Below are 124603 nucleotides of genomic sequence, written 5' to 3'. Positions count from 1 at the left end.
TTCTCTAGTTTGCTGAAGCTAGTATAAATTTAATTTGTCTTTTTTGTTTTTGAGATGGAGTCTTGTTGTATTGCCCAGGCTGGAGTGATCTTGGCTCACTGCAACCTCCACCTCCCAGGTTCAAGCGATTCTCCTGCCTCAGCCTCCCAAGTAGCTTAGACTACAGGTACATGCCACTATGCCCGGCCAATTTTTGTATTTTTCGTAGGGACGGGTTTCACCATGTTGGCCAGGCTGGTCTCGAACTCCTGACCTCAGATGATTCACCTGCCTCGGCCTCCAAAAGTGCTGGGATTACAGGCATGAGCCACCACGTGCCTGGCCTAATTTGCTTTGTTTTGACGTTGAAAGAATCCTGACTAAAAGGTCTGCTACTACGGTCATAGTAAGTACTGTCCACAAAAAGTATCAAACTCTTTAAAACATTTAAAGAGGTTTTTTTTTTTTTTTTTGAGACAAACTCTCACTCTGTTGCCCAAACTGGAGTGCAATGGGGTGATCTTGGCTCACTGCAATCTCCGCCTCCCAGGTTCAAGTGATTCTCCCACCTCAGCCTCCTGAGTAGGGGACTACAGGCACGCGCCACCATGCCTGGCTAAAGTTTTGGTATTTTTAGTACAGACCGGGTTTCACTATGTTGGCTAGGCTGGTCTTGAACTCCTGACCTTGTGATCCGCCCACCTCGGCCTCCCAAAGTGCTGGGACTACAGGTGTGAGCCACTGCGCCCAGCCAACAGAGATTCTTAACAGATGCAATTACCTCTCGCCCCACAAAATAGCTCTGCAGGGACATTTCAAAATACGACAAAGAAATATGTTTTGAGGTAAAAATACTTTGATTTCCTTTATCTGTCATGTGATGTTATGCCAGAGTCAAGTTGGAAAGTAAGCCATGTTATATAAGTTTACATAAAACCCATCTGACAACTTTTTTTTTTTTTTTTTGAGATGGCGTCTCATTCTGTTGCCCAGGCTGGAGTGCAGTGGCACCATATTGGCTCACTGCAACCTCCACCTCCTGGGTTCATGTGATTCTCCTGCCTCAGCCTCCTGAGTAGCTGGGATTACAGGCGCACACCACCACGCCCAGCTAATTTTTTGTGTATTTTTGGTAGAGACGGGGTTTTGCTATGTTGGCCAGACTGGTCTCGAACTCCTGACCGCTGATCCACCCACCTCAGCCTCCCAAAGTGCTGGGATTACAGGCATGAGCCACTGCGCCCGGCCCATTTGATAACATTTTATGTTTTATAGGGTGTGACTCCACAGGCCCCTTAGATAGGAATTCGGGGAAGAGGGGAAAAAAAGTCAGAGTTTAAGTTCTCAGTATCATCTCCATTAAGGTGTTTCCACAGTTCAAACAGTACCTTGTCAAAAGAAAGACGAGACCAGGATAGACTATGAAAGAAGGAGATTTACACAATGAAGTTACTCACTGGAAACACTGTGTATGGGTATGGAATTAGATTGTGAAGTCAGGCTGGGTGTGGTGGCTCACACCTGCAATCCCAGCACTTTGGGAGGCTGAGGCAGAAGGACCACCAGAGCCCAGAGTTTGAGGCCACCCTGGGCAATACAGTGAGCCCTCAACTGTATATATTTAAAAAAAAAAAAAAAAACAACAACTGCAAAGTCAATGCATAAGACAAAAATCCATTTAGGCTCAGCCATAAAAAGGAATGAAGTAATGATTCACGTTACAACATGGATGAACCTTTAAAATATATTGCTGAGTGCAGTAATATGTGTACAAAGGCCACATATTGTATAATTGCACTTATATGAAATGTCCAGAATAGGTAAATCTACACAGACAGAAAGTAGACTAGTGATTGCCAGGAGTTGAGGGCGTGGCAGGGTGCAGAATGATAAAAGCCTGTACCAGGCTTCTTTTTGGGATGAACATGTTCTGGAATTAGATAGTAGTAATGGTTGCACAACTTTTGGAATAAACTGAAAACCACTGAATTGTACACTTATTTGAAGAGATAAATATTATGGCATGTGAATTATGTCTCAGAAAATCTATTTTGGCTAAATTACCATTGAAAGTCCTTTTCAAAGAGTCTAATTCAGCTGTTTTTACCTTCAGCATAAAAATAAATGGCCTTTGAAACTTTTTAGAGTGCTAGATAAATAGTATGTTTGCATTTAGGAGTCCTGTTATAAAAAATGTATCTTATAACTTGAGTAACACTAAATTATATGAGATTCTCACATTATAAAGGGTAAGGAAGTGAATCAGAAGAATTGAAAAGGGATTGTGTGTATCTCTAGGGATTTAATAATAATTTCCAGACGTAGTTTTAAGGAAATGAATTTCCAGACCCTTAACTTGCACATGTTATTTCTTGCAAAAGGAAATTAAATTTTGGGACCCCAAACTGATTTAGCCAAAGGGAAAAGTCAAGCTGGGACTGGTCACGCAAATCTGCCTCCCTCTTTTGGTTCCTAAATAAGATTGCTGCCAGATGAAGAGCTACATCTCTCCCCCATATTTTGCCCACAAGGAAATTCTTAGTGTGCTGTTAAAACTTCATGGCAATGCAAACTGATAGCTTATCTTTACAGGTGGCCACCCCAGCCAGCCAGACACAAATGCATATCTGATTGTTCCCCTACCCCATTTTGTCTGCTATCTTATGAAAAATGCAGATTCCCACATTTTTCCTCTGCCCATTTTATGTCATCTTATGTAAAAAATGCAGATTCACTGAGCCAGACAAAGGCAAGAATTACTATTTTCTCCTACCGCCCCCTTACATGAAAACAGTGTGTTTCTCAATATCCCGCCCTTTCCCCTTTAAATTTGGAGCCCTCAAAATCATCTTCGAAGAAAGGCATAGACCTGTTTCCTGGGCTCGTCCTTAACTTTGGCAAATAAATCTCCTAAAGTGATGGACACTCTTATAAATTAATCTGTAGCCAAGGCATGTCATCAATATGTCCTACTGTGCCTTCCTACCTCCCATTTATCAACTTACATGAGAAGCATACATCTTACTTGTCATAAATTATTACCATAGTGAAAACCTGAGGGTGTCAAGAAGTCGAAAAATTTGAGACATTGACGTTGGGGAAGACTCCTTTAATTAAAGCACCATAAAATCATGATAGAATGATACATTTTTCCTTGCCTTATATTTTTGGCATGTAAAACAGGAGTTCAAACAATTGAGTGACACATCATTAAAATTCTTTTCATTCACTTCTACTTACAAGGCACACACCATTGACCTCACCCCGCCCCCACCTTAAAACAATCTTTGACCCGCGCCCCGCCCCCTCCTTAAAGCAATCTTTGAAAAGTTAGGAATGAAAGCCGGTTCAGGACAGTACACAGTACATAAATACTGGCTTCTCCTACCTCCACCACCAGTAAGTAAACATCCTAGCAGAGTGTAAAAAGGAAGAGGCTGAGGACGAACCACGCGGACATTTGCAGGCACACCCTTTCCCTGCGACCAACAAAAATGCAGTAGCGCAATTACACTCGAGGGAATTGCAGCACTCACTACAGCACACATTCTGTTCAATGGTTGAGTCCACATAAAGTGACAGTCCGTTTCTAAAAGCATGGCTGTATTTAAAGGACACATGGTCTGTTCAGGTCCGCTTCGGCGAAACCCCAAGCACTTCCGAGAGATCCACTCCCTCTCCCCGAGCAGGTGGAACTCGCTGCTCCGCCGGCGAGCGTAGGAAGCAGCGTGACCAATCAAATCGGTTGCCCACAACAGCCAGGGAAACAGCCTTAGGGACATCAAAAAGGCCAAGCCTGCGTGGAAAGCGAGCGTGCGCCTTCATCACTGCGACAGCAACCGTCTCGAGGTTCCGCCTGCCGCTACCAGGTCGCTCTCAGCTCTGCTCTGCCAAGGGCGAGCTTTAGAACCCGGCCTACAGTTGCGCACCTCCCCCCGCCCCCGGCCCCGCCCCCGGCCCCGCCCACCACACTTTTAGCCCCGCCCCGCTCAGGGAGCTTCCGTCACAGCACTTCCGGTTCCAGCCTCCCAACCGGCCTCCGTCGCTTTTCACTTCCCTCTCCTCAGCTCTCTTCCCTTGCCCCTACCGTCTCCTTTAACACAGTCACGTGAGGGGCGCGCGCGGGGGCAGCTGGGAGTAGTACTGCCGGTTGGTCAGGGTTCGGCCTCAACATGGCGGTTCCGGCCGGGCAGTGACCAAGGTTTTGCCGTCCGAAGGACTAAGTGGTGACTGTCGGCGTCTCCACCTATCGGGGTGGAATGCGAGCACGCTGAGGAGCGGCGGTGACGGGAAGGGGGGGTCAGTGGATTGTGCCCCAGAAACCGAAGCGGCGGCGTCTGTTCCTTCTACACTTGTCTCTAGGCTCCAGTGCGTTCGGGGCCCCGCCCGGCCGGGCCAGGCCGGCGGGCGGCGGCGGTAGCTGCTGCAGCCGCAGGATAACCTTTCAGGGTGGGCCGGAGGGCGGGCGCCGCCGCTGCCTCTGCCGCGGCGATGGCCCAGTGTGTACAATCAGTGCAGGAGCTAATCCCAGACTCCTTCGTCCCCTGTGTCGCTGCGCTGTGCAGCGACGAAGCCGAGCGGCTCACTCGTCTCAATCACCTCAGCTTCGCGGAGCTGCTTAAGCCCTTCTCCCGCCTCACTTCCGAGGGTATGTGGTATCCTCCCTTTTCCAGTGGGCTCTCGCAAAGCCGTGGTCGGGAGAAGGAAGTTGCGGGCGGGCAGGGGAGAGAAGGGCAGTGTTTACGTCCTGGAGCCGGTACCGTGGCGTCTGGGGCTGTGGCCCCGCGGTGCTCCGGGGGCGGCTGGAGGAGGGTCCGTGAGGTTGTCAAGACAGCGCAGTCCTAAGCTCCAGTTTCTCTGGGCACTTTCTTTCTTCCTCGGACAACCTAGGTCGTTAAGTAATTGGTGCAAACATAAACGTGAGTCTTCAAGAACGGCATTGAGACTGTTCTCCACGGCCATAGCGAAGGAATTAGGCACTTGCAAAGCAGCTAAGGTAGGAAAATGCTGCCTCTTAGACCGACAGGGTCTGAGTAAGGAAGACCTGTCATCCTCCCTTGGATGTTAAACTGGACTTTCAAAGTAGTTGTGGATGTTATTACATTCTTGTAGCGTTGAGGGTCATCTCTGTCTGAACTACTGTGTAGCTATTTTACTAAAATATTCTTAGCTATACGGTATTTTGCTTAACCTCTCAAAATTAAAAGTATTATAAGAAGAATAAAACTGGAAACAGCTTTTTGCCTGAAGGAAGAGGAAGCAAGCCCAAGTTGTGGTTAATTTAACCTAGATATTTGGAGTTATCTATACTTATAGGGATGGAAATGTCTTCTCTTGTTAATGAATGTCTCGTTAAGGAGCTACCGGTTTTCTCCAGTTTTGGATTTTTTTATTAGGAGAAAATAATGTGGTAAAGCTTCAAGGATGTTTTAGCCAATATCTTGGAAACAACAAAGTCCAAGTAAAGTTTTTTTTGTTAAAGTCGGTAAGAACTGAAGGGTTTCATAATAAGCCTGTGTCAGGCAAACGACTGTGATGTTTGTTAGATTAATACGACTTATCCACAAAAAAAATCAGTGCTATACCATTTTTGCGCTACCGTGTTTTTTGGGAGAATAGTTCCATTACAAATTAGCTTTTGTTTTTAGCGGAGAGAGGGAGCTGTCCAAAAAAAAAGTTTGGAAACTTTTGGATTTTCTTTAGCCTGGATCGTAGCCATCAGTCTCAGTTCCTTCAGTGTTGGACTTAACGAGAGCAACAAAATGCCCTACTTTTTTTATTTTTTTGTTTTTTATTTACTTATTTATTTATTTTGAGATGGAGTTTCGCTCTTGTTGCCCGGACTGGAGTGCAGTGGCGCGATCTCGGCCCACCGCTACCTCCGCCTCCCAGGTTCAAGCGATTCTCCTGCCTCAGCCTTCTGAGTAGCTGAGATTACAGGCATGCGCCACCATACTCGGATAATTTTTGTATTTCTAGTAGAGACGGGGTTTCTCCATGTTGGTCAGGTTGGTCTCGAACTCCCGACCTCAGGTGATCTGCCCGCCTCGGCCTCCCGAAGTGCTGGGATTATAGGCGTGAGCCACCGAGCCCGGCCTTGAATTCCTAAAAAATCACAAACACTGGAGCTAGATTTACTTTTATATGTGTACTCTTTCCTACTTTCTTAATAAATAATAATAATGCTAATACCTGATACTTGCTTTGTGTAACTTTTCTTTTTTAGTCCTCATTGAATCCTATGTTATTGCAATTTTAAATTTGAGGACCTTGAAGCATAGAAGTGTTAATTTGTTCACAGTTTTGCATCTGGGAAAGATTTGAAACAGGCAATGTGACTCAAGACATTGTGTTCTTAATCATCTTGTCTCCTGACACTATTTAGAATCATGTATTTACACCATAGAGCAGTGCTGTCTAATTGAAATATAATGTGAGTCACAGGTATAATTAAAAATTTTTGGCCGGGCTCGGGGGCTCACGCCTGTAATCCCAGCTCTTTGGGAGGCTGAGGCGGGTGGATCACGAGGTCAAGAGATCGAGACCATCCTGGCCAACATGGTGAAACCCCGTTTCTACTAAAAATACAAAAATTAGCTGGGCGTGGTGGTGGGCGCCTGTAGTCCCAGCTACTCGAGAAGCTGAGGCAGGAGAATCACTTGAACCTGGGAGGCACAGTGAGACTCTATCTCAAAACCAAACAAACAAACAATTTTAGTAGCCACATTAAAAAAGTAAAAAGAAACAAGTGAAATTAGTTTGTTGTTGTTGTTTTGTTGTTGTTGTTGTTGTTTTTGGAGATGGAGTCTTGCCCCGTTGCCCAGGCTGGGAGTGCAGTGGCGCAATCTTGGCTCACTACAACCTCTGCCTTCCGGGTTCAAGCGATTTTCCTGCCTCAGCCTCCGGAGTGGCTGGGATTACAGGCGCTCACGGCTTATTTTTGTATTTTTAGTAGAGACAGGGTTTCACCATGTTGGCCAGGCTAGTCTCGAACTCCTGACCTCATGGTCCGCCCGCCTCGGCCTCCCAAAGTGCTGGGATTACAGGTGTGAGCCACCGTGCCTGGCCGAAATTAGTTTTAATACTATATTTTATTTAACCCAGTATTTCCAAAATGTTATTATTTCAATGTGTAATCAATGTGAAAAATATTCATGAGATATTTTACATTCTTTTTTATTGCTTAGTCTTTGAAATTTGGTGTGCCTTTTATACTTAACATCTCAATTTGTACTAGTCACATTTCAAGTACTCAGTAGCCATATGCAGCTGTTGCCTACTGTATTGGACAGTGCCGTGATAGAGTCTCATTGTCAGTACACTTCTGATTTCCTTCAGGAGACTGGGGAGATTAGGGAAGGAGTTTTTTTGTTTGTTTGTTTTTTGTTTTGAGACAAGGTCTTGCTCTGTTACCCACGCTGGGAGGGCTGGAGTGCAATTGTACCACCATAGCTCCCTCACCCACTGCAGCCTCAACCTCCCAGGTTCTAGCTATCTTCTTATCTCAGCCTCCCAAGTAGCTGGGACTGCAGGTACATGCCATCATGCCTGGCTAATTTTTAAATTTTTTGTAGAGATGGGGTTTCTCCTCGTTGCCCAGGCTCGTCTCAAACCACTGCGCCCAGGCTAGTGAAGGAGTATAATGAGTTCGACGTTAGTGGATAGGTAGACAGTCGGTAGAAAGCAAGAGGGCAGTCATTCCCTATGAAGGAGTGGTATGAGGTTATAATGGTATGGGCAAAAGGTCTAAATTATGACTCAATGGTTGGGAAACAAGGAGGAAACTCTTACTGGGGTACATAGTAGTAAGAGGATGCTTAGATAAAGGGAGGACCTTGAATTCTAGGAAAGGGATTTGCGATTTTATGTCTAATGGTAAATGTGAGTAGATTCTTGAGGGTCTGAAACATTTGGACATTAATGAGTTGAAAGTTTTGGAGATTAGTGAGTTGTGTGGTTTATAAGGATAGATATAAGTAGATACAAGCTTTACATTTCGAGATGAACATGGACTATGATAGTAGCATTAGAAATTTGGCAAAGAGGACTTAATTTTTCTTGGTGTTAGTTTTTTGCTGGTAAATACATTTTAAAATTCTTTACCATCTAGAACAGGCTGCTTTTTGTTTCAAGTGTGGGGATTCTTCAAAGACCGCTTTTTTTTTTTTGAGACGGAGTCTCACTCTGTCACCAGGCTGGAGTGCGTGGCAAGATCTTGGCTCACTGCAAGCTCCGCCTCCCGGGTTCAAGTGATTCTCCTGCCTCAGCCTCCTGAGTAGCTGGGACCACAGGCTCGCACCACCATGCTCAGCTAATTTTTCTATTTTTGGTAGAGATGGGGTTTCACCATGTTGGCCAGGATTGTCTCTATCTCTTGACCTCGTGATCTGCCCGCCTTGGCCTCCCAAAGTGCTGCGATTACAGGCATGAGCCACCGAGCCAGGAACAGCTTTTCTTCAGCAAGTGAGGCATGAGAATATCATTTCAGGCAATGTAATTTAAGAATACAACTGACTAAAACCAGCTAACATTTCCTTAGAGGGAGAAAAAAAATGTTAAAAAAGAAGACTCAATTTCTGGCCTGTAGGTATGCCTTTACTTAGGGTAAAACTTTGCCTTGACTACTGAGTTATCAAGGAGTGTCAGGTACAGTGCCAGTATTGTCAGGAGACTTATTTTTAGATTTTAGTAGAAAACACTTGGTTTAAAGCTATACCAAAGAGAGGGTTGATAGAAGAGATTTGAGTACATTTGTGTGTAGGGCCTTCAAAATACAGTTTAGACTTTTGATGTATCACACAACGGAGAGCCATTTTAGGTTCCTTAGAGACATTTTAAAACCTGAGGAGTATTAAATTATGTTAAAATTAAATTATATTAAAAATATATAATTAAATTTATTATATGTATTTTCTGTGATGGTTATGCTTGATGTATGTTTGAGACTTAACGTAGTCATTGTTTGACACAAATTTTGAGATGCTAATACTCAAAGAATTTCCACTGGCCATGTTTCAAAGAGTCGTGGTATTAATATTAATTAATCAAGCAAACAACAAAAAATTAAAATTAAGCGTTACTGTTTTTGCTTAGTGATAGTTCTTTGATAGTTCTAAACAATGTTGCAATATATCATTTAGATGTTCTGTAAGTTTTAAGAAAATTTCACTTAAACACTAACTTGGAAGTATGTGGGTTATACATTATTTTATTTTGAAATTAAGGTTACTAAAGGGATTAAAAAGTAGGCCAGGTGCAGTGTCTTAGGCCTGTAATCTCAGCACTTTGGGAGGCTGAGTTGGATGATAACCTGAGGTCAGGAGTTTGAGACCAGCGTGGCCAACGTGGCGAAACCCCATCTCTACTGAAAATACAAAATTAGCCTGGTGTGGTGGTGGGCACTTGTAGTCCCAGCTGCTCGGGAGGCTGAGGCAGGAGAATCACTTGAACTCGAGAGGTGAAGTTTGCAGTGAGCCAAGATTTTGCCACTGCACTCCAGCCTGGGTGACAGAGCGAGACTGTGTCTCAAAAAAAACAACAAAAAAAAGTAGACTAAGATATAACTTTTGAAGACTATTTAATATCTCCAGTTTTCTTAAATTTCTTTTTATTTTCTTTTTGAATTCTTGAAAAGAAAAACATTGTGTGATCCTTGTGCAGGAGCTATGTTAATCTTCTCTGTATCATTCCAATTTTAGTATATGTGCTGCTGAAGTGAGCAGTTTTTTTTGAGACAGAGCCTCACTCTGTTGCCCAGGCTGGTCTCGAACTCCGTGGCTCACTACAGCCTCAACCTTCTGGGCTTAAAATATCCTCCCACATCAGCCTCACCAGTAGCTGGGGTTATGGGTGTGTACCACCACACCTGGCTAATTTTTGTAGTTTTTGTAGAAATGGGATTTTGCCATGCTGCCCAGCTGGTCTCAAACTCATGGACTCAAGCAATTTACCCGCTTTGGACTCTCAAAGTGCTTTGATTACAGGCGCGAGCCACTGTGACCGGCCTTAAATTTCTTTCCTTTTCCTTTATTTTTATTTTTATTTTTATTTTTGAGATGGAGTCTTGCTCTGTCACCCAGGCTGGAGTGCAGTGGTGCATCTCGGCTCACTGCAAGCTCCGCCTCCTGGGTTCACGCCATTCTCCTGCCTCAGACTCCTGAGTAGCTTGGAACTATAGGCGCCCGCCACCATGCCTGGCTAATTTTTTGTATTTTTTTAGTAGAGACGGGATTTCACCATGTTAGCCAGGATGGTCTTGATCTCCTGACCTCGTGATCCACCCGCCTCGGCCTCCCAAAGTGCTGGGATTACAGGCGTGAGCCACCGCGCCCAGCTCCTTTTCTTGCTCTGTCACCCAGACTGCAGTGCCATCGCGCAATCTCAGCTCACTGCACCCTCCGCCTCCCAGGTTCAAGCAGTTCTCCTGCCTCAGCCTCCTAAGTAGCTGGCATTACAAGCATGGGCCACCACTCCCAGCTAATTTTTGTGTTGTTAGTAGACACAGGGTTTTGCCGTGTTGGCCAGACTGGTCTTGAGCTCCTGTCCTCAAGTGATCCACCCGCCTTCGGCCTCCCAAAGTGCTGGATTACAGGCATGAGCCACTGCGTCTGGCCTCTTAAATTTCTTTTAGTTGGAAATATTTCATCAATCTTGACTACCATGTTTATATAATGAAGTAATTAATCTCCAAGGTGTGGAAGTACCAAAGTTTGAATAAAATTCAAGTCAGTTTTTCTAAATTTGTTTTCATTTTGTTTTATTTATTAATTTTTCAAGACAGGGTCTTGCTTTGTCACCTAGGCTGGATACAGGGTGCATGATCATGGTTCACTGCAGCCTCGACCTCCTGGGCTCAAGTGATTATTCCACATTGGCCTCCTGGGTAGCTGGGATTACAGGTTTAGACCACACATTTGGCTAATTAAAAAAAAGTTTTTTTTTGTAGAGATGGGGTTTTGCCATGTTGCCCAGGCTGTTCTTGTACTCTTAGGCTCAAGCGATCTGCCAGCCTCGGCCTCCCAGAGTGCCTAGATTACAGGCTTGAGCCACTACACCCAGCCAGAGGGTTTTTTAATATGGTAAAGTTTTATATGTATAAAGTATACAACATCCTCCTACCTTAGCCTCCTGAGTAGCACGCAGGTGTGTGCCATCACACCCAGCTAATTAAAAAATTTTTTGATAGAGATGGGGTCTTGGGCTGGGTGTGGTGGCTCACGCCTGTAATCCCAGCACTTTGGGAGACTGAGGCGGGTGGATCATGAGGTCAAGAGTTCGAGACCAGTCTGGCCAACATGGCGAAACCTCATCTCTACTAAAAAAATACAAAAAATTAGCCAGGTGTGGTGGCGGGCGCCTGTAATCCCAGCTACTCGGGAAGCTGAGGCAGGGGAATTGCTTGAACCTGGGAGGCGGAGGGTGCAGTGAGTCGAAATCATGCCATTGCACTCCAGCCTGGGCGACAGAGCGAGACTCTGTCTCAAAAAAAAAAAGAAATGGGGTCTCTCTCCCTCTGTTGTCTAGGCTGGTCTTGAATTCCTGGGTGCAAGTGATCCTCCTGCTTTAGCCTCCTAAAGTGCTGAGATTACAGGCTTGAGGCACTCACTGGGTGCAGTGGCTCAAGCCTATAATGGCAGGCTTGTTCATAAAGCCTGCTTTTTTTTTTTGAGATGGAGTTTCGCTCTTGTTGCCCAGGCTGGAGTGCAATGGCGCGATCTTGGCTCACCGCAACCTCCGCCTCCCAGGTTCAAGCAATTCTGCCTCAGCCTCCCCAGTAGCTGGCTTGAGCCACTGGGTGCCACTGGGTGCAGCGGCTCCAGCCTGTAATTGCAGACTTATTTATAAAGCCTGTTTTTTTTTTGGTTTGTTTGTTTGTTTGTTTGTTTTTGAGATGGAGTTTCGCTCTTGTTGCCCAGGCTGGAGTGCAGTGGCGCAACCTCGGCTCACTGCAACTTCTGCCTCCTGGGTTCAAGTGATTCTCTTGCCTCAGCCTTCCGAGTAGCTGGGAATACAGGCGCTTGCCACCACGCCTGGCTAATTTTTGTATTTTTGGTAGAGACGGGGTTTCTCTATGTTGGTCAGGCTGGTCTCGAACTCCCGACCTCAGGTGATCCGCCCGCCAAGGCCTCCCAAAGTGTTGGGATTACAGGCATGAGCCATCGCGCCCGGCCTAGCCTGTTTTCTTTATACAGTTTTATATGCTGGGTAAAAGCGTAAAAGGTGTCATTATTTTCAAAATACATTTTATTTATTTATTTATTTATTTATTTATTTATGAGACGGAGCCTGTGATCTCAGCTCTTGTTGCCCAGGCTGGAGTACAATGGTGTGGTCTCGGCTCACTGCAACCTCTGCCTCCCGGGTTCAAGCGATTCTCCTGCCTCAGCCTCCAGAGTAGCTGGGATTACAGGCGTGCGCCACCATGCCCGGCTAATAATTTTGTATTTTTAGTAGAGACGGGGTTTCACCATGTTGGCCAGGCTGGTCTTGAACTCCTGACCTCTGGTGATCTGCCCGCCTCGACCTACCAAAGTGCTGGGATTACAGGTGTGAGCCACTGCGCCCAGCTGTGAAGCAATTTTAAGGAAAATACTTGTCCAATGTATTCCTAAGGATATCAGAAATGCACCATAGTTTTTTGGGTTTTTTTGTTTTGTTTTTTTTTTTGTTTCTCTACTGCATAATTAAACCGACTGGGAAGTTTAGGGAGAGAGGCTGGTATGTTTATTTAAGTTAGAAAACATAACAGTTATAGAAGAATGCAGAGAATACAAGAAACATCCACCTCCCCACTACCCAGAACTAACAAATATTAACCCTCCATCATATTTGCTTTTTATCTTTTCTTTAAAAAAAAAAATCAAACATTATAGGACAGACTTCCCAGGTTGAAGTTTTCTTTCTACCTTAGTCTCTTTTCTTTCCTTCCTTTTATAGGCAACCACTTTCTTAGAATTTGCATGTGCCCTTTTTTTTTTTTTTGAAAGGGAGTCTCACTCTGTCGCCCAGGCTGGAGTGCAGTGGCTCAATCTCAGCTCACTGCAACTTCTGCCTCCTGGGTTCAAGTGATTCTCTTGCCTCAGCCTTCCAAGTAGCTGGGAATACAGGCGCTTGCCACCACGCCTGGCTAATTTTTGTATTTTAGTAGAGATGGGGGTTTCACCTTGTTGGCCAGGCTGGTCTCGAACTCCTGACCTCAAGTGATCCGCCCACTTAAGCCTCCCAAAAGTGCTGGGATTACAACAGTGAGCCAACATGCCTGGCTGCATGTATACATTTTGTATATATATATTTATATTTACAATATAAATACACATTTGTACCACATACAGTATTTTAAAAACGTTTTTGAGCCTTTTTTTTTTTTTTAGTAAAAAATATTAGAGATCAATAGAACACATAGGAAATGTAGAAAAGTCTGTATGGATATAACTTTATTTAAAATATAGGCAGGCCTCGATTTTGGTATAAGGCATTTTCCATTGAGAAGAAAGTGTCATTCTTTATTTGTAGGTACCCAGACCACTTACCCAAAGTTGCCTCTTATTTGTATGTGATGATAACCCATGGTGCAGTTGAAGTAGGTGATGCCTGCTGCTATACCACCTTCATTACGTATTGTTGAGCATGGTGCTCGGTGCTTTGCAATTACTGTCTAACAACAGCTCACCTAAATCCCTAAAATGATCCTGTGAAGTAGATAGTAATCACATGTGCAGATGAGGAATTTGAAGCACAGAAGGGTTAAGTTGTTCAGGGTAACCCAGTTGATAAGTAATGGGTTGGGATTTAAATTAAGGTCCAACTCCAAAAGCTGGGTCCTCAATCATTATAATGGACTCCTTTTTGTTTGTTTGTTTTGAGACGGAGTCTCGCTCTGTTGCCCAGGCTGGAGTGCAGTGGCGCGATCTCAGCTCAATGCAAGCTCCGCCTGCCGAGTTCACACCATTCTCCTGCTTCAACCTCCCGAGTATCTGGGACCACAGTTGCCCACCACCACGCCTGGCTAATTTTTTATGTTTTTAGTAGAGACAGGGTTTCACCGTGTTTGCCAGGATGGTCTCGATCTCCTGACCTCGTGATCCGCCCGCCTTGGCCTCCCAAAGTGCTGGGATTACAGGTGTGAGCCACTCACTGCACCTGGCTTTTTTTTTTTTTTGAGACGGAGTCTCACTCTGTCACCCAGGCTGGAATGCAGTGGTGCAATCTTGGCTTACTGCAACCTCCACGTTCAAGTGATTCTCCTGTCTCAGCCTCCCCAGTAGCTGGGATTACAGGCGCCCGCCACCATGCCTGGCTACTTTTTGTATTTTTAGTAGAGACGAGGTTTCACTATGTTGGCCAGGCTGGTCTTGAACTCCTGACCTCAGGTGATCCACCCACCTAGACCTACCAAAGTGCTGGGATTACAGGTGTGAGCCACTGTGCCCAGCCCTGTAATGGACTGCTTTTAATGCTACTGTGGAACATTTTGTCTGATTATGCGAAAAAATATGCTCACATTTTGTTCTGTGGACTGTGGACACTGTCTTCTTGCTATAATTGCCTCAGAACCTATTCCCTGTCCTGAAGCTCTGAACTACTTACTGGTTATAAATTGTATAGGCTGAAACAAGGACTATAGCACGGTGGAGGCAGGAAGTATTAGGGTGGTAAAAGGGATCTGGACATTGTTTTTTTTGTTGTTTTGTTTTGTTTTGTTTCGAGACCAGGTCTCACTCTGTCACCCAAGCTAGAGTGCAGCAGTGCAATCTCGGCTCACTGCAACCTCCGCCTCCCGGGTTCAAGCAATTCTCCTGCCTCAGCCTCCTGAGTAGCTGCGATTACAGGCGCCTACCACCACACCCAGCTAGTTTTTTGTATTTTTACTAGAGACAAGGTTTTGCCATGTTGGCCAGGCTGGTCTCCAACTCCTGACTTCAAGCTGTCCATCTCGGCCCCCCAAAGTGCTGTGATTATAGGCGTGAGCCACCGTGCCTGGCCAGAGTTTTTTTTTAAGTAGACTCTATTTTTAAGACCAGTTTTAGATGAATGGCAAATCTGAGCAGAAAGTACAGAGAGTTTCTACGTACCTCTTGGCCCTGCACATGCACAGCCTCCACCACAGCATCGTGCACTGGAGTGGGCATTGATTTTTATGAGAGTGAAAAAGAGGCTAAGAATGCAGGCCGACTAGGGAAAGAAGAAGGAAGCCCAAGTGCAACATTTAACTCCCTTTTCTTTTTCCTTTTACTGTTTTTAGTGTTAATACCACAGACCTTACGCTGCCTTGGACCAGCTTTAGTGTGAGGTGAGAATTAGGGAAGTGGTGTGGATAGTGGTTGGTTTCTGGCAACTCCGAACATAGGAAAGGAGAGGACCTACAGTAGGAAAGCTGAGCAGTAGTGAGAGGGGAAGGAATCCTGCGGTTGATAAACTGTCTAGCTAGCCCTTTTGGTATATGAGGGAATGTTGTCAACCATTTATATTTCTGGAAGAATGTTCCACTTGGAATTGCTGGCTTCTGCTTTGTACATCCTTTTTGTTTGTAAACCATTAGCCCAATTTTGGGTTATTATGCATTGTATAGAATTAATTTCAAGTTTTTTTCTTTTTTTCTTTAAAGTTCACATGAGAGATCCTAATAATCAACTTCACGTAATTAAAAATTTGAAGATAGCAGTAAGCAACATTGTCACCCAGCCACCTCAGCCTGGAGCCATCCGGAAGCTTTTGAATGATGTTGTTTCTGGCAGTCAACCTGCAGAAGGATTAGTAGCTAATGTGATTACAGCAGGAGATTATGACCTTAACATCAGTGGTATGTAACAAGGTTTATTGTTATTTTTTGAATGAAATTTCCTTTTGTTAGAAAAAGCGATTCTATGACTTGGGAGATGATCAACATATATTTAAGAGCTTACTAAGTGCTAGGGCCTGAAAATGCAATGTTGAAAACAGTCCTAGGAACTTTGCCTATTTATTATTTTAGGACCTAAAGTAGTATCTAGAACATATGCGTAATAAATATTTGTTGAATGAAAGAACTAACAGTAAATTAAAAAAATTCTTTTGTGACATAAGTAATATTATAATTAAATAAAAAGCATTAAGTTTATTGTATTTTTATCTTGCTTGGTGTTAAGTGGAGGAAGTGTTTATAAAATGCGTAAATATGTAATCTGTTGTGAGTACGTCTTTAACTTGAATGGTAAATGTTTTCATAACAAGATTGGTAGGTAAAATCATATATGTACATATGTATTTTATTTTTTAAATTAAATTTTTATAGAGATGGGGGGGGGTCTCATTATGTTCCCCAGGCTGGTCTTAAACTCCTGACCTCAAGTGATCCTCCTGCTTAGCTTCCAAAGTGCTGAGATTACAGGTGTGAGCCACTGTTCCCAGCCTGAAATTATATGTTAATATGTAAAGTGAATTAGAAGTATTTGGTCTGTTTTCCAATATTAAAAAGTCTTAAATGACATGGGGTAGATATTTTAGAGGGAAAATATTCAAAGTACATCATCAAATTAGCATATTTCAGCAGTCTAATAAAATAATCTTTTTAGGCCAGGATAGTTTAATACTTTAATATTTCCTAATTTCATGTTTAAAGATTTTCCTGCAGCCAGGCGTGGTGGCTTACGCCTGTAATCCCAGCACTTTGGGAGGCCAAGGCAGGCGGATCACTTGAGGTCAGGAGTTCAAGACCAGCCTGGCCAACATAGTGAAACCCCGTCTCTACTAAAAATACAAAAATTAGCTGGGTGTGGTGGCAGGTGCCTGTAATCGCAGCTACTTGGGAGGCCAAGGCAGGAGAATCGCTTGAACCCGGGAGGCAGAGATTGCAGTGAGCCAAGATGGCACCACGGCACTCCAGCCTGGGCAACAGAGCGAGACTGTTTAAAAAAAAAAAAAAATTTTTTTTCCTAAACATATGCAGAGAATTTGAAACAGGCATATTTTAGGTCACCAAGTTAGTTGTTTGCTCTTGTATAGTTAAAAATATTTGTAGAATTATTTTGTTTTAAGTGTTCTATATTTTTTTCTTTTTTCTTTGCCTTTAGTTTTAGTTCCAGCAAGATGAGTCAACTTGATAATTTTAAGTTGAGAATATTATGGTTATCTTTACCAGTCAAAAAAATCTGAATTTCTTAACAGTTCCTAGCATGTTTTCAATATGAAGCAAAAATTTGGGTATTTCTTGGAGAAAGGAATAGAATTTGAACTGTTATTTTTCTCTCATCAGTGTTGTAGTGTGAAGGGCAGTGAATCAAATGCCAGAGTGTCCAAGTTTTTATACTACCATAGTCATTAGTTAATTAGATAACCTGAATAAGTCATTTAGTGTTTCTTTTTATTTTTATTCATAGTATTTTTTGTGACAGGGTCTCACTCTGTCAACCAGCCTGGAGTGCAGTGGTGCTATCACAGTTCACTGTAGCCTCAACCTCCCTGGGCTCAGGTGATCCTCTCACCTCAGCCTACCAACTATGCCAGGCTAGTATGTTTTTTTTAAAAGAGACAAGGTCTCTCTCTGTTACACAGGCTGGAGTGTAGTGGTGTAATCATTGCTCATTGCAGCCTTGAATTCCTGGACTTATGCAATCTTCTCACCTCAGCCTCCCAAGTAATTAGGATTATAGCTGCACACCACCATGCTTGGCTAATTTTTAAATTTTTTTGTAGAGACAGGGTCTCACTATGTTCAAGTGATCCTCTCACCTTGGCCTCTCAAAGTGTTGAGATTACAGGCATGAGCCACCATGCCCAGCCAAGTCACTTAGTGTTTCTGAGACTCTGTTTCCATCTCTGAAAACAGGAGTTTGGCTGGATTCTTTTTTTTTTTTTTCACTTTTTTTTGAGACGGAGTCTCTGTCACCCAGGCTGGAGTGTGGTGGCATGATCTCGGCTCACTGAAACCTCCACCTCCCGGGTTCGAGAGATTCTCCTGCCTCAGCCTCCTGAGTATCTGGGATTACAGGTGCCCACCACCACGCCAGCTAATTTTTTGTATTTTTAGAGGTGATGGAGTTTCACCATGTTGGCCAGGCTGGTTTCGAGCTCCTGACCTCAAGTGATCCGCCTGCCTCAGCTTCCCAAAGTGCTGGGATTACAGGCGTGAGCCACCACTCCTGGCCTGGCTGGATTCTTTCTTAAGGCCTCTCGTAGACCTTTATATGTGATTGTGTTTTGCAGGATCTTAACAATTTTGTTAGCCATGCAACAAATATTTATTGATTTCTGCTATATGCTTTGTATTGAGATACAGAGATGAACAAGACATGCTTTAAAGTTTATAATCTGGTAGGGAGACAAATGTGTTAATCGGTAATCATAGTATGGTCTGATTTATAATACGTTAATATCACAATACATTGTAATAGAGCTGTGGCATATCTGGTATGCCAAAAGTGCTAAAGGGGCACAGAGAGGGATTACCTATCATATTTAAAAAACAAAAATATCTTTTTATCTTATATTTATTTCTTTTATTTTTTTTTTCTTATTTTTAAGAGATAGGGTCTTACTCTATCACCCTGTCTAAGGCTGGTGTGCAGTAGTATGATCATAGCCCACTATAACCTTGAACTCTTGAGCTCAAGGGGTCATCCCATCTCAGCCTCCTGAGTAGCTGGGACTATAGGTGTCTACTATGCTTGGTTGATTAAAATTTTTGTGTGTGTGTGTGTGTGTAGAGATAAGGTCTCGCTGTGTTTATTAGCAGGCTGGTCTTGAACTTCTGGCCTCAAGCGATCCTCCTACCTTGGCCTCCCAAAGTGCTGGGATTACAGTTGTGAGCCACTGTGCCTGGCCTGTATGTTTTTTATTTTATTTAATTTTAATTTAATTTAATTTTATTTTTTGAGTCAGAGTCTTACTCTGTTGCCCAGGCTGGAGTGTAGTGGCACGATCTTGGCTCACTGCAGTCTCTTCCTCCTGGGTTCACACGATTCTTCTGCCTCAGCCTCCTGAGTTTCTGGGACTGCAGGTGTGCACCACCACACCCGGCTAATTTTTGTATTTTTAATAAGAGACAGGGTTTCACCATGTTGGCCACGCTCGTCTGAAACTCCTGACCTCAAGTGATCTGCCTGCTTTGGCCTCCCAGAGTGCTGGGATTACAGGCATGAGTGACCAGGTCCATTCATTTGCTATGTTGCCTAGGCTGGTCTCAAACCCCTGGCCTCAAGCAGTTCTCCCGCCCCTCAGAGTGCTGAGATGACAGGAATGAGTTCAGATGCTGACCAAAAGTATCTTTTTCATATTGCAAATATTTTGCTAACCTCCAAAGCCCATATACCTGTTACTTTCAATTTATTAAGGCCAGGCATAGTCGCTCAGGCCTGTAATCCCAGCACTTTGGGAAGCTGAGGTGGGAGGATCACTTGAGGCCAGGAGTTCAAGACCAGCCTGGGTAACATATTCAGACCCCATCTGAAGGAAATTTTTTTTTTAAAAATCAGCTGGTGGCTGGGCATGGTGGCTCACGCCTGTAATCCCAGCACTTTGGGAGGCTGAGAAGGGTGGATCACTTGGGGTCAGGAGTTCCATATCAGCCTGGCCAACACAGTGAAACCCTGTCTCTACTAAAAATACAAAAATTAGCCAGCAGCGGGCACCTGTAGTCCCAGCTACTCGGAAGGCTGTGGCAGGAGAATCGCTTGAACCTGGGAGGCAGAGGTTGCAGTCAGCTGAGATCACGCCACTGCCCTCCAGCCTGGGCAACAGAGTGAGTCTCAAAAAAAAAAATTAGTTGGGTGTGGTGGTGTATGCCTGTAGTCCCAGCTGCTCAGGAGGCTGAGGTGAGAAGATTGCTTGAGCTTGCGAGGTCAAGGGTGCAAAAAGCTGTGATTGCGCAACTGCACTCCAACCTGGGTGACAGAGCAAGACCCTGCCTCAAAAGAAAAATAAATTTATCAAAATGATACGTGTACATAGACATAATGATAAAAAGACTTAAAGGAAAAAACAACAGTGATCTGTACCTTGCCCCACCAATTTCTGTAGTCTTTTCCTCAGGTATTGATTATGTGCTTCTAAGTAATATTTTTATATGGCTGTCTATGGTGTAATAAGTTTTAAATTTAAATAAATTTTATTTATTGACTTCTCATTATCATTGATAAGGATTTGGCTTAATTACTCTTCGTCCTTTCCACTCCATCTCATAGTTTTTGGTTAATATTCACTGCTTATAATATGACTAAATGTCATTCACTTCTTCACTGCTTAGCCAATTATTGGGCTTTCTGATACAGTATTTTGTGTTTTCAGGAGTTAGTAATTGTCTTTTTAAAAACATCTTGTGGTGGCTCATGCCTGTAATCCCAGCACTTTGGGAGGCTGAATCACCTGAGGTCAGGAGTTCGAAACCAGCCTGGCTAAAATGGTGAAACCCTGTTTCTACTAAAAATACAAAAAATCAGCTGGGTGTGGTGGCACGCTCCTGTAATCCCAGCTGCTTGAACCTGGGAGGCGGAGGTTGCAGTAAGCCGAGATCCCGCCATTGCATTCCTGCTTGGACAACAGGAGCGAAACTCTGTCTCAAAAAAAAAAAACCAAAACAAAAGTCTTGCTCAGTTCTTTGTGTCTATTGCTATTTTCTCAGACTTTTTAAATTGTATTTTCTACTCGAGAGATTAATTTGTCAAATAACCCATTTATCAATAGCTCCTTCAAGAAATCTCTATTGTTACTGCATACATTCTCATTAAGGATGATATTCCTATGTGGTAAAAATTGGTCCTTGGGGGACAAAAAAATCTTAGCTATTACAATGGTCTGTGGCTCTCCAAAGGGTCTCCATGCATAAATAGATACACAATACAATTGTGGTGTTATTTTAAAAAATACTTTAATCGGGGGAAAGGATTGATTAGAAAAAAGCTCTAAAACACAGAGACTATAATGAAATAAAAACTGGGAAATGGTGTTCAATTTTATGTTGGACTGGTTGCTGTCCAAGGCCCACTCCACAGCTGTCATCCTGAGGATTTCCTTCCCTTCACTTCTCTGTAGTATTTCCTTTATATATATTTTTTGTGTATTTCCTTAATATGGTGAAGGACATCTCTAGTAGCTTCCTGAGAAAGGGTACATGGAAAATAAAATTTTTGAGGAATGAGTGTTGGAAAATGTTCTTATTTTATATACTTGATTGATGGTTTGACTGTGTACATTGTTAGTTATAAATCATTTCCCTCAGAATTGATCCACTTTCTTTTAGCTTCAAGCATTGCTCTTAAAAAAGCTAGAAGCCGTTATATGTATTACCCCCAGCCCTCCAGCTTTTAGAAGTTTTTGAAGGTCTCTATCTCTGCTATTTTGAAATTTCATGTTGGGGTTTATAACTCCTTTTTCACTTATTTTACTGAGTAGCTTCTTTTGACAGTCTGGTTATGCACTTTTTAGCCCTGAGAAACTGTCTTGTATTCTTTCTTTGTTAATTTCTCCCCTATTGTTTTCCTCTGTTCTTTCTGAAACTACTGTTAGTTGGATGTAGAACTTCCTTAGTTGATCCTCTAATGTTCTTTTTTTCTAAAATTGTCCATCTCTGTCTTTTTGTTTTATTTTTCTGGGTATGAATATCCTTGACTTTATCTTCTGATCCTTCTATTGAAGTTTTAATGTTTGGTGTCTTTTTGGGGTTTTTTTGGAGCTATTTTCTTCTCTAGATTTTCCTTTATTATGCCATGCTATTAAGGTTTTATAGTATCTTAACTCTGAAGATATTAATAAATTGTTGTTGGCTTTTTTTTAAGTTTTCTTCTATCCTGTGCCTTTTTTTTCATTCGTATTATTTTTATTTGTTTTGATTTTTTTCATGTTGGACACTTAACCTCAAATGTTTGATTAGACCATGCATTATTTTCTATTTCAAATTGAGGCATTAAAACCCCAACTGAGTATAAGAAAGCTTATCAGTTAGTAGACTTCTTTATTGGGTGGTAAGGCTAAGAATAGGTTTAAGGGTTGCCCAATTTTTATTACTTATAGTTTTTTTCTTTGAGGCCATTTAGTTTATCCAGAGAAGGATTCTGAAATCTGCTCTCTGGCTGTGTCCTGGGCCTTTTTTTTCTATTAAAGTGGTTTGGCAGATCATTTATAGGAACAACATAGTTATTTGGTTGTGGGAAATGGTTTTATCTAATTATATTACTTGCATTCTCAACATCTCCTCATATGGGAGGATTGATTGCTATTTGCATTTAAAAGCAGGTGGAGGCAATTACTATAGCTTAACTCTTCAGGCAGATTTTTTTTTTTGAGACGGAGTTTCGCTCTTGTTGCCCAGGCTGGAGTGCAGTGGTGCGATCTTGGCTCACTGCAACCTCCACATCCCGGGTTCAAGCGATTCTCCTGCTTCAGGCATATTAAAAAAAATTATTATTATTATTTGTATTTTTAGTGGAGACAGAGTTTCATGATGTTGGCCAGGCTGGTCTTGAACTCCTGGACTCAAGTGATCCACCTGTCTTGGCCTCCCAAAGTGCTGGGATTACAGGTGTGAGCCACCACTCCCAGCTTTTTTTTTTTTTTTCCGGTGGGGAGGGACAGAGTCTTGCTCTTTCGCCCAGGCTGGAGTGCACTGGCACGATCTTGGCTCACTGCAACCTCTGCCTCCTAGTTCAAGCAGTTCTCCCTACCTCAGCCTCCCAAGTAGCTGGGATTACAGGTGCCCACCACGACGCCCAGCTAATTTTTGTATTTTTTTTTTTTTGAGACGGATTCTCGCTCTTGTTGCCCAGGCTGGAGTGCAATGGTGCGACCTCAGCTCACTGCAACCTCCGCCTCCCAAGTTCAAGCAATTCTCCTGCCTCAGCCTCCCAAGTAGCTGGGATTACAAGCACCCGCCACCACGCCTGGCTAATTTTTTGTATTTATAGTAGAGATGAGGTTTCACCATGTTGGCCAGGCTGGTCTCAAACTCCTGACATCAGGTGATCTACCCACCTCAGCCTCCTAAAGTGCTGGGATTACAGGCATGAGCCACCACACCCGGCCTTATTATTTTTAGAACTAGAGATAGGGTCTCACTAGGTTGCCCAGGCTGGTCTCGAACTCCTGGGCTTAAGTAGGTTAAACTACACACCAGAAGAAAACAGTTTTTTTTTTTTTTTTTTTTAGCTTCTTTCCCTTTTACTGAAAGGCACTTCCTTTCAGCTTTATTTTTATGTTGGCCATGAAGACTGAGAATGAGATATGATGAAGTACTATGTTAATTTTAGTAAAATTTCATTATAACAGAATAATACTCTTTGGAGATCATAGAAAAGTGATTTTATCCATTTTAATAAGGTATTAATTCTTATATATTCAGATGTATGCTTCTAATTTTCACCATTAATGTGAGTCAGCATACTTGTCATTCATTCTGTTAAACACATAGACGTTAGATATTTACCTCATAAGCTTAACAGTGCCGTGTTTTCTTCAGATCGGTCATTTAAAGCTACTATTCCTTGGTACAGTAATTGGAAAGACACATTGATGGAGCTGAAAGTCTTTGTTATATACAGGGATTTCTTGTGATGGTTTCAGTTTTCTAGATTTTTCTCACCTACTTCGTATCTATTGTCTTTTTTTCCTACTTAGGTACTGTTTTGTATTTGTCCCAATTGACATGTCTAATTTTTCTAAAATGAGGAAGGTCTAATGATGCTTTTTCAACTTTTGTTATCTATTTTATCATCCATTATCCTGTCTACTCTTACAGCATTATCTGTTAAATCCAAGCATAGTCTTTGAATGGTATATTTTGGGCTGCATCTTATTTTAAAAGAAAGGAAGACCATATTACCCTTCCTTACCAAAACAGTACATTCTGCATGTTTTTGTTTTGTTTTGTTTTGAGGCAGGGTCTCATTATGTCACCCATGCTGGAGTTCAGTGGCTCTGTCTTGGCTTACTGCAACCTCTGCCTCCTGGGCTCAAGCGATCCTCCTACCTCAGCCTCCCGAGTAGCAGGGACTACAGGTGTGGGCTACCATGCCCGGTTAATTTTGCATTTTTTGTAGAGATGAGGTTTTCTCATGTTGCCCAGGCTGATCTCGAACTCCTGGGCTCAAGTGATCTGCCTGCCTCGGCCTCCCAAAGTGCTGGGATTACAGGCGTGAGCCCCTGAACATGGCCAGAAAACTTTAGGAAAACATGGTTGCTATTTCAATTCCAAACAAAGAACATGTAGAGATGGAAAGGGGTATGAGGAAAATAGTGATTTTTATCCAAGATAAGTGCAAGAAAATTTTTTGTTTTTTGTTTATTCGTTTTGAGACAGGGTCTTGCTCTGTCGTCGCCCAGGCTGGAGTGCAGTGGCACCATCTTGGCTCACTGCAGCTTTGACCTCCTGGGTTCAAGCGATCTTCCCACCTCAGCCTCTCGAGTAGCCAGCACTATAGCCTCATGTCCCACTCCCGACTAATTTTTGTACTTTTTGTAGAGACAGGGTTTGCTATGTTTCCCAGGCTGGTCTCCAACTCCTGGGCTCAAGTGATCCCTCCACCTCAGCCTCCGAAAGTGCTGGGATTACAGGCATGAGCCACCACACCCAGCCACAAGCTACCAGTTACTACTAGTATTTAGAAAGTTATTTAAATTTAAGAGTATGTCTGTGTATGTCTGAATGTGTATGTATTTTGCTTTTTAATTTATTTTTAATTATGTGTACATTCACATAGTTTCAAACTCAAAACTATATAAAGCAAGATACAGAGAAGGCTTGTCCTCTATTCATGTCCCTTCTTTTTTTTCCCCTCAAACACATAGACCTTACTTTACTTAAATGCAATAAAAATCTAATTACAGTTACTCTTTTAGTACTTTTATGATGAACTTTAAGAAAAAATGACAGTTTTGGGTTACATTCTTCTTTTGTCTTAAAGAGGCAGAAGCACTCATGTAATATAGTTCTCAAAAGATCTTTTGTGTAATTAGGGGGAACAGCTGATAAATTTGATTTTATTCAATTTTCAGACAGTAAGAAAGCACCATAAACATTTTGAATTTCCCCTTCATTTCTTCCTCTAAATATATATGTAATTGGATAATCTCATCCTAAGAGTAGAACCCAGATACAAGAAAATCGAAGCGTAATAAATGAAATATTTAATCACATTCTGTTTTCCAGAAGGTGAGATGAGAAAGCTACATTATACATTGCAGAAGGCTCCGAGGCTGACAATGCGGACTAGAGGCTTTTCTGGCCAAATCAAATCTGAAAGATAACTTTTTTCTTTTTGAGACGGAGTCTCACTGTGTCATCCAGGCTGGAGTAGTGCAATGGCGCGATCTCAGCTCACTGCAACCTCCACCTCCCGAGTTCAAGTGATTTTCTTGCCTCAGCCTCCCAAGTAGCTGGGATTAGAGGCATGCGTCACCCCGCCCACCCAATAATTTTGTATTTTTAGTAGAGACAGAGTTTCTCCACGTTGGTCAGGCTGGTCTGGAACTCCCCACCTCAGGTAATCCGCCTGCCTCGGCCTCCCAAAGTGTTGGGATTACAGGCGTGAGCCACTGTGCCTGGCCTAAAGATCTCTTTATTCACAGGACTTGGTAGATCCCTCTCCTTTCTTATCTCCTTTCTTTCTCTTCTCTCTTGTATAGATAATTAAATGTAGTAGATTTATTCTTTTACTTCTCTTTGAAACTATAAGCAAATATAAGTATGGCTCTTCATATTTTCCTTTTCTTGCACAAAAATGCATACTTTTCTGCTGTCGCTTTTTTCACTTAATATATCTGGAAGAGCACTTCATTGTAATATGTAGAGATTTTTCCCCTTTCTTTTACAGCTGCTAATGTATCTTTTTAATGGATGGGCCATAATTTATTTAACTACACCTCAAGAGAATGCTGGGACTAAAGACGTGCACCACAATGCCCAGCTAATTTTTTTTTTTTTTTTTTTTGAGACGGAGTTTCGCTCTAACATGTTGCCCAGGCTGGAGTGCAGTGGCGCAATCTCGGCTCACTGCAACCTCCGTCTCCTGGGTTCAAGCGATTCTCCTGCCTCAGTCTCCCTAGTAGCTGGGATTACAGGCAGATGCCACGATGCCCAGCTAATTTTTGCATTTTTAGTAGAGACAGGGTTCTACCATGTTGGTCAAGGCTGGTTTCGAACTCCTGACGTCAGGTGATCCGCCTGCCTCGGCCTCCCAAAGTGTTGGGATTACAGGTGTGAGCCACTGTGCCCAGCCATTTTTTTCTATTTTTTTTAGTAGAGATGGGGTTTCACCATGTTGCCTAGCTAGTCTCAAATTCCTGAGCTCAATCGATCTGCCTGCCTTAGCCTCCCAAAGTGCTAGGATTACAGGCATGAGCCACTGCCTCAGTCCTAGTTCCTCTTTTATAAGAATGAACATGAAGCAGCTGGGATTACATGAACAAGAAATTGTTACAGTAGTAACTCTTCTAATAATTAGACTGTGTAGAATATATGGGTCATTCTCATGAGACATTTGTTGTCCATCATGAACTGTTGTTCATCAGTTTTCTCCTGATGAGCGCGTGTGTTTTCTAGTCTTTCAGTGTCATTACAGATAGTGTTGCTAAGAAGAGCTATTTTGGAAGATCTGCTTTGTTCAGAACTTTCCACCTCCACCATGAAACAAACCCAATTTCATATGACTATAATTTATCTGTCATTTGTTTAATTCAGGAAACATTGAAGCAACAAAGTAAATAGAAAAAATAATTTTAAAAGGTGGAGATAGTAATTTCCTTGTATATGTGGAGATCCCTTTCTATTTAACCAAAATTTTCATTATGTATTTCTTATTTTCTTATCATTGGTACTAAATATACATTAAATTTCCAGGTAGACTTATTTTGACTGAGTTGGGGAGAAGGGTAGGTGTTCGTGGTGGGCGACAAGATTAGTTTCCTATTGTAACAGATACTAGTGTGTTTCATTTATTCTCCAATTTTGCCTTTTTTTAAATGTAGATTGTAATGTTTTATGGGAATGTTTTCCTCTTTTATTTTGATTTTATTTTATATTTTTTGAGACAGGGTCTCACTCCTGTCACCCAGGCTGGAGTGCAGTGGCACGTTCTCATCTAACTGCAGCCTTGACTTCCTGGGCTCAGGTGATCCTCCCACCTCAGCCTCTCTAGTAGCTGGGACTACACGCATGCATCACAATACCTGGCTAATTTTTTGTATTTTTTTTAGTAGAGATGGGGTTTCGCCATGTATCCCAGGCTGGTCTCAAACTCCTGGGCTCAAGCAGTCCACTCACCTCAGCCTCCCAAAGTGTTAGGATTATTATTATTATTATTATTATTATTATTATTATTTATTTATTTATTTATTTTGAGACTGAGTCTCACTCTATCGCCCAGGCTGGAGTACAGTGACACCATCTCAGCTCACAGCAACCTCCACCTCCTGGGTTCAAGTGATTCTCCTGCCTCAGCCCCGCAAGTAGCTGGGATTACACGAGGGTGCCACCATGCCTGGCTAATTTTTGTGTTTTTAGTAGAGATGGGGTTTCACCATGTTGGCCAGGCTGGTCTCGAACTCCTGACCTTAAGTGATCCGCCTGCCTTGACCTCCCAAAGTGCTGGGACTACAGGCGTGAGCCACCGCACCCAGCCTCCAAAGTGTTAGGATTATAGGTGTGAAACACCATGCCCTGCCCGTTTCCTTTTTTATAACAATGAACATGAAATCGTGATAGTAGTTGCTCTCCTAATCAGACTATATGTAATATATGGGTCATTCTCATGAGGCATTTGCTGGAGTTAAAATACCTGTATATTTGGCACCAGGTTAGAATGCTATTTGGTTAAGATGAATGGGTTTGTTTTCAGCCCTTCCAGTTGTTTAATATAGTATTATAATATAAGCAGAAATAATATATTTGCTGTTTTCAGTGGTTAAGATGAAAGCAAAAGGAATATAAGATTTGATATGTCAGCATAAATGAGCATAGGAATGGAGTCCTTTTAGTAAAACTGTGATATAGATAATCTGCTTAAAACCTAGTGAAACCACTAAGTTTTACGTAAGTTCAAATAAAAAGAATAGTTGTGATACAAAATACTTGATGTGGAACAAGAGAGAGTTGACTTTTTAAGAATCACATTATATACATTTATACAAACAATGAAAATACACTTCTTTGTATTTGATTGTAAAGTAAGTGTACTTCGAAATTTCATTTAAGAGGCTTTGTTACTGTCATATTCAAGTAATCAAATTACAAAGTAAGATTTATCAACCATACCACCGTTTACATTTTGAACTAGATAATTCTTTATTGTGGGGGCTGTCTTGTCTTGTCTTGTGAGATGTTTTGCATTATTCCTGACCTCTTTGATGCCAGTAGCATAAGCCACCTACCCCAGAACCGATAACGAAAAATATCTTGAGACGTTGCCAGTTGTTTCCTAGGGGTCAAAATCATGCTCAGTTGAGAACCTCTACGCTAAGTGTTATTTCTGAAAAAGACCTACTTATGGCAGTGTGACTAGTGGCAGGGTCACAGAACTTGAATTCTAAAGAAATAGTCTTTTTACTCATGTAGGTAATATTTAGAGCATTAATAGGTAAGTAGGTTGTGGGAACACTAGGTTTGAGAATAATTCGGTTTTATTTTTGCAAATATATATACTCATGAATATATGAATATATTCTTGTGTGAATATATTCTTGTGAATGGCTTAAAAGGTGTGTGTACATATATACTCAGTTTATTATTATTATTATTATTATTTTGAGACGGAGTCTCATTCTGTCACCCAGGCTGGAGTGCAGTGGTATGATTTCGGCTCACTGCAACCCCCACCTCCCGGGTTCAAGCAATTCTACTGCCTCAGCCTCCTGAGTAACTGGGATTACAGTTACGTGCCACCATGCCCGGCTAATTTTTGTATTTTTAGTAGAGACACGAGGTTTCGCCATGTTGACCAGGCTGGTCTCGAACTCCTGACCTCACGTGATCCACCCACCTTGGCCTCCCAAAGTGCTGGGATTACAGGCCTGAGCCACCGCGCCAGGCCCTATACACAGTTTTTATATACACACACGTACATCTGAAAGCACAGGTGAAAAATGCTTGTTTACTGTTAGAAATTTTTTTTAATACCTTTTAGGAATATGGACTTGAAATTTTGTCTGTTGTAAACTGATTCTGTTGAATAATTTTAACTGTTTTGTATATTGTTAATTTTAGCCACTACTCCATGGTTTGAATCTTACAGAGAAACCTTTCTTCAGTCGATGCCAGCATCGGATCATGAATTTCTGAACCACTATTTAGCATGTATCCTTTGACATTTATGTTCTCCTGAAATCAAATATTATGGAAATTATTAATCTCAGAAATAGTTAATGAAGGCAAAATTGTTGAAGATATAGAGAATAGAGAAATTATTTTTTATTGATTGACAATACATGGAGTCTTGTTATTTTGTTAAATGGCCTCCTAGATACAGGACTGCTATAACAATTTTTTAATCAATTTAGTTTTTGATTATAAAATAAGAGTACAGAGGGCTTGCTTATTTTTCTTTAGCCCCCTAGCTTGAATATTTCATGCTTAATAAGTTTTTTAGCCATTTTAGAAAGAAAATGTAAACAATGTTAACTGCTTTTGCTGATTGCCTCAGAATTGACTGCTTATCCTAAGACTCATGAAAAATAATTTTTGATATTTTTAGTAATTTTTTAATGGGTATTCTTTTTTGATGATTGTGGCTTAGTTTTTCTTAATGCGGTTACTGACAAAAGTTAAGAGGTAGGATGAAATTTGTAACTGCAGTGAGATGGAATGGAGAGAAGCAAGATGCAGCAGAATTCATTCTGTTGAAGTTGTACAGTTGTCCATTTTTATTTTTATGAGTTTCCTTTTTATATATATATATTAATGGCCCAAAAAACTCTCAACAAAAAAATCTGTTAGAATTATCTGGAGTATTGAATTATTTGGAGTGTTGGAGAAATTATTTTGTGCTTGCAATTAAAACTTATGAAATTGGATTTTTTTTTTTTTGCTGTGAAAATACCGCTGGGCGCGGTGGCTCATGCCTATAATCCTAGCACTTTGGGAGGCTGAGGCGGGCGGATTACCTGAGGTCAGGAGTTCAAGACCAGCCTAGCCAACATGGTGAAACCCCATCTTTACTAAAAATATAAAAAGTTAGCTGGGTGCAGTGGCTCGCGCCTGTAATCCCAGCTACTCTGGAGGCTGAGGCAGGAGAATCGCTTGAACCTGGGAGGCGGAGGTTGGGGTGAGTTGAGATCACGCCACTGCTCTCCAGCCTGGGCTACAGAGTGAGACTTTGTCTCAAAAAAACAAAAAAAACAAAAAACAAAAAACTGTTTATCTCAATAGGACAATATTTATCATTGAGTAATAAGCGATAATTACCTTAATAATATGGTTTACAAGGTATGTTGGTAGCGTCATCTAGTGAAGCTGAACCTGTGGAACAGTTTTCAAAGTTGTCACAAGAACAGCATCGAATTCAGCACAACAGTGATTATTCCTACCCCAAGTGGTTTATACCAAATACACTTAAATACTATGTACTTTTACATGATGTAAGTGCAGGAGATGAACAGAGGTAAGTTTTTATTTTAATTTTAAATTTTTTCTAGTTAAATGATTTGACATTAATTTGGAGATAGCTTGTTTACATTTTGGATTTATTTTTGATACAAGAATGTAAAAGTTTAATGTGAATTTTATTAATAAAGCATTTATGTTTTATCCTGGCATTATATTCAACAGTCAAGTTATTTTATGTTAGATTTCTTTTTTTTCGGTGAGACGAGGTCTTGCCCTGTCACCCAGGCTGGAGTGCAGTGGCGCGATCTCAGCTCACTGCAAGCTCTGCTTCCTGGGTTCACGCCATTCTCCTGCCTCAGCCTCCTGAGTAGCTGGGACTACAGTCGCCTGCCACCGCACCCGGCTAATTTTTTGTGTTTTTTTTAGTAGAGACTCACCATGGTCTCGATCTCCTGACCTCGTGATCCGCCCACCTCGGCCTCCCAAAGCGCTGGGATTACAGGCGTGAGCCACCGTGCCCGGCTTAATTTTTGTATTTTTAATAGAGATGGGGTTTCACCATATTGTCCAGGCTGGTCTTGAACTCTTGACCTCAGGTAATCCGCCCGCCTCGGCCTCCCAAAGTGCTGGGATTACAGGCGGGAGCCACTGTGCCTGGCCCCCTCCTTTTTTTTTTTTTTTGACGGGGTTTCACTCTGTCACCCGGGCTGGAGTGCAGTAGCACGATCTTGGCTCCCTGCAGCCTCTGTGCTTCCTGAGTTCCAGCGATTCTCCTGCCTCAGCCTCCTGGGTAGCTGGGATTACAGGCACATGACACCACGCCTGGCTAATTTTTGTATTTTTAGTAGAGATAGGGTTTCACCATGTAGGCCAGGCTGCTCTGGAACTCCTGACCTCAGGTGATCTGCCCACCTTGGCCTCCCAAAGTGGTAGGATTACAGGCATGAGCCACCGCGCCTGGCCTTATGTTAACGATTTCATATGCTTACCCAGTCTGTACAAAAACACTTGTCATTTCACAACTGTAGATCTTAGCTGTTTTTTCTGGTTTTATATAAAATTATTTCTCTTTCTTTGTTCTTTTCTGCTTCCCAGTTTTCCTCTCACTTTTCATGGCCTGACTTCCTTACAGGCACTTTTTCACTGTCCATTCTCTTGTGACTTCATATTTATAGCCTTGGTATTTTTCATAGCCTTAGAAATATTGAAACATTTTTTAATTGTTCCCTTTAATGTTCATGATTTGTTGTTTGCAGTAGTCCTTTTGTATTTGGGATGTGTGAATAGATTGTCTTTAAAAATAAAACAAATTCTTGAAAAATAGGATAAAGACTAATTTTACTTGCATGGCTTTGGAGCTTATTTTGGCTTTTGGTTCAAGGTGTGGAGCAGATTAATGTTTTGTCTGAAACTATTCTGATGCCCTAGTGCCACTGAGGAAATGTAGTTTAATAATCATTACCCGCCTTGTCCTGAGCATGGACCACCATCTTTTTATTAAATTGTCCTCTGTAGATCCAATTAATTACTTTGAAGATTACTAATCTTTAGGATATTTTGAAATGTCTGTAGCCTGTTGGATAAAGTGTACTACTATATTAATAGAAAAAATTTGAAATGACTATTAGAATTAGTTTCTGTCAGTTGAATTTGGAGTGTGTCTTCCGTATTGAACGGTTGTAACTAGGATATATAAGGTAGTAATTCAAGTATTAGATGAATGGTTCTTAGGTTTAGCAGTATTATTAGTAAGGTAAGCAGGAGTTTGCTTTATTGTCCTTGAGTGTGTGTACACACACACATGCATCTGCATTTATACAAATTTTCTATAACTATTTTACTTATCCAGCCATAATTTTTTAGTGCGCAGTATTAGTTTGTTGTTTGCTAGGCTTGTTGCTTACATAGTATTAGTATTTGCATTTGAATGTGGTTAGTTTTCCAGGTTTTTTTTTTTTTTCTTGCTTTTCCTCCTTTTTTTTTTTTTTGAGATGCGGGTCTCACTCTGTTGCCTAGGCTAGAGTGCAGTGCCTGGGCTCAAGCAGTCTTCCCACCTCAGCCTCCTGGGCAGCTGGGACCACAGGTGTGTGCCACCATTTCTGGTTAATTTTAATTTTGGTAGAGATAGGGTTTCCCTATGTTGCCTGGGAGGGTCTCTAACTCCTGACTTGAAGTGATCTTCCCACCTTGGCCTTCCAAAGTTCTGGGATTATGGCCACCACGCCAGGTCAAAACACTTGTTTTGTTTACTGTAGTTCCCCCCCGATCTAGTTTGACCACCAGAGCTCTCTCTTTGAATAACGTAGAGGATTATCTTGCAGAATTTTATTCCACGGAACACTCTTTGGTAACTGCTTTAAGGTGGTATCTAAGCTAGCTAAATTTCAATTGCCATCATGATTTTTGTTTTAGCTTTTAGGTTATTCTGTCCTAATTTTCTATTCTGCCTTTTTGGGGGATTATTTTAATGTTATTTTTGTACTACTTTAGTATCTATTATTGCCTAAGGCCTACTCCTCTTTTACTTCAGATTTTTTTCCATTTTCTGTTTTAGAGCTGAATCAATTTATGAAGAAATGAAACAGAAATATGGAACTCAGGGTTGCTATTTACTTAAAATTAATTCTCGAACATCTAATCGAGCATCAGATGAACAGATACCAGATCCTTGGAGTCAGTATCTCCAGAAAAATAGTATTCAAAACCAGGTATATGTAAAAAATAAATGAAGCAAACCACAAAAACTATACTTCAGTTTTTACATTTTGGTTTAACTAGTATAATTATTCATATTAATTGTGTGGAATCTGGTCAGTTTTGATCTGTCAGAGGTGAGCTCTTAGGTCAGTGGTTTAAAAGCTGTTTTTAACTAACTACAGTGATCCCTTATGTGCACTCTTTTCAGGTGTGTACTATCAGTGTGAATTGATCATTTTCTTTTTTTTTTTGAGACAGAGTCTTGCTATGTCGTCCAGGCTGGAGTGCAGTGGTGTGATCTCAGCTCACTGCAACCTCCGCCTCTCAGGTTTAAGTGGTTCCCCTGCCTCAGCCTCCCAAGTACATGGGATTACAGGCACATGCCACCATGCCAGGCAAATTTTTGTATTTTTAGTAGAGGTGAGGTTTCACCATATTGGCCAGGCTGATCTCGAACTCCTGACCTCAAGTGATCTGCCCACCTTAACTTCCCAAAGTGTTAGGGTTACAGGTGTGAGCCACCGCGCCTGGCCTGATCTCTTTCTTAAAAGATTAAAAGTGAATTACACGTTAAGAATTGAATTAGATAGGCTAGATGTGCAGAATAGAATTTCTGACTTGTCTGTTTAATTCATTATGAATGCCTACAGTCAATTCTTTATTATCTACATGCTCTGGGGTTGCTTCCTCATTTTTCTTTTCTTTTTCTTTCTTTTTTTTTTTTTTTTTTTGAAACAGAGTCTCGCTCTGTCTCCAAGGCTGGAGTGCAGTGGCACAATCTCAGCTCACTGCAGCCTCCACCTCCTGGGTTCAAGCGATTCTCCTGTCTCAGCCTCCTGAGTAACTGGGATTAAAGGCATCCACCACCTACCACCACGCCCGGCTAATTTTTTTTTGGAGACAGAGTCTCGCTCTGTTGCCCAGGCTGGGGTGCAATGGCGCGATCTTGGCTCACTGCAACCCTCCACTTCCCATGTTCAAGCAGTTCTGCTCTCTCAGCCTCCCAAGTAGGTGGGACTATAGGCGCACACCACCACGCCCAGCTAATTTTTGTATTTTTAGTAGAGAGAGGGTTTCACCATATTGGTCAGGCTGGTCTCGAACTCTTGACCTCAGGTGAGCTGCCCGCCTCAGACTCCAAAAGTGCTAGGATTATAGGCATGAGCCACCATGCCCAGCCTCTTTTGTACCTTTTCAACATGCTTTTATAGCCACCTTCGGGAACTCATACTTTTTAGGTGGGTGGGCATTTCCCTCCAACCTTCCGTTGATTTCCCTTCTTTATGTACTCTCAGGAGTTACTGTTTTTTAATTACCCCTTTCTTAACCTCGAGTTCTAGAGTAAGATTGATTGTCCTGTTGGCTTAAGTTGATGGGCGTTTGATGTTTTGTCAGACTTCTAAGGTACAATAGTATGCCACTTGGTAGTAGTCAAATGCCAAGTTCCTATGCTTAGTTCAGATAATCAAGAGTCACTGTTTTTTGTTTAGAAGAATTTTTTTTTTTTTTTTTTTTTTTTTTTGAGACAGGGTCTCGCTCTGTCATCCAGGCCTTGGTCTCCCAAAGTGCTGGGATTACAGGTGTGAGCCATCATGCCAGCCTAGAAGAAATTCTTTTTTTTTTTTTTTTTTTGAGATGGAGTCTTTTCTGTTGCCCAGGCCAGAGTGCAGTGGCATGATCTTGGCTCACTGCAACCTCTGCCTCCCGGATTCAAATGATTCTTATGCCTCAGCTTCCTGAGTAGCTGGGATTACAGGCGCCTGCCACCACACCTGGCTAATTTTTGTATTTTTAGTAGAGATGGGGTTTCACCATGTTGTCCAGACTGTTCTCGAACTCCTGACCTCAAGTTATCTCCCTGCCTCAGCCTCCCAAAGTGCTGGGGCTACAGGCATGAGCCACCACACCCGGCCAGAAATTCTTTTTTTTTTGAGACGGAGTCTCACTCTGTTGCCCAGGCTGGAGTGCAGTGGCAAGATCTCGGCTCACTGCAACCTCCACCTCCTGGGTTCAAGCGATTCATTTTTAGTCGAGACGGGGTTTCACCCTGTTGGCTAGGCTGGTCTTGAACTCCTGACCTCAAGTGATCTGCACGCCTCAGCCTCCCAGAGTGTTGATATTACAGGTGTAAGCCACAGCGCCTGGCCTAGGAATTCTTAAGTAAATGGAAAATATATTTATATTGTTCAATTAAACTATATTATGCACTCTTCGTGTGACATTTTAAAAATCAATTATAAAGCTTATGTAATTTTCGATCTTCTAATATAAGTATTGTTTAATCTGTTTATTTGCTTTAGTTTTCTGTCTCATAAATGGAATCTTTAAATCTAGATGTAGTGCTATCATGGTATTTTACTGATTTTAGTATTGAGGTAATTACTGACATTCTTTAAGATAATTCTGGGGAAAAGCAAAGAAGTACCAGTTGGATGTGAAGGAACTTTATTTTTAAAAATGGTCTTTTAGGGGCCATTCTAAGAATAAGAACAGTACTGAAAAAAATTCACTTTAGAGTTCAGTCACCTAAGGTTGTGAAGGGGAACATAAAGAAGATTGTCCAGTATGAGAACTTTTAACAGAAGGCAGAAATAATCAGAAATCTATGCCTTAGCATTCTAGAAGCTCTAAGTTGGAGAATAGTTTAGAGGTTTTACATCCAATGCTTGATCTAATGCTTTAATTTCTTTTAAACTTACGAATGACTGCATCTATTGACAGTACTCACTGTATTCTTATTAAGTGACCTATTGCATGTCTGATCACTCAAAAATTCTCTCATTTTGCTTGAGGATCAACCAAAAATTCTTGACTTTTGCTTGTACGCTTGATCCTTTGGGAGTGACTAGGTCAGTTTTCCATTAAGACAACTTTCAAAATATAGAAGGATAATTCTCATGTCCTCTTTTATATTTTTCCAGTCTAAATATGCCTAGTTTCTGCAACTCTTTCTCAAGGAGTGGCTTCGGATTTTCTTGTCCTGGTCACTTTCTTCTTGAGTTCTAGTTTATGTAAATTCCCTCAAAGCGTGACACTCAGAATAATACGTCATATTTACTGGTCTTGTAGAGTAGTCTGGGTATTTTTAGTTTAAGTGTTTTTTTGTTAAGTGAGAAACCAGTTCCTTTGCACAAATAAACGTTGCGTTAGATATTTTTCTAAAACACTTCAGTATATTCAGAATTCACTCCAACCTGCTTACACTGTGACCCAAAGAATTTCATATCTGTGCCTCTCTTCTTTCCCCGTCTGACTCTAGTAGTCCATCTCTCTTGCCATTATTCCTTACTTAAGATGCATAAGCATATGTGTGTGCTTATATGAACACTCGTGTATATACATATCATATATAAGTAGATATCCTGAGAGATAATTTGAATTAAGAAGAATTAGGATAGTAGCTTGAGTGTGAAAGGGGATTTAAGAATATAGTAGGTGTGAGTTGGAGTGATAGAATAAGATCCATGGAAGAAGTTATGAATTTGGAGGACGAGAAAATGCTCACTGTAGCAAATAAATGAGGCCAACAGTTAGCAGAGTAACCATAGTTGTTGATGGATTTGATAGTATGATTAAGTATAACTGCTAATGCTTTTTAAATTTTATTTTGATAGGAATCATATGAAGATGGCCCTTGTACTATAACTTCAAATAAGAATTCTGATAATAACTTGCTTTCATTGGATGGATTAGATAACGAAGTCAAAGGTCTTGATATATTTTCTCTAAGTTTCTCTTTTGATTGAAAATATGCACTGTTGTCAGATCATGCTAGCCTTTATAGATAAAAGATGGGGGAAATTTTCATAATACAGAAAGATAATGGGCAGGTTAGTTTTTCTTCTGAAGATTTTACTGAGCCACTTGAGTTTGATTGTTTTTGACACTTAAAAATTTGTTTTATATGAGTAGTGTATAGATTTCTTTTAAAATATTTTGTAGAAAGCAAGAGAAGACATGATGCACAGCATTAATTATTTAAAAATTTACATGATTTTGAGAGCTTTATTTCTGATTTTAAATTACGGTTTTTGTAATGATAACAAATTTTTTTTGTTATATTTTTTCTTATGGCTTAGTTGTACTATTTCAAAGTCATTCTTTATATTATTTAAAATAAAGTATTTTTCTTCATTTCCTGGTTTATACCAATTTTCAAATTACTAATACAGGTACCAAAACAAATATTAACTCAAGCTCATTAATTTTGGGGCTGGGGGATGTTACTGCTGTTTTATCTTAGACATTTACCTATACCAAAAGATAAAGGATTTTAACATTCTGCTTTTTTTTTTCTTTAGCAGTATGGTAGTATTATCACTCTTTTCTGTTGCATTCTGAGAGTAAAAGAAATAATCTCTTTTTCAGTAGATGGCTTACCAAATAACTTTAGAGCTCACCCACTTCAGTTGGAGCAATCCAGTGACCCTTCTAACAGTATTGATGGCCCAGGTCATATAAGATCTGCTTCATCGTTACATGAAACAAAGAAAGGAAATACTGGAATAATTCATGGTGCATGTTTAACACTTACTGATCATGATAGAATTCGACAGTTTATACAAGAGTTCACATTTCGGGGCCTTTTGCCACATATAGAGAAAACAATTAGGCAATTAAACGATCAGGTAAGCTTTGATTTTTTGGATTAGTATTTTAAAAATTTAAGTAAATAGTAAATTTAAGAATTATTAAACGTATTTGAAGTTTTATTTTCGTTTTAAGATAGGCCAATATTAAGACTTCCCAAAATTACTATCGGTGATGAAATTCTGTTCAACTCTAGAAGAGGCTTATTCATTTTCACTAGGATTTTGCCAGCATATTGGACAGTTTTCTTTAAATCAGTTTTATTAAAATGAACATTTGCTATTAAAGCTTTTTAGTTAAAAATTTTTTATGTAAAAGAAAAATACTAAATTCTCTATATTTGTCAACATATTTAATCTCTTTTTTAAAGCTAATATCAAGAAAAGGTTTGAGTCGATCTCTATTTTCTGCAACTAAAAAATGGTTTAGTGGCAGTAAAGTTCCAGAAAAGAGCATTAATGAGCTGAAAAATACATCTGGCTTGCTGTGAGTAAAGTGTTATCATTTTTGTTTTTCCTCTGTTTAACTCTGACTAGTATTTGATTGTATGATATCCTGCAGAAGATAACTATCTCTTTAATTTCTTAGTTTCTTATTGGTGAAAATTCAGGTAGATAAGAAGAGTGACTTAAGTAAATCATATTAATTTTTTAAAAACTAAGTAATTGGACATCTAAAAACAAATGGAAAAGTCACATTTGGTCTGTTTCCTTATTTGTAAAACAATGAAGTTAGAGTAGGTATTCATTAGTAACCATTCTATATCTAAAATGTAATGGCCTGATGATTCTAAGACAAGGGACACATTTAGTAAATTTTGCTTTATACAGAAAACCATTTTAAGAGAAAAATATAATTAATCCATTTTGGATTTTAATCTTTCTCCTGGTTGTATATAAACGTGAGTCACTTGGAATTAACCATTTCCTTCATTATTTGACCATGGAGAAAATGTTTGCCTGCCATTGAGACATTCTCAGGGCTGTAAATAATAAAACAAGGAACTTTCTGTTTCCAGGTATTTTTGAGAACTGACACTCTTGTTGGAGGTAGAATTTCTTTAAAACAGCATTAGTTTTCTTCATATTCTAGAAGAACATGGCAGCTTGTTAATATATTTTATAATTTTAATGGTTTGGGGGTAATAAATTATAAATTATTTTCTTTTGTATTTACAGGTATCCACCGGAAGCACCAGAACTTCAAATCAGGAAAATGGCTGACTTATGTTTTTTGGTGCAGCATTATGATTTGGCTTACAGTTGCTATCATACTGCAAAGAAAGATTTTCTTAATGATCAAGCAATGCTTTATGCAGCTGGTGCCTTGGTTGGTATTCTATGGTATTATAATTCCTTAATTCTGCTACCATAAATTATTTAGAAATTTCTCTGGGTGGCAAACAGAATCCTTAGGGATAAAGTTGTACTCAAAGAGCATATAGTGCTTTATAGATTGTTAATTCCTTAATGCTGCGTTGATGGATTTCCCTCAGACTAGTTGATTAGCTGGGTATGGTGGCACATGCCTGTAGTCCCAGCTGCTTGGGAGGCTGAGGCAGTAGAATTGCTTGAGCCCAAGAGTTTGAGAGCAGCCTGAGCAACATAGTAAGATTGCGTCTTTAAAAATAAATTGAAAAATCTTATTTCTTAAAAACAAACCCAAAAAACTAGGTAATTAAAAAATGGTCATGTATTAGGGTTTCTTTCTTGATTAGTACTTTCTAACTTTTGCATCAGCTTTCAGAATTGAATTTCATTTTCTAATATATTTAAAATACAAAAATTTTTTAAGAAGTTTTTTTAAACCTTGACAAACATTTTTAAGTTGCTTGATGTATGACTTCATACATCAAGAACATGTACTTTGGTGTGAGACACTCTCTCATCTTAGGCAAGTTATTGAATATCTCTAAGCCACAGTTTTCTGACCTGTAAAATATGCAAATCCTAATGGTATAGGATCAGATAAGGTATAAGGCATGCACTTAGCATAATGCCTTATATATAATAAGCTGTCAGTAAGTATCGGTTGTGTTAGTTTTGTAATTGATTACGAAGCAAGGTATTTCCAAAGAATTCTCTATACTTGTTGCCTAAAACCTTTTAATGTTTTTGAAAAGTTACCACAAATATATGTGTAAGATTATCTGCTTTATGTGTTCAGAAAAGAGTAAAATTAGCAGTTACTTTTTATTTAATCTTTTAAAAGACATGTAAGCTTATAAACAAAAGTGAAGAAAAAAATGTATAAGAATAATTCATTGGTAATTGTGTAGATACTTTTTTAAACTGGAAAATATTCACAGGCTGACAGATACTTGTTTAATAACTGGCATTTTTTTGCATTTATTTTAATACTGTGCATATATAAAATTAGTAACTTAAAAATGGAAGCCAGAATAGCAAAATTGTATTACTATTGCTTTCTGGTTCTCTAATTTTTTAATGAAAAAAGTCAGCCACCTTTTTTTTTTTTTTTTTTTTTTTTTTTTTTCTGGAGACAGAGTTTCAGCTCACAGCAACCTCCACCTCCCGAGTTCAAGCGATTCTTGTGCTTAAGTCTCCTGAGTAGCTGGGATTACAGGCACGCCCCACCATACCCATCTAATTTTTTTTTTTTTCCCCGTATTTTTAGTATAGACAGGGTTTTGCTGTGTTGCCCAGGCTGGTCTCGAATTCCTGACCTCAGGCAATCTACTGTGCCCGGCCAACCAAGTTTTTAAAAACTTTTCATAGAAATGGAAGATATGCTATGTTCATGAGAAGTGTTTGAAAACATAAGTGAATTTTCCTTGGCTAAATATTCTCTGATGGCTCATTATAGTCATCCAATTTAAGCTCATATGGAATCACAAATACTTCATGTTATTATTAATACCTTATAACCTAGGTATGCATTTGTAATGATAAAATTTTATTTAATGTAGCTGCAAGTAGAATGTTTGATAAAAACTACATTTAAGCCATTCAACTGGAAGTATTAGTAGCTATTTGAGAGAAAATAATATAGCACTGGAAAATAAAGGCATATTTACTCTTAGATGATATTTGTGCACCTGAAAATCACCGTAGCCTTTAAAAGCTACCCTAAAAATAATGGGCTTCTGAGAAAAGTTGGACTGGGATAGTCTTCTTGAAACCTGTTCATCTTTGTAACCAGAGCACAAACAAAAACATTAAACGGTACTTTGGAAGATTACCTAAATAATCTAGATAGGCAGCTTAGCATGGCTGAGGATACCTCAGGGAATATAAAAAATAATTTTTTTATAGAGATGGGGGTGAGCAAGAAGAGTTCTTAACCAGTGGAGCTGCCATGAAGCTGATCATAGAAGAAAGTACAGCCTGCCCTGAGCCCAGAGCTGTGCAAGGCTGGTGGTGTACTCCTCTGGAGACAGAGTCCATATGCACCAAAGTGTAGGCATTCAGTTTTTAGCAGCTGAAAGAGCGCCTTTCTGTGCAGCAGCTGAGCTCAGGGCTTTTTCCTTTCCTACTGAAGGATATAAGTTTATAATACTGCTATTTTTGATTCCCTTGCCTAAGAAAAATTATGTATGAATAAATAAAAATTTAATTTGAACTGATATCACTTCCCTTACCATTCACGTTAACTAATAAGATAAAAATGTGTTGTAGTAGAATAGACTAGATCGTATGCCTTTTTAGATGAAAACTGTAGAAGATATTTAGTCATAGTAACTACAAAGGCAAAATAAATAAATATCACAGCAAAACCAGTAATAGGAATGCTTGAAGACTTTTTTTTTTTGAGATGGAGTCTCACTCTGTTGCCCAGGCTGGAGTGCAGTGGCTTGATCTCAGCTCACTGCATCCTCCACTTCCTGGGTTCAAGTGATCCTCCTGCCTCAGCCTTCAAAGTAGCTGGGATTACAAGCATGTGCCACCACGGCCAGCTGATTTTTGAATTTTTAGTAGAGATGGGGTTTCACCAAGTTGGCCAGGCTGATCTCAAGCTCCTGACCTCAAGGGATCCGCCTGCCTCAGCCTCCCAAAGTGATAGAATTACAGGCGTGATCCACTGGGCCTGGCCAAGAAAACATGTTTTAGAGCTGTACCATATTTTGTCACATGGATATTATGTATTTTTATTTAGCTCCTTCAATGAATTTTAGAGCAGATACTGCTGAGTGCTGAGGATACAGGGGCATTCTAAAATAGATATGGTTCATATTGTCATTCATGGAACTATCAGGTTAAAGGCTTTAATCATATTTCAGTTCTCAAATCATTATTTGTTTTTTCTTCTATTTTAAAAAATGTTGCAGAGAAGTATATTTGTTTGTCTTAAAAGTGAATTATGGCTTTCCCGTCCTGCTATTCCCCCGTCTCAGCCTCCCGAGTAGCTGACATTACAGGCATGTGCCACCTCACCTGGCTAATTTTGTATTTTTAGTAGAGACAGGGTTTCTCCATGTTGGTCAGGCTGGTCTCAAACTCCAGACTTCAGGTGATCCACCCACCTCGGTCTCTCAAAGTGTTGGGATTACAGGCGTGAGCCATTTTCATTAAAACTTAGGTTCTTTTTTTTTTTTTTTGGAGGCAAGGTCTTGCTCTGTTGCCCAGGCTGGAGTGCAGTGGTGCGATCACAGTTTATGCAGCCTCCACCTCCTGGGCTCAACTGATCCTCCTACCTCAGCCCCCCACAGTAGCTGGGACTACAGGCGTGCACCACCACGTGTGGCTAATTTTTATATTTTTTGTAGAGATGGCATTTCGCCATGTTGTCCAGGATTGTCTTGAACTCGTGAGCTCAAGCATTCTCCCTGCCTTGGCCTCCCAAAGTGCTGGGGTTACAGGCATGTGGCACCGTGCTTAATCTTCATTTCTAAATCCTTTAACCACCGTATATTATTTGAATTATTAACTAAAGTCCTAGGCATTGCCAGTAGAATGAGGCTTTTTTTTTTTAAATACAGATCTCAGTATGTTGCCCAGGCTGGTCTTGAATTCCTGGGCTCAAGTAATCCTCCTGCCTCAGCCTCCCAAAGTGCTGGGATTACAGGTGTGAGCCACCATGCCCATCCAGAATGAGGTTTTAAAATGAAATATGATCTAGGAAATTGACAGTAATAATAGGTTTAAGAAAAATGGTCTTTGCACCGTCTATAAGATAGTGGATATAAACTAGAGTTTGTAATTGGCAGAATATATTGATAAGGCAAGCCGTTGTGAGCTCTGATTTTATATTGTTGCCAATAAATTGGAAAGAGATGTACTTTATTTTTTTTCTTTGTGATCCATCATTGTTCTGTTCTCTACTTATTGAAGGTTAGGGAAGAACAGGGAGGAGGGTGATAGTAGAAATCTTAAGCTAGGCTAATCTGGTAGTATATATACACCATAACCCAAAGTGTTTACTAGGTTTTTTTGAAAATCTCATGTAAATATTGAATGGAAGACTTCAGATATTGACTAGAAAATTTTAAGATTGAAAGCTTATATAAATGTATTACTTATATTTCTGTAGTAGATAATTCTTCTGAAAGTACAACACTAAATCATTCTTGTCGTAGCCTCTGCTCCTTTTCCACTAGCAAATACTTGGAAATTCATTCCTGGAGCATTGTGGGCCAAACCCTCTCTCTGGGTGGAAAATTGTTGCCACTTCCAGTGTCACAGGGAAAACTCTCTCTCTCTGTCTCTTTCTCTCTCTCTCTCTCTCTCTCTCTCTCTCTGTCTCTGTCTCTCTCTCTGTCTCTCTCTCTCTCTCTCTCTCTCTCCCTCCCTCCCTCCCTCCCTCCCTCCCTCCCTCCCTCTCTCTCTCTCTCCCTCCCTCCCTCTCTCTCTCCCTCTCTCTCTCTCCCTCTCTCCCTCTCTCTCTCTCCCTCTCTCTCTCTCCCTCTCTCTCCCTCTCTCTGCCTCTCTGCAGGACACTGGAGAGGAGTAGGGGCTATTTTCTTTTTTTTCTTTTTTTTGTTTTTTGAGACGAGTCTTGCTGTCGCCCAGGCTGGAGTGCAGTGGCACGATCTCTGCTCACTGCAGGCTCCGCCCCCCAGGGTTCACGCCATTCTTCTGCCTCAGCCTCCCGAGTAGCTGGGACTACAGGCGCCCGCCACCTTGCCCGGCTAATTTTTTGTATTTTTAGTAGAGATGGGGTTTCACTGTGTTAGCCAGGATGGTCTCGATATCCTGACATCGTGATCCGCCCACCTCGGCCTCCCAAAGTGCTGGGATTACAGGCATGAGCCACCGCGCCCGGCCAGTAGGGGCTATTTTCAAACAGAAAACCCAGCAAATGGGTTAGAGGAGAAAAGCCCCAACTGTGCAAAGTGGAGACTGACTCCCCCATCTCCAGTGGCAACCTAACATGCTGGTTATGTTGGGCCTAGCCAACCTTTTTTCCCTTTGTTTCTATAACAGATGATACCACAACCAAAACTGTGTTACATCTCAGCATATCAGAGGCCCATGGAGTAAACATAAATGGAAATACCTTTCAAGCTAGTTTGGAAAAATAGACGGCTTAGATAAACTGACTATTCAACCTCCCACTTAAAGCTGTTAGGCAGAATATCTGGGAGAACACGGTGGGGTAAGATGCTGCTTAACAGAAATAACCTCTTGCTGTGACCAAGAGGTTGCTCGGACCAGTGTAGGGTCAGCATATTTTTTTTGTTGTTGTTGTTGTTTGTTTGTTTTTTGAGACCAAATCTCACTCTGTCACCCAGGCCAGAGTGCAGTGGCACTATCTCGGCTCAATGCAACCCCCGCTTCCCGGGTTCAAGTGATTCTCCTGCCTCAGCCTCCTGAGTAGCTGGGATTACAGGCGCCTGTCACCACTTCCGGCTGTTGAGGGTGTTCAGGAATTTTTGTATTTTTATTAGCGACAGTGTTTCACCATGTTCGCAAGGCTGTTCTTGAACTCCTGATGTCAAGTGGTCCATCCGCCTCAGTCTCCCAAAGTGCTGGGATTACAGGCGTGCGTCACCACACCTGGCCAGTTCAGCATATTTTTGATGGGAAAAGATAACTGTCAAATACTACAGTGACAAAGAGGAAGGGGAAACATGAGTAGCTCTAGAAAACAGAAGATTAAAAAATCTGGACAAAATAAAAGCGATGGACAACACACCTAACCACTAGGCCTGACCAAACATTCACTCATAAGCACATTGTATGTACGTGCACCCACTCACACTGCCACACAACATTCAGGTAGACGCCCAAAGGAGGACAAATCCAAATGTCTGCTCTCTTTGGAATTTCCATGGCAAATCTGAGTTTAGGCAAAAGTGAAGACCTCCCTGGGGTCTAAACAAATCTTAGGAGGCAGTCTTTGCTCCCCATGTAGCCAATGGTGCCCTTTATATTTGCCTGAGCCTTTCGTAATTGTCTGGACACCAGAATTCATTCTTCGTATTCCTGGAGTTTAACTGCTAAATCTTATCCGATCTAACTTTACCTGTAATGGAAGCATCTCCCTTTTGATCTCTGTATTCCCCATGTTCTTTCAGGAAAAACATATCCCAAAACAGTGGTCATTAGAGGGTGTTCAGGAATTGGAAAGTAGGAAGAGAGTAATATAAATACAATAAAGAAATGGCTGTTACTCTCATGATTTCTCTGAGACCAGGTGGCCAAGGATCCCCTAGTCTTTAAGGATATGTTTTAAAGGCCTTAATTGAAGGTACTGCAATCTTTGCTCACAAGAGCCAAGTAAAACAGTGCTACTTGGAGGTTTCTATAGGACTCTTACTCATTACTTACTTGAATTCTAGGTGCTCTTTTGACCTCTCTGACTTCAGTCCTTCCAGAGTCAGATCACCCATCTTCTCTGATGAGTGACCGGCTATAAATGTGTTTTTCAAGTCTGCATTAGGCTATGAAGTTTATACATGTGTATCCAGTTAAAAATTTCATTCCAACTTTTAGTTTCCCGTCTAAACTGTAAGACTGTTTCTTCTTTTGAAATATGTAAACTATGTCTTTTATTTTAGGAAATGGCAGCAGTGTCCGCTTTTCTTCAACCAGGAGCACCTAGGCCATATCCTGCTCATTACATGGATACAGCAATTCAGACATACAGAGATATCTGCAAGTAGGTGACTATATAAGATTTATATTGTATCCAGTTAGAGGTCAGTTTGTTCTTTTTTTTTTTTTCCATTCCTAAACTCCCAAATCAAGTTAATATAGTCAGAGACAAGTTGAGGTAATTTTTAAAAAGTTAATGTTTTATTATACCTTTTTCTTTTCTATTTTGTTTGGATTGGTGGTTAGGAATGTGTTATGTAATGTTGAGATTATACGTTACATTGAAGATAATTTGTATTGTGGGGACATTTCTAACTTTAAACTGCTGTCAAGTTAGCAGTTAGTCATTTTGCATTTTCTTTGTTAAATAGGCAAAACACAAATAGTTAAACAATATTGTATTCATAGTGCTTTCTGTTGAAACCCTATAAAAGTGAAAACTCACCACCTATAAGGAGACTATGAGCTGGTCCCCAGTGGTCAGGGGAGATTTCATGGGATACTTGATGGATAGACCTTGAAAGAGAGGTTGTTAGGACTTGATAACCATGAAGACGTATCAGGAATTGTGATTGGCAGGCATAATGTTTTAGATGTGCATTATTGGCTAAAGAGAAGAAAGCCCGGGCTAGGTTGGAAGGTTTCTGTATAGGGAAAGTACTGGATGATAAATTTGGAAAGGAAGTTTGAGATAAATCTGTGTGAGTAACCTTTACTCTCATGTATTATTTTTGTTTTTGGTTTTGTTTTTTTTGAGACGGAGTCTTGCTCTGTCGCCCAGGCTGGAGTGCAGTGGCACAATCTTGGCTCACTGTAACCTCTGCCTCCTGGGTTTGAGTGATTCTCCTGTGTCAGCCTTTGGAGTAGCTGGGATTACAGGTGCGCGCCACCATGCCTGGCTATTGTATTTTTAGTAGAGACAGGGTTTCACCATGTTTGCCAGGCTGGTCTCGAACGCTTGACCTCAAGAGATTCACCCACCTCGGCCTCCCAAAGTGCTGGTATTACAGGCATGAGCCACCATGCCCAGCTCATGGTTTTTTTTGTTTGTTTGTTTTGTTTTGTTTTTTTTGAGGCAGAGTCTTGCACTGTTGCCCGGCTGGAGTGCAATGGTGTGATCTCAGCTCATTGCTGCCTCCACCTGCTGGGTTCAAGCGATTCTCCCGTCTCGGCCTTCCAGGTAGCTGGGATTACAGGCATCCGCCACCATGCCCAGCTAATTTTTTGTATTTTTAATAGAGAAGGTGTTTCACTATTTTGGCCAGGCTGGTCTCGAACTCCTGACCTCATGATCTGCCTGCCTTGGCCTCCCAAAGTGCTGGGATTACAGGTGCGAGTCACCGTGCCAGGCCCATGTATTATTTTTATTAAGCTGCAGTGAAGACTTACGTAGTAGTAAATGGAAAATTACCGAATATTTGAGTAGAGAGTTGACATAATAAAAGTTATTTTTCGGAAAGATTAATCCGACTTATCTGTTGTTTCAGAATAGATGCACTGGAACACAGATATAGAGGCAATTTTGACCCCTGTAAGACCCCTATAATGTTGAAGTAAAAGTAGTCATCATAATGGTAACATGGTTAGAACAGAACAACATCATTAATAAGATAATAATAAACATTTTTTGAGTGTTCAGCATTCGCCACCATGCGGAAGAAATCTATATGCTCATTTAGTCTTAACAACAAACCTCTGAAATCATGCATGCTATTGTTATCCTCATTTTACAGATGAGGAAACTGAAGTAATTGACCATATGGGATAAATGGTTTAGGAATCAAACATAAATAAGTAAAATAAGTGTTAAGATTTAAGGAAGTTTATAAAATTTACCAAAGACAAATCTTTAAGAACTGAACCTGTTATATAAGTAGTTGCTAGTATTTAGGAGTTAGTCTTCTGTGTTCATCAAAACAGTCTTAGGTATTCATAAATATCTAACCTCCAAGAAAAGGTATGATTTGTAGAAAGTTTATGACAAGTCAGTGTAGTAATTTTTGAATTTTTGAAAGGAGTAAATTGTGTTTCTAAAATAAATACTATTCATTGTTTAGAATGGGTTTCCAAAGTAAGTTCAAGTTAGCAAGCTTTAGCTATATTAATAATTTTAAAGCCAAGTGATATTTTTGATTCTATAAGGATTAGAAAGTAAAAAGAAAAACTTGTGCTGCTGTTTGCCAGCAATAGGATTCCATCTTGTAATTTCATAGTAAGAATGTTTTCATTTGTTTTTATTCTTTTCTAAAATGGATAATCTAATTCTAGATTACTGATATAGTAGTCCACAAAATCAACTGATTGTGTTTTTACAAAAAAAACTAAAATTGGATCAGGAATCAATTAGACAACACTGGCTGTATGCCATCTCCAGCAGAAATATCTTAATGGTACTACCAGGGGGAAAATACCTAAATATTTCTCAAAGTAGCCAGCAAAATGAAACACAACCAGAATTTGCATAAGGAAGGAGAAAGAAATAATGTGTGACATGTTTATATTTTTCTGTTCAAAGCAGACTTTGTTAAATAGGTTCTGGAACCAGGTCTAGCTTTTTTGCATGCAGGAGATATGACTTTGCATTGTATTCTTACTGCCAAATTACATGATAATGAAAAGTTTTGATGAGTTATAAGAAGTCTTTGAAGATTTTTTTAAAAAACCTTTTTGGTAGGTGCAAAACAAGGACATAGATTTCTTTTCTTCTTTTTACAGTCAGCCCTATGTATCTGCAGGTTCTGCATCTGCAGATTCAACTAATTGCAGATTAAAAATATTTGGGAAAAAACCAACAATAAATAATAATACAAAAATTAAAAATACAAATAAAAAATAAACTAACAATGATTTACATAGTATTTACATTGTAGTAGGTATTATAAGTAATGTAGAGATTATTTGAATTATATGAGAGGATGTGTATGGCTTAATATGCAAATGCTATGCAATTTTATATAAGGAACTTCATAAACCTTGGATTTTAGTATCCTGGAGGGTCCTGGAACCATCTCCCTGCAACTATCCTCTAAAACTGTAATTGGAATCTTTTGCTGAACACATTTACTTTGATGTGCTAAGGTATTATTGTGCTGATTTTATCTTCTTGTCCTTTTTTCTATAGGAATATGGTGTTGGCTGAAAGATGTGTGTTGCTTAGTGCTGAACTTTTAAAAAGCCAAAGCAAATATTCAGAGGCTGCAGCTCTCCTAATACGGTTGACCAGTGAGGTACTGAAACTGTGTAGTATTTGCTTTAATTAGCATTGTTCTTTTTTTTAAAAAGACGTATCTTTTTTCTTGAAAGGCTTTACAAAACATAAAATTAGCTAGGGAAATCTGTGTTTGGGAATTTGCAACATGGCTATTTTAGTTTTTTGTTGAGTTAATTTTAAATGTAATGTTTTATAAATTAAATTTATTTACATATTTTAAGCCTACATTTCATTATTAACTACAGACATGTATTGAGCATACTCTGTGACTTAGTACGTTTTGTCCTTTGAATAAGAATATTGAAAACAATATGCATGTGCATTTTTCCTAATATAAAATGATAGTTTATTTTTTATTCATATTTTGTTATCTGAGTCTGCTTGCTAGGGAGATAAAGCTGATTTTAAAAGATTAATCACTGAGGAATTTTTAGTTTTACTTTCAACTAGCATGAACTTTTTAAGAAAATCATCTTAAACATTTAAAAAACCTATATTGTGAATATTTTAAAAGAGAAAAAAGTAATTCATTTATAGTTGTTGAAGATTTTACAACAAACATTATTGAGTTACATTGCAGAACGGTAGTAATTCCTTTATAATTACTGTTAATAACACATTTTTTAGATGAATACTGAAGAACGAAGGAACAAAATCAAACACCTCCTTTGTTTGCTCCTTAAATGTTAAATTATCCTAGGATTTTAATCCTTGCACCAGTGCACTTTTTAACTCTTTACATTTTGGGGATGATCTTGTTCACAGCCATGCTTTTTCACTTTCAAATCTGTCTTCAACCCTGACCTTTCCTTGAGCTTTAGATTTGTATGGCCAACTGTCTTTAAGATTTATCTACTTGCGGCCAGGCATGATGGCTCATGCCTGTAATCCTAGCATTCTGGGAGGCCGAGGCGGGCAGATCACCTGAGGTCAGGAGTTTGAGACCAGCCTGGCCAACATAGTGTAATCCCGTCTCTACTAAAAATACAAAAATTAGCCAGGCATGGTGGTGCACACCTGTAATCTCAGCTACTCAGGAGGCTGAGGCAGGAGAATTGCTTGAACACCAGGTGGAGGTTGCAGTGAGCTGAGATTACGCCACTGCACTCCAGCCTGGGCGACAGAGCGAGACTCTGTCTCAACAACAACAACAAAGATTTATCTACTTGCGTGTTTCCAAGGCGTCTTAAATTAACATATAAATAAACCCATAAAATTTTTTACCTGATATATCATGATCTTAAATTATGTTATCACTAACTAGCCCTCTATTTGCTCAAGGCAGAAATGGCTTGAGATATTCCTGTATTCTAGTATCCTGTCTGTAATCCAGTGCAGAATGGAGCTGGGGGTGGGAGTGGGAGTAATTTTTGTTTTCAAGCTCTTAAACATTATTTATTTAATTTAAAAAATTTTAATCTTTAAAAATATATTTTCTTTTTGTATCTCCAAATAGTTTACTTCTCTCTCTTTCTTTTGTTGTTGGTTTTTCTTAAACTTCTCCTACTGTTCTAGTTCTCATTCTTAATATTTTTTCTTTGGGACTGCGGCCTTTTTCCTCTTGCTTCGCCTAATTTACTAGTCATGATATCAGTTGTGTACTTCAGATAGTCTTTCCTAATACACCTGTTTGTCCTAAGTGTCTCTGTTCTGCTCTCTCATACAATGCTGTAAAACCTGACTTGTCATATTATAGTATATTGGAAATTATGTTTAAGCTTCTTAAGCTGTTAGCTTCTTGAGGGCAGGAAACCGTGTTGCCTTCTGTTTTTATTCCTGTTGCCTAACACTGGCCTTGGCACATGGATTAGATGCTCTACAAGTGTTTGTTGTAACTGAACCATTAATTCTTCTACAAAAGTTTCTGTAAGGTCTAACTAGTCAGGTTCAGAAGTGATATTTAAAATGTTTAATAATTGTTATTGCATGGACATTGACTAATAAATATGAACAGATAACAGACAAACTATTTGTAGAGCTGAATATAGGCTTTTGAGTATTTTGATGTTCTCTATTATAATAAATAATCTTAACTTGGATTTGAATGTGTTGCTGTGTTTTTCAACCTAAGGATTATCAGTGAATGTAAAAAGAATTTATGGTTCAGGAGCTTCAATAAAATTCCTTTTTTTCTTCCTTGCTTAAATGATTTCAATATGCCATCCTAGCCACATATGTGAATAAAATTTCTTCAGAGCAAGTTCTCCTGTCTGCATTATAACTGTGTTATTTTTTGTCATTTTTCTCTTCTTTCCAACTCTTTGTTTTCACTTTTCTTTCTCAAATCTGGATGACTTGTTTTATCATGAAAGTCTAGAAAATGTATCATTGTTATTTGCTGCCATGTGGTGGGGAGAGGGGGCAGGTGGTGCTGCGCATACCCAGAAATTGTGATTCTTAATGGCCTTTTCTGCTATACCGTTCATAAATTTCTTTGAGATAACTTGGAAACTAATGATTATTAGGCATAATGTTTATAAATTATGTTAAATCTTTACCAACAATTTGAATTTATTGTATGTACTTTGTTAACTAGAAAGGCTGTATAATACCAAGAGATGTACACTGGTTTTGAAGCTGGAGATTTGAGTTACATACTCTTGACATTCCTGAACTGTGTTCCCTAGATTTTTGCTAATACCGTCATAGCAAAAGATAGTTAATGAGGCCTAGGCAAAAGGAGGAGCTTTGCTTTGACTTTGTGTACTGCAAATTTTTGGTCAAGTGGATCATATTTTTTGTTTTATGCCCTGGGATTCTCAGAATGGCAGAGCAAACCCAGTTTAATGATAAAACATGCAACATTTATCACCACATAGGATATATATGAATTTGGTGCTTAAGACATACCTGCTTGTGTCTGTTTCTGTGTTGAACACTTATTCTGGTCTTATAACCCATTTTTTCTGTTACTATTTTAAATATGAAAAATCAGTTTCTAGGGATGCTAATACAGTTTTTTGTAAGTTTCTTCAGCTTGGGAGTAACTGGTCTTATGGGAAATTTATCAGCTGATAGCACCTTTCCTGTTAACTTCACAATTATGCAGAGATGAAATCTTAAAAGCTTAGAGCCATCTTTTGTTTGATGTTTGATTCAGTTAATTAGCTGCAACTGGTGGCTTTATCAAGTGTGTTTTTATTGAAATGTTTATTGAGGCCTCTACCTCAGGTGATTTTTTTTTTCCTGTACATACCCTCATATTTTAAGTTATTGTTGTCTTTTTATCTTTTGTTAAAATTATCTCTTGGTTGTGGAGAATTTTCATAGGCCGGAGTTCTTGTTGAAGTGCTATCAACAGATTTTTTTTTCTTAGTTTCTTACAGAACATAAACAAAACTTGTTATTTGATAGTATGAAATACACCACTGTATTAAAATTTTATCTTTCAATTCATTTAAAGCCTTTGCTTTCTGGATAAAACCATCACTTTGTAAAAATCCTTTTATTTCTCTTCCATCAACACTGATACCAGTTGTCATTCTTTTCAGGGCAATTTTCCTCCTCTCAAAACAATGTTTTTACCACTTTGGGTGTCACAATAAGAATCAGGGTCCAATGAAGAATAAAGCTGGACTAAGATATGAAAACACGGTATTCAGCTCTAGAAACTGATTCTCAGTCAGTCTAGAAACTGATTCTCCACATGCAAGAGTCAAAATTTTGTTTCAGCCAAATTAATACAGGCCATGGACTTCCACATCTGCCTTCAGTTGGTCAGTTCTTGAGTGTTAAATTTGGGAATGCTAAGGGTTTCTCATTTTGGTTTTTAACTGGATTGTGCGTTAGAATCATTTGCAAACCATTAAATATTCTCAGGGGATATTCTTAGCTTATTAGAATGTCCAGGATTGCTGCCCATCCAGGTTTTGCAGTTTAGTGAAGCTTCATAGGCAATAAAAAAGTGTGTGTGTGTATATTATATTTTATTTTTTCATGTGTGTGTATGTATGCATGCATATGCGTGTTGTGCTAAGAATAGACTTAAGAAATTACAGCACTTAAAAAACTGAACTCTGTTGAGGCCTAAGTGAAATTCTGAAATAGAAACAATCATTAGGGAGAATTACCTATTTTAGATCTTAAAATATATGGATATTAAAATATAAGGCTACAGAAAGTAAAACTCTATACAGTGATAAGAATAGACATATTAATGGGCTGGAATGAGAATTTAAATACTGCATATGATTAAGGTATCATTTAAAATCAGTGGAGAAAGCTAACTTATTCACAAAATGGTATTGTGATATCTAACCAGTTGTTTGGGTTGGAATCTTAGCTTCTTCATTGTGTTTTAATATATTATGGCTTGATTAAACTATAATAAAAAATGAAACCAGAGTAACACACACACAGGCGCACACGCGCACACACACACACACACACCCCCCTAGAAGCAAATACTAGGAGAGCACTTTTTAAAGTCGTGGAATGATAACATCATTTCTTAGTTTGATGTAATATCTGGACACTATAAAGGCAAAGAGTGTGCTTCCCTGCAAAAGAATAAACTCTTTCATCTCAAAACTGGAAAATACTATTTGCAAAATATATCACAAAGGACCAATATTAAGAGTATACAAAGGGCTCTTACAAAGCAGAAAATCGCAACGAACCATTCACAAAAGAGCATAAACAGGCAATTCACAGGAAAATTACAAAATCCCCTAAACATATGAAAAGATTAACAGCCCTACTATGAAATGTATGTTAAGGAACAAGCTGTTGTGTTTTTTTTTTTCCCTTATTTTGAGACAGGGCGTCATTTGTTCACCAAGGCTGGAGTGCAGTGGTGCATTCATGGCTCACTGCAGCCGCAGCCTCCCAGGTTCAGGTGATTCTCCTGCCTCAGCCTCCCAAGTAGCTAGGACCACACTCACCATCATGCCCAGCTAATTTTTGTAGAGACGGGGGTCTCGTTTTGTTGCCCAGGCTGGTCTTGAACGCTTTGGCTCAGACGATCCCCCACCTTCACCTCCCAAAGTTCTGGAATTACAGGTGTGAGCTCCTGGGTGTCATTTTTATTTTATTAGCTAAAAATTTTAAAGATTTTTGGCTGAGTAGAGTGGAACACATATACTCTTATTCTTTGTTGATGGGAGTGTGTATTGTTGCTACTTTTTTTGTAGCAGTTTGGCTATATTGATTAGAATCTGAAGTAGTATGTGCATAGCTTTCATTAACTCCACAGTTCTACTTCCAGAAATTTCTCTATTAAAAATATTTGAACAATTATTCAAATGTTTCTATAAAGATAGTTATCAAATCATTTTATGTAGTAACAAAATATGAAACAATCAATTGGTAAGTTAGGGTACATTTATATAATGGAATACAGTGTAGCTTTAAAATAAATGAGATAGATGTAGATGTCTTAGAAAGATGTCCATTACATACATGAAAAAAGCAAGGTACTCCATATAAATACCACTTATGTATCAAAATATATGTGTATTTTTAAAAATCCATATGTATTAGGCATGTAAACACATGCACATACATATACAGGAGGGGTGACAAATGACAATACTACTAAGCTGTAAAGAATAATTACTCTGGCAAATGACATGAAGCATGGGCTAGGAAAGAAAGATGTTCACTTTTTTCTTCAAACACATATTCTTTTTAAAAAAATCAGTTTGTATTAATAATTTTTAAAAAGAAAACATTTTTCTAAAAAATAAAATAGGCTCCCAAGCTCCCCTAAGTATTTCTGACACAAACCCGTTTTTAAGAACCACTCATTAATTACATATTTCTGACTTTTTTACTTACTAGCTTTTGGATCTTAATTACTAGAGCAATCATCTAATCATTTAGTTTTTGTCAGGAGGAGGGTGAAATAGATAATAGCTGCCATTTACTGAATGCTTTCTAGATGATTTCCTCGAGTCTGTTTCAGCTCTAGTATAATTCTATGATTGACGCAGAGATAGTTTATGATAATCAATGGTCTGTGAACACTTTTGATGTAACTATAATTTGTTGAAATTATCGCATTTAAAGTCAATGTTTTCTGTTTTCAACTTTCCCTGGGGAAAATAATGGCAGCAGAACACATGGAAGGGCATGGTAAGTTCAGCTTGAGAACAGCTAAAAACCTGGAGAAAGTTTTGGTGAAAATGTTGTTGATATTTAATCAGCAACCTTCAGTACTTTCTCAGTTATCTGTAAAGTGATGACTCTTTCAGTCAAAAGATTTATCTTAAGGGCAGTGACGTAATGTAGCATGTGGTTTTGTAGGTGCTGTACTGTAAGGTTCAGTTGAAGTGGAAACTTACTTGAGTTGTATTCTTTATTAATGTAATAATAACAGGTGAAAAGAAAATCTTTGAAGCCTTCTGAACTTTTTAATGAAATGCAGTCGATTTGGCCCTCTGGAATTATAGCAAAAGTTGAGGATTCCTTTAAATACAGTAAAATTTCACAGAGAATGAAGTAGTAGATTAGAATATTTCATAATCTATGTACATGTTTTCTTGGGTGGATGAAAATATGCTAACAAGTCAATTTTCAGAGGAAATTCGATTGGTGTAAATGTTTTCTGGTTTATTTTTTATTGGTATACCTGTATTAAATTTGTAGTTTACATACTTTTTTGCCATTTGAGAAAGGATTGCAATTATTCACAGATTTTGTACATGGCACATATCATAACCAGACGTTTGGCTTTTATGAAAAGCTAAGTATTTCATGGTAGAAGATGTTTTCAAAGCTTAAAAGAATTTTGTGTTTATTGGAAAAATCAAGATTGGTTTGCCCCTTGATCTTTGCCCCCATATACTCTTAAGTTAAACATTGGATATGCTATATATTAAGAAATTAAATGTTTTTTCCACTAGTTATCTATTTACTTTTAACTTGGTGAAACTAACCTTTTTCTCTTTTAAACATTCACTAGGATTCTGATCTTCGAAGTGCACTTCTTTTGGAACAGGCAGCACATTGCTTTATAAACATGAAAAGTCCCATGGTTAGAAAATACGCATTTCATATGATATTGGCAGGCCATCGATTTAGTAAAGCAGGGCAGGTGAGTGCATTTGCTTTACTATGAAAAGTTGCTATTTATTTTAGAAATGTGTGTCGTTTGTCCATTTTTATTATTTCAAAAGGATCTTAAAAACTAAATTTTGTTCTGAGGTAATATATTGGTAAGGGCATGAGATTTGGATTTAGACAAATCTGGCTATAAATTTTGATCTTCTACTCACAACTTTGGTCAAGCTACTTCTCTGAGCCTTGGGGTTTTTTTATTTATAAAATTTGTAATTTTATCCAAATTTTGGTTAGGTTAAACTAAATCACATTTGTGAAAGGCCGGATAGATTGTATGCATTCAAGCAGTAATGAATTCTCCCTATTTCAGCTCTGATCTTCTGTTCTCTTTCAAAGTACTTTTTAAAAAAATCCTGCTTTTTCTGTTTCAGAGTGCTTTATCATGCTATTGACTAAATACTTAATGTATAGACATCTTCTGTCTGTTGTCTCTTGAAGCAGTTGAGTTGCTGGGATGTTTACTGATTTAGAGAGATTTATCCGGCCCCAGTTGTCCTAGAACCATTAGTCGGAGAGAGCTAGCTTTCTTGGAGGCTGAGGATAGCGGTAGGGAGATGGTGATTTACCATAAATATAAATGGAAACTTGGATTAAACAACCATTAAACCATCTCTATATTTCAGAGACTGTACTAGGAGCTGAACATACACCCATAAAGTCAACATGGTCTTACCTCTTAAGGAGCTTTTGATCTATTAGGGGCATATGAGGATCTTTTAAAAATTTAGTTAATATGAATTTACTAAGTATGAAATGTAACTATGAACATCCTTAATTTTTGTAAGTCTGTGCTAACCAAAGCATCCCAGTGTTTTACACAATGTACATTATTTCAAAGGTACAAAGAAGTAAAGATATTCAGAAATTACTCTCAATTTCATGTAAAAATATTGTAATTTTTTAAAACCAACATTTCAAAATTGGGTTCCTTCCTCTGTTTTTGGAACCTGTGGAAAGTTAGAAAATATGTGGACTTGCTTAATGTTCATTAAAAAACCTTTCAAATCTTAATATAAAATTAAACGTCTTTATAATAATTGATACACTCCATGAATTCGAATTTCTCAGGCTCTAACATGGGAAAAACTTAAATAAATAACTATTACTACTTTTCATGGCTTTTCTTCAATGGTAAATGCAAGTGCATCTGAAACATGTTACAGCACTGTGTATCTCTGGTTAAAAGGTTTCTGTTCAAAAAACGACAAAATGTATTAAGCAGGAGGTTTCCTTTGCTTGAAAGAAAATATATGTCCCATTAGGAATAGTCTATTGTCTCCTATTGAAAATAAGTCATCATTTTTCTACATCTTTGTCCACTTTTGTGAATGGTTTCATTTGTGAGAATGGTAATGTCATTGGAACTAGAAACAGCTACTTGTATCTGCCTTCCCAAATTATAGAGCATATTGCTTCTAGGAAATACCTAACAAGTTAAAAATGCTACCTACCTTTGTGGTAGGTTGAGATACATTTGCTATCTGGCTTCATAACCATCTCTTACTGTAGTACATAACCCTGTGAAGTTAATGATTCAAGGTAGCTGGGTTTGCTATTCCATGACCACTCTGTACACTCTGAACCCAAGATAGCTCTTTCACAAAACAGTCCAGTTTGTGGAAATCTGAGAATATGACTGTAAATTAAGATCTACTAGATAAGCCAATACAATATATATCTAATTGAAGTTCGTCGAGAACAGTCTCTTCCTTGGAAGTTAGGGTGCATAGAACACATATAATTCTGACTGAGGCCTAGTTGTTTCTGAGAAGCACCAATTTTTTATTATTTTTTAAAAATGTTTAAGTTCCAGTGTACATGTGCAGGATGTGCAGGTTTGTTACATAGGTAAACGTGTGCCATGGTGGTTTGCTGCACCCATCAACGCATCACCTAGGTATTAAGCCCAGCATTCATTAACTCTTTTTCCTGATGCTTTCCCTCTCCCCACCCTACCCCTCAACAGGCCCCAGTGTGTGTTGGACTGTGTCCATGTGTTCTCATTGTTTAGCTCCCACTTACAAGTGAGAACATGCAGTGTTCGGTTTTCTCTTCCTGTGTTAGTTTGCTGGGATAATGGCTTCCAGCTTCCTCCATGTCCCTGCAAAGGACATGATCTCTTTCCTTTTTATGGCTGCATAGTATTCCATGGTGTGTATGTATGTACCACGTTTTCTTTATTCAGTCTATCATTGATGGGCATTTGGGTTGATTCCATGTCTCTGCTATTGTGAATAGTGCTGCAGTGAACATACGTGTACCATAAAACAGAATTCTCCTGCCTCAGCCTCCCGAGTAGCTGGGATTACAGGCATGCATCACCACGCCTGGCTAATATTGTATTTTTAGTAGAGATGAGGTTTCTCCATGTTAGTCAGGCTAGTCTTGAATTCCCAACCTCAGGTGGTCCACCTTCCTCGGCCTCCCAAAGTGCTGAGATTACAGGCGTGAGCCACCGCACCCAGCTTTGACCTTTTGATAATCACCATTCTGACTGCCATGAAATGTTGTCTCATTGTGGTTTTGATTTGCATTTCTCTAATGATCAGTGATGTTGAGCTTTCTTTTTTTCATGTTTTTTGGCTACATAAATGTCTTCTTTTGAGAAGTGTCTGTTCATGTTCTTTGCCCACTTTTTGGTTGGCTCTCTGCTTGTCTGTTGGTGCGTAGGAATGCTTGTGATTTTTGCACATTGATTTTGTATCCTGAGATTTTGCTGAAGTTGCTTATCAGCTTAAGAAGGTTTTGGGCTGAGACAATGGGGTTTTCTAGACATAGGATCGTGTCATTTGCAGACAAAGACAATTTGACTTCCTCTCTTCATATTTGAATACAGTTTATTTCTTTCTCTTGCTTGATTGCCCTGGCCAGAACTTCCAATACTATGTTGAATAGCAGTGGTGAGAGAGGGCATCCTTGTCTTGTGCTGGTTTTCAGGGGGAATACTTCCACCTTTTGTCCATGCAGTATGATACTGGCTGTGGGTTTGTCGTAAATGGCTCTTACTATTTTTTTTTTTGAGATGGAGTTTCGTTCCTTTTGCCCAGGCTGGAGTGCAATGGCGTGATCTCAGCTCACCGCAACCTCCGCCTTCCGGGTTCAAGCAGTTGTCCTGCCTCAGCCTTCCAAGTAGCTGGGGTTACGGGCACCTGCCATCACACCCGGGTAATTTTTTGTATTTTTAGTAGAGATGGGGTTTCACCACGTTGGCCAGGCTGGTCTTGAACTCCTGACCTCAGGTGATCCGTCCGCCTTGGCCTCCCAAAGTGCTGGGATTACAGGCGTGAGTCACCACGCCCAGCCAGCTCTTACTATTTTGAGGTATGTTCCTTCGATACCCAGTTTATTGAGAGTTTTTAACATGAAGAGATGTTGAATTTTATCAAAAATGTTTCTGCATCTATTGAGATAATCATGTGGTTTTTCTCTTTAGTTCTGTTTATGTGATACATTACCTTTATTGATTTGCATATGTTGAACCAGCCTTGCATCCTAGGGATGAAGCCAGCTTGATTGTGGTGGATAAGCTTTTTGATGACAAGCACCGCCTTTTCATGACATTTGAATTCAAAACAGGGTTGTATTGGTAGGGATGAGTGAGAATGACAGAAGAAGTTATAGAGTAATGCTGTTTCTCTTAGTCCTCTATTTGAGAATTCATGCTGAATTGTTTATCTTGCCCTAGAAGTGTGTCTGTATGTGTGTGTGTGTGTCACCCAGGCTGGAGTGCAGTGGTGCAATCTTGGCTCACTGCAACCTCCACCTCCCAGGTTCAAGTGATTCTCCTGCCTCGGCCTCCTGAGTAGCTGGGACTACAGGTACATGCCACCACTCCTGGCTACTTTTTGTATTTTTAGTAGAGACGTGGTTTCACCATGTTGGCCAAGCTGGTCTCAAACTCCTGACCTCGTGATCCACTCGCCTCAGCCTCCCAAAGTACTGAGATTACAGGCGTGAGCCATTGCACTCAGCACCCCAGAAGTTGTTTATAGTTCAATTATTTTTCATTAAGAATATCAGAAAGTAAAGTGCATTTTAAAAAGAAGTGGCATGAAAGTTTAGTCAGTAAAAAACAAAAAAAACAAAAAACGCTGGGGAAGAGTGTATGTGATTAGACAACCTTTCTTTCTGTTCTTACTATAAAAAGCTGACTCAAACCTTTTTACCTCATTTAAATTTCTTTTCCAAAAAGATCTTCAAAAATCCACTTGAACACATTCGAAAATCCACTTGAACACACAGACACACACATTCAACTCTTTTTCTATATCTATCAGTTTTTAATACTGTGTTCCTTTACTAAATGCTAAAATAGGGTTGCTTTTTTTTTTTCTTTCCCCCCCCAAGAAACATCACTTAAAAATTAATTTGGAAACATGCCGGGTGTATTGGCTCACACCTGTAATCCCAGCACTTTGGGAGGCCAAGGTGGGCTGATCACCTGAGGTCAGGAGTTCGAGACCAGTCTGACCAACATGGAGAAACCCTGTCTCTACTAAAAATACAAAAAAAATGAGCCAGGCATGGTGGCGCATGCCTGTAATCCCAGTTACTCGGGAGGCTGAGGCAGGAGAATTACTTGAACCCAGGAGGTAGAGGTTGCGGTGACCCAAGATTGCACCATTGCAATGCAGCCTGGGCAACAAGAGCAAAACTCCATCTCAAAATAATAATAATAATAATAATAATAATTTGGAAACAATCTCAAGTTTATAGAAAAGTTGCAAGCACTGTTCAGAAATTTTTCTTTTTGCCATTTGAGTGTTAAGTGGTTTATCTCTTGCTGTATTATCCTCAAATACCTTAGGACATATTTCTTATTTTCTTATTTTTCTTTTTTTTGAGACGGAGTTTTGCTCCTGTTGCCCAGGCTGGAGTGCAATGGTGCGATCTCAGCTCACTGCAACCTCCGCCTCCCAGGTTCAAGCAATTCTTCCGCCTTAGCCTCCCGAGTAGCTGGGATTACCACCTACACCTGGCTAATTTTTTTTGTATTTTTAGTAGAGACAGGGTTTCTCCATGTTGGCCAGGTTGGTCTCAAACTCCTGACCTCAGGTGATCTGCCCACCTCAGCCTCCCAAAGTGCTGGGATTATAGGCGTGAGCCACCGTGCCTGGCCCGTATTTCTTATTTTCTAGAAACAAGAACTTTCCCTTACATAACCATAGCATAACCATCAAAGTAAAAAAAATTGGCATTGATACAGAGCTACTGTGTTATCCTCAGACCCCATTCAGATTTTGACAGTCATCCCATGCATGTCCTTTATCAAAGGGCATAGGATGTTTTGTTCTTTTTTAGTCAAAGGATCGTTTGACTTCATGACTTAAACACTCATGAAGGTTACAGTCCAATTATTTTTGTAGATTGTCCCAAGTTACATGTCTCTGCTATTTTCATGATGAGATTCAAATTCGGTATGTTTGTAGGAATATACAGAAGACATCCTGTGTTCTCATTTCGTGCCGTCCAGTGGCAGACTATTTTTATTTATCACTTAATAAAGTATTTCTTTTTTAAAAAAACTTATTTAATTTTGGCTGGGTGTGGTGGCTCACACCTGTAATCCCAGCACTTTGGGAGGCTGAGGCAGGCGGATCACGAGGTCAGGAGATCGAGACCATCCTGGCTAACACAGTGAAACCCCGTCTCTACTAAAAATACAAAAAAAAAAAGTTAGCCGGGCGTGGTGGCGGGTGCCTATAGTCCCAGCTACTCGGGAGGCTGAGGCAGGAGAATGGCGTGAACCTGGGAGGCGGAGCTTGCAGCAGTGAGCTGAGATTGCGCCACTGCACTCCAGCCTGGGCTACACAGTGAGGCTCATCTCAAAAAAAACAAACAAACAAAACAAAAAAACTTAATTCTTTTAAGAAATGGAGTCTCACTGTGTTGCCCAGACTGGTCTCAAACTCGTGGCTTCAAGAGATCATCCCACCTTGGCCCCCCAAAGTGCTAGGATTGCAACCATGAGCTACAACACCCAGCCAAGAAAATATTTCTTTAAAAAAACCCCTCAAAGACAATTCTGACAATACTATAAGGCACGTATGGAGGACAGTGGAAACTAGTACATTTTGAAACAAAAGATGAGTGAAGAAAAAAGCCTTTACTTGGTACCAAATCCCATTTTTTAGGATGGAAGTTGTCTGAGTTCAGAGAGTGGCAGTGATAAGTAATTTATGCCAAATAGCTGCTTATGCTTGTGATAGGGTGCAGCAATAGCCAGAAGAAGAGAATACCAAACTGTATCACTACAGAACAAACCAGTTGTGTAAAACTGTGCATACATCATAAATATATACACACACATAAATACACATACATTCATTATATGCTCACATGCAGTTTTAGCACACGCTGGTATTTCCATTCAGGCCAGTGCAGTGGTATAAAGAGGGGTGACCGCATCGAAATTAAATTTCATAAAATAGCTTCTAGTTACAAGATAATAACAAAGCCTCTAACTCTATCCATGACTCCATATGCGAATGCTCTGGAAACTCCCATCTGGTTTTGTTTTTTGTTTTTGTTTTTTTGGCAGAGTTTCTCTCTTTTGCCCAGGCTGCAGTGAAGTGGCTCCATCTTGGCTCACTGCAACCTCCGCCTCCCAGGTTCAAGCGATTCTCCTGCCTCAGCCTCTCGAGTAGCTGGGATTACAGGTGTCTGCCACCAAGCCCAGCTAATTTTTGTATTTTTAATAGAGATGGGGTTTCACCATGTTGGCCAGGCTGGTCTTGAACTCCTGACCTCAGGCGATCCACCTGCCTCAGCCTCCCAAAGTGCTCGGATTACAGGTGTAAGTCACCACACTTGACCTCCCAACTGGTTTTTACAGTCATTATTATTACTGAGTTCATATACTTCTTGCCTTTGAACAAAGCAGGTGCTTGCTTGTTTCAGGAGTTCCTCTTGGTTTTTAAACTGCAGCTCTAAAAACTTTTAGGTTTTTAGAACTGTTACCACTTTTGGGTTTCTTCTGTCTGGTTAATTTGTCTCTATTTGAGATACCTGTTATTAAAAATCAGCCTTCAACTTTGCAGTCCTCTTTTCTTTTTTGAAAACATTTGATCCTTTTGATGTAGCGTCTTCTTCAGTGTTCACTTCTTTCATTAGTTGGGCAGTGATGGCCAACTGGTGAGTTCAGAGCCAGATCTGGAGGAAAGCTATCTCCATGAATTGTGATTGACTGAACTGGAACTTGGACCTTTTTCTTTGGAAATTTATTTTGATGTAGAGATGTGGGAAGTCTTCTAGCTGTTACAGTGGGTGCTACCCACCCTACTGTCTGTCTTCTTTTTGTGGTGGCTGACATTGGATAACTGCTTTGGTGTTTTTGCTGCTTTTTTGGTTTTCTACAGGGTGTACTTTTATAGTGTGTTCGGTCAGCATCAATTTCCCATCCCTTCTTTTTTGGTCATCTTTTCTGTCAGACATACTGCTGCTGGCACTAAGAGGTGGTCTGTACCTCTCTCTTTTTTTTTTTTTTTTTCTGAGACGGATTCTTGCTCTGTCGCCCAGGCTGGAGTGCAGTGGCATGATCTCAGCTCACTTCAACCTCCGTCTCCTGGGTTCAAGCGATTCTCCTGCCTCAGCCTCCCAAGTGGCTGAGATTACAGGCGCACGCTACCACGCCTGGCTAATTTTTGTATTTTTAATAGAGATGGGGTTTCACCATGTTGGCCAGGCTGGTCTCAAACTCCTGAACCCGTGATCCACCCACCTTAGCCTCCCAAAGTACTGGGATTACAGGTGTGAGCCACTGCGCCCGGCTGTACCTCTCTTTTAAAACAATAATTACAGAGGCCAGGCACGGTGGCTCATGCCTGTAATCCCAGCACTTTGGGAGGCTGAGGTGGGTGGATCACGAGTTCAGGAGTTCGAGACCAACCTGGCCAACATGGTGAAACACCATCTCTATTAAAAATACAAAAATTAGCCAGGTGTGATAGCGTGCACCTGTAATCCCAGCTACTTGGGAGGCTGAGGCAGGAGAATCGCTTGAACCCAGGAGGCAGAGGTTGCAGTAGGCCGAGATTGTGCCACTTCACTCCAACCTGGGTGACAGAGCGAGACTCTGTCTCGAAAAAAATAAAAATAAAAATAATTACAAATTCAGGAGGTCCAAGTCTGGGTTTGCTGCATGAGTATATTGTGTAATGCTGTGATTTGGGCTTCAGAGAACTAACCCATCACCCAGATAGTGAATATATTATCCAGTAGATTGTTTTTCAACCCTCACTTCCTTCCCTTCCTCTTTCTCCCCTTTTGGTGTGCCCAGTGTCTATTATTTCCTCTTTATGTCCATGCATGCCCATTGTTTAGCTCCCACTTATAAGTGAGAGCATGCCTATTTGATTCTCTATTTCTGATTTATTTCACTTATGATAATGGCCTCTAGCTCCATCCATGTTGCTGCAAAGGATATGATACCATTCTTTTTTATGGCCATGTCATATTCCATGGTGTGTATGTACCACTTTTTCTTTATACAGTCCACCATTGATGGGCACCATAGGTTGATTCCATGTTTTTACTACTGTGAATAGTGCTGTGATGAACATAAGAATAGAGGTGTCTTTTTGGTAGAACAATTTACTTTTCTTTGGGTACATACCTAGTAATGGGATTACTGAGTTGAATGGTAGTTCTCTTTTATCTGTTGGAGAAACCTCCAAATTGCTTTCCACACTGGCTGAACTAACTTACATTCCCACCAACAGTGTATAACTGTTCTCTTTTCTCCATAGCCTTTTAAAATAGCCATTCTAAACTGGTATGAGATGGTATCTCATTGTTTCGATTTACCTTTCTCTAATGATTAGTGATGTTCAGTATTTTTTCATATTTTTCATGGCCGCTTGTGTATCTTTTGAGAAGTACCTTATGTCCTTTGCCCACTTTTTAACGGGATTATTTTGGTTTTTTTCTTGATTTAAGTTACTTTTAGATTCTGGATATTAGTCCTTTGTTGGACGTGTAGTTTGCAAGTATTTTCTCACATTTTGGAGGTTATTTATTCTGCTAATAGTTTCTTTTGCTGTGCAGAAGCTTTTTAGTTTAATTAGGTACCAGTTGTCAATTTTTGTTTTTGTTGCCATTGCTTTTGAGGACTTGCTCATAAATTTTTTGCCAAGGCTGATGTCCAGAAGGGTATTTCCTGGGTTTTCTTCTAGGATTTTTTTATACTTTGAGGTCTTATCTTTAAGTCTTTAATCCATCTCCAGTTAAGTTTTTGTATATGGTAATAGGTAGGGGTCTAGTTTCATTCTTCTGAATATGGTTAGCCCAGTTATCCCAGCACCATTTATTGAATAGTGAGTCCTTTTCCCCATTGCTTAGTTTTGCAGACTTTGTTAAAGATCTTTTGGTTGCAGGTATGCTGCTTTATTTCTGAGTTCTGTATTCTGTTCCATTGTTCATGTGTCTATTTTTTGTACCAGTACTATGCTGTTTTGGTTACTACAGCCTTGTAGTGTTGTTTAAAGTTGGGGAATGTGGTGCCTTGGGCTTTGTTTTTGCTTAGGACTTTGTTGGCTACTCAGGCTCTTTTTTGGTTCCATATGAATTTTAGAATAGTTTTTTCTAATTCTGTGGAAAATGACATTATTTATTTGATAGGTAGTTTGTTGAATCTGTAGATTGCTTTGGGCAATATAGTTATTTTAACTATATTGATTTTTCCTTATCTGTGAGCATGGGATTTTTTTTGTTCGTTTGTTTGTGTCTGTACTTTCTTTTATCAGTGTTTTGTGGTTCTCTTTTACCTCCTTGGTTAAATGTATTCCAGGTATTTTATTTTGTGTGTGTGTGGCAGTTGTAAATGGGATTGAGTTCTTATTTGGTTCTCATCTTGAGTTTTATTACTGTATAGAAACACAACTGATTTTTGTGCATTAAATTTGTATCATGAAACTACTGAAGTCATTTATCCTAAAGACTACTGTCTTTAGGAGGAATCTTTAGGTTTTCTAGGTATAGGATCTTGTCATCATTGAACAAAGATCATTTCACTTCCTCTTTTCCTATTTGGATGCTTTTTCTTCTTTCTCTTGCCTGATTGCTATGGCTAGGACTTCTAGTACTATGTTGAATAGAAGTGGTGTGAGTGCAGAGTGTACATCCTTGTCTTGTTCCACTTCTTAGGGGGAATGCTTTCAACTTTTCCCCATTCAATATGATGTTGGCTGTGAGTTTGTCATATATGGGTCTTATTATTTTTAGGTATGTTTCTTACAGTGCTTAGTTTGTTAAGGGTTTTTATCATGAAGGGATTTTGGACTTTATTGAATGCTTTTTCTGTATCTATTGAGATGATCGTATGGTTTTTAATTCTCTTTGTGTGGTGAGTAACATTTATTGATTTGCAAATATTGAACCATCCTTGTATTTCTGGAATAAAACCCATTGGATTGCAATTAATTTGACTTTTTGATGTCCAGCTGGATTTGGTTTGCTAGTATTTTATTGATGATTTTTGCATCTGTGTTCATCATGGGTATTGACTTGTTTTCTTTTTGTGTGTATGTCCTTCCCAGATTTTGATATCAGGATGATATTAGTTAAGGAGGAATCTTTCTTCCTTTTTATATATATATATATATATATATATATATATATATATAATTTTTTTTGAGTAGTTTCAGTAAAATTGGTATCAGCTCTTCTTTGTGCTTATGGTAGAATTTGGCTTTGAATCCAGCTGATCTTGGGCTTCATTTGGTTGTTGATTTTTTTTTTTAATTACTGATGGAATTTTGTAACTACTTAATGACCTATTCAAGAATTGCTTCCTGGTTCAGTCTTGGGAGATTGTATGATTCTGGGAATTAACCCATTTCCTCTAGGTTTTCTAGTTTGTGTGTATAGGGGTTCATAGTAGTCTCTGAGGATCTTTTGTATTTCTGTGGTATCAGTTGTGATGTCACCTTTGTCATATCTGATTGTGCTTATTAAAATCATCTCTTCTTTTTCTTGCTGAATCTTGCCTAGTAGTCTCATCAATTTTGTTTGTGTTTTCAAATAACTTTTTATTTTGTTGATTCTTTGTATGATTTCTTTGGTCTCAATTTCATTTAAAGAACAAAGATCTGCTCTGATCTTTATTTCTTTTCTTTTGCCAGCTTGGGCTTGGTTTGTTCTTGTTTCTGTTTCCTTTAGGTGTGACATTATTAATTTGAGATCTGTCTTTTTGATGTAAGCATTTAGTGCTGTAAACTTTCCTCTTCACACTGCTTTTGCTGTATCCGAGAGGTATCGATATGTTGTGTCTCTATGTTCATTTGTTTCAAAATTTTTTTGAATTTCTGCCTTCATTTCATTGTTTACCCTAAAGTCATTCAATACCAAGTTGTTTAGTTTCCATGTACTCGTATGGTTTTGAGAGTTCTTCCTGGTATTGGCTTCTAATTTTATTCCACTACGGTCTGAGAAGATCCTTGATAATGATTTTGACTTTTTAAAATTTTTTGAGACTTGCTTTGTGACCCAGTGTATGGTCAACTTCAGAGAATGTTCCATGCACAGATAAGAAAAATGTATATCCTGTGGTCGTCAGTTGGAATGTTCCATAGATGTCTATTAGGTCCATTTGGTCAAGAGTCCAATTTAATTCCAGAGTTCCTTTGTTTTCTTCCTCGATGATCTGTCTAGTGTTGTCAGTGGGGTGTTGAAGTTCCCCAGTATTACTGTATGGCTATTTGTCTTTTCTTCAGTCTAGTAGTATTTGTTTATAAATTTGGATGCTCTGGTATTGAGTGTGTATATGTTTAGGCTAGTTAAATCTTCTTGTAGAATTGAACTCTTGTCTTTTTTTTTCTGTCGTTGGTTTAAAGTCCATTTTATTTGATAACAAGAATAACAAGCCCTGCTCTTTTTTGTTTTCCATTTGCGTGATTGATCTTTCTCCACCTGTTTACTTGGAGCCTATGGGTCTCATTACAGAAGATAGGTCTCTTGTAGATAGCATATGCTTGGATCTTGTGTTTTGAGTGGAACAATTAAGCTATTTTTGTTCAAAGTTAATATTGATAAGTGAGGTTTTGTACTTGTCATAATGTTGTTAGTTGCTTTGTAGTCCCAATTGTATAACTGCCTTATAGGATCTTTGAACTTTGTACTTACATGTATCTTTATGGTAGCAGATATCATCCTTTTGTTTCCATGTTTAGAACTCCTTTGAGCATTTCTTGTAGAGCTGGTCGGGTGATAACAAATTTCTTTAGCCTTTTCTTGTCTGGGAAAGACTATTTTTTCCTTCAATTATGAAGCTTAGTTTGGCAGGCTGTAAAGTTCTTGGCTAGCAGTTTTTTTGTTTTTGTTTTTGTTTGTCATTAAAAAGGGTAAAAACAGGCCCCAAATCTCTTTTTGTTTGTAAGGTTTCTTCTGAGAAGTCTGTTGTTAGTCTGATAATATTTACTTTGTAGATTATTTGATCGTTTTTGGGATGGGGTGCACCAGTTACTCATCCTGAGCAGGCAGAAGCTTCCTTATCACGCCCCTGTCAGAGGGCTCACAACCATCAGTTCATGTAGACTTTGTCCATTAGGCTTGGCCAGAGTACACTTCCACCAAAATGGGCAGTGCCACCAAAATGGGCTCAGGGCGGAACTTCTTCTTCTAGTACAGAGTAAACAACATTGCAGCTTGTCCACCTTCTGTTGCCCGGATGCTTCTCTATAGGGAAGGGGAATTGGGCCTTGCCCTTCCTGCAAGCCCAGTTGGCATGGGGTCACTTTTTTTTTTTTTGAGACAGAGTTTTCCACTTGTTACCCAGGCTGGAGTGCAATGGTGCGATCTCGGCTCACTGCGACCTCTGCCTCCTGGATTCAAGCGATTCTCCTGCCTCAGCCTCCCGAGTAGCTGGGATTACAGGCATGCGCCACCACGCCTGGCTAATTTTGTGTTTTTAGTAGAGACAGGGTTTCACCATGTTGGTCAGGCTGGTTTTGAACTCCCAACCTCAGGTGATCCACCCGCCTCGGCCTCCCAAAGTGCCTGGGATTATAGGTGTGAGCCACCACGCCTGGCCGTGGCCTCTTTCTTTTTTTTTTTTTTTTTTTTTTTGAGACGGAGTCTCGCTGTTTCCCAGGCTGGAGTGCAGTGGCGCGATCTTGGCTCACTGCAGGCTCCGCCCCCCGGGGTTCACGCCATTCTCCTGCCTCAGCCTCCTGAGTAGCTGGGACCACAGGTGCCCGCCACCTCACCCGGCTAATTTTTTGTATTTTTAGTAGAGACGGGGTTTCACCGTGTTAGCCAGTATGGTCTCGATCTCCTGACCCTGTGATCCGCCCGCCTTGGCCTCCCAAAGTGCTGGGATTACAGGCGTGAGCCACCGCGCCCGGCCAGGCTCACTTTTAGCTGGGATGGAGCCACCACAAAAAGCATGAAAAGTGCTTTCCCCAAGAAGACATCTGCCAGCTCCCAGCAGAGAGAACCTCTCCTTTGTCCACACAGTGGATGGGGTGGGTGGGAAATGAGCCCCTCTTCATGTTCATTTCCAGCCGCTGGGGCTGCCCACTTCAGCGATTGTTGCTTGCTTGCATTACCTTTGTCTCAAGGTGGGGCTTTGGCAGGCTGCAGTCCCCCCTTCCCTTAGGGGCAGCCTAAATTAAGGGTTACATCTCCATGGGTCTCACACCTTCTCTGGGGACCCACTGGTCTCCTAAACTTGCTAATGTCACAGCAGTTGTGAATATGTTAGGGATCTGGTGGTGCAGTGGTGAGTCAAGAGCAGAGATTTCCTGGGCAGGGCAGTGGTATGTCCTGTCTCAGTTCAGGCCTGAAAGGAGGGCGGGCATGCCTGTGTGAGCTGGCCACCCACATCCTTGTCCCTGGGACTTTCTCAAACTGCCACTGTTAGTGTTGTCCTGGATCATGAGGGCAGAGGGACTCACATCAGTTGGATGGTGAACAGATGGTTAGAGGGGTGAGGGCAGCAGAGAATTACTCCCACTTACCCTTTCCATGGGGTTTTGTGTTCCTCAGCACTCGATCCCTGCTAAACTCTTGTTGTTTTTCTTTCCTGCACTCTAGTTTCTTTCCGTGGGTTCTTCATCAGATCCTGGCTGTCTTTTCTTAGTTTTCTGTTTGGATCATTAGTTACTTTGATCTTTCTGAGGAGAACTGGCATCTGAGGTCCCTAGTAAGTGATCTTTTTTTTTTTTTTTTTTTTGAGATGGAGTCTCGCCCTGTCACCCAGGCTGGAGTGCAGTGGCACAGTCTTGGCTTACTGCAACCTCCGCCTCCTAGGTTTACGCCATTCTCTTGCCTCAGCCTCCTGAGTAGCTGGGACTTCAGGCGCCCGCCACCATGCCCGGCTAATTTTTTCTATTTTTAGTAGAGATGAGGTTTCACCATGTTAGCCAGGATGGTCTCGATCTCCTGACCTCATGATCTGCCCGCCTCAGCCTCCCAAAGTGCTGGGATTACAGGCGTGAGCCACCCCTCCCAGCTGTAAGCGATCTTGAAGAAAATACTCTCCTTTTAAAAAAATTGATACATAATAAACATACATAGTTCGGGGTATACGTGATAATTTCGTACATTCATATAATTTATAAAGATCAAATCAATGAACTTGGGATATCCATCACCTTAGAGCCATTCAAATTCTCTATTTTGAAATGTAGAATAGATTGTTGTAAACTATAGTCACCCTGCTGATCTGTCTAACACTAGGTCTTATTTCTTCTATCAAACCATGTATTTGTACCCATTAATCAACTTCATTCTCCATCACCCACTCTCCCTGGCCTTTGGTAACCACCAGTCCACTCTCTATTTTCATGAAATCCACTTTTTTAGCTCCCACGTATGAGTGAGAACATGCAGGATCTGTCTTTCTGTGTACCTCTTTTGATTTTTTACATTGATGATGTTTATTGCCACAAATATTGCATTCTTACTGCAATACTCATAAGATTTTGGCATTCCTTGCAATTTTCCATTTTGAACACACATCTTGTATATCATTCTGGTATATTATTAATCTCTTGCTCTTCTTAAGTCCTGCAGTAAATGTACTGAATACCAGGAAGCATGCCCCGACACTTGCCAACAGCACCTTGAAAAGGAGTCTGTGGTAGCACCTGATGCTGGCAGAGAACCCCGTCATGTCTTGCCCAGGCAGTGTTTACTGTGCTGCTGTCCTAGCCCACTGCTTTATTTGAACTGCGTGAGGCATAACCTTTCAGTGGTCACAACACTGGCCAGTGAGTTCTGGCAGGCAGGCAGGCTGGGATCAGCATGGTTGGTCCAGTATGTGAATTTTTAATATAGAAAAAAAAGTTTATATATTATTAGACTTTGTACTGTGGAATACTGTGGCATATGTGTACTCTGGCATATGTGGCCACATACATTCAATGTAGGTCTCTGATCGTAGGCAAGAAAAAACTTTGATAAATGTGTTTGTTGTTTTACTTAATATGGAGAAACTCTTTGGAGACATAGCATGCTTCTAGTTAAAGTATGAGAACATTTTTTTCATCATAATATTAGTGAAATCTGACCATTTTAGATGTTGAAGTTTGTTTACATATTCCTTGCCTTTTTCCAGAAAGAAATTTAAGGTAGATACAGTCAAGTTGAGAAGTAAGCTCTTTCCTCTGAAGTTGACGTTTTGAAATTGTGGCTCAGAGAAGTAGTGGGTAAATGTCAAAGCAGTCTGGTCTCCCTTTTCCTCCTTTAGGTACCCTACTCCTCTCTAACACACATACACACACACACACACACTGGCTCAGGTAACTTAATCTATATCATTCCATATATAATTGCGAAGGGATTATCATAAATGTTAGTTTTATTTTTTTCATTATCCCAGTCTCCCTTAGAGGTAGAACCAGTTACTTAATTGTTTCTATGTGTGTGTTTGCATTTGTTTTTTCTAGTTCAAACAAATTTGGAGTATAATACATTATTTTGTTTATTTTCTTACAGAAAAAGCATGCTTTACGCTGTTATTGTCAAGCTATGCAAGTTTACAAAGGAAAAGGCTGGTCTCTTGCAGAGGATCACATTAATTTCACTATTGGGCGCCAGTCCTATACTCTTAGACAGCTGGATAATGCTGTGTCTGCTTTTAGGCATATTTTAATCAATGAAAGTAAACAATCTGCTGCTCAACAGGGGGCTTTCCTCAGAGAATATCTTTATGTTTACAAGGTGAATGCTTATTTTCATTCATGAGTAGATATTAAAACTGTATTTTAGTGTGAAAGTATTTATTACCATATCTTAGGATAGTTTTATTAGAATATATGTAGTTATCAGTCATAAAAAAGCTGTGGCAGGCTAGGCTTCTTGGCTATAGATCTTGGTTACATCGCCCCTTCCACAGTTCTTGAAAAGAGAATTTTAATATTACAATGAACACTTGATTTGTGGCTGTTCTTAGAATCTTAAAAAAAAAAAGGATTCCATGGGTTTTCTGGATTCTTTATTCATCATGCTTTTATAGACTCAACAACTGATTTTACAGTTGGTTTTAAGTGGGTTCTCTTTACCATCCTTTGGAGATGGACATTCTATGTTCTTTTCCTTGTGAAAGATGAGGGGGTATGGATCTGTGGAAAGTAGGCTATTATGGTGCAATGGAGAAAAATTAACAGGAAGAAGGACTGTTTCACTGAGGCAAGCAGATAAACATATAAAGCATTGTTTTATGGAAAAAATGGGAAGTTGTAAATTTTTTCCCAAGGTCTATGAATAGTGCATATTATATCTGTCGTGCAGAAAATAACTACCCTTAGGGTCTAGACTTTATTAATTTGAAATTATATGGGTTAGAATTTTGGCAGATAGGATGCTATAATGAGTCATAAGAAGTAAAACGCTTACTAAAATAAGTTTTGCATATTTAACATCCAGGTAATTAGCTGAGTAACTTCAGTAAGATTCTTTTGAGACAAAATAAATATCTGAAGTGCTTCTGAGTTGTAAAATTTTATGACCGATATGTGAAATAAAACTAGTAATTGTATATCTTAATATTCTTGCTTAACATATTTTTAATGCCTTGTGTATTAAGAAACGAGGAAACAAATAAAAATACAATTTTCACAAAAACTGCTTCTTTTTTTCCCTTTTATATTTCTCTCAGAGTGTAAGTCAGCTGTCACCAGATGGTCCTTTGCCACAGCTTCCTTTACCATATATTAACAGTTCAGCAACACGGGTTTTTTTTGGCCATGACAGACGACCAGCAGACGGTTAGTAAAGTTTTATTTAGCCTAATTACCTAATGACAACTTTAAAAAACTTCTTTTCCTTTCTCCATTTAAAAAACAATGTGTGGTTGAATATTTGAAAATTAATAGCTCAGCTGGGCGCGGTTGGCTCGTGCCTGTAATCCCAGCACTTTGGGAGGCTGAGACCGGCAGATCACGAGGTCAGGAGATCGAGACCATCCTGGCTCACATGGTGAAACCCCGTCTGTACTAAAAATACAAAAAATTAGCTGGGCATGGTGGCACATGCTTGTAGTCCCAGCAACTCAAGAGGGTGAGATAAGAGAATGGCGTGAACCCGGGAGGTGGAGGTTGCAGTGAGCTGAGATCATGCATGACACCGAACTCCAGCCTGGGCGACAGAGTGAAACTTTTGTCTCAAAAAAAAAAAGAGAGAAAATGAATAGCTCTCTATTACTTCTTCTGTCCTGCACCTGAAGATAACTACTATTTTGGTGTTTTTCTTTCCAGCTTTAAAAACTAAAAAGAATGAAAACAAAACAGTTGTAATTACGACAGCTTTTCTCACATAAAGAATGCTTTTGTTATTATATAATCTTCATAAACTTTTAATGTTAGTAAGATATTCTATTCAGTGCTTATAAAGTACTTTAACATCCACTTGATATATATATACTGTTTCCATCTTTTGCTTATATAAAATTATATTGTGGCCGGGTGTGGTGGCTCACACCTGTAATCCCAGCACTTTGGGAGGCCGAGACGGGCAGATCATGACGTCAAGAGATTGAGACCATCCTGGCCAACATGGTGAAACCCTGTCTCTACTAAAAATACAAAAAACTAGCTGGGTGTGGTGGCACGGGCCTGTAGTCCCAGCTACTCAGGAGGCTGAATCAGGAGAATCACTTGAACCCAGGAGGCGGAGGTTGCAGTAGCCGAGATCTCGCCACTGCACTCCAGCAAGACTGTCTCAAAAAAAAAAAAACAAAAAAACAAAAAACAAAACGTATTGTGATGGACATCTTTGTAGATAAAATTTGTTTTTTAAATGTCTTATGGAAATTTTCAAATGTACATAGAGGTAGAGAACAGTTACCAATGTTCTGCTGTTCTTGTAAGACTTTCTTTAGAATGCAGGATGATTTCTTTAGGATTGAGCCCTAGGATGGCAATAATGGAACAAAAGTATAAATATATTAAGCTCTTCATTATCTTACATTAAATAACTCAGAAACAGTCAAATACTACATGCTCCCATTGATAACTGGGGTTGGAGCTAAATAATGTGTACACATAGACATTGAGACTTGGGAGGGTAGGGAGTGAAGGATGAGAAATTACTTATGGGTACAATGTATACTATTTGGGTTATGGCTACACTAAAAGCCCAGACTTTGCCACCAGGAAAATATGTCTATATAACAAAACATTACTTGTACCCCCTAAATCTATACAAATATATTTTATATAAATGCATATATTTTAAAGCTCTTGATGGCTGTTAAACTTTGTCATTCTAAACATTCTTTTATTTGAATTTAATCAATATGTTTCTCCTTGAGATATGATTTAGTATTTTTTTTAAAAAATTGTCATATTCATAGTAGCATTGTTTGTAATAGCAAGAGTGAAAGAAATAGAGTTCCTAATAGAGGATTAATTGATATACTTTTGTATATTCACGTAATGGATTCATGCTGCAGTACATGAGAATTCATGCTAATTCTACATTTCCCACAACTTGATGCTGAGTGAAGAGTCAATTACAGTACAAGTTTCAAACATAAAAACTAATTTTATGCATTTTTAAAATATACTTATGTGGTAAGATCGTGGATGAAAATGATACACTTTAACTTTGGAATACCTCTGAGAAGAAGTGATGCCAGTCGGGGCGAAGGAGAGTAATAAGATTGGGGGTGGTGCAGAGAGGACATTGACTCTACCTGTGATGTTTGTTTTATAAAAAATATTTGGGATCATAGGCGAAAGTTGACATTTGTTAAATTTTAGTATACAAATATTTGTTATATTAGTCTCCATGCCTTTTCTGTATATTTGAAATGTTTTATATAAAAATTGCTTGTGGACACTAGGGAAAATACATTCTTTCAGAGTCAGGAGGAAAAGAACATCATTATTATAAGCAAAATCCAGATAAGCTAGGATTAATGAGAGGATATTTTTCACTCAGAATTAGAAATAGGCAAGAGTGAATGTATATATATATTTTTTTATTTCTGTACCTTATATCTATTTAAAATATGTTTTATTTGAGGGCAAGTCTTCATAAACGTGTTGTTACAAATTTTTTTTAGGTGAAAAACAAGCAGCTACTCATGTAAGTCTTGATCAAGAATATGATTCTGAATCCTCTCAGCAGTGGCGAGAACTTGAGGAACAAGTTGTTTCTGTGGTTAACAAAGGAGTAATTCCATCCAATTTTCATCCCACACAATACTGTTTGAACAGTTACTCAGATAATTCAAGATTTCCACTTGCAGTTGTAGCAGGTGATATACTTGGATTTTTATTTCTTTTTTTTATTTGTTTTGCTTACAGCATGATGAAGATAATTTGTTGTTTGGCACACATAATTAGTGCTGGGGAGGCAAAAATAAATTAGGAACTCATAATTTACTGAGCTGCATTTATAAAACCAGACAAGGGGGACTCTTCTACAACTATTTGCAATGTGATGTTGGAATATAGAAGAGGGAATGGCATTCTTTAGTACAGAGAAATTGGGGAAGTCTTTTCAAGGAGGTAATGTAGTATTACAACTGAATCCTGAATACGTGAACATTTATAAGGTAATAAAGGACAGTCTAGGCAGAAATGCAGAGCTATGAAAGCAAGATGCACTTAGAAAATCGAAGCTGAGAATGAGGTGTGATGTTTATTAAAGTTATTAATTTAGGCCTTTTTTTTAATAGAACCAATTACAGTGGAAGTGGCTTTTAGAAACCCTTTGAAAGTTCCACTTTTGTTGACTGATTTGTCATTGCTTTGGAAGTTTCATCCTAAAGATTTCAGTGGAAAGGATAATGAAGAAGTTAAACAACTAGTAAGTTATTAAAAGGTATTTGTAATTATGTTTCAGTTACAGCCTAACAAATGCTGTAGTAACATTTCAGTGTACTCTGTTCAGTGAGCTATACTTCTTTTTGGTTTATTTTTCCTTAGTTATAAAAATTATGATATGTACTTATTTTTGAAAATTGAAAATACAGAAAAACATAAGGAATAGAAGTGAAACCATCTGTCTTCATAATATTTAGAAATAACCACTTTAACATTTTGCTGTGTATCTTTCCAGTCATTTTGTTTTTCTTTTTTTTTTTTTTTTTTTTTTTTTTTGAGACAGAGTCTCGCGCTGTTGCCCAGGCTGGAGTGCAATGGCACAATCTCGGCTCACTGCAACGTCTGCCTCCCAGGTTCAAGCGATTCTCCTGCCTCAGCTTCCTGAGTAGCTGGGATTACAGGCTTACCCACCATGCCCAGCTAATTTTTGTATTTTTGGTAGGGACGGGGTTTCGCCATGTTGTCCAAGCTGGTCTTGAACTCCTGCCCTGACCTCGTGATCCTCCCGCCTCAGCCTCCCAAAGTACTGGGATTACAGGCATGAGCCACCGTGCCCGGCCTTCCAGTTATTTTCATTTGTATGTTTTTCCCACATATTTGGGATTCCTTCATACTGTGTATGTTGCTTTTTATATTCTGTGTTGTTTTATAGGCATATTCTGATATCAAAGTGTCTTAATATTTTATTTTTGCATAATATGCCATCACATGGGTGATTCATAAGCTATTTTACTATCTTTGATAGTTTTTTTGGCAAGTTTCCATTTGTTGACTGTCACGGCAATACGCGGTGCACTTTTTTGTGCATGGCTTTTTACCTTTAGATTATTTTTGTGGGGAAGATTCTAGGGCATGAAGTGAAGATTTTAGGGAAAAGTATTGTAGTGCCCTGCTGGTTTCATAAAAGTTCATACCAATGAGCTTCTTACTAAGCAGCATATGGGTTTGGGTGTCTCATCTTTATGACAGTAAGCAGTATTACTTAAAAACTTTGTTGATTTGATATTTTTAAAATGCCATCTTAACTGTTTTATTTTCCATGTCATTGATTGCTGGTAAAGTTGAAACTCTTTGTTTTTCCTCTTTTGTGAATTGCCTATTCGAAACTTCATTTATATTTTTTTCTTTTCATTTCCATGTCTAATAAGTCCTTTATGTATCTAAGATACTTAATTTTGAAGCAGAAATGATGTGGCCAAATAGTTTCTTTATTAATACCCACCTGACTATAAATGAAATAACTTTAATTTATTAGTTTATTCACCAGTATCTATTATATAACTTGCTTTTTTTATACTCCCTTGCTAAATGCTTTAATAATGTGGCAAAAAAAAAAAAAAAAAAGGATTTTGGAACTGGGAAATACCCCAGCATTTTGGTGCTCAAGTGTTTTGATTTTTTCAAGATTGCCTTATTTTAAGTCTTGCTCTAGCTTAGGCAACACAGTGAAACCCCCATCTCTACAAAAATTTAAAAATTAGCCAGATGTGGTGGTACACATCTATAGTCCCAGCTACCTGGGAGGCTGAGGTGGGAGGATTGCTTGAGTCTGGGAACATGCTGCAGTGAGCTGAGGTCATGCCATTGTACTCCAGCCTGGAAGACAGAGCAAGATCTTGTCTCAAAAAAAACCATAAAACAAGTAAACAAACAATAAAATTAAATAAATAAGTCTTGCTGGTTAAATTTGTTGAAGATATTTTGTATTATTTATATTCATTGTTAATAATTTGAATAAGATTTCCCAGGCTGTATTCTGACTTGAATTTTAGCAACTTCTGCAATTTTTCTAGTCTTTTGGGTGCCTGGAATACTCATTAGAAGAGTATGAGCAGTTAAACTTGGAAACGTTTTTTAAAAAGATTTATTAGCTTTTTAAGTGTATTAGTCTGTTCAATATGGGAGATTTTAAAGGAGGTTTAAAGTAAATATTTTCATTTGTATGATGAAGTATTTCTTAAAATAATATTTTTCTATAAATTTCAAACTCTTTGGATTTTTTCATGACTAAGAAATGAAGAAAATGGACTAAGATGGTGATGGACTAAGATACTGAACTGGAATGTAGGGAGTTTTTTGTTTCTTGTGCTAAATAATGTCATGGTAAAAGTATATAATAGTGTTTATGAGGATCAGGTTTATCTCCAGTATGAGCCAATTAGCTCTGCTTTGCTACATGACCAGAGAAATGTCATTGCTTTGGGGGAAACAGGCCTTTTTCCCCTCTCTCCCACTGCTCTTATTGTCTACCTGTCTTTCTTTATCATGCTTAGCCCACCATTACCTTTTCTATGTGATTGACCAATTTTGAAAAAGAGGCTGGTCAGAGCAAAAGAAGAAATTTGCTGTTATTGTAAGATTAAATTAAATGACCATTTGGCCATTGTTGACTATGAGCAGCTAGGTATTTTCTCTCAGGGTTTTATTATCTTGGTGGCGGCATCTTTGATATGCTCCCCTGTTTTGAAACAGAGTCTCGCTCTGTCACCCAGGCTGGAGTGCAGTGGCACCATCTTGACTCACTGCAACCTCCACCTCCCGGGTTCAAGCGGTTCTCCTGCCTCAGCCTCTTGAGTAGCTTGGATTACAGGCGTGTGGATAGTGGCATCTTTGAACCGATTGCTTATCCTTCTCAGTTGAGTTGGACTGAACAAAATGAAAAAAATATATATTGAGTGCCTACTGCAGCCTGGGTATACTCTAGGTGTGGAAATAAAAACACTTTGTGTAGAGCTTAGCATGTGGTAAAAACCAAGTAAATGCAGACTTTAGTGTTATTGTTTTGAAGTATTGATATATAGGAGTGTTAGTAATCTGATACTTTGTTCATTAGAATGTATAATTTATGAAATTTATTTTTTAGATTACAAGTGAACCTGAAATGATTGGAACTGAAGTTATTTCAGAATTCTTAATTAATGGCGAAGAATCAAAAGTGGTAATTATTTTATTATTTCTCTGCTTTATGCCTTTCTGAAAGTAAGGTGAAAACAAATTTTTAAATAATCTTTATTCAGTTTATTTTATATTCTAGTTTTCTTAAGAACTAAAATTTGGAAGATTAGGAAATAGGAATTGCTCAGGAGGAAATTGGTGGTTTGCAGTGGTCTTTGATTTGTTAGTTTCCTGAGAAGCCTGTTGCTTTCTTCTTGATATGCTTTTTATGAAAAGTTATTATTGAGGGTTTAGGCCTATAATTGTTAAATTTAGAGATTTTCTTTTGAAGAAGATGCTTTTCATAAATTAATTGGCATTTTAAAAGTTCAGGTCATGAGTTTATGTTTTTGCAACATTATGGAATTAGGTATTGTGCTATTTAAGATATTATGAAAGCATAATAAGAGTGACTTAAATATCTCCACAGGCAAGACTAAAGCTCTTTCCCCATCACATAGGGGAGCTGCATATTCTGGGAGTTGTTTATAATCTTGGCACTATTCAGGGCTCTATGACAGTAGATGGCATTGGTGTTCTTCCCGGATGTCACACAGGTAAAGGCTATAGCATTGGTAAACAATTAGAAAACTTTCTTAAATCATTCCATAGAATAAAATGAACAAAAATGAGGTATTTTCTAAATAGGTTTAATGTATTGTTAAGTAAAGACATTTAGCCAGATGTAAGAATGACAAATTTAGATTATTTTAACCTCTAACATCATCTCTAGCATCAAAAATAAACAACTTGATTCCCTTCTGATATATTTTCTTTTGTTAATTTTTAGACTGTATGTATTTTTTTCTGTTACTGATCCAAATTTAGTAAATTCTAACCAAATAAATTCTAACCATTGATTGTCTGCTGCCAATATAAAAACCATCTTAATATGTTCTATTTTTTGAATATTTACTTTTTATAAAACATGGAACAAATTAAAGACCTATGTTTTCACATCACTGGATATTAAATACCTTAAGTTGTATATTCTGTCTTGAAAGAAAGAGTAGGGCTTTAGTGTTAATCTGATATTCTTGGTCCACTATACAGTATATTCTACACATTTTTGAAGAGTAAAACTACACGATATGTGCATTTAACATAGTTTTCTTTGTTTCTTAAACTCAGGGAACCCTTCAAGATTTAACATTACCATGTAATTACTGTATGTAGTTATTTGAGTTTAAGTTAAAAAGATGCTAGGAGAGGGAGTTTACCATGAAACTTCCTACTTCTGGCTCATTTAAATAGATATGTCTTATTTTACAACAAATTAAGTTGAATAGTCTTGACAAACATGAATTTAACATTTACAAAAGCTGATTATTAACATTGAGAAAGTGGAAACACTTGGAAAATTTGTTGGTTCTTTTAACTTTCAATTAAATATACTTGCCTGAGTATCTAGGATAATTCAGTACACCATTTAAGAAAAATAAGTGAAATGAATCCATAGAAACTAAAAACATTTTACTAAAGAAAAAAATTTGCACTAAAATTGAGTAAGGTATTCTGCATTTTAGTACTGTATTTGTATTTTTTGGTTGACAAGTACCAGACAAGGTTTATTTATAATTTATATCATTTATAATTTAAATTATTTATAATTTTAAAATGCTAATTTATTGCATTTTTAAAGCAAGATAACTGGATATTAAGAGCTTTTTGAATCTCCTTTCTTTTCCCACTTGTATGTAACCAGGATCTTAATCTAGTACACAAATTTATGGTTGTCAGTAAAATATAGGTAGTTGTTTTATTTAAGGCACCAAATATATGCATTAAAATACTTTATATGTTATTGTATAATATTAATGGGAAGAGACTCTGAATTAACTGTTAAAATCCTATCTTCTAAGCAGAGTTTTCGTGATTTAGTGTAGCTCATTATTATGTAAAATGCTAATAAGGATTTGGGTCACATGAAGTGTGGGAATCAATACATTTTATATCTGGCTTGAGATTATTACAGTGACCTTCAGCACATTAAAGGCTTTAAGTAGTCCTGCAAGAAAGATAGTTGTATACTCTAGCTTTTTTCACACATACATGCACTATTTTTTCACACATACATGCACTACATGGAGGCTTTTGGGAAAAATTTCACATGAATATTAAATAAGTTTAATTTTGAGAAAACTATTTAATTTTCTTTGTGCAGTCTCTTGAGAAGATTCAGTTATTTATATTCCAGACATAATTCAAATTAGTGTATATATTTGAATATCAGTAAAAGTAAAAAGTTGACCTTTTCATTGTTTTCCACTTCTTTTCTTTGTGAATAGATACCCGTTCTCATGGCCTAAATTAAATTGTTGGACCTAAGATAGTTACTCTCAGGTTTTGTTAGTTAATAGGCACATGGTTAAATACAGATTTCAGAGGGCTTCTTATTGAGTAATGTGTAGTCTTTTTTTGCAAAGTAAATCTAAAACCAAGTGAGAAATTAAGTAGCATACCTTAGTTGGTGTTAAACGTGGAATGAAAATATACTAAATTCTTTGATTAATCATGTTAATCAAAATTGTCTAGGATTTTTCTAGAAATAATCTGAAACTTACAATATTCACATATTCAAGTTAAATTGATGTCAGTTAACATACCAAATTATTTTAGGGCATTGATTATTTTTTATTTCAGGAAAATATTCCTTGAGTATGTCAGTTCGAGGGAAGCAGGATTTAGAAATTCAAGGTCCTCGACTTAACAACACAAAAGAAGAGAAAACATCTGTTAAATATGGCCCTGATCGACGTTTAGATCCCATAATCACAGAAGAAATGCCACTGTTGGAGGTATTTCACTTTTTAAAATTTCATGGACTTAATTTATCTATATGAGCAAATATTTCGGGTAAATTAATTTTAGGCTCTGAGGTTTTTGATATTACATTGAACTATACTTTTAAATTATTATTAAGCTAGTGTTAAATATATTTAATTCACAATGTAAGGCAATCATGCAAATTGCCATTAAGTCATAGCCAGGCTATAAAATATAACCCTCAAAATATTAATAGAAATTGGGAAAAATACTTCTAAAAAAAACCACTCTGGATTTTAAAAATGAGTGACTCTTTTTCATAAGTTATAAAAAATAATTTGTGAATGAATGCTTATAAAAAAACTTAAGCAATATAGAAGCATCTGAATAAAAAGCAGTATTTCTTCACCTTCTTATTTTTACCTTCTTCCTATCCTACTTTTATACCATACAAATTAAAAGTTGCAAAAGATAGAAACTGTTGCTAGGTAGTATAGCCAGAGAAAGAGAAATGTATTATTTAGTTGAAGGATCTTGTTCTGTAATACTAAAGTATTATAATATTTTATAGAACATATATATTGTATAATATATAATATAAATATATATTTTTATATTTTATAGAACATATTATAATAACATTATAATAAAGTATTATAATATGTTCTGTAATACTTTAGTATAATACTAAAGTATTATAGAACAAGAAGTGGCAGAAGCTCCAGGGAGTTTAAGAGCAAATGTTTTTAAGCCTCTAGAAAGCATTGCTTTTGATATAACCCTAGTCCAGCAACTTTCAGTCTTTGAGCCACTTCAGATTTCAAGTTTCTAGAAGAAAGATGTGTCCCACTTTGGATCAGGCTTATACCTGAGGAGCAGGGCAAAGGTGGTAGGGTCATTGTAATGTAAGGGTGAAAAAGGCCCTTCCTCCCACATCCTCAAGTTATTCTAGTAGAGGGTTTACAAGGATAGCAACATACCTCCAAAAGTGCCAGTGATACCAAATTGCTGTTTATCTTTCCAGACTTTGCATTGTGCACTTATATATAGTTTTAATAATTATAGATGCAATCATACTACACATGTTTTATCCTGTACTTGCTTTTTGTCCTTAACGGCTTAACTCAGTCTTCTTTTTAACCGTTACATATGGTATTCTTTTATTTGGATATACTGTAATATATTTTCTTGCTCTTAATGGGTTTACTTCTAGTTTTTCATCAATACAGACAATTCTGCAGTAAATATCATGTATATATTTGGTCCATGTTCTAGATTTGACTAAACTTTAAAAATGGAATTACTGGGTGGAGAGATATATAAATTTTAAATTTTGCAATACACTACAAAATAACCTTCAGCAAAGCTATAGTAAATTGCACTTTTCTTCAGCGTGAGAGTGCCTGTTGCCTCACATCTGTGCCATTCTGGATAACATCAGTTTTTGTTTTTTAATGTTTGCAAATCAGATTGAAAAATGATGTTTTTATTTACATTTCTCTGATAACTGATAGGGTTGATCAGTGTTTTTTGTCCGTATGATTTTTTTCCCCTCCATGTGTCCATATGATTGCCTGCTTATACTCTTTTTTTTTTTTTTTTTTTTTTTTTTGAGACCTAGTCTTGCTCTGTCACCCAGGCTGAAGTGCAGTGGCAGGATCTCGGCTCACTGCAACCTCTGTCTCCCAGGTTCAAGCAATTCTCCTGCCTCATTCTCCTGAGTAGCTGGGACTACAGGTGCCAGCATGCACCGGCTAATTTTTTGTATTTTTAGTAGAGACGGGGTTTCACTGTGTTAGCCAGGATGGTCTCAATCTCCTGACTTTGTGATCCGCCCACCTTGGCCTCCCAAAGTGCTGGGAACTCTTTTAATTGGATGTTATTTCCTTTCTTCTTACTGGATGATTTTTATGGTAGTAATCCTATACGTGTAGTGGTGACATAGGTAACATACTCATGAAAATGGTGATGGGTGGTGTGTGCTGAGAGGTGGGTATTGCTGAACTACCCATATTCTGTCCGCATTTAACCCTTGCTTAATTGTGATGCCTGTAAAGAATTTTGTAGGGCAATAAAAAAAACTTATGGACTTACCCATGTGCCAGTTTCTGGTTGTCAAGAGATAAGGCTCAAACTTTGTTTTTTAGTTCCAGTACCATTAATAGAATGTGGGCAACTCATTATGCCATCTTTCTATTATATTAATATTCTGAAAGTATCCATACCAGGTTCTCTTTTAGATGCAGCCTATATGTTTGATAATATTTCCTTATTTCTTTCTGTGTCAGTACTATACTGTTGCTTTATCATTTTTTTTAAAATCTGGCAAGCCAAGTCCCTTTTATAATCTTTAATTTTTCTTCATTTTTCTTAATGCTTGTGGCATTTTCGTCCAAGCTTTTCAAGTTCCCACAATAATAATTTTGATTAGAATTGCATTGGTAAAGCCTAGGAGTTAAAAAGCTGATGATGAATTGAAATGAGTCAGGATTCAAATGTTATTTTAGGGCTATTCACCATTATTGTTTAAAAGTCTTGAACAAATGAACATTTTGTTTGGAATTACATATGTAAAAATTTGTTAGAGCTTACTTTCAGATGGGAAGATTCTGATCTATGTAGTCAAAATAAATCAGTGTAAGACACCAAAATATACTGTTTTTAATGATTCTGCTAGCTGCTAGCTTATGATTTTTTTCTCTCCTCCCCCACCCCCCCCCCCCTCTTTTTTTTTTCTGGAGACAGGATCGCTCTGTCACCCAGGCTGAAGTGTGTGGTATGATCTCTGATCACTGCAGCCTTGGCTTCCTGGACTCAAGTGTTCTTCCTGAATAGCTGGGACTACAGGTGGATGCCACCACACCTCGCTAATTTTTTTGTGTTTTTTTGTAGGGACGGGTTTCACTACGATGCCCAGGCTGGTCTCAAACTCCTAAGCTCAAGCGATCCACCCACCTCTGCTTCCCAAAGTGCTGCGATTATAGGCATGAGCAACCGTGCCCAGCACCTATGATTTTCAATAAGCCATATCATTTAAATATTCTTCAGTTATTAAGATTGTTAAATGTACAGATGGTTTTTAAATGCAGTGCTTCTCAAATAACATATTCCTATGAATAGAGGTTTACTTTTACATTGTTTAAGCCTCATCCCTAATTATCTGGCCTTCATTTTCTAAGTGAAAGTTTTTTCACTTAGGAAGGAAGCTTAAACCAGATATCTTCTTGGATTTTTAACTCTGTTGAACTTAACAGTCTTTATATTTACATTCATCTGGTTTTTGATATTGCTAGGTCTGTATTTAACTTTGCTTCTTGCATATCACAATTTTAGAAAAATTTTGTTATAGAGGCAGTTCTTGAAGAGGGTATTTTAGAGCAGAGGGCCTCTTATTCTACATAACAAAAATGGTGTTTGGTTGATGAAACAAAATTTGTAAAGTGAAAAACAAAAAAATCAGTAGATCCATACCCTAAACATTTTACCTTAATTTAAAACATACTGATGTACATTTATTCACCATTTCTAGGGGGGTAGGTTTATAGCAGAGACCTTTTCTATGAGTGCTGGTATGGGTTTCCTGGTAGGAGTTTCATCTTGTTTCATGCATTAAACTACATCCATAAGTTGCACTTTAAGTTTCCAGTTTTGGTTTCTTCAGAGTGAGAATCTAGACAGTTTGTCAAGTAATCTAAACACTGTGTATGTCTAGATTTTAATCTACAGATAAAAGCTATACTTTCAGCTACAGATGAAAGCAGTTTACACAATACTTAATTTATGTGAACAAGTTTGGGAATAGATAGTGACTCTTGAAAGGAGAATATGATGGGCATTATAGAAAGCCTAAAGCCACTGATGTTCAGTTCCATAAACATCACTCAGTATTTTCTAGTAAGAGAATAGGGAAGTTGGTTAGTTCAACAAGGTAGTATGATTATGATGGAAGTCAGCTAATAGACCACTTATTATATTTGGACAGACAATGGAAGACATGAAAACTAGTGAAAAAATTAATAGAATATTCCTGTGCCTAATATGTCAGAAATATTTTATGGAATTTGAGATGTTTAAGGGAATAGTAGAAGTAGTTACCCATCTATACTGTATGATGAAATAATCTGTAACAATATATATTTATCAAACAAGGGTGAGAATGAAAGTTACTGTAGCTCATTGAGAGAAGATAAAAATAAGAGTCATTTGCATACTACTATGTGTATAGCATACTGAACTCAAAACAGTGAGCTATGTGGATTAGAAATCTTTCCCCCTAAATCTTTTTTTAAATACAATTGTTTCTGTTAGGAATAATTTTAACATGTAGAGAAGCAGAGAAAAGAGCAAACTCCTTTAATTTCTTACTGTACAAGCACTATTATATGTATGTATCATTCAACTAGACCATTTGATTTGTGTCTAGTCATTTTCTGTTACAGGCAAAGCCACAATGAATAATCCTAAGCATGTCATTTTGTACTCATACATGTATATCTTTAGGATAAATTAGAAGTGAGGTAGTGAGTTCTTGGTCTTGTTTTCCATTTATATTTGACGCTATCACAAATATCAACGATTTAAAAGGACTTTCAGCAACTGAGCATTTGAAGTAAAGGCTAAATGTACTTGTTCTTTTTTTTTTTTTTGAGACGGAGTCTTGCTCTGTCACCCAGGCTGGAGTGCAAGTGGCGCAACCTTGGCTCACTGCAACCTCCACCTCCCAGGTTCAAGTAATTCTCTTGCCTCAGCCTCCTGAGTAGCTGGGATTACAGGTGCGCACCACCATGCCTGGCTAATTTTTGCATTTTTAGTAGAGACGGGGCTTCACCATGTTGGTCAGGCTGGTCTCAAACTCCTGACCTCGTGATCTGCCCACCTCCCAAAGTGCTGGGATTACAGGCGTGAGCCACTGCCCCCAGCCTTGTTCTTCTTAAAGAGTCAAAATAGTATATTTAGTAAACCTGTGTTCTGAAGGTACATGTGATCCTATACATAGTTGGTACCACTGGTCTTTTATGTGTTCTATCACTGTTACCATTTTACCAATGCTGTAACCTTCTTGATGGTATCTAGGTGTCTGTATGTATTTTAGTGTGTTTTTACACACTAAATACTCTATTTCACTTTTTATTAATGCAGCTGTGTTGGATGTAATAACAAAATTAATAATTCCTCCACAAGTTTTAGCTCGACTATAAGCTTGACACTGACTAATCAGTACAGAGAGTCAGTGTCTTCAGTATAATGCTATGTCTAGCTTATTTTTTTATCCTATTAAATCTATGTGCGGGATTTCTACATTAATCCCTTGTTTTCTCATTTATTTTTAAAGCTTCTAATGTCCCCAAATTTCATCTGATTTTTTTTCTTTTTAAGAATATGGCCATAATGAAGTCCCACTCACATTTAGATTCAAAAACATATTTTCACTGGAATTTCATGAAGTGACTGCCAGCTATAACTTTATTAGAACATTTCACTCATATTGTTACCTTTATCTTCCTGCTTGCTTAGATGTTAGTGTAGTTGTGACATTTAAATATCTGTTTTTTGTTTGTTTGTTTGTTTTTTGAGATGTGGTCTCACTCTGTCACCCAGGCTGGAGTGCAGTGGCACGATCTTGGCTCACTGCAACCTCTGCTTCCTGGGCTCAAGCAGTCCTCCCACCACAGCCTCCCCAATAGCTGGAACCACAGATGTGTGGCTCATTTTTTGTAGTTTTGGTAGAAACAGGGTTTCACCATGTTGCCCAGGCTGGTTTTGAACTCCTGAGCTCAAGGGATCCACCAACTCTGGGATCCACCAACTCTGGCCTCCCAAAGTGTTGGGATTACAGGCATCAGCCACTGTGCCCAGCCAGTATACTTAAAGATCTTTTAACTGCAGATAACTTACTGTATGATTTCATTCGCCCAAATTTCCATCTCTTTAAGCACAAGTCCACAATCCCTCATCTGAAATATTGAGGCCACATGTGTGTTGGAAATCAATTTAAAAAATTTTTTTAGAAGTGTGTGTGTGAAGTTATGTAAACCCCATTGCTTTGTGGCAGCACCTAGTAATCAAACACATTAATATTTCTTGCATGAACTATATTAATATCACACTAAATGGGAAAGACTATAAAAAGCCTCTATTAGGTCAGGTTTTGCCCCCACATGAGTTTCTAAAAGCCTGAGGTTGGAGTTTTTTGGATTTTAAAATTATGGATATGGAATCATAGATCTGCCCATTCTTTCACTTTAAAACCCATGGTAAATCTAGCATATCTTTTCATCTTGATGATATAGACATAAGTAGTTGAGCTGCTTCTTTAGTTGACAGTTATAAGGGTTATAAAACTGATATTTACTTCATATAGCCATGTTAAATTATTTTCAACTTTTCTGGTCCATAATCTACCAAGTTGTGAAAGTTTTGACGTGTTAGCCCTCTTGTGTACTGATGGTATACCTTTAATTCATAAGTCTAGAATCACTACTGAATGGCAGAGTAACATTCTTCTGTCTCATCATATTTTCTAAAATGGAGTCATTAACTGCCACATATTCAGGGAGATACCAAAGAATTAATGAAATACTTGTAAACCTTTAGTAAAAAAAAAAAAAAAAAAAAAGCATCTTAAAGTGTTATTCATTTGAGGTTCAAAACTTTTCACAGACAAATAATAATATTTTTTCCCTCCAATGCAGGTGTTCTTTATACATTTTCCTACAGGGCTTCTCTGTGGAGAAATCCGAAAAGCATATGTAGAATTTGTCAATGTCAGCAAATGTCCACTTACTGGATTGAAGGTTGTTTCTAAACGTCCAGAGTTCTTTACTTTTGGTGGTAATACTGCTGTTCTAACACCACTAAGTCCCTCAGCTTCTGAGAATTGTAGTGCTTACAAGACTGTTGTGACAGATGCTACCTCTGTGTGTACAGCACTCATATCATCAGCTGCTTCTGTAGACTTTGGGATTGGCACAGGAAGTCAACCAGAGGTGATTCCTGTTCCCCTTCCTGACACTGTTCTTCTACCCGGAGCCTCAGTGCAGCTGCCAATGTGGTTACGTGGGCCTGATGAAGAAGGTGTCCATGAAATTAACTTTTTGTTTTACTATGAAAGTGTGAAAAAGCAGCCAAAAATACGGTTAGTATTATAAAATTTAACATCTATGTTCAATGTATATGCACATATTCAGATAAACATTTTGATATTTACTAACGTTAAGAAATTACTCCTTTCCAGATTACGCAGGATATTTATATCTGAAATTGTCTCAAATAGAACTGTAAGTTCTAGGTACCCAAAAATGGAAAAATAAAATTTAATGGCACACATTTTTTGGTTGCTTCTCTCTGTAAACTTCTCAATTGTTTGATACGATTAAGTACTGTGGACAGAGCTATCACATGATAATGAAATTAACAGGTACCATGTATTAAAATAGGGCGTCATTTGTGTATGAAGACAACCTGCCTGGATGTCTCAGTCATCCTTTTTTAAGAAAATTGTTTTGTTTCACCTTTTCCCTAGTGTTCCACCTTGCCCCACAAGAATGTATGAAAAACAGTACATATTTACAGAAGAGATGATTATGATGGTGTTACAATAGATGATCACTGAAGAAATCAAAGCTAACTGGCTCATCCCGGATCTATGACCTATATTTTGTTCAACAGAATATTTTCTTTTGATACCTCCATTGTCATTTTTACAAAATTAACTAGGAATAACTTGGGAGGCTGAGGCAGGAGATTATCTTGAGCCCAGGAAGTCAAGGCTTCAGAGAGGCATGATTATACCGTTGTCCTCCAGCTTGGGTAACAGAGCAAGGCTCTGTCTCAAACAAAAAAAAAAAAAAAAAGATTTTAGCATTTGAATATCAAGGGAGGGATATGCAAGAGAGTAGTGGGTATTATTCCAGAGAGTGGCTGTATATATTTAATTTGTAAAGATTTACAGATTAGAGAACATAAACTGAATGTAGTTAGTTCAGCCACACTGTAAAATTTTTGTAAAAGAAGTAAAGAGGAAGAAACCTTTGAAATGTAAAGCTTATATATGGTGAGGAGTTTTGAATACCAGGTTAAAGTTTGAACTTTATTTGGTAGTCATTCAGTAGCTTCAGAACCACTATTAGAAGCAAGGCTGGGCGCAGTGGCTCACACCTATAATCCCAGCACTTTGGGAGGCTGAGGTGGGCGGATCACTTAAGGTCAGGAGTTCGAGACCAGCCTGACCAATATGGCTGATGAAGATGGTGAATATGATTGATTTTTGGGGGGAGACCACCAAAGTACAGCACATTAACCCTAAATATCCTAGAAAGCAGACACCATATGATGAAGATGATGAATATGGTGAAACCCCATCTCTACTAAAAATACAAAAATTATAGGGTGTGGTGGTACACGCCTGTAATCCTAGCTACTCAGGAGACTGAGGCATAAGAATTGCTTGATCTGGGAGGCAGAGGTTGCAGTGAGCTGAGATCACCCCACTGCACTCCCACCTGGGTGACAAAGCAAGACTCCGTCTCAAAAAAAAAAAGAAGCACAATCAGAACATTACCATATGAAGATTATTTTTATGTGTTACACAGATGAATTTGATAAGCAGGGCAAAAACTTAGGGAGACTAGTAGTTTCCTTCCAAATTGGATAGAAAGAATTGAACTGAAGTTAGGCTAACTATGTAATTTTACTTAATGTATTCTGTGGATTTTTAGAGTATAAATGGTCCTGAGAGTGATCAGTTTTTAAAATCTTTATTTGGAATTAGATAATTATAACATAGAGACTCTGAGATTAAATGTGCTTTTTTTTTTTTTTTAACTTCAGGCACAGAATATTAAGACACACTGCAATTATTTGTACCAGTCGGTCTTTAAATGTACGGGCCACTGTCTGCAGAAGTAATTCTCTTGAAAATGAAGAAGGCAGAGGAGGCAATATACTAGTCTTTGTGGATGTGGAAAATACCAATACTGTAAGTTGGTTTAAAACTGAATTTTGTTTTTAATTATATTTGAAGTGTTTCCCTTGTTTTTAGTAGTGGTTTTTGTTTTCCTTTACAAGACAGCATAAGCTAGGGATTTTAGGAATGTTCATGTAGAATAGTATGAAATCATCTTAATTCTTCATTAGATTTGTGATTTTATCCCTTAGTCTCTCTTCAAATAAAAAGATCTTCTGATATTAATATGGTACACACTGATATGCTATATAGTTCCATTAATTCATTCTAAAAGATCTCATAAAATGCTTTCTAGGTCTCACCATTGAGATCCATTGGTGTTACTAAATTGTGAGGTTCTGTTAATATATCACATTCAATATTAACTTGGTAATCTTCACTTGCACATTTCTAGCAGTGCCATTTCCTTTATATAGTAAATTTCTGAAATATTGCTATTCCTGTTTATGCACTCTAATATAAAAATGAATATTTTTTTTTCTTTTTTCTTTATAGACAGGTTCTCATTCTGTCACCCGGGTTGCTCACTGCAACCTCCACCTCCTGGGTTCAAGTGGTTCTTGTGCCTCAGCCTCCCAAGTAGCTGGGATTACAGGCACATGCCACCACGCCTGGCTCATTTTTTGTATTTTTAGTAGAGACGGTTTCGCCATGTTGGCCAGGCTGTAAAAATGAATATTCTTTTTTTTTTTTTTGAGATGGAGTCTTGCTCTGTTGCCCAGACTGGAGTGCAGTGGCACGATCTCTGCTCACTGCAAGCTCCACCTCCCGGGTTCATGCCATTCTCCTGCCTCAGCCTCCCCAGTAGCTGGGACCACAGGCGCCCACCACGCCTGGCTAATTTTTTTGTATTTTTAGTAGAGACAGGGTTTCACCGTGTTAGCCAGGATGGTCTCGATCTCCTGACCTCGTCATCCGCCCACCTCGTCCTCCCCAAGTGCTGGGATTACAGACATGAGCCACCGTGTCTGGCCAAAAATGAATATTCTCAAAGATGAGAGTGTGATCTCTCATGTTTGAAATAGGACTCTTAGCATTAGATTGATTCAGTTCATGTACTTATTTGAAATGTTACTTAATTCTGTAATGTTCTTTACTTTTAACTTCATAAATTTGTAAGGTGTCTGCTTTCTAGGATATTTAGGGCTAATGTGCCGTACTTTGGTGATCTCCCCCCAAAAATCAATATTTTTATAGTAAGAGAGAATATTTTAATAATTTCAGATTAGCTTTTATTCAGGAGAATTAAAAAAATACATGCTACTTAAATAATTTCATGTGTACTGACCATATATTAGGATTCTGTTATGTGAGTTTTTGTTGCTTGTTTTTTTGCCTAATAAGAATGAGATATCTCAGAAAGAGTAGAGAAATAAAAAGAAAATGCCATAATTTTGATTAAAAATTGACAATTTTTTATCTTTTAAATACTACTAATAGCTCATTGTGATAGGCTTTAATAACTCAGTGGCTTTCAGTATTTTAAAATTTACCACTGAGTATGCATTATAGTCAAAAATACTTCTTGGACAAAATGTTGATGTCTCTGAAAGTGTTTAGAAAGGGATTTAAATAAGTTAAGTTTTTGGAAATGTATATTGTAATTGCATCTTATGTTAATTGACATTGACTTTGGTAGCAGTGTCTGAATTTTGTTCTCATCGGAACATTCTGATTTAGTGCTTCTAAATCCTGAATGACTCTCCTATCTTTTTTTTTTTTTTGACAGAGTGAAGCAGGCGTTAAGGAATTCCATATAGTGCAAGTATCAAGTAGTAGCAAACACTGGAAGTTACAGAAATCTGTAAATCTTTCTGAAAACAAAGGTTTGTATGTTTTTCCTGCTACATAATAAATGTTGAAACTTCATTACTTGGTTTTCCAGAATAGTACCAGAATGTCTTAAGATTATTAGGATTAACTTTTTTAAGCATTAAATTGTGATTTCATTAGTTTACGTAACTGTAAATCAAATTACCTATCTTGATCCAGTCTTTCCCATTTTTTTAATTCACTCCCACATCTTTTATACTTATATTTTCTTCTTTTTGTTTTTTATTGTAAAATCAGTGCTTGGGTACATGATTACTGTCAAAAATTCAACCAGGACTGGGCGTGGTGGCTCACGCCTGTAATTCCTGCACTTTGGGAGGCTGAGGCGGGCGGATCACTTGAGGTCAGCAGTTTGAAACCAGCCTGGCCAACATGGTGAAACCCTGTGTCTACTAAAGTTACAAAAATTAGCTGGGCGTGGTGGCAGGCGCCTGTAATCCCAGCTACTCAGGAGGCTGAGGCAGGAGAATTGCCTGAAACTGGGAGGCAGAGGGTGCAGTGAGCTGAGATCATGCCACTGCATCCAGCCTGGGCAACAGAGTAAGACTCTGTCTCAAAAAACAAAACAAAACAAACAAAAAAAAAACTTAACTGGTACAAAAATAAATAGACTAGAATATGGAATTTTCTCTTTGTTTCCTTTACCACTGGTGAGTTTATCTGTGAATAGCCATACCTACGTACTGACTGGCTTTTCTGTGAATTGTCATGTTTATATAACATTCAAACAAAAGAATGTGTACCAGAAATGTACTTAAAGTACCATTTTAAAAGTGCCTGCAATTGTGGGAAAACATAGCAGAGTGTGTTCATATAGTAATATTGGTATAAATCATGCATATGAAACATACTGAAAAGAAATGAAGAAATGGTAGAGTGGCAGGATTACAGGCTTTCCAGTCCCTGTGTTCTGATCTTTCAAACTTTCTGTTTATCTGAAATGTCGCATATATGAATACATATATATATACATGTGCACACATGGATATGTATTTTGAGAAAATTGAAATTTATCCTTTTTAAGAGGTCACTTCATTGAGGTAAAAACAAAGATGTTCTTCATTAAACATTATTTATAATTATGAATTATTTTCCATTTTGACCAAGGAAGTCTAAATAATGAATTGGGTTTTATCATGTGATGAACTGAGAAACATCTCTGAAATTTCCCTTTTTCTTCCTAGAAGCCAAACTTGCCAGTAGGGAGAAGGGAAAATTTTGCTTTAAGGCAGTAAGATGTGAGAAAAAAGAAGGTAAATTCACTTTACTTTTACACTTTACTAAATTGTCATTTTATATTTTATGCCAATGATATGATTAGTTTGTTTTCCCCTGTTTTTTAGCGGCCACACAATCCTCTGAAAAATATACCTTTGCAGATATCATCTTTGGAAATGAACAGGTATGCAAGTAAGCATAGTAGTGTTTGATGTTAAGTCATAGTTATGGCATATCTGGGTATTTTTGTCAAGGCTTATTGCAGTAATTCCCAAACTTTTTTTGGGGGGGAGACAAGGTCTTGCTCTGTCACCCAGGAGTACGGTGGCGTGATCACAGCTAACTGCAGCCTCGACCTCCCAGGATCAAGTGATCCTCCCACCTCAGCCTCCCGAGTAGCTGGGACTACAGGCATCAACCATCACACCTGGCTAGTTTTTTTTTATTTTTTATAGAGACCAGGGTCTCACTGTGTTGCCCAGGCTTGTCTCCAGCTCCTGAGCTCAAGTGATCTGCCTGCCTCGACCTCCCAAAGTGCTAGAATTACAGGTGTGAGTCACTGCACCCAGCCTCCTCAGACTCTTTGGAGGATAAACATCTGAACTTTATTGAGTTTTGCAACCTGCCTTCAGTCCCCAAAACAAACCAAAAATGCTTATGGACTATACCATTTTAAGTAGTTATTTAACATTAACTTTCTTTTGAAAATATCATATGAAATAAGTATAGTTCTTGGGATTTTTTTTTAAAAATGCAAGATTATATGAGGGAGCTTTTCTATTAGGGAAAGTGGTCACAATGGGATATATAGACAATAACCCTCTGAATTTTGGTATACTGTATCATAATCATATCATATTCTGAGACCCAGATAATAAGGTAGATACATAAGACTCCTTGTGATTTTAAAGCTATTACTCTCTAGGGCAGTGATATTCCATCCTAATTATGTATAAGAGTTACGTAGAGGGCCAGATGTGGTGGCTCATGCCTGTAATTCCAGCACTTTGGGAGGCTGAGGCAGGAGGATTGCTTGAGGCCAGGAGTTCAAGACCAGACTGGGTGTCAGAGACCAAGACAAGACCCTGTCTCTTTAAAAAAAAAAAAAAAAAAAAAGAGCCTCCTAGAACAGTGGTATTCAAAGTTTCAAAATGTGTCCATGTAAATTATCAGAAATCTTGTTAATATGCAAATTCTGATTCCACAGGTCTTGGGTAGAACCTGAGGTTCTAAATTGTTATAAGCTCCTAGGTGAGGTTGACATTGTTAGCCTGCAGACCATAATTGGACCTAGGTTTTGTAAAAATACAGGCTTTACCTCCCCTACCTCTAAAGCTCTGATTATATCTTGGGTGGACTTTGGGAGTATGCATTTTAAGCTATCCCTGAAGATAATCTGAAGTAGTGACCTGCTTTGAAAAATGCTGAATCTGGGGTGTAAAAGTTCATATAATTGTGTGCTATTAGTGGGATGATTTATTCTTTCTGCTTGTCTCCTCCATAATTCTAAACATCCTTATATTTTTGTACTTCTTTTATCATTTGCTTTCATCTGACTCATCATTATCTTTTTACCATTTGAGGAAACAGCTATTTAGAAATATCTCCAAGTTTCAAAAGCTCAGTAATTTCAAAATATGCATTACTTTCAGAGATACTGTGCTTCCTGAATGGTTAAATTTAGTTTTCAAGACTTTAGTTATTTTTTTTTAAATTTCTTTAAAAACTTAAAATCCCAGAAACATCAGCAGGACTCTTGTATTGTAATTTTTATTGTATTTGTTGTTAAATAATTTAGTGTAAGAGCACTGGTGAAAGCAGAAAGAAACACATTTTTCATTTTGATGAACCTGGTTGAATAAATAGAACTTGCCAAGCACTGCAGATTAATGAGAAAACTACGGGGACAGTGTTTTACAAGAAGTTCACTCATAAGGAGAAAATGTATACATTTATTCATATTTAATACTTATTTAATAATTAACTTGAAGTTTAACATCTACATGATATATACATAGCCTGTAATACAGGAAACTGTAAATATAAAGATGTTATTATGTGGCATAATATTCATTAGTTAAGGGAAATCCTGTAATTGAGTCCATTTAAAATTCTTATCTCATACTTTAATTGTTTAAGCATGAAAGCCAAGTTAATGCTAATAATTCTATTTGCATTCTGCTTCATTGGATATTGCCTGGGATTTAAATGAGAAATATTTCTGTCATTTTAAAATACGGATTTTCAACATTTTATTTTTATTTTCTTGGTGATACCCATTCATTCTCCCTAGATACTTGGAAGGTCGAAGCTAATGTTATGGGAGCGTAGTTTAATTATTTTGGGGTGACGGCTTTAAGATTCAGGGTAACTTGCAGCTGGGTGCAGTGTCTCACACCTGCAATCCCAGCATTTTGGGAGGCCGAGGCAGGCGAACGCTTGAGCTCAGTAGTTCAAGACCACCCTGGGTAACATGGCAAAACTGGCAAAACCCTGTCTCTACAAAAATTGGGTGGGAGTGGTGGCACGCACCTGTAACCTAGCTACTCGGGAGGCTGAGCTGGGAACATTGCTTGGGCCCAGGAGGTAGAGGTTGCAGTGAGCTGAGATTGCACCACTGCACTCCAGCCTGGATGACAGAGTAAGACCCTGTATCAAAAAAAAAAAAAAAAAAAAAAAAGATTTAGGGTAATTTGTACCAAATCTTTGAATGTTCAAGTGGCCTCCCTGTATTCAATTACATTGACAAGAATTATTGAATAAGTATTTTGGGTATATATAAGGTATAGAAATATAAATTTTGGCAGGATATATTTAATTAAAACTGAGTTATACAAAATAAATTTTGACAACATAATTAAAAGCATTTATGAACACAAGTGATTTTCTTTTAACAGATAATAAGTTCAGCAAGCCCATGTGCAGATTTCTTTTATCGAAGTTTATCTTCTGAATTGAAAAAACCACAAGCTCACTTGCCTGTGCATACAGAAAAACAGTCAACAGAGGATGCTGTGAGATTGATTCAAAAATGCAGTGAGGTAGATTTGAATATTGTCATATTATGGAAGGTATGTGCTACTAAATTATTTCAGCAAGCCTCACTTGTAGATACTTGAGTCTTAAGCTGAAGCACAAACGTATATTACTATTTATATTTTTTATGCTTATCTTTTCTAGTTTCAATATTGAAACTTTAACAGTTACATTTTTTTTTTTGGCCTAAAAAAAGAATTCATTCAAATTAGATAACATTCTTCTGTGTTACTGTTATTTCTGTGTGTTACTGAGAATATTGTAGACATGATAAGCTCTGAAAGCAGGTGTTATTAAACTGTTTGGGGCATTTCCAAACATTCTACAGAGGGAAAAATAGCACCATGAACCTCTGGAAATCCACTACCTTGGCTCCAAAAACCATTAATTTTTTGTTATTCATATTTCATATAATCCATTTACCTTCTCTTCTCTTTTATTGTTAATTTTTTTGCTGTAGTATTTTTAAAATGACATATTTCATCTGTAAATGCTTCTGTATGTACTTTTAACAGATGAAGACTTTTTTGTTTAATATAACTGCACAGTATTATCTTTCCCCACCAAATTAATAATTCTTAATTATCTAATTGATGGTCTGTGTTCAGTTTTTCCAGCTTATTTAAATATACTATTTTACCCTGTTAAAAAAAAAAATCAGATCCAAATAAAGTTCACACATGGCGAACAGAATGAGATTATTTAGACATTAGTATTCCCTAAAGTTAACTGAGCTATACTGCAAAGGAGTCTTAATTCTTACATTACACCCTTTTGTATCATATGCATGTACTACCTATTTTTAAAAATGATTCTGCAGTAAAATTAAGGATCTTGTCCAAGAATAATCACCTGAACTTTGTGACAAGGTTTTGATTTTGTGTTGTTTGATACAAGAGACATGTTCATACTAGGTGATCAATACATGTATTTTAAATTGACTCAGAAGTTTTTATGAAGTGTTTTTTTTTTAAGCATGTTTTTAAATAAACATTTTTTTGAAACCAAGCTGACTTTGCATGTTTCAAATGAAATCTACTAAGTAAATTGATACTTTTGTTGATTATAGAAGTCATTTTATGTTAAAAAGATCAGTTATACGTTATTGGCAAAATCAAATTCTTCTGAACTTTAGAATCATATTATATAAGTGTGTAAAGATCTTTGGCATTTGTGTCTTCATTCAACAGGTTTATGCCATGTAGCAATCCATAATATTTCTGAGACAAGGTTTTGTGTAATGTATTTTGTACTCATTGTTAAGTGCATGGTATTCTTTGATGAGGGGAAAAGTGTTATCTTTTAAGAAATGGCCTTGAACCTAAGGCCCACTGCTAGTATCACTAATCCCATAAAGAAGAAAGTTATCTAAGATTGTGATGCTCCTTGGCTGGGAAATGGAAGTTTGAATACATTAAATAATGGATTATTAAGTTTGGTAGCGGCTAGTACCTTGGTAAGTTTATAATTTACTCAATGGAGAAAGTGGTAGATTTGTTTGTTTTAGTTAGAGTTCTGGATAATGTAAAAATGATTCATTAGATTAAAGAAAACTTGAAAAGTCATTAAAGTTGTAGAGTAAGATGCACAGGAAGCATAGGACTCTTGGATAAAATATGATTCAGGAGAAAACCAAGAGCTTGAACATTTTTGTGAAAAAAAAAGTAGTTGAAAAAGGGACATAATACAACTCCTAAACAATTTTAATCAAAAAATAAAGGTTAGTTTTAAAAATCTAAGGTTTTGCGCAAGCAGGAGGATGCATTGTAGAATTAGCCATGGCTATGGGTGACTGTCGCTCAATGCCGTAACATCATCAGAAAAGACACCTGACAAGTCTCAGACCCTTATCTGTCAGCCCTTATTCCTTCTTGATTAAACATTACCCTATCAGGTGTTTAACTTCTCCTGACTTTCTGGGTTTTGCAAATATAGATGCTGAGCAGGTCCTGCGCCATCCTATGCCTTACTGCAGCACTACTCAAAGTTTGTTCTGTGGATGGCAAACTGTCAGTAGTCCATTATAAGTACAGAAATTGAAAGTAAATAAGAAGAAACTTTGATAGCATTTTGACTGAGTAATTTTATGTTTTTTGAACCTTATAGTAAAAATATTGGGCCTGTCAAGAAAATTAAGCCTTTGTGTTTGCACATAATGTGATAATGACAGTAGATCAGAGCCATTTATAGATTATATTTTCCCCAGCACAGAAGCAACTCAAGAGAGAGAAGAGTTATAAACTGGAACAAGTATTTTAATATAGATAAAGTCAGCTCACTATATTGGAAGAAAAAAGCCTTTTTTAAAGCATATATATTTATATTTACAAACATAACATTTCCACTTACAGGATTTATGATTGTACTCAGTGATTTTGCTCAGCTATGTGATAAACCCTAGGACATTTCAGAAGCTAGACTGTAAGAATAAGCCTTTTAGCTGTATATTGGTAGTTCAGTAAAGAAAACAGCTTGTGTTATAGCACAGTTCTTTTAAAGTAGTTTCTTAAGAATTCTAAAGAATGTTGGAAAGGATTTCATGATGTATCGCTCTCAAATATCCAGGCCAACTGTGTTATATTGAGGTGAAAAGATTTGTTTTTTGGACAGATATTTTATTGATTGAATGAATAACTAAAAGTAGAAATGGTGACATTGCCAGGAGTGTCAATAATTGATAGACATTGGCCATAATATTTCCACTTTCTATCAAGTATTGGGTTGGTTACTTTAGAGGTTACTGTCAAGCACGGTAACGTTTTTGTACTTTGCATTTTTTAGGCATACGTTGTGGAAGACAGTAAACAGCTTATTTTGGAAGGTCAACATCATGTTATTCTTCGCACTATAGGAAAAGAAGCCTTTTCATATCCTCAGAAACAGGTGATAACATAGTTTGCTTTGGAGCTTTCTGGTGAACTTGTGGGGTTTTTTTGTTGTTTGGTTGGTTGGCTTTTGTGTTTTTGAAGGGGTCTGGTTTGTTCAGGTTTTGTTTTTTGTTTTTTTTGTTGTTGTTGTTGTTGTTGTTTTTTGAGACTGGATCTCATTCTGTCACCCAGGCTGGTGTGCAGTGGCACAATCATGGCTCACTGTAGCCTTGATCTCCCCGGGCTCAGGTGATCCTCTGGCCTCAGCCTCTTGAGTAGCTGAGACTATAGGTGTGTGCCACCACACCTGGCTAATTTTTGTGTTTTTTTGTAAAGATGGAGTTTCACCATGTTGCCCAGGCTTGTCTCGAACTCCTGGGCTCAAGTGATCCTCCTGCCTTGGCCTCCCAAAGTGCTGAGATTATAGGCGTGAGCTACCATGCACCGCCATGTTCAGGTTTTTATATTGGTATTTGGGTTGGGTGTTGGTGACAGAAGAATGATTAAAGTTAAAAGTGAACATAAATTGATTTTAAAATTCATTAGCACCTTTATCAGAGTATTAAGATGCAGTTATGGTTTTTGGGGTTTCCTCACATACATTCCATATTGAATCCAGAATTCATAGGTATGAAAAGAATTGATTTTCTTAAGAGTAGAGAAACTATATCTCTATATTTTCTTATTTGTTATAACAGGATATCATTGCAGAGCTCCAAGGGTATATTGTAATATGTAAAAGGTGGCCTCTGGAGTTGTGTAGCAGCTGCTGATAGCATTGAGTGTGCTTTCTTATTTTTCCTAAAATAATACTTAATCTTACTGAAAAATTTTCATAGTAAATATGAATAAAATATAAGCACATTTAGTCTAGTAATTCAAACAATGGCCCTGTATTTTGTTTTTAAATAACAGATCTTAATTTTCAGGGCCCCACCTCCATTATTATTATTTTTTTTTATTTCACTGTGGACCTGAAGGCAACCCCTCCCATTAGTTTTGACAACTTTTTATTTTGAAATAATTTTCAAACTTACAGAAAACTTTCAAGAATAGTGTAAAAGACTCCCTTATAACATTCATTAAGGTTACTAGTGGTTGACATTTTGTATTATTTGCTTTGTTGTTATTTACATATGTATTAATTTTTTTCCCTTAATCATTCTTAATTACTCCCAAGTAAATTGCAGGCATCCTGTCACTCTGTTCCTAAATATAATACTTCATTGAGTATTCCTAAGAAGAAAGACAAATCTCTTACATTAAAAAAAAAAAAAAAACTACAACATTATCACATTCAGGAAATTTAACATTGATGCAGTACTCTTATATACAATCCATATTCAAATGCTGTCAAAGGTTTTAATTCCATCCATGTAACTATTTGCTCTTTTCTAGCCAGGATCCAGTTCAGGATCATGCTTTGCATTCAGTTGTTATATCTCTTCAGTCTCTTTTAATCTGAAACAGTTTCTTAGCCTTTATTTGTTGATTATGACATTGACATTTTTGAAGAGCTTGGGCCAGTTGTTTTTTTTTTTTTTTTTTTTTTTGAGATGGAGTCTCGCTGTTGCCAGGCTGGAGTGCAGTGGCCACCCACCACCTCACCCGGCTAATTTTTTTTGTATTTTTAGTAGAAACGGGGTTTTACCATGTTAGCCAGGATGGTCTCGATCTCCTGACCTCGTGATCCACCCGCCTCAGCCTCCCAAAGTGCTGGGATTACAGGCGTGAGCCACCGCGCCTGGCCTGTTTTCTAGAATAATACCTCTTTGGGTTTTTCTCATGTCTCCTCATGATTAGATTAAGTTTATACTAAGTGATGTGTTGCATAAGAAAGTGCATGATGTTAATTTGCCTCATTATCAGTGTTGGATCATTTAAGGTGGTGCCATGTTTCTTCACAGTCAAGTTACTGTTTTTCCTTTCATAATAGTAAGCAATTTGTGCGGAGATAATTTGAGGTGGTATAAATGGTTTCTTTCTTTTTTTTTTTTTTGAGACAGAGTCTCACTCTGTCACCAGGCTTGAGTGCAGTGGCACAATCTCGGCTCACTGCAAGGTTGCAGGTATTCTTTTAAGGCCATTGTTCACGTGCTTTCCTCCTGACAGGTGGTATATAGAAATGTATTCAGTATAATTTAGAAGTCTCAAATAAATAGCTTGTATTTTTTTGGTGACTTGAATATATTAAACAATAATACATTTTTGAACTTTTTACTGAAGTGTACTATAAGTACAGAAAAGTAAATAGCTTATTTGATTTTCATAAACTGAGGAACACTCCAAACCAGGACCCAGATCAAGAAATAGAACCTAACCAGCACCCCAGAAGTTCTGCGTTTGTTCCTTTCCAATCAGAAATCTTTCTCTTCCAGACCAAACTTATAGTCACTTCTTTCTGACTTACAAGTCAAAAGCATAACTACTTCTTTTGAATTTATGTAAATAGTCATACAGTATATACCTCGGCTTCTTTTATTCACCTTCTATGTTTGTGAAATTTATCCGTATTGTTTGGTATACTTGTAGGTTTTTTTATTCGCAACAAAAATTTCACCTTAAAACTTATTATTCTCCAATAAAAGGAGCCAGGGTTCCTTGGAAAAATGGTTGTTTTTAGGGCTGGGGCAGAGAAAATGCAAGATGAGCCAGAAGATTTTATGGTGCCAGAAAGTAAGGAAATGTACCCAAACTGATTGAGAGCATATTGAATTTGTGTTTCTTGCAGGTTACAAAGTGGCTTTTATTCTCCTTTGGTCCTCATACTCTGTAAGCAAGGCAGGTAGAATTACACCCATTTTACAAATGAAACTCTGTGAAATAAGTACAGATATAATATTTCATAATAATTTTCAGTTTTAAAATTGTCTGAGAGAAAATAGAAATCTGTTGATTGAGGATTTGTAATTTATCAGTTTTCACATTGTTCCATCTATCCCCCAGGTAGACTTATTTATTGAGGTTGAATTTGTTTGCTTTATTTACTATTTTACTACAACCTCTTGGGATAGTGCTACCACATAATAAGTACTTGGTAATTATTAAATAAATGAATAAAGAATGCTGAGTTACCAAATTCATTCCACTGCATTAAGAAACCAAAAATATTTTAACCAGATATGAGTGGCTCAATCATACTAATAGTTTGCACACATATAGATAGTACACAGTAAGTTTTAAGATTGCAACTTTCAACATTGCAGTTCTATAATCAGCATCTTTTAATTTTTGTTCTGCCTTACAAAGGATAAATATAAGGAATGCTATGCACAAAATTATTTTACCAATGTAACAACAAAATCTATTTCCTTTAGCAAATATTCTATTTCCAGAACTTACATGTGTGCTTACGTTATGCATTTACTACATAGGAAGTTCATGTGAACATTCATTCAGCTCACATAATGAATGGTAAAATTTTAACAGAAAAAGAAAAAAGAAGAGGTGATATTGTTTAATAAACTACAGGTTTCATTGAATGGTTGTTATAATTATAAAAAGAAAGGAATTATAATTTCTCTTGTTATTTTTAAATATAAGAGCCTGCTAAATTGATTATGTTGCAGATTAATATACAACCCATAAGTTTAAAGTGTTTTAGAAACATTTTTCCTTAAGAATTTATAAAAGGAAAATCTTTCTACTTTTTATCTTACTATTTTGTACATGAATTTTTTTGCCTTGAAAATATATTGCACCTTTAGATCTTTTTCTTTTCATAAAATGATTCATTCACATAAAAAAAAAAATCTATGTAATGGATCAGAGCAGAAATATGCAAGATTTGAAAGAGCATTCCTAGTCATACACAAACTGAATTCAGCCTGAGAGAAAATAAGAGATTGAGTATCCCTTCTCTGAAATGCTGGGACCCAGAGTGTTTTGGATTTTGGAATATTTGCATCATATACCTGCTAGGTGAGCATCCCTAGTCTGAAAATCTGAAATCCAAAATGGTCTAAAGAGCATTTCCTGTGAGTGTCATGTCAACACTCAAAATTTTTTGGATTTTGCAGCATTTCTGATTTCAGAGCGTTTCAGATTTTGTATCTTTGGATTTGGGCTGCTCATCCTGTATAAGTAAAGAAAGAAACTGTCCATCAGTAGGGGAGTCAGTCAGTTACAAAATTATAGAATAAAAAAAGACATTGCCAATATTCATCCAACCATTGTCATGGGATAAGTAGGTTCTGCTTACCCACATTAGTATTTGGTGTCTCTGTAGTTACATCTTCATTGTGCAGGTGATCAGCCTGATGCCAGTCAACATTTATGTTACCTCACTAATATCCCTTGTCTGATTTCATGCCTCACAATCAGTGTTCTGAAACTTTGCTTCCTGAGTAAGCTACCAACAGACACCCTGTGCACATTGGTCAGTTGGTAGCAAATTATATTTATCACTATACATTGGCATTCATCCACATTAACTGTGTTGTAGTGATTAACATCTCACCATTACTTAACTCTGAGAAAATAGTGAGATTAAATACCTGAGTCTATAAGGCCAAATGACAGACCTTGGACAAAGGTAAAATCACCAATATAAGTGTTATATTTTGAATCCTGTGAAAAGCTGGCAGCTAGCCCATACATACACCAAGATGATTGTGTACCAAGGGTATACTAGTCTTGTATTTGAATCTCTAATTGGCCAATCTAAATTTCCCTAAAGTCTGAAAGAAGCTGAGTGTGGTGGTACATGCCTTTAGTCCCAGCTGCATAGAAGACTGAGGTGGGAGGATTGCTTGAGGCCAGGAGTTCAAGACCAGCTTGGGCAACATAGCAAGACCCTGTCTCTTAAAGAAAACAAGTCTGAGATAGTTTATTTTTTTAAACAAATTTTAAAAACATTCAGCTAGAGAAAGTTATCTGATACTGGGGGATAAAGTAATCCACATAGGTAAGTAACAATAATAGATACCATTCATAAGGTATTTGGTATTTGTCAAGTGTTGGTTCACATCAGTACTTAAAATTACAAACTTGTGAGGTATAGGTAGAAGTCCTCATGATCTGAATCCTCTGTTTAGGCAACAGCAGGCATATAAAATTATAATTTTAAGTCATATGATTAGAAGAAGGAAAATTTAATTGCCAAAGCAGTATAGCACAGTAGTTCAAAATAGAACTGTATTTGTATATAATCTCTGCCACTTAAAAAAGATCTTCAGTTTTTTTTAACGTTTCTGAATTAATTTTCCTCTTTTTAAACATGCAAATACTTCCACCTACATCCCACATGTGAAGGCTATTACATTGTATCAGATAGTTTCTTTCTCTGGTTTCCCCTTAATCACATTTCTGTTCTCTTTTATATGCTCTGGTTTATCTGATTTTTAAAAATTTTTATTATAAAAGTAGTAATTTTTATTGCAAAAAGTAAAATATCCACAAGCTGTCAATTGGAAAGATAAAAAATTTAAAACAAAAAATCAAATATACAAATGAGAAAGCAAATTCTGATTTTCTTTTCTCTCCTCAGGGCTACTTTTTGAAGTTACCCATAATCAAGTTCCTTTTCTATTCCAGAAATGTTCCATGCTTATGCAAATATAAGCATTGGAATATATGTATTTTTAACATGCTGTTGAACTTTATTTGACTATATGATATTTTTGGTCAATTTTCATACATTTGTATATCATACCAGTTTCAAATATTTTGCTTTTTACATATTTTGTGGGATAGATTTCTGGAAATGAAATTTCTGGCCATATGATTATATGCTTGTCTATTACCGCTGACTAGGTTATAATCTTTTTTTGTTTGTGTTTTTTAAAATTTGTCTTTTTTTTTTTTTTTTTTTACCAGTAGCCATGGGGTGTTACTTGAATATAATATGGTTAATTTGTTACTTGTTAATGGGGTGAATCTGGAACCAGTGCCAGCTTTTATTATATTTCCAGCAAATTTAGCTCTTGCTTTTGCAACTGTGTGGATAAGGGGTCAGCAAACTTATACTGAAAAAGGCCAGGAAGTATTTTAGGATTTGCTCACCAGATTGACTGTGTCATAATACTCCTCATTTCTGTCATTGAAGTCCAGAAGCAGCCATAGACAGTATGTTAACAAATGGATGTGGCTGCGTTTCAATAAAACTTTACAAAAACAGGATGCAGGCTGGATTTAGCCCATGGGCTATGGTTTGCCAATTGCTGGTATAGATCAGAATCAAACTCGGCTATCAGAAAATTATAAATCAAATATTCTCCTGGGTGGTGAGGGAAAATAGAGAAAAAAAAAATAACCAAGAAAGAAAATAATAGTAGAAATGGGGATGTTTCTCTACGTTCATCTTTCTCTCTCTCTCACCCTCCCCTACTCCCTGCCTCCCTCCCTCCCTCTGTCTCTCTATTTATTTTGAGGCAGAGCCTCATTCTGTTGCCCAGGTTGGAGTGCAGTGGTGCAATCTGGGCTCACTACAACCTCCGCCTCCTGGGTTCAAGTGATTCTCCTGCCTCAGCCTCCTGAGTAGCTAGGATTACAGGTGTGTACCCCCACGCCTGGCTAATTTGTATAGTTTTAGTAGACAGGGTTTCACCATGTTGGCCAGGCTAGTCTCCAACTCCTGGCCTCAAGTGATCTGCCCGCCTCAGCCTCCCAAAGTGCTGGGATTACAGGCGTGAGCCACCCTGCCTGACCTCTGTTTTCATTAGGTGATAATGATTATTGAAATAGTCATAATGTGCCTGACAAATAGCTATGTTAATACTTTTTACGTGCATTTTAACCTTTAGCTAGTATAGTTGAAGCACTATAATCTATACAATGCAGCAGGATATTTTCAGAATGAAATATTAAACAGTTTTAGATTTTCAGCTATTAAAACAGGTGCTATGCAATCGAATGTCTGCAGTCCTAAGTCCTGTGCAGTATTATCAGATGGGAATCACAACAACCTTTGAAGTTATTACTGTCATGAACTTCTTTTTACATATGAAGAAATTATTAAAGTATTAAGTAACTTATCCAAGATCACAGAGCTAATATGTAAAGCTACTGAGATTCAAGTCTAACTCCAACAGGTAATAAGTGAGGAATGAATAAATGATTCCAGATACTGATTTTTTTATCCTAGATTATACTGCAAATGATAGCAGCTATTAGCTTAACAGCAGAAGAGTACTGTTCATGCATTATGTTATCTCTGCTGATTTTAACTTTTGTATGTATACACTATGCTTTTTTTTTTTTTTTAAACAAGGCAGTGTTTTTATTGTCATATGTTTTTTCTTTCTTTTCTCAGGAGCCACCGGAAATGGAACTATTGAAATTTTTCAGGCCAGAAAACATTACAGTTTCCTCAAGGCCATCAGTAGAGCAGCTTTCTAGTCTCATTAAAACGAGTCTTCACTACCCAGAATCATTTAATCATCCATTTCATCAAAAAAGGTTTGAGCTCTATTGGTTACCAAAATTTTCTACAACACACTGGCACATGTATTTGTTTCTTTCTTTTCTTTTGGCAGCGACATTAACCCAAATACTGAAGAGGAAATTTAGAATGTTTTTGAGTCTATAGAATACTTGAACTAAACAGTTCAAGTTTAGACAATATCAGTTATTTAAGATTTATTAAGTAAACTTCATGGCAAATGTGATACATTTGTAATTTTGGTAAATAGCTGGAATATATAAACCTCTAAAATTCTAAAAATAAGAAGTCCTGAATCAGGCAACACTTCAAAAGGTTGCCAGTTTTGCAAATAAAAGATGGAGAGAAGCCTATTAGAAACAATCTAAGTAATAATTGAAGGTATGAATTTTGGTGAAAACACCCTGGATGGGGATGGGGATGGGGATAGGATGGAATAGGACAGAAAGAGGATGGTGACCTGTGGAACAGTGACATCTGAGAAAGAAGCTAAGGAAAAAGAAGCCTATGAAGAAAACTGAAGAAAAAGAACTAATTAAAAAATTAGGAAGAAAAGACCAATAAAAAGAAACTATCTCAAAGGTTGAGTGAGAATAGTTCAAGAGAAGTGGTTAATAGTTTAAGATGCTACAGAAAGTTCAAATAGTAAATGGGCCAAAAGGTCATTGGATCTGACAGTAAGGAGATCATTCATGATTTTTGAGAAAAATGCCACTGTATAGGGGGTAGAACAGTATGACATCATAGGTTGAGAAGCGAATAGGAGGTAAGAAAGTAAAGATACTGCATTGACCATCCTTTCAAGAAACTGGGCTATGGAAAGGGATCAGGGAGTATCTGTTCTTACTAGTTAAGATATAGGCATGTTTGTGATCTTGAAGAAAATGATGAGATACAGGGAAAGTAACAAAATCCTTAGTAGATGGAAAGATAAGATACATGCACTGAAGAATGACAGGATTTGCTTTGCGCTAAAGAAGGGACCTTCTTACACGTTATGTAGGGCCTCCATTTTAGGGGGTAGTTATAAGAGCAAGGTTAGCTAATTAATCTAGGAGATAAGAGTAAAGGGTAGAGAATTTGAAAAAAGTGAAATTTTAGGATAGCTACTGAGAAGATGCTAGCTGAGGATGCATAGAAGGAGTATTGGGCAAAATTAAGACCTTGACAGTGACTTTAAGAGAAAAAATATTTTAAAAAGTAACTTAGAGCTGGGCATGGTGGTACCCACCTGTAGTTCCAGCTACTTGGGAGGCTGAGGCAGGAGGATCGCTTGAGCCCATTAGTTTGAGGCTACAGTCAGCTATGTTTGCACCATTGCACTCTAGCCTGGGCAAAACAGCAAGACCCTGTCTCTCTTTTTTTTTTTTTAAAGTGATTTTTTTTTTTTAACAAAGGTAACACCTAAATAATTATCTCTATAATCTTTGTATAAGTAGAATTATAGAGTATATTTGTATGTCTAGCTTCTTTCATTTAATACTATGTTAGTAAGAGTCAACCATTGCAGGAACCTGTAGAATTGATTTTCATTGCTTGTGAGTATGTTTGGATATACCAAAATTAGTTTACCTACTTAAGTGTTAATGGACTTTTAAAATATTTTATTTATTTTTTTCTTCTTCTTCTTTTTCTTTTTTTAAATTTTTCTGAGACAGAGTCACACACTGTCACCCAGGCTGGAGTGCAGTGATACGATCTTGGCTCACTGCAAACTCTGCCTCCCAGGTTCAAGTGATTCTCGTGCCTCAGCCTTTGAGTAGCTGGGATTACAGGCATGCACCATGCACCACCAGCTCAGCCAAATTTGGTATTTTTAGTAGAGATGAGGTTTCACCATGTTGGCCAGGCTGGTCTCAAATTCCTGGGCTCAGGCAGATTGCCTCAGCCTCCCAAAGTGCTGGGATTACAGGCGTGAGCCACCACGCTCATCTGTAGAATAGTTTCTGATTTGAACTATTTTGAATTCTGCTGTGAATATTCTACACCTTTCCTTGTACATATGTGCTTGCCTTTTTTTTTTTTTTTTTTTTTTTACATAGGAACTTTTCCAAAGTGGTTTTACTAATTTGCATATTCCAATAGCAGCATATGCGAATTCCTTCTGCTTGATACCTTCACCAGCACTTACTCTTGTTGGATCTTTAAAAAATTTTATACTAAGTTATTTTTTAAATACTTGTGGTCTTAAGTCTTTGTCATGGTCTTAATGTTGCCCAGTACTCATTCTTTGTTCCTTTCTCTGATACAGATGTGTGCAGGGTTCACCTGGGGAAATGTAAGAAATACTCAAGGATAGGCTGGGCGTGGTGGCTCACGCCCGTAATCCCAACACTTTGGGAGGCCGAGGCGGGCGGATCACGAGGTCAGGAGATCAAGACCATCCTGGCTAACACGGTGAAACCCCATCTCTACTAAAAATACAAAAAAATTAGCCAGGCGTGGTGGTGGGCACCTGTAGTCGCAGCTACTTGGGAGGCTGAGGCAGGAGAATGGCATGAATCCAGGAGGTGGAGCTTGCAGTGAGCTGAGATCGTGCCACTGCACTCCAGCCTGGGCAACAGAGCGAGACTCTGTCTCAAAAAAAAAAAAAAAAAAAAAATACTGAAAGATGCTTCATTCAGTCCTACCCCCAGAGGTTCCAGTTCGATTGGCCCAGAGTAGGGGTTGGCATCTGGATTTTCTTAAATTCTCCAGGTGATCCTAATATGCAACCATAAGTGAAAATAAAAATGTTTGTGTTTTATCCTTATTGAACCTTTTGATTCTGTGATTCATTTTAACCCACTTCTACTTCAGCTCTGTTTATTAAACCTGTTCTGCTTCATGTACTTTCTGAATATCCTTGGTGCTTCTTTTTAACCTTAGTGGTTAAACCTTTGCCGCATTTAGAGGCTAGGATGTTTAGGAGTTCTCTACATCATTCTACTTAGGGGTTAAAAACCCTATAGAATCTATGTGTAACAGGAAACTTTTGATCAAACTAAAGTAGAAGAGTGGGTTAAATGAAGCATTCCAAAATGAAAACTCGGCATGGAAGTATGTGAAAACAAGGCAGGTTCAAGGATAAAATGTGGCAGTTTTCTCCTTGGCTGCACGTTAGAATCACTTGGGAATTTCTGAAATTTCCAATGCTTGGGCTGATTCAATCAGATTCTCTGGAAGCAGGGTACAGGCATCTCTAGTTTTACAATGTCTTCAGATAATACCCATGTCCATCTCTATTAGTCATTGTTGCCACAATAATGCTTCATAACAGACCATTTCAGAAATCAGTAGCTTATAACAAAGCATTTATTTCCATACTCATGGGTCTGCCAGTTGATAATTTGGCTGAAGCTGTGCTTTGGTCTGTGTGCTGTTTGGATTTGGCACCTGAAGAAACTTGGGTTCCCGTCTGTGCCACATATATTTTGGGCCCAGTCCAAAGGAGCAGCTGCTACCTAGAATATGTTCTGGTGGCATGTCTCCGGAGTATAACAAGTGAGCCAAATTGCAAAAGCACATTTAAGACTTTTGCTTGCATCAGAAGATGTTAATATTTCATTGACCAAATAGCCTCACTTCCATAATCAACAAGGATGATTCACAGTCCCACAGTGGGAGTGAATAACTGCTAAGCAGTACTCACAGTTACCACAGTAACCAAGGTTGAGAACCATTGAAATGAAGGATCAAGTGATTGGGTGTCCGTGTAAAACTCAAAAACAGATGAGAGAGTATAATTGAGAAAGCTAGAGAGATGGGAGATGGTGGTCAGAGTGGGGTGACCGAGTATTATGTTAGGGATAGTTGTCTAATGTGATGGGAAAAAATTTCATGGTTTGGTCATGGAAGTTGTGTGGCTGAGTTGTGAATAGTACTGAAGATTATGGAGATGATAGGTCCAGGATTTGGGAAGGTGTTGAATAGGTCATATACCTAGACAGTGAAGTTGTCCAAAATGATGACAAGACTTGGAGTTGAAGGAAGAAAACAAACTTCCCTGACATTTTTAAAATTATGCCAACAGATAGTACAGAAGAGGGTAGCCAGAGAGTAGTGTCTTACTAGGTGTATGCTTCTGCTTGATTGATACAGCAGATGAATTCACTAATGGGAGGTGAAGCAGATGTTCAAACTACACGTGCTTCATCTTTACCTCAAATATTTCAAAATATCCATTTCTTCCCCTTTCCCCAAAGAATTCTCACTGTACCGAGTTACTGTCACTGTGTTAGTTTGTTAGAATGGGAACAGAAAAAAGAATACAAACCTTAAGGTAGTTTATGACGAAAGAGTGGAGGCATCTTTACAGGAGGGGTAGTAGGAAGAAATCATTAAGAACTACATCAGCCACCCCAAGGTATGGAAGATGTTGGAAGAAATACAGCATCTATTGTTGAGAGGACGATACAGTTAAAGGTAGATGTAGAAACACAAAGAGAAGAGATGGAGGATACAGGGAAGCATTCTTAATTTAATGGGGGTTTCAGAAAACAAGTAGAAATGTGAGGAAATGGGACAGTAGGAGGTTTGGTCATGGTAGTGGGACACAGAGCAGTAGAGGTATGAGAATAGAAGAAAGAATAGGTGACAGGAGATAACAAAGATAAAATCATACTATGTTTAGCTGCCATGAGCATAAATTGTTATATTAAATAATGTTTATGGAGCTTTTGAACATGTACTAGTCACCATTCTCAGCACTTAACATGTTTTACCTAATCATCACAACAAACCCAAGAGGTAGAATCAATTATTATTCTTTGGAGTTCACAGTTGAGAAAACTGAGGTACAGGTAGCAGTCTGACTCTAGAGCCCAGCTTTTTCATTGGGTGCAGTGGTGGGAGAATAGTTGTCAGAACTTTGATTTCTCAGCCCTGTTTGTGGTTCATTAGATTAGCATTTTAGAAAAACTATTGTGTAAAGCAGTTTTCAAAATGTGGTCCCAAGACCGGACCCAGTGGCACACACCTGTAATCCCAGCACTTTGGGAGGCCAAGGCGGGCGGATCACCTGAGACCAGGAGTTCAAGACCAGCCTAGTCAACATGGTGAAACCCCATCTCTACTAAACAATAAAAAAAATTAGCTGGGTGTGGTGGCGAGCGCCTGTAATCCCAGCTACTTGGGAGGCTGAGGCAGAATAGCTTGAACCTGGGAAGCAGAGGGTACAGTGAGCCAAGATCGTGCCACTGCACTCCAGCCTGGGCAACAAGAGCAAAACTCCATCTCAAAGAATAAATAAATAAACAACAACAACAACAACCAAAATGTGGTCCCAGACCAGGAGTATTAGTATTAGTATCATCTGGGAACTTAGAAATGTAATTTCTTCTTTTTCTTTTTCTTTTTTTTTCTTTTTTTTTTTTAAATTGAGATGGAGTCTCGCTCTGTCGCCCAGGCTCGAGTGCAAGCTCCACCTCCCGGGTTCGTGCCATTCTTCTGCCTCAGCCTCCCGAGTAACTGGGACTATAGGCATCTGCCACCACGCCCGGCTAATTTTTGTATTCTTAGTAAAGATGGGGTTTCACCATGTTAGCCAGGATTATCTCGATCTCCTGACCTCGTGATCCGCCCGCCTCGGTCTCCCAAAATGCTGGGATTACAAGCACAAGCCCCCATGCCCAGCCTAGAAATGCAATTTTTGGGCCACACCGAAGACCTATGGAATCAGAATCTCTGAGATTAGGCCCAGCAGGTTTTTTTTAACAAGTTTGCCAGGTATTTCTGGTGCATACTCAAGTGTGAGAAACATGATTAAATAATAGATTGCATCGTGGTGCTAATTAAGAGGCTCTTGCAGTAAAATGAGACATGAGACTTGAACTTGTAAGAAAAATGAGATATAGTGAAGTAACCAGGTTCCAGAGATGTGTGGGTGAGAGAATTGGCAGGAATTTGTGAAGAACATTGGGAGTGGAGGTTAGTGAGTGTTAGGAGGAATCAGTATGATAACTTACAGTTTGCTGGGGTAGATGGGGGTGCTCTTCACTGGAATGAAGATGATGAGTTTCACTTTGGACCAGGAGATATCCAGATGTTCACATTTCTTCCTCTACTAGAAGCATTTGGATAAGGTACAAAGAATTTGACATTTGAGGATCAAATGGGAACAGAATAGCATAAGTTCCTGAATTTTTACTTTGGGCTACAAATTATGCAGTTGGAACTTAATTTAATGAGATGCTTCAGACTGACTGGACACCTACCCAGTAGTCTTTGTTGCCCTTCTTGCCACATGAGAAGTTTGTGGGGGAAGTTAGGGCATAGCACCAGTACAACCTGGTATGTTTTTTAAATCATCTTAGTTTTTGTTTAGGGAAACCTGTGACGTTTAAGTATTGTTTAAAAAGTATTTCTCAGTAAGAAGATATAAAGTTTCTGAAAGTATAAAATATATTATCTGGGCAGAATTTAAAAGTTAATGTGTATGAACTTATACGGTTACTATTTTTTCTTCTTTACTATCTTTGTGTTTATAGAGTAAAAGGTAGCTAATAGTATATAACCCTGCTTCATTTGTACATATGTTATATTTATTTCTTGCATTCTTGATTTGAAATCTGTACCACTCTATTCACATGTCCTCTTCTATCACTGCCTTTTTTCCTATGCTTTAGTAATTTATTAGTTATAACATGGTATCAGAAACTAGGCTACTTGAGCAAAATGTATCCACTCGAAAGGAATTTCCTCATAACTATATAGAAATCATTATCATATTCTTCAAAACATGATGTTGTGCAAATTTGATAGAAAAACAAATGTCAGTCTAGGCCAAGTTCTCAAAATTAAGTAATTTTTAATAAGCACAAAGACAACAGTATTAGTTGTTGGCATTTTCATGGTTTACTTTTTCTTCATTGATCTAAGTTGAGATTTTGTTTTTCATTTTGTGAAATATCTAGAAACATTTTAGTTGTTTTTAGAAGATGAACTGTAATGAAAATAAAATAGTTCTGTGAATGTATATATTCTGATATTTAATATTGTCATTGTATTAATATATTTTTTATTTACAATATAATTTGTCTTGAGTGATTTTGGAACTTGAGCTTTTTCCTTCTTGAATCTGATTGTTTTTAAGGAGCTTATGCTCTGTTACATATTCTTAAGTGTTATTTTCAGGAAAATTGCTTTTAAGAAGAAAAAAATATATAACTTTTTTGTTTATGTTTCTTCCATAGCCTTTGTTTAGTACCAGTCACTCTTTTACTTTCCAATTGTTCTAAGGCTGATGTAGATGTCATAGTTGATCTTCGGCATAAAACAACAAGGTAAAGATTTGTTTAGTGCAAGGTTATTTGATTTGGGAGCAATTTAATATTTTGAAATTATGCAAATAATTACCTAACATGGATAAGAAAGTTACCCAAGCTTGTCCTGTTTTTTTGTTTGGTAATATAGAAGGCTTACAGATGTGTTACAGAGGTTTTAAATATTAAAGATTTTTTTTTTCTTGATTATAAAATAGTACTTAACAACAAAAAAAATCCAGATCCACAATCCCACATCAGATACTCCTAGAGCCAGATGCTTTTGGGAATTCAGAAATTTTAGAATTTTTGGAAAAATACTATAAAGCGTATACTTAATATTTTTGTATAACACCCCAAACAGGATCTGGGACAGTTCTCTGAAATCCAAACACACACCTATATATGTGATTTTGTGTATCATAAATTTATTAAGACTTTATTGGGTACTGGGTTGTTTTCCATTTTTCAATATTATAAACAGTTTCAATATTATAAGCATTCATGTACAGACACTTATATATGGCTAACTAAGGAGTTTGAAATCAAGTTCCAACATATACTAACTCTTATGGGCATTAAATGAAATAATCCACTCTTAGCATTGTGCCTAGAAAATAGTAACTATTAAATAATAAATGTTAGCTGTTATAGTAATGATGTTGCTATTATTAATAAACAGTTGGCTTCATAAAATAATTTTTAGAAATAGAATTGTTAGATGAAAGGGATGTTTGTTTTCTTCTTGAGATGGAGTCTTGCTCTCTCATGGGCTGGAGTGCAATGGTGCAATCTCAGCTCACTGCAACCTCCGCCTCCCAGGTTCAAGCGATTCTCCTGCCGCAGCCTCCTGAGTAGCTGGGATTACAGGCATGCACCACCACACCTGGCTAATTTTGTATTTTTAGTAGAGATGGGGCTTCATTATGTTGGTAGGCTGGTCTTGAACTCCTGACCTCAGGTGATCCACCTGCCTCGGCCTCCCAAAGTGCTGGGATTACAGGCGTGAGCCACCGCACCCAGCTGAAAGGGATATGTTAATGTGACTTTGGGAAAAAAATTAAAAAGAAAAAAATCCTGCAACTTACATTTTCCTCCTCCCTTAGTCCAGAAGCACTGGAAATCCATGGATCATTCACGTGGCTTGGACAAACACAGTATAAACTTCAACTTAAAAGCCAGGAGATTCACAGTCTGCAGCTGAAAGCGTGCTTTGTTCATACAGGTGTTTATAACCTTGGAACTCCTAGGGTATTTGCCAAGTTATCGGACCAAGTAACAGTGTTTGAAACAAGTCAGCAGAATTCCATGCCTGCCCTGATCATCATCAATAATGTGTGACAACTTGGAAATTTGTACTGAAATCCACAATAATCAGTTTTTGCTGGATGGGTTTTACAGCAGTATTTGATATACCTAACTTGTTATGGAGGTTGATTGATATCTGATCCCTGCAAAATACTTTGACTTGTCATTTTGTTGATGATGCAAAGCACGTTGGACTGAGAATACTTATATTCTTTTTCTGTATTTCTTTAAACCCTGAGAATAATTTACATGCTCATAATACAGGATATCAGCATATCTGTGCACCTTATTAAGCCCCATCTTAAGAAAACACAAAGTCTAAGTCTGCTGTTACAACTTGTCAATGGTATATGAATATTAGATGATTCTGAGAAAGGAAAGGCCTTGTTGGCAGTACTTCTGTTAAGCCATTAGTCTCTAAATTCCAGCTTTACTGTGAAGTTCCATAGAGTGTTAAATACAAATTTTCCTGTCTTGCTTCACACAGTTCCTTAAAATCAGTTTTGAACTTTGGTCATAGAGTCTTCATATTTCAGTATCTGGTGGTCCCTATGACTTATACATAACTTTGTAAAAAGAAAAAAATTTTTTTCTGATGCTTTGAATATAGTTTTGAAAGGAGTTTTGACTTTTTTCCCCTGATTCATCTCAGTATAGAGTGCACTATTTCACAATACGATTTTTGTCATTAAAATTACCATATTCTTTATTATATAACGTTAACAATTGAGTTGATCTGTTTAAAATATAAATCTCAAGTTAATTAAAAATAAGCTTTTCAAAAATGTATTATATTTATAACAAATGTACTGTAAATAGAATAAAGACATGCTATTCACTGTATAGCGTATTAGTATCTGCTGATTAGAAAGTCTGGTTTCAAAATATCTTTTTATTCAGAGAATGGGCATTTGGACATAAGAAATTTCAATTCAGCCCTGCTGCAGATAGAGAAATGGGAGCAAGGGTGTTTCAAATGAATATCTCTTGTCATTGGAGAAGGAGGGAAGACAGGGTGTAGGAGTGAGTGGCAGGGAGTACAAGAGCCAGCTCAGCCAAGTCTGGAGCAGATGGGGTCCTTGTGCCGTTGACAGCTACCATGGATTGTTCCAGTCTCAATCTCCGCACTAATCAGAGCAGACTGCACCAAAGTGGGGAGAGATCAAAAGAGCCCGTTTTCAGACTGAAGATTCCAAACCTGCACTTGGAACAACTCTTCTTGAGAGAGGGCTGGCTAGTCTGTGTGCCTCTCTGCAACTGCTGCTTATGCTTCTGGATCTTAAGTGGGTCTCTGGCTTCTCAGCTCCTTCCACTCTGTGTCTTAGCAGGTGTGGGACAAGTTGGAGAGGAAGGTCACATTCTAAGGACACTCATTTCCTTCTTGAGAGTTTAGGGCCATGAGCTTATAAAAAAGTCTGAGGAGGAAAGACAAGCATGAGAAGGAGGCATAATCACAGTGGTATCTCATATTTAAACCACTCAGCTGAATATTAAATTGAACCGATTGTTAGACACTAATAAAAAAATGAAACCATATAAACCTACAACAATATATTAAAAATAAAGGTAATAAAGCACTCAAAATTACTTCCTAAATATTACTCAGGATTATTTATGTCTATTGCATCTGTATCCTGGAAATACTACATAATGGTGTTTCTGCTCATCTCTTGCCAACCCTGCATTCAGTGACTTGCTGGTAGCTTGAAATCAATGATAGTAGAATGTTTACCTCAGGAAAACTGGCAAATGCTACACACCAGGGCTTGACTTACTTATTTTTGTTGTCTACGCTAGACCTAAGAAAGTGATGGAGCAAATGTTAGTGATGCATATTTAAAATGTTGCATATTTGTAGCTGTAACGAGTAGCACAAATAGTTTAGGAAAACATTCCTGCAGTATCTGAAAAGTGTTACCCAGTTCAACAAAGAAGTTGCCTGTATCACTGATGAACTAGTGAAGATCCAACATGTGTTTTCTCACTTCCTCTTCCTTGTTAATGTAAACAAAAATATCAACCAGCATTCATACTAAAATTATTCTCGCTTATCAATTGCAACATAGGTTGGTTTTCTATACAAGAGCTCAGCAAAAATCAAAGAAACTACTCTGAGAGGCCGGGTGCGGTGGCTCACGCCTGTAATCCCAGCACTTTGGGAGGCCGAGGCGGGCAGATCACGAGGTCAGGAGATTGAGACCATCCTGGCTAACACGGTGAAACCCCGTCTCTACCAAAAATGCAAAAAAATTAGCCAGACGCGGTGGCGGGCACCTGTAGTCCCAGCTACTCGGGAGGCTGAGGCAGGAGAATGGCGTGAACCCAGGAGGCGGAGCTTGCAGTGAGCCGAGATCGCGCCACTGCACTCCAGCCTGGGCGAAAGAGCGAGACTCTGCCTCAAAAAAAAAAAATAAATAAAAAGAAACTACTCAGAATCAATTGGCTTTTTGGAATTTACAATAAAGAGTATTGCATATTTTATTGTTACTTGTAAAGTGTATGCTACACAAACTTTAGCAGTTTAAAAGATTTTTTTCCCCTGGAGAATAATTTGATAAACATTCATCAGGATACCTCTGGGCGTAGACCATGAGAAATGTTCCGACATCTACGTTGCAGCTGGTCAAGAACTAAGGTATCTTATGGAATCTTCCAGCTTTTAGAACCTAGTGGAGCAGTGGTTCTCAAAATGTAGGAGGAGCATAATCATTAGGTAGTTACTAAAAATGTATAATACCAGAGGTTCTACCTTCTGAACCCAATTTTGTTGGTCTGGTTTGGGGATGAAACTTTGTTTTTGTTGTAATTTCCTTTTGTTTTCGTTTGTTGTTTTTAAATCTTGGGATTTTAACAAGCCCCGGTTCTGAAGAAAGGATCTGCATAGTACACTTTGGGAAACATTGTCCCAGGAGGCCTGAGAAGCACTTTATAAGGTCGATTAAATTGTCAGGCACATCATGGAAATGTCAATCTTTAAAAGTTCTCGGTAGCTAGGCCAGTGTTTTAAACACATGCCCCTAAGATACGGCGATTTGTTCAAAGACTGCTTTTCTACTTCAGGGATATTGAAATGAAAATTGAGTTTCTAGTAGCGCATTTGTTCAGTTAGGTTAAACACTTGATACGGCTAGGGTTGACAATCCCAGCCTGCCTATCAGTTTTACTGTTTCTTGGCTTTTGATCAGAACTATGAACTCTTTCTTACCAAGCTTTTGGTGTTGGTTGGCCTGTTTTGCCATTCACAATTACTAGGTTCTTTTGGGCAGATACATGTAGTCTCTACTAGGTATAGGTAGATGAGAGTTATAGAGAGGATGACCACATAAGTTTTCATCCCAAAAGAGACATTTTGAGAGTAAAAGAGGGCAATATTAACAATTACAATTATGGGGACAATGGGATAAACTGGGTCTGTTCTGGGCACCAAAATGTAGGGGCCAAGGGAAAGCTTCCCCTCTGCCTTCAAAAGGTTCACTGAAAATAAACTGACAATAAGCTGATCATAGAAGAAGGCATGTGAAACTTATTTAACCTGCTTAAGCACAGGGGAGTCACATGAGAACGATTTCCCAGTAACCCAGTGAGATCCAGATGCTACTATACACTTCTTCATAGAGGAAAGGGAGATGGAGTTGTGGCGATTTTAAGGAGTAGTAAATGATTATTAGTGGGAATGAATGGACCTGGAGGCAGTAACTTGTAAATGATTCTCTGGAATTTCAATGAGCCCAAGAGGCAAACATTGTCAGGCCTCTGAGCCCAAGCTAAGCCATCATGTCCCCTGTGACCTGCACATATACATCCAGATGGCCTGAAGCAACTGAAGAATCACAAAAGAAGTGAAAATGGCTGGTTCCTGCCTTAACTGACGACATTACCTTGTGAAATTCCTTCTCCTGGCTCATCCTGGCTCAAAAGGTCCGCCACTGAGCGCCTTGTGACCCCCACCCTTGCCTGCCAGAGAACAACTTTAACTCTCAACCCCTTTGACTGTAATTTTCCAAATCCCTTAAAACTGCCCCCCCACCATCTCCCTTCACTGACTCCTTTTTCGGACTCAGCCCGCCTGCACCCAGGTGAAATAAACAGCCTTGTTGCTTCACACAAAACCTGTTTGGTGATCTCTTCACACGGACGCGCGTGACAAACATTATCTTGTGAAAAAGTCTTTCCAGGTGTGGTTTCATTCCTCAGTCTTTTCTGAGACAGAAAATGAGATTTCAGAGAGGGAAGAGGGGGCAATCCCTCTGGTGAGTCCAGTCTTAAGGTAGATAAAGGACTATCAGAAAAACCTTATCCTGTGCTTTAGGAGAAATAGGGTTGAGGTAGAGTCAGTGTGGAGGTGGGAGGTAGAAAGACCTTGAGGCTGCTTCTTTAGTTCAACATGTCAAAGCGCCATATTTCGGGGTATCATATTCTGAGCCTCATGCGGTAGGAGTTATTAAGAAATTATTTTAGGCAGATAGGAAAAGGGGTCCTTGGAAAGTTGTTTCTTTTTTTATTATTATACTTTAAGTTCTAAGGTACATGTGCACAATGTGCAGGTTTGTTACATAGGCATACATGTACCATGTTGGTTAACTGCACCCATCAACTCATCATTTACATTAGGTATTTCTCCTAATGCTATCCCTCCCCCAGCCCCAAAAGTTGTTTCTTTTAAAGTAGCTCCAGAAACGTTTCTCGTCTAGCCGGAAAGCCCCAGGCCTTACAGCTGGGCTGCCAACCTTTGATATGCAAATGCAGTCCATTAGAAACTGGATCCACCCAAACATGGTGATTCCCACCATTGTTCTCTTGCCCTTGCTCCCACATATGCCTGGCAATATGGCCACCCCCACATATCCCCATGTGTGTAGAACATCATGGCGCCCTTCAATTGCATATTAAAAGGCTAGGGTGGGAGGGCCAGTTTTTGTGGGCTACATGAATGACATGCCTGGTCAAACCAATCCCTTGAGCCCTATGCAAATCAGACACTGCCTCCTCCAGGCTCCTCATATAACTGGCTGGTATCCACCACACTTGGGGTCTCCTCTCTCAGCTTTGGAGTCCCCCTCCCTCTGTCTCTACACGGGGGAGCTTCTTCCCTCTGTCTTCTCCCTTCTTTCTTGCCAATTAAACTCTTCAATCCTTAAAAACCACGTGTGTCTGTGTCATTTCATCTAATTCGCATGAGACAAGAACCCTGGTGTTCCTCCACTCATAAGAGCTGTATCACTAACACTGGGATGTGTATTCACATCCACTACAGCTCTCCTCCTCTCAGGCCGTCTACCCACTAGTATGTCACGATGAATTTGGCCACATATACAACTATTTCATATTAACAAGGCAATCATATGATTACTTAGATGCTTGGGGAAGTTCCAATTCCCTACCTTTTGGCAGAAGGGGTCACTCAATTCAGATATGATGGACAACAAGGAATCAAGGGACAGAACCCTCTGATAGCTTAGTGACCAGAACCAGGACTGAATTTTAGCCTTGGGTGGAGCATGCCATTCCAATGGGTATGTTACAGGAAAAGGGTTCCGATCCAGACCCCAAGAGAGGATTCTTGGATCTCACCCAAGAAAGAATTCAGGGCAAGTCCACAGTGCAAAGCAAAAGGGAGTTTGTTAAGAAAGTAAAGTGAAAGGACAGCTACTCCATACATAGATAGAGTAGGATGTTCCCGAAAGTAAGAGGAGGAACACATCCACCCTAGGTACAATGCTTGTATATATGGGGAGATGTATTCTGCTACAAGGGTTTGTGTTAAAGAATTAATTTTCTTAATTACTATATTTTGCAAGAATCAATATTATCATCTTTAAAGCAAAATTAGGAATGTCTTTGTTCTCCAGACATCAGGATATCGGGACATTCCCAAGTCTGGGTCTGTTTTAGTAAACATTATTAATTTGCTCCCTTAGCTGTAAATATCTAGAGGCTAGGAATGCCTATTTTTTCTGAGAATGCGTCCTAGCCAGTCTCAGCCTCATTTTCCTAGCCCTCACTCAAAATGGAGTCTCTCTGGTTGGAGTTCCTCTGACAGGTATGGGCTACTGGCCTAACTAGATTTTTTTTTTTTAAAGACAGGGTCTCACTGTGTCACCCAGAGGAGTGCAGTGCCGTGATCTTGCCTCACTGCATCCTTCGCCTCCTGGGCTCACGAGGTCCTCCCACCTTAGCCTCCCAAGTAGCTGGGACTACAGGTGCGTACCACCACGCCTGGCTAATTTTTGCATTTTTAATAGAGACAGGGTTTCACCATGTTGGCCAGGTTGGTCTCAAACTCCTGGCCTCAATTGATCCATCTGCCTCAGCCTCCCTAAGTGCTGGAATTACAGGCATGAGCCACTGCACCTGGCCCCTAACTAGATTCTTAAGCCACTTCATCCAAGCATGTAGGGGTTTGTACAATATCTCTAGTCAAAACACCTAGTTTGAACACCACTCAAATCTCCTTAAAGTTGTAAATCAAAAATAAAATCCTGAGCCCCCAACCGACTGAACAGACTTCTAGGCTTGGCCAAGGGGATCCCACAAAATCCTGAAAAACTAAATTCCAAGCCATGACAGGAAGGGAAGTCAAACACACCTTGTTATACCTCCTCTCTTTTGGAGTTCAGACAAAGCTGACCAGCATTAACATTAAATTAGATATCACAAGACTGACAAAACAGCCTCTGGCGATACGATACCAAATTGCAATCTGACTGGTATAGCATCCCATGACAGCAGACCATGAGGGAAATAAAAACATTTTACTTCAAAATATATTTCTTTGACATATTTTTAAATGGCCCTGCAATGGTGTCTTTTGTAGGGGAAGTTTGCATCCATAGAAAATCTTCATTATTACAGCCAGGCTTTTCTCAGATATAGGAGAGATTAACTAAGAGCCTGACACATTTTAAGGTCTGAAAAGAGACATTTATCATCTATTCTGTCTGAAGTCAGCTGCCTGGAGGCTCTATCTACATAAAAGAACGTTGGCTTCCACAGTCCTCCTTATCTTAACTATTTCTTCCTACTGACTTCAAATCTTTAGACAAAGCTTAACTCCTTCAACCAATTGTCAATCAGAAAATCTTTGAATCCACCTATAACCTGTGAGGCCCCCACTTCAAGATGTTCTGCCTTTCTGGGCTGAATCAATGTATATATAATTTATGTATTCCATGTATTGATTTATGTCTTTGTCTGTAACTTCTGTCTCCCCAAAATGTATAAAACCAAACTGTAACCCTACTGCCTCCGGCACCCTTTCTCAGGACCTCCCGAGACTATTCCCTAGGCCACAGTCACGCATATTAGCTGGAAATAAACTGCTTTAAATATTTTACAGAGTTTGCTTTTCTTTTTGTCAACAATGTTGATTAATAAACTCACTAATGCTATTGAGACAGCTGATATTTGAAAGTCTTTTGGTAGCCACTTCTAGAATATGGCCTGACCTGTGTTTTTCAAAGCCTAAATAACCACCCAGGGTTATGTACACTGGTTATATTTTTATTTTTCACTTTTTTCATGTCATTATTATCATCTTGTCTCTGTGATCTTATATCTCTGCCTTGTACTCTTGTTATGTAAAGCGAATTGCTTCCTTAAGTATCAGTTTTAAAATTTTTATGGGTATATCTTTGGTTACATATTTTGTCTGCTCCATAACATGATTCAGACAATTTTTCTTCTTTCTTCCTTTTTTTCTTGTATTATTTTCTATACATACCTAGTCTGGTTTCTAAACTTATTTTTAAAAATATATTAAGACAGGGTCTTGTTACATTGCAAGGCTGGTCTTCAACTACTGGGCTCAAGTGATCATCCCACTTTAGCCTCCCAAGTAGCTAGGACTACAGGCATGCACCACCATGCCTGGTTAAACTGATTTTTAAAAGGAGTTTCTTGACCAACTATTTGCAAGATGGTACTGTAGTAATACTGTGTTCTAGTAATTTATCTTATGATCAAAACTTATATATACAACTAATTTTAGCCTTCGCTACTTTTCAGCCAACCAAGATTAGCAGATATAGAAATTGATGCTGAATATTTACCTCCACCCTGCTTTATTGCAAGATTATTTTTTTCTTACAAAAATGAGTTGCCAGTAAAATTGTTCAGCCCTGCCTTCTCTGTTTTTCTCCAGATTCCAAATGAAAAAAGGGACACTCTGATCTTGGCTGTCACAACAGACACAGAAAAGGCACTTTGAAGATGATTTTCCATGATTGTTAACTGAAGATTCTATGGAAGCATGGAAATAAAAGTGTGATGGACACACTTCTGGTTTTCCTCTAACATTCCTGATACTCCTTTCAGTCTCCTTTTTTTTTTTTTCAAGATAGGGTTTTGCTCTTGTGCTGAGGCTGGAGTGTAGTGGCATGATCTTGGCTCACTGCAACCTCAACCTCCCGGGCTCAAGCAATCCTCCCACCTCAGCTTCCAGAGTAGCTGGGACTACAGGTGAAATGGCCTCATTGCCTGGGGTGGCACCCGAAGTTCTTGGTCTCATGGCTGAGGAAATCAAGGACATGGACAAACCAAGGGTGAGGTTAGAGCAGAAGTTTAATATGCAAAAGAAAGAGAACAGCTCTCTGCTGCAGAGAGGAGTCCCGAAAATTGTTGCTGCTTCTACAGTTGAATGTAAAAGCTTGTATAAAAAACTGATGAGAGCTGGGCATCTCATTTGCATAAGGCATGAATTTCTGGTAGCTCCACCCTAACCTTTTATTATGTAGGTGGGTCCTTGGCC

At 38.3% G+C, this 124603-nt stretch overlaps 1 protein-coding gene and 1 pseudogene across 2 annotated transcripts; one reads left to right on the top strand and one right to left on the bottom strand.

Annotated features, from left to right (window-relative positions):
- Positions 1-3081: 3081 nt before the first annotated feature.
- TRAPPC8 (trafficking protein particle complex subunit 8) lies at positions 3082-116700 on the top strand. Of its 2 annotated transcripts, none has more exons than XM_054460307.2 (29): positions 3082-4627; positions 15584-15778; positions 29141-29230; positions 30359-30533; positions 33033-33186; positions 36790-36883; positions 37547-37803; positions 38136-38251; positions 38944-39094; positions 45726-45826; positions 48884-48989; positions 55878-56009; positions 71972-72196; positions 73134-73242; positions 75543-75737; positions 76161-76291; positions 79172-79246; positions 79673-79799; positions 81886-82040; positions 88701-89143; positions 90838-90985; positions 92703-92799; positions 93991-94059; positions 94150-94208; positions 96922-97095; positions 99842-99943; positions 107180-107325; positions 114481-114570; positions 115656-116700. In XM_054460307.2, exons 1-29 carry the CDS (start codon positions 4471-4473, stop codon positions 115888-115890), a joined length of 4308 nt encoding a protein of 1435 aa, XP_054316282.2. In that variant the 5' UTR covers positions 3082-4470; the 3' UTR covers positions 115891-116700. The 2 variants fall into 2 exon arrangements, with proteins under 2 accessions (XP_054316282.2, XP_054316281.2); XM_054460306.2 differs by having other exon boundaries at positions 37544-37803.
- LOC129019180 (U6 spliceosomal RNA) lies at positions 9609-9701 on the bottom strand (annotated as a pseudogene).
- Positions 116701-124603: the final 7903 nt, after the last annotated feature.

Source organism: Pongo pygmaeus, chromosome 17 (assembly GCF_028885625.2).
Source record: "Pongo pygmaeus isolate AG05252 chromosome 17, NHGRI_mPonPyg2-v2.0_pri, whole genome shotgun sequence".
NCBI lineage: Eukaryota > Metazoa > Chordata > Mammalia > Primates > Hominidae > Pongo > Pongo pygmaeus.
The sequence above is the reverse complement of the archived record's forward strand: the minus strand, read 5'-3'. Positions and strand labels throughout refer to the sequence as shown.

What these genes read in the sequence shown, in the direction of transcription:
- TRAPPC8 (XM_054460306.2), top strand. Translation starts at nt 4,471, where the DNA reads ATGGCCCAGTGTGTACAATCAGTGCAGGAGCTAATCCCAGACTCCTTC. An exon ending in TTAGGCAATTAAACGATCAG is followed by an intron (nt 37,804 to 38,135) that starts GTAAGCTTTGAT and finishes TCTTTTTTAAAG; the next exon opens with CTAATATCAAGAAAAGGTTT. An exon ending in TTTATGCAGCTGGTGCCTTG is followed by an intron (nt 39,095 to 45,725) that starts GTTGGTATTCTA and finishes CTTTTATTTTAG; the next exon opens with GAAATGGCAGCAGTGTCCGC.